Raw genomic sequence first — 132,577 nt, 5'->3', positions numbered from 1 at the left:
TCCCGTTCTGCAGCTTCTTCTTACCTGCATCGTTTTGTCACAGCCGCCGAGATGCGTCTTGTTGATGAAGACGTTAGGAACCGTTTTCTGTCCCGTCATCTCGAGCAGCATCTCCTGATAGTTTTGCCCATCGTCTGCACAGAAACGTTAACATGGATTCAACTTTTGACTTTTCACATGGTAGAACTGCTTGTTTTGGTTCTATGCAACAACGGGAAGCATTTTATCTGTCGAGAGCTTGATTTGGGGATAAAAAATAAATAAATAAAAGTCTCTTATCGTGTGCTCAGCAGCGATGGACAGTATGGGCTTAATAATAAAAAAATCCCAATAAATTTTTGCCATTCTGACGTTAAAGTTAAAAAAATATTTGAATCCATGTTTGTGATTCAGTCTGTCACTACTTTGGTTGTTGTGACAGCTTTAAGATGATTAGATCACATCTCAGCCTTGACCACAGGTTTAAAAAGGAAGTTGTGGAGAAAACTGCAGTAACTAATCAAACAAGTCTGATGTGTGAAACACGAAAGGCAAAATGCGATCCATTTGTTTCTGAGGTTTTATTTATTTATATGTATTTTTTAGTTCACTATAAAGTGACCAGATTTTCTGAAAATGTTAAAATCGTTTTCGGGGACAGCTTTAGTGGCGGGACACGTCATCCAAAATGGGGACTATCCCCAGAATTAGGGGACAACTGCAGGGATGTGGCTGTTTTCTCCAGACTCGACTTGTGCTCGTACTTCGGGTAGTGGAATAAATTTGTTGTGTTTCTATCCATTTCTGCAAATCTCACATGTGGAACGAGTTTCCACCTTCTGACATCGGAACCAGTTCCATATTATTGACGAGGAGCCTCGTTTAGCCGTTAGCGTTAGCCACGGTTAGCGTTAGCCACGGCTAAACGAGGATGTGTTCACTCCACGTCATCAACTTGCATTTATCATATTTAGTGCATATTTAGTAGATTCTTATCGTGGGGATTGTTTTGTGTAACGTGTACGATAAGTTCGAGTTCAAGTTTGAGTGATTTTCACCCAACATTTGAGGAGTGTTTGCGTATTAAATCATGATCGTAATAACTTGCTACTGGATTTTTATGGAAACATATCATGCACAGCTATCATCCTGTCACAGGCTTGAATAATTATATCATATTCCAATGTTTAGTGTTTTTAATTCCCAGTCCACATTGTGTGTACAGAATGTCAGAGTGCTGTTATTTATTTTTTTACTGTAACAAGGAATTTTCCCATATGTGTTATAAATAAACTATGACTTATGTCTATGTCTTAATCTGCCAACAAGTGAATAAAAGGTAGTTTTACTAATTTACTCATCGCTAGCTACACATATTTTTCTTTTTTCTAAGTGTGTTCATATTTTTGTGTTTCATTCAAGTGTCTGTGTATTATATGTGCAGCATTATGTCGTCATAATGACAATAAAGTCTCTTTATTTGTCGATACTAGAGCAAACTAGAACTAGAGAAACTGGAATTTGCGTGTAAATGCACATGTTTAGTTTAATGCTTATGAATAAATATCATTTAGTGTTTATTTCCAATTAAATTTCAATTGAGTCAAAAACATTTTTATAGTCAGCTCGTCATTTTTACACTTTCTTATTTTGGAGAGGAACAGGTGGAATGAATTCTGAGGTGAGTTTTGAGAAGGAGTTTTATCCGAGTAGCTGCTGAGGGACATTTGAGGGAAGTTTGAGGTTTAAATAGAGAACTCGATCATTTTTATTTATTTATTTATTTATTTTTTAAAGGAGCTATTCCCACAGATTACCAATGGGTCCCACTGTGATACCTTTTTTTTTTGTTTTATGAAACCTTTTATAGTTTAAATATATATCATGTACTGAGGTATTTCAGTTTATTTTGATGAGAAGTGTTTTTTATTGGGTGAAGCGAAACCCAACATCAGGGTTCGGGTTAGTGGTGGTGCTGCTAAGTATAAAATTCTAACATTAAATCAAGGTTCACCCTTCGACTGATGCTGCGCTCGTCACTTGTCGACGTAACATCTGAGGCTGACACAGAAAATAAGTGAGCAGGGCAGAGCCGAGTGGACGGGGCTGATCGAGATATGGAACCAGGCCAACGTTCGTGAGTGACTCAGCACATTTTCTGCTGCTGCTGCTGCTGCTGCTGCACAGGGAGACCTAACACAATCGCTCTGCTACCATATCAGGGAGGACGGTTGTCAGATGTGCTGGCCAACAAAAAAACCCAAAAGAAACTGCACAGATTCCAAAGAAACCGGGCATGAAAATGGAAACTTGTTAAACAGGCTGAGCAGCACAAGAGGTGCCTCAGATTAACTTAAAGACAACGTGAGTCAGAAAAACACAAACATGCAAGTAAAATATTCATGCATGACTGGTGTCGTTTTAATTAGGACACCTCTTCCTTTAAGCCTGTGCATCTTTTAACACATTTTTTATTCACTCTTTAGCAGCAACACATGTAAAACTCTCCCATTATGTTCAGATCAGTCTCTTTTTTTTGCAGGACAGTTGCTTGGAAAACAGTCACAAGTCGTGTATTGTTCACGGTGGAGCACTATTACGCAGCTCTGGTCAAATGTAACATGGTTACTTGCTGACAACTTCTCGTGTGAATATTTTTTGTGTAGGGTTAATGTGGTTTCACACATCACGGGCTCCATCTTACCTATGAGATCCAGCTCCACCACGTTACACTCGACTTTCAGCTCTTTGAACAAGTCTTTCACCTGCAAACACACGGAAAACACGTGGAGGAAATGTCATTTATCTCCGTCTCGTTACAGTAAAAGTCAGTGAAATAGCATTTAATATTTAATAGTTAGCTAAACCCCCTCCGGGTTACACGTAATGTCAGCGTCTAATGTCTGGCGCTGACTTAAGTTTTGGAGGAGTTTCCACTAAGACAGCAGCTTAATACTTATTAATACTTATTTCTAGGCAATTAGGACTCAAGTATAACGCACCTTATGTTAGTTTTTTGTTAAACATGATGTGTTAGTTAATAAGTTAATTAATTAATTAGTTAATACGCTTTAATAATCTGTCTTGACTTAAGTTGCTGAAGTTGAATTTACGCAACAAGGACGAACCAGCATTTAGACGAAGCCCGTGCGCTTCGCGGGAAAAGGTGGACGTTTCCGACCAAGAAGCAAGAAGACAACAAATATATATATATATATTAAAAGAAACACCTTACCTTCACACAAAACGGACAGAAGGTTTTGCTGAAAACAACCACTTGGTTTGAGTCAATGAGCTGCTGTATCCGAGATTTAAGGTCGGTCTTGTCGTTTTCGACGGGAGGCATTTTCAAGGTGTTTCCGTCCGCCTGCGCGGGGCAAGCTTTTTAAAAAAAAAAATGAGTGAGAAACGACTAAAGCTGTGGCAGATCCTCCCCTATCGCTGTGCATCTACGTCTCTGGGTTATGTGTCCAGGAGGGTAGTCTTAAATTGAGCCGGACGCGGGGCTCTGGTCGCGGCTTCGCTCCCTCCTTCTTCCTTTTTACGCGTCGGGTGCGCTCGATCTGCGCCACCGCGTCCCCCCGTTCACACACAGTCTTTACGCAACAAGGAGATTATTGTTTGTCTGCTCCCAGAAGGTAGAAATCTATGGAGGACCAAATCTGAAAAACATAAATAAAAAAATACCGACAGATATATACCATAAATAAACACCTTAATACCTAAATATATGTGCCATAAATAATTAAATAAATAAATCAGAATCCGAAAAGACTTTATTGCCAAGTATATTTGCACATACAAGACATTTGCCTCTGCATTTGTTATATAAAAATTTTAAAAAATAAGACAAAATAAAATAATTTGTAAACATATACACACTAAGAGACACAAAATATAGAAAAAAAAATATTCACTGTAAAAACAACAAAAGTGGGATGGGGGCTTTTTTCACAGCCAGCCAGGTAGTTTGTATTGAAATGGTATTTATTTAAATTAAATTCATTTATTTATTTTAAAAAAATTAAATATTTAGCATGTACTATTTGGTTTGTCAGAAAATGAATATTATTAATAATAATAAACCTAGGCAAAATGTAATCAGTCTTTTCATATTTTTATTTTTTTTTATAATTATACTGTTCCAAATTTGCTAACCAACCACCAAATGTTGTTGTTTTTAAAGGTCTATTGATGTCCCATTAGAAAATACTGAAAAAGTTTAAAGTTTGAACCCCAAAGTAACCAAAACAAGACGTTTGTGTGAAAAATATAACTCAATAATTCATTTTGTTTTTGGTTATTTGTTGTATTTTTGTTTGTTTTTGTAACTGAATTTCATCCTGACCATTTTTACATTATTGTAGTTTTTCTTTATATATTTTGTCAATTAAAAAAAAGAAAAAAGTGCACCGCCCACACGACACATTTCGCATTACAAAACGCGCGTACCCATGAAGACGACATATAGGCGTCCATGTACATGCCGGGAAAGCAGCACGATAACTATTATTCCCTCGATGTTTTATAATTAAAATCTACTTATTTAAAACCAGCAGTGCCTTTACGTAAAATAAATAAACCACTTTAATAATAATAGGAGTTAGGGGCCCTACAGGCGCACGTGGGAGACAGCTATTTCTAATTTAAGACGGAAGTGAAGAGAAAATGGGTTTATTACTTAAAACAACATCATGTCTGTCAGGTCTCATCATCTCAGCCTCATTATTAACATTATTTATACGTGTCGACATGAGTTTTGTATCTATTTGTGTGCAGTTAAGGGTCGGTCCGTGAATGAGTCGAGCGTGGGTTGGTGTCTAGCGCCACCTGCTGATAAAAGTATTCCCTTACAAAATAAAGACGTTTCCTGCAGAAGTCACAACCCTGTAGACACAAGCACATCACAGAGTCATGACACCTGCAGACACACAACTGTGTGGTTTACTGGTGAACAAAGAAGAGTCTGGTGAACAAGTTTGTTTCATGTTGCAAATAGAAGCATCGTCTCTGAAAAAGTGGCCGCAGGAAATGACGTCTTGCTTTGCTTTGGAGAAATTAACATACGTGGTCAGATGGAAAATCAATAAATTCGTGGAAACATGGGAGACCTTCATGCAATTTTATTAAACTGACCAAGTGCAAATTAATTAGTTAAACTGAATAAAATGGTAGCACCTAATACGATTAATATTATTGGTTTTATTATATATATATATGTTTCATTTATTTTCTTATTATTTAAGTTTTGTGTTTCCCCTGAGTGTTTGATAGTGGGTGGGAATGTGTTCATAAATGTCTGTGTGTTAATGTTTGTATGTATTATATATGTGGAAAAACTCAATAAATATATTGTTAAAAAAAAAAAGAAATAGAAGCATCTTCTCCTCCTAATTGCCCCTCAGGTATAAATAATTTTTTTTTCTCTGATTCTGATTCTGATTCTGACCCAGGCAGCATGACCCAGCATGAACGAGGTGGATTATTTGATTTCTTATCCATTTTCCTCAATGTCTTTAGAGGAGTCTTTAAAGGATGTTCAAATGTGTCAGTAATAAAAATGAAAAGTCAAACTCGGCTTTATTGTGAATTATACCACACGTGCAGCACATATAGAGACTGAAACTGGGCTGCTCTAAGACTCAGTGCAACAAGTTAAACACTAAATTACAAATGTAAACATCTGACATAAATAAATAAAGGAACAAGTCAATAAATATAAGAATGACTGAAAGCTGGTTAATGTTAGTTGTTGTTTATTCTGGCCACTGTGATGGACCAAACTTCAAAATCAAACATTATTATTAGCACTTTTCAAACAGAAAAATGCAACACAAAGTGCTTTACAATAAAAACAAACATGTCTAAAACAAATGAATAATATAATAAAAGCATCAATAAGTAATAAAAAGATAATAAAAAACTGATTAATGTTAAACAATAATATAAAAAAACAGATAATCAATAAAAGCATCAATAAGTAATAAAAAGAAATATAAAAAAACAGATAATCAATAAAAGCATCAATAAGTAATAAAAAGAAATATAAAAAAACAGATAATCAATAAAAGCATCAATAAGTAATAAAAAGAAATATAAAAAAACAGATAATCAATAAAAGCATAAGTAAGTATAAAAACATAATAAAAAAGTAATAAAACAGAGTAAAATGTAAATTAAAAGGTGGGTCTTGTGGAATAAGACTGGAAGAGGACAGATGGTGTCTTCATGGTATGAGCAGCGGTAGAATGATGGCCACCACGATGCAAACACCAAAATACACGCCGTCAAACACGTCCTTCCACGAGGTGCGGGACGAACTTTTCCTTTCCATCTTAGCGGACAGCTCCTTGACGTGAGCTATGAAAGTCTTGGTGATTTCTGCCTCCACGTACACCTCCTGCAGCAAGATCATGGACGTCAGCAGGCGCCGGCCTTGGAACTTGCGCTCGAGGTCTTTCAGCGCGGCCTTGCAGATCTTTCTGCTGTACTTGAAGTCGGGGCAGAAGCCTTCGTAGGCGGCGAGTCCCTCCATCGTCTGGTCGACCAGGCGCTCGATCTGGGCCTTCCACTCGTCTCGCCCGAGGACTTGGAGAACGTCGCACTTGGACAAGACTTTGGCCGTCAGCAGAGTGATGAACAGTCTTAGGTGGTCTTCATCTTCTGCCTCAGACACTGGCTCTGGAGTTGTAGAGGCCAGACTCTGGGCGCTGGACTCTGGGTCTGTGGAGACCTCACAGTCCTTTTCCTGCTCCAGCAGGACGGTCTCAGACACAGGAGCTTTGTCGCCTTGGTTCATGGAGACTTTGGAGTCTTTGTCGAGATCCAGAGAGCTGGTCTCAGGTGTTTCTACAGGTACAAGAGCTTTATCTGTTTGGTCCATGGAGACTTTAGAGTTGGTAAAAGCTGGAAAGCTGTATCTTCAGATAGAGTGCGTTTTCTCGTAGATAAATGCAAAGTGCGTTTTCTCGTTGTGGATAAATGCAAAGTGCGTTTTCTCGCAAGTTAAATAAACCTGCGATCCTTTGATGTGTGAGATCAAAGGACGAAGTGTGACGTCATCATGTAATGCATTGTATATATATCTATGGTGACGCAGTTTCACATAGGCCACACCCACCTGCTGTATGCACGCGCATGGCCGTGCGCGTGCACACACACGCATGCGCAGTGTTGTCGTTGTCGAGCCCATTGACTCACATGCGTTCAGCCATTATGACTGTAACCCATGTCTAGCACTCAGTGGTGTAGCATGTTTTTAGAATTGAAGCGACAAAAGGAAATTAGACCTTTTCAAATAAATAAAAATAATAAATAAATACAACTACTTCGCATGTGCCACCGGCAATTTTTTTTCCTTGTCCACGCCGAAGAACGAGGGGGGAGCGAGTCCTGTAATTGTATCGTTTGACATTTAAATGACATGGATGAAAGTATCCATGAATATAAAGAATGTTTTCTTTTTTGTATTTATGCAAAGTCACCTGAAAAAGTCCGAGCTAACTGCTGTGCTAATTTATTGAATGTAAACTGCCATAGACGTATGCTAACTTTATTAGCATGTAGTTCGTGAGTGAAAACGTCCACTGAGCTACTTTCTACTGTGAACAAAACAACAACACGTGTGTGGGAAGAACTGTGTAGAGTGTAAATAGTAAGTGTTACTACTGTTACAGTTGTGCAGTGTTTAATAGTTTTGTATCATTTAAAGCTGTCTGGTTTATTTACATTTGTGCATTTTGAGGTTGATTTAAAAGATAAAATTGTGGAAACATGTACTGCCTCATACACTAAACATTAGAAAGTGTAACTCTAAACTTAAAAACTGGGTTTATTTTGAGTTTTGGAATATTTGTTGAATATTGTAACCTAACAGTGACTTTTATATTTTTGCTTTTGTTTACTTATCGTCAGAAATGTGGAGGTGAGGACCCAAATACAGGACGGGAAAAAAAACACGATGAGGCAGGGAAATGAGGAAAAAGAGGTATTTAATAACAAACCGATAAACCAACGAAAGGCACTAAAGTCAGGGCAGATGACTCAACGGCAAAAACGAGGCACGACAGACAGGAACCAAAGAAACTAAACAAAATAAAACAGGAAAATCAAAACGTGACGCAGGCAAAAAATCATGACTCTTATTTTGCTCAACTGACTGTTACTGACGTCATACATACATATATGTACACACACATTTTCTGTTACATATTCTTATTTTTGTAAAACAACTGTGTAGTGAAAGGGTAATCATTTAAATTTTATATGTGGTGGGTCTATTATCAGTGTGAACCCCCAGATACTTATAATGTCCACATTGACCCCCTGGATGGAAACAGGGGTCACCGGTGCCTTGGTCCTCCTCAAGTCCACCACCAGGTCCTTCGTCTTTGTCACATTGAGCTGTAGATGGTTCTCCTCACACCATGTGACAAAGTTGTCCACAACAGCCCTGTGCTCCACCTCGTCACCCTCGCTGATGCATCCAAGCACAGCAGAGTCATCAGGAAACTCCTGGAGATGACAGGTCTCCGTGGAGTGGTTGAAGTCCGCGGTGTAGAGGGTGAAGAGAAAGGTTAACGATTTTGTCGTTTGTCCCTTTGAGTTGTTTGAACATCGTTTGGCCGACGTGATTCCAGTACCTTAACTGGATTAGAAATCAAGTGTCCACCTCGTTCGTGCTAACGGCGCCACAGCTGAGCTTCTTCTCCTGACTGACTGACTGGATTTAGTCCAAATCTTTAGCCCAATCTGTTGTAAGTTATTTAAAAATAATTCTCACCCCTTTTTTGTGTTGTTTTTTGTGTAGCCCTTTTCGCCTCTTTATACCTGCTGACTTCATATTAACGTTGCCTACACGACAACATCTGCCAGCCGACTGTTATTCCTGGCCACTGTTTCGAGAATGTGAAGCTTTTTTTGTGACAAGTTCTCACCACAGATTTTTTGCTATTTGTGACATTTCGTTGCAGGCTCTGCTTGATGTATTGAAATATCTGAGAATGACACTTTACTTATTTGCGTTTTCTGGAAATCATTCCTACCTACACGGCCACAGTCCAGTTTCAGATGGAGAAGTACTACGTTTATTTGTGTGTGCTGACGATTCAACACATCTAAAAATACCAGACTCAGCCGCGTTGTGCAACGTCACTGGTAATTCCACGGACAGCAGCCGATCCAGTCTACACAGGTAAACAGTGTGCATGTTTCTTCATCCCATCTTCTTCTATTTACATTATGTGCTAATCACGAGGAAACATTCTCAGGAAGTCCTCTAATGACTCTACAAAAGGAGGTTGCAAATACTGTAACTTCCACATGTCTGGAACGTGTTAGTCATAGTGCTGAGTAGATGTGGTAATAACAGCACCTTTCCAGACCAGGTGAGGCTCCGGGTGCCGACAAGCTGATACGAAATCAGATGTGAGCAATAAAAAAATGCCAATCAAGTTTGTCCGTGTGAAGCCGATAATATATAATTATCAATCACTCACATCACTGAGTAATGCTTCAGCTTATGTCTTATCTTGTGTGTAGTCAGTGATAATATTTCCTGAGGCCATGAAACAGTTCATCCAACGCTTCCTGACTTGTGAAACACCAAATAAGTTCACTCTAAAAAATGTCTGGGTTGTTTCTGTCAACACATTTCCAGGTTATTTGAGGTGCTATAAACACGTTTTAGGGTTGTTTTACGTTGGGTCAATGGGGTTGAAAAGGGTTTATTTATAGCTGAACACCTCACTGGGTTCATTTGTTAATTTCATTCATTTTCCTGCTCATTTATTGTTGAAATCCAATTTTGTCTGGATCCCAGTGACAGAAGGAGAGTGAAGAGAACCTCAGACACAAGATCAATCTGGTGGGTTAAATTGAATATTTACCTACATTTTTAATAGCTTCTAACGTAATACAATTAATAACCATGGTTCATATGTAGGTTTAATGTTTTTTTTTTATTTATTCTTTGACATTTATTAACAAAGTTAAGTTAGCAACCATTCTACTCACTAAATTAAGCCGACGTTCTGCATCTAACTATATCGATAGCTCTTTGAATTTCACAGTTTAACGTTTGGTGGTTCAGGGTGTAGTCGACATTTTGCTTTACCATTCCATTGTATAATCACATTCTTATCTTTCTACTTTAACATAGTGTAAACAGCAGTGGACTGACGTTACAGTTCAATATTACATTTCTCACATCATTCATAGAATCGACGGATAAGCGATGACGAGCAAAAGCGCTGGAGTGGAGGACGAGGATTGCAAATCACTAAAACTAAAGAAGAATCTGGAGTTGTCGTCTTTATTTTTATATCTTATGATACAATTGCGTTGCTGGTACGACCCCTTGGGATTGAATTGGCTTGAATGTGGCCCTTTAACTAAGTTTGGCCCCCTGCTGGTCCAGACTGAGTCTGAGAGTGATTTAGACATGTTGTTTTGATCTAAACTTGAATATATTCGTGTTTTGTTTATTTATATGTATTCATTCTATATTTTATTTTGTTTATTTTTATTTATTTATTTTTATTTTTCTCTGTGTTTGTTTCCAAATTGCCATTAAAAGTGTCAGTAAATCAAAGTTAGCAGCGGCCCATATTTTAGTTTGATTTTATGAATCACAATAAATGACACATAATTTATCATTATTATAACAAGAGATTTTTAAATATGAAAGTAGCAATGCAATGAGTGTGTGGGGGTTATTTTTAATCCCTTAGCTACTCATTGGGGTGGGTCAAATGAGCAATGGGCTGCTAACCTAGCACGTTGAACCCGGCAGTATTAAGAGTGTACCAAAAAAAAATATAAATAAATAAATAAATAAAAACTAAATTTTAAAAAATGGGAGCAGGCTACAGTCTTTTTATTTTATTTTATTTTATTTTTATTAATTAATTAATTAATTAATTTGTTTAATTCATTATTTATTAGTAAGACTGCCCATGAATGGCCTCGTGCCGCCTCACCTGCCCTGCCGACGTCACGCGTGCTGACTCAGCGCCCGATCACCGGAGCGAGCGTAATTTACGCGCATCGTTTTCAGGTGAGCTGTGGGACGGCTTTACGGGACAGCAGGTGGGATGGGGTGTGCTGTTTCTCAAGAGCACAGACAAATTTCCTTTTGTTTTGTTTTCCAGCTGATTGTGACACGCAGAACCAGTTCAGTATAATTCCTCTAACAAGTTTGAACAGGACTCTCTCCAGCTGCTGCTGCTGCTGCTGATGATGATGAAGATGATGACGGAGTCGAGCCGCACGCTCCTGCGGGGCTGACCCTGAGTTCCGCCTCTACGCGTGGGCGTCAGTGTGAATGTGTGAGCGTGCGTTTCTGTGTCTTGACATGTGTCCTGTTTACTCCACCTCCGCCGCCTTGAGCTGAAAGTCAGTTGTGCCGCGACGCGCCGAGGGAGCAGACGAGAGAGGCGGACTGAGGAGAACAACCACCACCACCACCACCACAGAGACAGAGACAGAGACAACAGCCGAAGATGGCAGAGAACAAGTCGGGCCAGAACCTCCAGGCTGGAGCCGGAATCTTCGCGAAACGGGTCCAGAAGTCTCTGAATCGGGCCCAGGAGAAGGTGAGCCCACGAAAACAAAAGTGCATTGATAATGACTCCCACGTTTCACTTCTCAGTTTGCGCTCGCTGCGTTGTCAATATGGGTTTGGTGGCGCACGAGGCGGATTTCATTCGAGCTTATTTTGAGTGGCATCCAGGTTTTAGAGCCGCAGGGAGGTCGGGATTTCTCTTAAGAGTCACTTTAGGCAGCTTCTTTGTAAAGATATCTGATGGGAGGTGTGGTTTCTGGAGAACCACACCTCAGAAGAAACAGAAGAAACTTCTAAGTTACTTTTGCAAATTGTAAAGATGTCTGTTCTGCTTATACATAGTGTCATCTGTGGCTGCCCTACCCCCCAAAGTATGTACCAATATCTAGGTGTGCACCAAAGTATAACAGCATGAAATCACGCCATGCCTGCTAAAAGGAGCTCACGATGAACCGTTAGAAACTTTGACACTGACCGCAAGAGGTTAAATACTCTCTGTTCAGCGCACCACACTATAACTCCATTACTCTCAGCCTCGTCCACCTTTTGACATGTCCACGTTTGAACGATTGGACCTTTTGTGGGTTCGAGCCGCCTCATTAATAAACCAGTAGCTTGGACTTTCCCAGTGTGAGCTCTAGTCGTTGTTTAGTGCAGTACAGCTGTATATGCGGACACACAAAAGCTGCCACTTCCTGACTCTGCACTTCCTCTCGTTTTCTGTGTCTGTGGTTGACTTGTTTGATTTCGCTGCTCCACCTAAAAGCAGCAGCAGCAGCAGCTGCAGACATCTTTGCAAGTGCTATTTGGAACTGAGACTTGGTGATTTTGGAGAATGTGGGACTTTTTTTTTTTTTAGGATTGTGAAAAATTGCAAAGGTGGAAGTGATAACAGGGGCCTTTGTGTGCAGATTTGGAGTTAAAGGTCAGATGGTGTGTCATTCAGGCTTTTCAAACAGCTGCAGGCACTGGACTGTGAAGGACACCATAATTACTAACCGTGTGTGTCTTGTTTTGGTGAGCCGCAGTGTGGTGGTTCTGATGAATAATCATCAGCTGGTCAACAAGCTTGTTTACGTGAGGTTTATATTGGCTTTATGTTTACATCTGTATCAGTCTTATCCTCATAGCACGACTATAGATGTCATCTACCCACCAATGTCTGGCTCAAATGACAAAAAAAAGTCATATAGTACATTTCCTTAATGGTACTTTACAGTTTTATCCTGGAAAACAATTTAGAAATGAGATGACTCATGCTGCACCCAGGGGCGTGTACTAATTCTGCATCCAATCGAAGGCCTTCTTTAAGTAGTTTAATGTGCTTTTAATGGCATTTCTGTTCTAAAGTTTATTTTTTTTCTTCTCAATGACTGACATTTAAAGGAATACCTCCTATATATTCAATATTGTGCTTATTTAATATCACACTGTCAGATATACATCATGCATATACATAAACTGTCATGAATAATGCAGTGTAACCATGCATTCTTCTCGCTTGTCCAAATTCGACACCTACGTTACAAAGTTCTTGAGTCACGATACGATACATTATTGCGATATAATGATATTGCATGTACATCAGGTGCCAGTGATAATTCATTGGACAAATTAAAAAACAAACAAAAAAAAAACAGTATTAATCCAAATGATCCATTTCCAGTTTATTGCACTTGCACAGAAACGTGGTGGTGGAGGTGAGGAAGTCGTTCACGATCGGCCCAAAACATGAATTTTTCTTTTTCCTTTAAAATCAATATTGTATCAGAAGAAAAATATTGCAGTATCCATATTTTTTCCCACCCCTACACTTTACCCATCATGCAAATCAACTACCAGTTCAATGGGAGATGCGTCATGCTAGTAACAGCTAACTTAGCCACAAGCTACAAACCTTGAGTCAAAATGAGGAGCTGGCGACAGAAGTGCTTCCTTCTCTTAGCTGTTGGCTAGTATCAGACTGTTTGTGAGCATTTCCAAAAAAAGAAAAACAGTTTTACCTGCACATTCCTGCACCGTGGCACTAATTGGACTCCGTACAGTTTCAGCCTGTTGTCCATCTCGAGAGCGATGTTGATGTCAATGAACCCGTCCATTGAGGAGAATGGAAGTTTTAGAAAAAATAAAATATGAACACGGGGCACACGCAGGAAGCTCTTCTCATTTTTCATCATCTGTTCATCTCATTACGTGAAAGTTTCAACGGTGGCGCCATGGTCAGGTGGAGTGAAAACACGTAGCCTGAGTCAGCTCTGGATTACTGTTTCTTCTTCTACTCAGAATCATACTTACTTCATTAATTACTTAACTCATCGCAAGGGGGATTTACTTGAGTGCTTTACTGCTGCCTAGACTAGACCCCAGACCGCAGACCACAAGAGCTGTGATTGGAACAACAAGCAAAATTTTGCCAAAAGTTTAAGTCACTGTTTCTGTCAGTGCACAGCGGTGTAGACTCTGAGCGAGCCAGAATTATTTATTATTAGCTCATCGCCTCTCAGCCTTTTCTCCACACCTGCAGATATTTATCATATTTGGTTTTCCATTTGACTTTCATTTTTGTTTTTTTTTCCACATGTGCAGTATCACTTCCCAACATTTCGGAGTTCCCCTTTATTGATTCAAGAAACTCGTATGCATCTATTTTTAAAGTTTTCTCACTCTGATCTGTTCTGCGCTCCTCTCTCAGGTCCTCCAGAGACTCGGTAAAACCATGGAGACCAAGGATGAACAGTTCGAGCTCTGTTTCCAGAACCTCAACAAGCAACAGGTGCTTCAACTCACAACCATTTTCACACGAGGAGGTGTCTCGATGTCATCATTTCACATTTTTTTTTACCAAACTTCTCAGCTTGTGTGAACTTTGCAGTGTAAACAGGAAATACTCTAAACAGGAGGCTGGTTTTTGTCATATCCTTATCCATTCTTCATCAGCACTGCTTGTTACGCTTCCCCTAGAGATCTCTGTGGCAACATCAATGAAACGAGATAGGATGGGCTCAAGTTTACATTTGCGAACTGCTTGTAAACCAGCGGCAGCTTTAGTTTGGGAGAGGGTTTAAGAGGCACGCTGTTTAACTTTGAAAAGAGGAAGAGTCGCTCTTATTGTTTAATGTAAGAAAAGCTGAGTGCAAACCCAACAAATTGCACCTTCACCCAGTGCAGCACAGTCGTGGTTACTGGTGTGCACAGCCGTACCCGTGTAAATAGATATCTTCTTTATTGTCATTATGACAACACGGCGAACTCCCGGCTCAAAGGCGCACACGCATTACACAGACGTTTTAAGTAAAACACTTAAAATAGCCGGCACTGCCTCTGTTTAAGTTAAGTCTTTTAAGTTGCTCTAAGCTAATCCGGGCCGACAGGAAGGACGTCTTAACGCTGACGTGGCGTGCTCGCGTTCACTTCACTACGACCACATCAAATGTTAATTTAATTTAAGCTTGGCGCAGAGGTCAGACAGTCAGGTATTGTGATTACACGCATGCGGATGCAGAAAAGGTTACGGCTGCAAACGAAACACCGCCTTCCTATATGAGCACACTGATTTTTATCCTTTAGGCTGCGAAGGAAATGATACAGCATGAGTGGGTCGGATGCCCCGTGCTGATACTGTAGCTGGGTGGCACTTAACTCTTTTCTCTGCTTTTCCTTGTGCACACAGATCGACGGAAGCAGGTTGTACAAAGACGTCAAAGCCTACCACACAGCAGTGAAAGGTAGGTTTTAAAAACACACGCTGCCTATTCAGACCCGCAGCACTCTTTGCTCAAGAGAGTTTAGGGAAGTGAATTTCTTCTATTCTTGGCTCCTGTTCGACTTTTGCAATTCTGTCTACGTTGCCAAGTTGTACGAAAACAAACGAAACCCGTTGGTGAAAAAACAGCTGACGCAGCATTGCACATGCGTGATTCACGAAGAAAACTGCTGCGTTCCTCGTCCTGCATTGTTCCTGAATTGTGGGCTCCAGGCAGGAAATCGGTGTTGTTCCGAGCTTCTCGACGTGGGTGTAGCAGCAGCAGCACCGCAAACCACGAAAACAATGTGCTGTGCATGCAGCTGGGGCAAGGTGATAAGCTCCTAATGGAGTCCAAACTTTAAGATTCTCTTTTCGTTCTTTTCCAGCCGTGCACGAGACGTCCAAGCGGCTGTCCCAGACGCTGCGAGACATCTACGAGTCGGATTGGAACGGAGTGCAGGACCTCGCTGTCATCACCGAAGTACGACCGGGATGGGTTTCTGGGAATATTTGCTTCTGTCCTAATATTTGGTTCAGGCTTATTTTGGGGGAAATAATCTACGTTACCATGAAAATATATACTGCACTTCAAGACCAGACTGGTAAACAGGCATAATTAACAATCTGGTTGACATATTATCACTTGGCAAAGAGATAAGTTTCACAGTCTCCACCCATTCATGTTGATAATGAGAACATTTCTTTGTCGCCCGTTTAGTTTTGAACAGGCATAAATAGTATGTTTGTCACCACAGAGATATATAGTGATAAATTATCTTCAAACACACTCCACCCTCGCTCTGCTCAAAAAAAAAAAAAAAAAATCAGAAAATCTAACTCCAAGCAAAGTTGAAAAGATAAGAAAGTTAAGCATTCTGATTTCTCACTTCATTAGAATCACGAGTGCCTCTTCTTAGTACACAGCATCATTTTCTGGGGCCATGCAAACCATGCAAATTATTCCACAACATTCACTCATCATGACAATAAAATTTACTGCAGTAATTCTTCTCTCAACTGGTAGAAAATGTTGGAAACATCTTATTCATTCATTTATGCATACATGAATGAATGATTATGTATGAGGGGTCTATGAGCCACACTCAGTTTTGGTCAGAAGAAGTCAGAAGACTGTGCTAGCACTTCATTGGGATTGGCAAGCAATGACATAGTCCTACAACCAATCAGAGCTACTGTTGAAAACAAACTCAACTCCACTCACCATCACCTCATAAAACCTGCCCATGTGGTTCGATTGACCCAGCAATTAACTATAAATCCAGTTCATGATCAGTTCTCCAGAGACTTTAGGCCAAATTTCCACCACAAAAATTTGTGGGCTGGGAAGTTGGTTTGGCTTCTCGGCTGGAGGAGGAGAAGAAGGAGTGGAGTCACAAAATAAATACAACGGCAAGTGACCAAGGGAGTAGGTCTGATTATGACATTGATGGGAACACAAAAGTTCTCCAAGACAGCACTCCTGAAAGCTTTCTTCATTTGCAAACATTACAATAATGTCACGTAGAGCGGATCAATCAAGCAAATGAGAAAAAAAAATCAGTAATCGTCATGTTTCATTCATAGAGTGACAATTTTATCTAGGTTAGACAGCTTGTATTGATAGTTGTAGTGGTGACCTACCATAAAGTTTGATATATATATATATATATATATATAGTTCCCTGGACATAGATCAGGCATAACATTATGACCAGTGGGAGGGATATAACAGGCAGTAAGTGAACTTAACGTTGCACAAGTAAGGATTTGAGCGAGTATGATTAGACGAGCAGGTCAGAGCATCTCCAAAACTGCAGCTCTTGTTGTGTGTTGCTATCAGAAGTGATCCAAGGAAGGAACAGTGGTGGACATGACCCATTGTAGTGAGCACATTGAGCACTCATTACGAAAGCTTTTTATGAAGTGAAACGGCGTCCGTGTTCTCCCTTCTGAAACATCCCTCTGCTAAAATAAGAATTAGGTTTAGTTCATTAGTCCGAGAGCTACAGAAAGTGTTTCCTCTTACACTGACGGAACACGACCTGTGTCTTTTAGAGTGAAGACCTGCTGTGGAACGACTTTGAAGAGAAACTAAACGACCAGATTGTCCGCACCATGGAGAACTACACAAGCCAGTTCCCTGAGGTCAAGGTAAGCTGATGCTTTCTAACTCGAATCACTTCGTGCAAAATTGCCTGCAAATGCTACAGTGGCTGTAGTGGCTTGGTCTCACATACTACCTATCTGACATTTTTACATCCTCTTTTTCACTGTGGAAAAAAAATTGTGTGTTTTTCAGGAACGAGTGGCTAAACGTGGCCGCAAACTGGTGGACTACGATTCATCACGCCATCACCTGGAGGCGCTGCAGAGCGCCAAGAAAAAGGACGAAGCCAAAATAGCCAAGGTAGCATCACTGATAAAGTAACAACCATAGGCTGCATACATATGGACGACGGAGCTGCTCCTCTAAAGTGAAGCCGATGCATGTAGAGCTCCCCCTGGTGTCTGGCTGCAGTATAAGGTCATAAGCTCCACCCATTCCATGTTAGTGGGCGGGACTTTGGCCAAACTAAAACCCTAAAATACACGTTAAATACATTTAGTTCAAGGATGGTTTCTGTTCTTAATTGGCGCAGGATGTAACATGATGGCGACCACCAGTTGCCATGCCAACTGCTTTGTAAAGTGGTCCCGTTGGGTCAAGAAAGTTGTTGTAGTATAATCCAACATTTCCTTGTAACTGGTTGAGGTAGAGCAGAGCGTAGTATTAATTAAACAAAAACACAAGTGAGTCTGGAGGAAGTGTGGTCAGGTCTTCGATATCGTAGCCTTACTCTCGTACCGTACTGATCAGACTCTGGCTCCAAAGTCGCATGATGGCGCCGCCCGTATCCTCGGGAAAATAGCGTCTGTTTGGCCAATGCAAGGAAGTGGAGACGCGGCATCCATATTTATATACAGTCTATGTTAACAACACAGTGATGGTTGGAAGGTGTCGTTTCAACTGTGAGTCGTTGTTAAATGCTCTTTCAAATCCTCTTTTACAGGCAGAAGAGGAGTTCAACAAAGCCCAAAATGTCTTTGAAGAAATAAATAAAGAGCTGCGGGAGGAGCTGCCTGTTCTCCATCAGAGGTGAGCTGAGCTGTGGTCGGTCCTAAACGAGAGGAAGATGAGAAATGGCAGAATATTTTTGTTGCTTTTTTTTAAGCCTGGAAAACTCACCTCAGCAATGTGTCAATGAAATGTTTAGTGCACAAAATCTAGGATTCTACTCCTGCACATGTTCTATACAAATAACTTTCAGTTTCAATTTATGCAGGAAAAATTCTGATGTCCTTTTATTTGAATTATTTTGTGTGCCAGTGACGCGATGTCTGCAAATCCCTTTGTTTGTAGTTTGTATTGCGCTAAATATTTAACTTCCTTTTTTTGTCCCTGCAGTCGGATCGGTTGCTATGTGACGGTTTTCCAAAACATATCAAACCTGAGAGACGTCTTCTATAAGGAAATGAGCGTGGTAAGATAAGACAGAGATTTGATATCAGTTATATTACTTTCATTGTTGTGAGACTTACGACAGGAAAACTCTGTGTTACAGCTGAACCGTGAGCTCTACAACGTGATGAAGAAGTTAGAGACTCAGCACTCGGGCAAAGCTTTCATCATCAAGGGCCTCAGCAGGTAAGACGATTACAGGGTTCCCAATGAAAAATGACTCATCTTGTAAGTGGATGACACTCGTCCTCTTAAAGATGAGGCCAAAAGTATCGGAATTAAAAGCTCAGTTGAGAAGATGTGAAAGAAAATAGTTCTTGCTTCTACTTTTGTTTTTTTTAACTTTATTTATTTGAACACAAACACGGATAGAGTCCTCAATGTTCATAAAAGCCATGAAAATCTTCAAGAGGTATATGTCCCTTTTGCTGAGGTCTTCTGGAAAAATATGAAGATACTGTACCACACTCCCTCCAGCACGAACGCTACGAACCACTGAATTTGGACTTCTGGTCCGGTGTAACATACACCTTTAGTGCCTTTTGAATCATAAGCATAAAAAAAATATCTGCATTATTCTAAAGGGTTTCTCTAAAGCCTGGCTCTCCACTTTGGGGCCTTGCACACTATACTCTCATTTAATAGTATTTATTGGTGCAGTTCCACTCCTGACCAGAGAAAAACATTGTGATACATCGGTGGTAGGGTGGCGCTATTGAGCTCCTGTCAACTCAAATCCTGTGAGGTGAAGAAGACCAGGAGCCATGACCAGTGTCATTCATTTTACAGAATTATTTTGTGCTAGTGTTTATTTTGCACAGGCATGCTGTTTATACCCATATTTAAATTGATGTACTACAAAATTAAAATTAAGATCTTGGGCCCCCCACAGCAAAAGTCTTTGGGAAAGGTCTGAATAATAACGTAGATTGTAGTTTTCTTCAGTTACTATTGCCTTTGTCTGCAATCTTATCAGTCATTCAGGAAATTATAACAGTACACATTGTGCTGTGTGTTGTCTTTGGCACCACAGTGACCCTGGACAAAACCAAAACAACAAGAATGTTTTCATGGTCAGGAAAAGCTGAGTCAAAAATGTTTTTTTCTTTTCTTTTTATTTACTCTTCAAACAGCTCAGCCAGCAAGTCAAAGAAGAGAAAGTCCCTGGTAATCTCCAACCCCATCCCCTGTAACACCGCTTTCCCATCCGACCACGTCTCCTTGCATTCCTCCACCCAAAACGGCCAAGACGCCGGGTCCTCCTCCCCCGTCCAGCGAACTCCGAGCATCTCCGAGGAGAGCAACCCCCCGGACAAGAGCAGCGTGGCGTCCAAAGACGTCAGCTCGTCCGACTCCGACCTCAGCTCCAGCGGCACCAACACGCCCCACAGGCAGTCGGTGTGCGACAACGAGAACAGCGACAGCAGGAGCGCAGCCGGTCAGAGTCTGGAGGAGGCGGAGGCGGAGCACGCCGCCACCCAGTCCGATGACTCCGGGGTGGGCGTGCCCAAGTCGGAGGCCGCGAATCCGGACGCGACCAATCCATCGGATTCTGCAGACAGCGACGCCACGCAAAGTCCCGACCAGGACGCCGTGAGCGAGCCACCGGCAGACGAGGCGAAGACCAAACCCCCGCCGGTCCCAGCCCCTCGTCAGTCCTTCCAGTCCACAGACAACCGCCCTCTGTTATCGGCCGAGGGGCAGGACGAGGCGGAGGAAGAAACCGACGCCCAGGAGGCCACAGCTGAGTCCGGAGAGGACCCCAGTTCCCACAATCCACCAGGCTTCCTTTACAAGGTACACAGCTAGAAGCAGTTATTCTCTTTATAATAATAGTGTGCAGACATTTATCAGCTGAATCTGAAGCTGTAAATCTGTCCAAAGTTTTATTATACTTTCATAGCTCTAATCAGACACTGGCTAATGAATAAAGTTGTCTCCGACCCTACGACTTGGTAGAGACAAAAAACAACTAAAGGAAACATATACATACACTTAGATTTCACAACATAAATAAATGCTGAACTTTAACATCCTGAGACCCAAGCATTTGTTTGCGATGCATCTAAATTAAGATCTTAAAATAAGATTAAATATTATATATATTTAGGTATTTGGGATTAGTAGGACCTAAGAAGTATAAAAAAATAAGCATCATCTTTGAACTGGAAGTAGTAGTAGGGATTATTTCACTCTATATATGTCATCAATGTGAACAAAAATATAAAACTGTTTATTTTAATGCAAAAAAAGAACTGGAAAACGATGAATCCCAACGTCCTCAAATGAGGACTTGTGAATTTGTTAAATTTTCATGTCATATCAAACTAGAAACGTTAATAAGCATAAATAAACAGGTCTATTGATCCTTTGCTGCCAGCACATGGCAGGTGAAAGTGTCTGTAGCTTAAAACTCTTACATGGTTAACCATTAACTTTCCATTTCTCAGCACAAAGTATTACTTCTTCTTTCAGCTCCAGAGCAACTTTGATAGACTTGAGTTGTTTTTTTTAAATATGAGAGACTTTTTAAAGTAGACTCAGCACTAAAGCAAACAACAACTTTATTTTTTGCTTAACTGTAGAAAGTGAAGATACATGAGAGGAAATTGAGACTGTGGCTCACAGGGTTTACTCCGTCTGCGCAACAGACACCACTTCCTCATTTCTGCACACAGAGACATGTATCAGAGATTAGAACCAGGACAGTCTCCAGCGTTACTTTAAAGGGCTCAATCAACCAGGTTATATGTAAAAATATAAATAAATTAAGAGTCAGGTTTTTCCAGGTTGTGGGAGATTATTTGAGCAGATCTGTGAGCAACACAAACCAAATGTGATATCAATATAATATATAATATTTTTTTTATTATTTATTGAAACAAATAAATACATACCTACACATATTCGAAATATATACATATAAATGCAGATTATACAAAGGGTGCAACCAACCGGTGTGTCCAGATACAGCTGTAAAATGTTTCCTTCTTTTCATATAAAACTCTTCCTTATCTGTCAGCCTGTTACGCAGCTTTTCAGAGGAAGAAATCTTGGCCGTTTCATCAAAACCTCTCCCTCACTGAAATATCTCCTTTCGTTTTCCAATGTCGCAACATTATCCTGCATCCAGTACTTAGTGCTGTTCTGCACCATGCGATCTGGTGGACGTTTAGTCCACTTCCCTTCAGTGCAGACGACGTCACAGTATTAATAAAGGAGATAATCTTAGACCAGAAAAAAATCTATCATGGGGCATGAATGCAACAAATGTAAATAAAGTATAATGATTTTAATGAAGTGTCAAATTACCAGACGTGTGACTTTAAAAGCAGCATTAACGCGCGTCCTGTTTTGCACCAGGGGGTGGCGACAGAGAGCCACGCAGCCACAGAGGACGGCCAGCTCCACTTCGAGCAGGGAGACGTCATCCTGGTGCTCGACGCAAGTCTTGAGGTTTGTGTGTGTGTGTGTGTGTGTGTGTGTGTGTGTGTGTGTGTGTGTGTGTGTGGGGGCTTCCTGTAAACTCTGGACATGGATATGTCATTTAGCCCACTACACTACGGGGGTTTGTTGTTTTTGGTTTAGCCTTTATGCACAACCTGCTACTGATTAACATTTTTAATGTCACGCTTACTTTCCCCGGGTAAAAGAGATTTCAACTGCAGATAAAATGAACTCTGACATCAAAACCTTCACATTTAAAAATGTCTTTTCGCTGAAAGACATCTGGGGCCGTACTGTCAAAACATCTCTGGGCTAAAAAGAGCTCCCAGCTGACTGAGCAAAGAGAGCGTATGAAATAAGGGCCGACGTTGTTTTACAAATGGTCGAAGCACTAAAAGTTGCTCCTCAGACTGAAATTAGAGGCGGCTCAGAGGACGCCCGGGTCACTGAGACCTGCTCAGATCAAATCAAGTCAAATCCTGTGGGCAACTGACAGCAGATATTAGTGTCAACACATTGGGAAAATAACAGAAATCGGAAAAGACAAAGCTCCCCAATGTAACACTGGACATAATGGGTTGCACTGCAGTTGAACTTGGCACATATCCTTCATCAGTGCCAGGCACCATTGCATCACCTCCTGTTTCCAGATCTACTTGGGAACAGACTTCTTGTCTGTATCTCCACAGATCTAGGTTCCTTGTATTTGTGCAACTTGTAAGATTAAGATTAAGAAAACCTTTTATTTGTCCCGCAGTGGGGAAACAACAGAATACAAGAGGCTATAAAAGTTAAATAATAGCATAAAATGGAATAAAAAAGGTGCACGTACAGGGGTTTGAACTGCACAGATGGACCAGGTGTAACTGGGTTATGAGGTTTTACACAGTAAATAGTACAAAACTCTTGATATGTGCAATATTACTGCACCTCCAGGTTTAAAACTTTTACCGCGTGCTGCAACGGAAATAGCATAAATAGCCAACTACTCTTAATAGGAACTGCATTTATTATTGACTCCTACTGTTGTTTACTCCTTGATGAGCGGCTCTTCTAGTTTTAGCACATTATAGTCCATGCAGTGTGTTTTTATTCCATGACGTGCACACGCCTGTTCTCCCAAATACATGAATTCAACTGGATGGAGTGCTGCTCTGTTTGGTATTCGACAGGTGCTATTTTAGGCTGCGTGGCCTTTAAATTTTAAACATAGTCTGCAATAAAAAAAGGACATTAAAAACTGTCATGCAACACTTGATATGATTTAAATTTTTTTCCACACTCACTGAAAAGCCGAATTCAGAATAAATTCAGAAACACGAGGTCATCCGCAGCAAAAGGGTCCGACCAGAGTTCTTTTAGTTCTTCTGTGAAGGAATAATTTATCGTTATTATCAGGTGAAAACAGCGAAATATAGTTTTGCAGCTCTTTGGTTCGGGAGCAATAGAAAAATGTAAAACTATAGCAGCTATACACCATAAAATACAATATACGCAATAAAAGCACAAAGACGCATGGAAATGAACTGACTTGGTACAATGAGGGAGAAATGGCAGCGTTTAAAATAGTAAACGATTGAGCAATAGTGCAAATGGTGTCTACGTTCGTGCAGATTGAGCGTAGGTGTCACTGTGATGTCACAATGTTAGCTGGAGGCAAAACAGGGTGAAGCTGGAGGCAAACACGCTGTATTTTTGGTGCCAAAACTAAAAAATCAGAAACACTAACTTGGAGTTTTATCACATATCAGCCACTGCCAGTTGTAGACAACTTTTGTTTGGCTTTGAGGATTAAAAGGAAGGATTGGAGTGAGACAATCATCAACAACGTGCACATTTCTCATCAGCTCAAATTAATATGTTTCAGCCGGGACAACGTTATGGGTTAGAATGAATTGTGACTGAAATTAAGTTCATCATTATTTGAGGAACTCTCGTTACACGTCAATGCTAATAGTTAGATAACGAAGTTCCACATTGATTTCACTTACTTCTTGTAATATATTTGTTTAAGAGACTTCACTTGATAAAGACAGACCAGACTTCGTCCCCTTTGTGTCCTCCTTTGGTCAAATCGTCCAACCACTGAGTGAGACTGAAGGGGTCGGTGAATATAGTCCCATCAGTCAACTTTTTAAAATAACACTCACAGTCTCTGGGAGTGACTGTATTAGTTTATATTCTTGAAATATGCTAACCGCCATTAACAGGCTATTGTGTTTGAGATGTTTTGCTTCCGGTTAAGCCCCGCCCCTCAAGAAATGTCACATTGTTTACAAACCGTGAAAAGGTCTTTAAATATGGGGATTTTTGCCCAGCAGGTTGAAGGTGTGAGGTGTTTTTTTTTAGTCTTTTAGTTCTGAATTTAATAACTTCATATCTCTTCCCAGAAGGCTGTGTATGATTCTCAGTGTTAAACTTTTTTTTTTGTCGTTCCCTTTTATAAAGCAAGAACCAAAAGCAAAATTCTGGAAGCGACTAACACCATACGTGATCAGAGCGTGGATTAGCTTCGCTGAGAAACTGACATGTGTTTACTGCTTGTGTCTCAACAGGAAGGCCTAGTGAGGGGGATAAGGGAGGAGAGCTGGAACCAGCACCACGATCTAGAAAATCACTCTGGGGTCTTCTCAGAAAAGCTCATTCAGCCCGTTGAGGCAGAGTGAGTCTCTAATGCGTGTTTTTTTTTTTGTTTTGTTTCGTTTTTTTTTTTTTTTTTTCTTTCCCCTCATCTATCAAGCAGTTTTGGTGACTCACACACAGGGAGTGAACCCATATGTTTTGGGTGCAGAAGCTGTACAAACAGATGAGCACAAGGTCCCACGTGGTTTTTGTGCTTGCTGCGATGTTGCAACTCATGGAACAAAAGCTAACGCGCCTGAGAACATTTTGTAAGGGATGAAGAGATGCTTGGAAATCTTACAGTATTTTGCCTTTTTTTTGTGTTTTTCAATTCTTTTTTTTTTTTGAGACACTGTGAACAAAATCTTTTAAGCTGATGTTATAATCACGTTTTAAATTTCCTAATAAAGTTCTAAATAAAAGAGATGATGGTCTTCTATCACATTTTAACCCAGCTTGATGCCATTGATCAGAGAACTTTTTGAACTAAGAGAACAGAAGGGGGCATGCAATGGTTTTGCAAATAGTGGATATTGTTGCTGCAATGGAGATAAATAGGCTGAACTTGAGAAAGAGCTGCGATGATTCAATCAGTGTGAAAATGATGTCAAGACCAAGAATGAGGAGATTTGACTTTCCTCTATGGGTGGAAAATAAGGAACTAAATCAGCCAATCACATGGCTGCAATTCAATGCATTTATTCATGTAGAGGTGATCGAGACAACTTGAAGTTGAAGTTCAAAACTGTCGCTCAGTTTTCTCTTTTTCAGACCATTCTCTGTAAATCCTAGAGATGGTTGTGTGTGAAAATCCCAGTAGATCAGCAGTTTCTAAAACACTCAGACCAACAACCAGACCACGTTCAAAGTCACTTAAATCCTCTTTCTTCCTCATTCTGATGCTTGGTTTGGTTGTGTGGACGAAAATGCCTTGTTGGTGTGAGAGGTCAGAGGAGAATGGGCAGACTGGTTGGAGATGATAGAAAGGCAACAGTAACTCAAATAACCACTGGTTCCAACAAAGGAATGCAGAATACCATCTCTGAACGCACAACACCTCCAACCTTGAAGAAGATGGGCTACAGCAGCAGAAGACCACACCGGGGGCCACTCCTGTCAGCTAAGAACAGGAAACTGAGACTACAGTTCACACAGGCTCACCAACACTGGACAATAGAAGATTGGAAAAACGTTGTCTGGTCTGATGAGTCTCGATTTCAGCTGCAACATTCAGATTTCAGGGTCAGATGTTGGAGTAAACAACGTGAAAGCATGGATCCATCCTGCCTTGTATCAACGGTTCAGGCTGGTGGTGGTGGTGTAATGGTGTGGGGGATATTTTCTTGGCACACTTTGGGCCCCTTAGTACAAACTGAGCATGGTTTAAATGCCACAGTCTACCTGAGTATTGTTGCTGACCATGTCCATCCCTTTATGACCACAGTGGACCATCTTCTGACGGCTACTTCCAGCAGAATAATGCACCATGTCACAAAGCTCATATCATCTCAAACTGGTTTCTGGAACATGACGATGAGTTCACTGTTCTCCAATGGCCTCCACAGTCACCAGATCTCAATACAGTATTTCACCTTTAAGATGTGGTGGAACGGGAGATTCTCATCATAGATGTGCAGCTGACAAAACTGTGTGATGTTATCATGTCAATGTAGACCAAAATATCTGAGAAATGTTTCCAACACATTGTTGAAGGTGTACCTAATAAAGTGAGTGTATATGGTTATAATAGATACAGTTATAAAACTGAAATGTTTTTCTCTGACACATTTACCTGAGCACATGGAAATTGTAATACTTTCATGTTGTTTACGCCAAGAAGTTGTTTTCACCACACTCTGAACGTGGGGTATTGCCAAGGTTTCTGGTTAATTTGTATGTGTGTTACCTTGATATTGTGACACAAAAGCAGAATAATGAATATTATTTCCTGTCTGTGTGCACTCCTCCCTCAACTTCCTCAGTAAGCTTCTACTCTTGGTTTCTTTCTGTTGCAGTGAAATGTCACCCGTGAATGAATGAAATCAGACTGCAGTATATCTCTAGCCATTCTTTATTGGAAATAAAAATCCACCAGTAACTGGGATTCTGTTATTAATATAGCTGCACTGTCTCTGAGAGGTTAATGTGGAATGTGATATCCACAGTGAACGTCTCTGGGCTCCGCTCCAGTGTGAATATGATGCATTGTTGCTTGTGTTTTTTTCTAAATGAGGGCCCTTCATCTGGGTGAGAGGACCTCGGAGGTCTGTTTCTTCTCTGCCGGCCTCATGCTGCTCTGCTTATTTGCGGTGTGATATTTCCTCCGAGGAAGAGGCGTGTAGGTTACGCGGGGCTAACTGGCGTATTAGCACGGCTCCATTAATAAGCGGCGCTGCGTTGACAAGCGAGATAATAGATCAACTCAGATAAGGTTCCCCGGGGAGCTATAGAGTTTCACCCACTGCTCGGTCACATTCATCTCCCTGAGATTCGTTCTGGATTAGACTGTAGCAAATGAGATGGAACTGAATTTTAAACGTCAGACGTTTAGTATGGTCCTTCCTCCTGCTACTACATACATACACATATTTCATGTGATACTCAAAGCAAAATGGAAATGTTACTCAAATTGCGACAGTCTACGCTGATCATAAACATGCACAGAAGTATGAGCCAACTCACATGACAGGCCGCCACTTCACAAATGAATCTCTGTGGAATAGAAGTGAGGAAATCTTTAATCTGCATGTCTTCCTGTAACAATATTCTTTTTCCTCTAACCCGTACTCAGGAAGATTAGAGGTCAGCGAAAGGTCAGAGGCCACAGAATCGTCCTCTGAAGCTGAGGAAGTGAGTGAACGCACAGCAGCCTGTTTCTTGTGCAATCTGCTTTCAATAAAGCATAAAAAAGGCATCAAATTACTTGTTTTTAAGTGATTCTGTTTAACTTTTATTTATATTACTGACCAAATTTAAAGACGGATGAACCCTCCAGTGCTGTAAAAACAAAGCCATTGCCACCAACTGCAGTTCCTTAATTGACCACTTGAGGCTTTCTTTCTTTGGTCCTATAGACTGGATATAAATATGGACACTGCGCTTATGTATTTATTTATTTTTTTCCTACTCGGGACCGCTTTATGGAGCGGTTGGCACGGCAACTGCTGCTCATCATGATGTCACATCCTGTTTCTATAGCGCCTCATAACTAACTAAAACCAGAATCAGAAACACTGATACTTCAACGCGCATCAACATTATATTAACTACCTAAAGTGAGAGAAACTGTCTTTGAAAAAATGTATTTGATGTTTATTTTAGTGTTTTAGTTCGGTTCAAGGTCGATCCACCAACATGGAGGGGGTGGAGCTTATGACCTGTACTGCAGCCGAACACTAGGGGGAGCTCTACTTAGTTTGGCTTCACTTAAGAAGAGCTGCTCCATCTTCATCTTTATATATAGTCTATGGTCTGTCCACATACAGCTCAAAGTTAAAATGTTTAACTTTACAAAAGGAGAAAAAAACACGTGTACAGACTAACAACAACAACAATAATAATAATAATAACACTTGCTAACTCACTGAATGCTGCTAGTCTAATATCTGAATAAAACAACTTCCACTTGCATCACATTAGGATGTTTCTTCTTTTCTCAATGGGCTGTGGAGTCGTGACACTGCAGCCAGCTGACTTGTTAGCCTAGTTTAAGTATTAATAGTTAAAAACAAGTCGACCTAGGCACTGTTACTGAAGTACAGTTGTCTGGCCCATTTCTCGTCTTCTGTCTCAATATGAAACAAGCAACCTACCAACTTTTTTCCGTAATGTTATTTAACTTTTCATGTAGAGCCCCAATATATGATGTGCAAGGACACCTTTCCATAACTTTAGTTTATAAAGAGGAAAATACTAAAATAATATCAACGACTACGGTACGACACATTAAAATCCCCTCTTGTCGAATAAAGCCCACTCAGGAGAAGTCTTTTGACCAGTGTTTGCTCTTCATTTGCTCAATACAAACACGTGAGAAAAACCTGATGTTTTACCAGCTACTTGCTAACTCAGCCATTTGTTCTTGGACTTCATTTGGTTTTGCACTTTTATAGTTACTGAAAACAAGGCTGATGAGTTGCAGTAAGACCAAACAAATTAGCTAACAGGCAGAAACTGTTCCATTAGCCACTTCTGACATGATTATTGGATCCAGCGTTAATTCAATAAAATTACTGCACTGTTGCAGTGCTGAATGCTAACTATTCAGCTACCAACAAATGGGGAACGCACGAGAACCAGAGAGAGGTAAAGTATTTTCTTTGGGTACTGATGATAAGATAACACCTGCTAAGACAATACGTGGGTTTAGGTGGCTCTAATATAAGACATCATGTGCATTGAGTTGACTGATGCTCTAGAGTTAAGTCATTTAAGGCGTTGAAAGTACCTGAACTCCCACATTAACAGCTATGTTGTTGTTTCAAATGTGGTTTGTGGCTTCCTGGGTGTGTGGCCTTGTGAACGTATCCGTGTGCAGAGGAAGAGCGCTGCAGATGCTCCAAGTAGGTGTGTGTGTTTCGTCACTTATCACCTCCACACTGACAAAATACAGACCGACCTGGGTGTGGGTGATGCTGTTGCAGTGTGTGGGGGTGATTTTGGCTGCGAGAACACATAAATAATATTCCCCACATGGCTGGCGAGTTGACCGGTGGAAAATAAAACCCTTTAAACTTTACGAGCACCCACACGGCACAAACGCTGAAGAAGGTGCTCCACTGTGCTTCTACTCGTGGGCCGTTTCAAATTAGCCCGCAGCCATAACGAGCACAGCAGGTCTTTGAGCTTTTGCTGATTCAGCGCGCTCCTTGTAGCTCAGAAATCGTTCTTTTTCCACGATCTTGAGCCAGATCAGTAAAGGTCACCGGTGTGTACTTTTCCACCTTTTTCCATTTTCGTAATAATAAGAAAGAAACACACGCACCTGATGATAAGACAGTTCCTTCTTTTTCAAGTATGACGTGAAGTCTATAATGTGAGCCCACAGTAATCCATATTTATATACAGTCTATGTTATAGATAACGTGTATCCACTTCCTTGCATTTGCCAAACTGACACTATTTTCCCGGGGATACAGGTGGAGCCATCTTGCAAGATTGGTAGTGATGTGCGGATCGATACCGAAATATCGATGCTTCCGATACCAGGTCTTTATGCTCTAAAATCGATTCTCAAATCAAAAATATCGATACTGTCGATACTGTCGATACTTCAGTCATTCGAAGTAATGTAGAAACACGATGGAACGTAATTAAACTATTGAGCTGTGTTAACACAATAAACCTTAAACTACAATACAGAATACGTGGCAAGTTTTCATTTTATTGTAGCTCTTAATAGTTTAACAATTATTTATTTTAATGGCCTTATGGCCACATATTTTGTATGATTGTGTCTCTGCTCGGTTTTTCTGTATTTTCTCAACTACATAGTAAATGAGGCCACTACCTCAATATACTTCAGATTTTAAAATAAACAAATGATTAAAATACTATGATGTCTTGAATCCTTCATGAAGCTATGATTTGAAATAAACTCCTTTATTTAGGTTCACCAGACACATTAGGGTGTATTTACACAAAGTATCGGTATCGGATCGGTATCGTCGATATCAGCCTGAAATCGGTGGTATCGAACATCACTACTTGTAGGACTGTTCAATTGTGTGTTACCAGATTAATATTCTAATAAAGTCTGTAGCTGGAAACGAGGTTGATGAGAGCACTGTGTGTGAACACAAACACTGGACTGTAAAACCAAAACACTGAGCAAAAAGATGCTAATATGCTTCGTGTTAAAGTCAAAGGGAACCACAGAATTCATTGATACATTTTTGTGGGTCCTGTCATGGAGGAAGGGTTTATTGGGACCGACCTGTTTTTTCTAGGGAGTTTCTGCTGAATGCACCAACACAGAATATGATTTAAATACGGCTGCTCATGCTCAACCTTTTTTTTCTTTCTTTTTTCTGTGAGAAGTGTTTAACAGCACATTACGATCTTGTGCTTACCTCTAATTAGCTCTAACAGCTAATAGCTGTGACCTCATTGCTTGTGTCAGCATACGCAGCTGAAGACCACACTCTTAAAACGGCGACGCTGCACCGGGAAACTTGTGCCAAGTGTAAAGTTGTGTAATTCTGTAGTTCACGCTTGATGCCAATAGAGGTCAATAAAAGGTCACATATTCCTTTTGAATATATACCGATCTGCCACAACATTAGAACCACTGACAGAAGAAGAAAATAACGTTGAGCACCTTGTGACAATTCGGCGTTCTGTAGGGAAACGTTTGGACCTGGCATTCATATGGATGTCACTTAAACATCCAGTTTGAAACTATTAGGCAGGTTGTCATAATTTACACATTAGATACTCAATGTTCTTGGTTTGAGTCATGTCTCACCTCATAACCATTACCTTTATTTAATCTTAACCACATGCACCTACAGCATAGATCTCTTTTGCATATGCTATTTAAACCTGTTGATAAAACAATGCTGTACAAAACTGGCACTTGTTATTTTATGAGGGTAACTAACCTTTGTATTATCGGTTGCTACCAGGCACAGTTTATTGCCTCCTCACCATGTGGAAATGTGTTTTTTTTTCCCCCTATTGAGTGAAAACTTTCTTTGTCCAAGTCCTGTTGCCTTTGGCAGGTAACACATTGTGACTCAGTGTTGTTCAAGCCTGAGGCCCCCCCTCTTCCTATAGGCCCAGACACATACACAACCGTGAGGGGACCTACAAATAATCACACAGTGTGCGCTCACCTGCCTGTCAGTCTCCACTGCATGGTGCTCTGTTTTTACTGAGCGATGAGAGACGGAGATCAGGGCAGATGTCTGTGGGCTTTCCCAGTTTAGTCATACTGTCTGAACATGTACGATTAAAAGGTAGCTGTGATTTTGCAAAGGTAAGCAAACTGCAGTGGTTAGTGGAGCATCCAGATTTCAACCTATTTTAAATCCAGGAAGTCTACTCACACTCCAGAGAAGTCCAACAAGAAGACATATGTTTTCGTATTCCTTTAACAGGGAGTTGGATCTTTGTATTCTTTCGAAGCACCTGATATCAGCTTTTTCATAACATAAACGTACGGGTGCAGAAGCGGCATGAATTTATTTTTATTTTTAAACAGGAGCTGTAGCTTCTCAGCGGCAGACTGAACACAATTACCAACGCTGCATGAAACGGTATTGTCTGCACAAGCGTGCATTTCTGGATTTGACAATGAAGACACGGTCTCTTCTACAAAAATAGTGAACAGGACAGGATCCAAATTAGATCCATGTGGTACACCAGTTGTATATCAAGGATATCAAAGAGGTTTCTTTTAGTAATGAATCCACTAAGAAATGTGTATGTTTATTGCAGCTACTCTGAAGCCTACAGTACACCAACTCCCCTGCACAAAAAAAAAAAAAAAAAGCCTTTGGGTCCTATGGGCCTCTGTGGATAATCTCACAGATGCTCCATCAGTTTCGGATCTAGTGAATTTGGAGGCCAGGTCAATACCTTGTACTGTTTTTCTTTTTGTTTTCTTTTTGTTTTTTAGTTGTTCCTAAACCAGGTCTTCAACAGGGTGTTGAAGGCCCCTATTGGGTCTGTGGAGCTACTGTAGGTATTGCAAAATCTTTTCCCCCACAATTTTCCAGCATGGCCACCCTACTGTTGCACATGTCTGGACATCTGGACCTATCTACTATTTAAACCGTTTGATATTGAATGCAAAATGATAATTATAAATAGCACTAGGCAGAGTTTAATATAGAACACATATAGTAGGTAGGGGGTCCCTACTCAGTCTCTTCGTCAGTTTGGTTGTCCTTCACCTGAAAGATATTGAGGGTGTCATTTCTGTGGGGTGGGGGTGCCTGGTCTGGTCTAGGTGGGTGGTACATACCCACAGGAATGAATGCCAGGTCCAGAAGTTTCCCAGCAGAACACTGAATTCTCACAAGATGGTTAATGTAATTTCACTTCTCCTGTCAGTGGTTTTAATGTTGTGGCTGATCGGTGTATACGCCCCGTATTTAACAGCTTTAAGTCCAAACTTGAAGCCCTGCTGTGGCATTTCAGACTCTGCGCCTATTTTACAACATTTGGTAATATTTATAAGCTCCACCTCCAACTGAAATCGCAGTCTTTCCCTCCCTTCCTCTACTCGACCTCCCTCTCCCGTTTCTCTTTACATTTCACAGTTCACCCTGGACCAGCGCACTGGACCTGTGGGAGCTGAGGGGATTACTCGGGACATCCACTCATGACCACGACCCCACGACCCCAAAGCGTCCCACGCGAGGAACGGCACGGATGATGCATTTTGCGCTGCGGCTTTTCAGCGAGAGAAGAGACGCGCAACAGATGAGATGGGCAATGTTCCTGGACTTTCACCTAGCCGGTCGCCGTGGGGAAAGTGTGGTCACGGCACCGCGCTGGCTGTACCTGTAGTGGTGGCGGTTCTCATTCAGCTTTGCGCCGCTTTTAACTTGGACGCGGAGAAGCGCGTCGTTTTCAGCGGACCGCGGGGGAGTTACTTCGGTTATTCAGTGGAATTCTTCTCCAACTCATCCAGGTAAAGTCTGCAGGAATCACCACAGAGCTCCACTTTATAGTGGTGATGGCTTTATTCTACGTTAAAATCTCGAAAAACCCTTCCACTTCCACTTTGGTGACACTTCTTTTTATCCTCTCATGCACCGTTATGGCATCTTAATAATATTATGCTCTAAATCACTTCTGTGGAAAATGGTTTTTACTGTACAACATCTCATTCTTCCTTCATCCTTGTTCATTATGTGGCATCACAACAAAGGAGGCAAAGGATTTATGCATTTTAACATTTAATGGCGTGAAGGTGGTCTTTGTTTATTATTTTATGGCGATAAGGTGATTTATACGTCCTCTAATCATTCATACAGACTACTTACATCTCTCTCCCACACACACACACACACACACACACACACACACACACTGGGCTGGATTGTAGCCCAGGTTTGATTGGAAACAGACAAGTCTGAGTGTAATTGAGAGAGGAGGGGGTTAACGCACAGCAAAAGTCCGAAAAAAAAAACGCCAATGCTGTTTTGAATATCGTCCTTAAGAGCAGTAGGGGTTCCCCTTTAGTTTATTTTTTCCATTTTCACTGACAGATATGAGGCACCTCAAAGTGAAATGTTGTGGAACACACACACACACACACACCAAGTATTCCTGTATGAATGAGGTGACATGGTCCGCCTCGTGGTGCACCAGGAGCCTCGGTTTGAGCCTCCACAAAGCTCTGCATCAGCCATGCAGCCATATTTGAACACCAAGAAGGTGATTTAAGGAGATTTAGGTGTTCCCAAAATATAAAAAAACACAACAGTGACAGTGGTTACGCTTAGGGTTATCCATGTACATATAAACAAATACACACAAAGTTTGCTGTTTCAGGCTTTGCCAATCCAAATAAAGACAGCTGTTACTAATTATCGCTCTATACTTAATTTGTTTAACACGAAACAAGATGTGACAGTTGGTATACAGGGACAATGCTAATATTTTACATTTTCATATATATATACGTGTTTACGTGTTTTTCATAAATTCAGCAGTTTAAAAGGTTGGGCAACTTCTGCAAGTTAGATTTGTTTTGGAACTAATCTGATTATTCTCTGTACAATAACATCACTTATATAAAACTGAAAACTGAGCCCGGATCAGTCATTAGTCATCTAGTCACAGCTCTTCCCACATGTCATGAGACGAGAGGCTACTGTTATCAGTCCCAGCCTCTTATAAACCGGCTCTCGATGTCTCCATGTCTCCTTGCTGAAGCGTATTTTCGTGTGGATGCCCTCGTAGTAAGTTTATTTTTAAGTGACTTGCTTACTCACCGGTAAGCCTAGCGTGTCCTGCGGGCCAGCATTGTAAATATTGTCTTGTAGTGGGAGTCCAGATTTAGGTAATCAGACACCCAAACATTCATCACTGTGATAGAGTAAGCTTGGGCGTACTTTGAAGCCTCTTATCTGAAACTATTTACAGAATCCTGCTTCAGTCTTTGGTTCAGACTGGTTCGGATAAACCACTGGCCTAAACCTAACTTACGTTAGCTTAGTTAATATAGCCAGTCTTCATGTAGGTGCTGCTGAGTCACTGTTTAGGTTTGGTTATATCGCGATGCTTTTTCTTCCAATACAATATCAGTTTTGAGTGTGGTAAGCATTTTTAATTTCTCCCAGGTATTTGGGATTAGTGGGACCTGAGAACTATAAAAACTAACAGGAAGTAGCTTTTGGGAAAAATGATGTCCCTATACGTGGACATGGAGATTATTTCACAAATAAAGTCACCAATAAATAACAAAATATAAAACTGAACATGACAGAGCTGCAAACAATGAACTCCCAATGCCCTCAAACCAGTTAGTGAAGTTATAGCTTGTTACTGTTGATAGAACTTGTGTCGTTTGCATGTCATATTAAACTAGAAAAGTTAATAAACATAAATAAACAAGTGTCAACTGTGAAATTTGATGATGTTTTGCATATTTTGCTCTTTTGTTACGTGATCAGCTGCAGAATGAATCTGCTGAAGCGACCACTATCATGTTCTTACACTAACCAGTATCTAGTAATGAGGATAAAAGTTTAAATGAAGAAGAATAAGCTGCCGCAAACCTAAAACTTAACGTCCCCATATGAGGACACAGTGTCCCGGGAGGTTAATATCGTTTTTAAAAGAAAAAAAAAGTCATGTTTTGGTCCGATCTTGATCAACTTCTGCACCTCCACCACCACTTTTTCTGTACAAGGGTAATAAATTGGAAATGGATCATTAATATTATTTTTGTCATCTGATGAACAGATATACAACATATATTTTAAGCTGCACTTAAAATTTCTCGGTCAACTATGTAGAATATTGCAATATCTTAATCGTATCGTGACAGAGGTATCATGATGCGTATCGTATCGTGAAGTCCTTGCCAACGCCAACCTCTGGATTTAGTAGCTGATCAGACCTGAAGGCTCTGAATGGATGATGACATGAGTGTATCAGCTGTTTTATGTGTTTTATCTGCTTTGTGTTAATCCACTGGGCAAACAGATTATAGTTTGTAAGTTAAAGATTGAACTGATCAGCTATTTGCCCTGTAAATCCCACTTAGACATTATCAACTCTCTGTGCCTCAGTTTTCCCTCAGTAACACCTCCGGGGTCTCGCAGACTGAAGTCAATGTTGGTTTAGTGAATGTAGGTATTTTCTCGTGAGGAAATTGGCTAAGATTCTCTCAGTTTGCTTAGCTAAACTCCAGGCACTCAGAGGGCACGTCGTGGACTAATTACAGAGATGGGCCATTTACACCCATCTGTACAGACTGAGCTCCTTATTTCCTGCTTCCACTGAACAATGCAACGCTGTGTCCTCACGGTGGTTGAACGTCTTCATGTGAATGTCGTGGTTCTTGTTTTGAGGCGAGTAAACAACGCAGCAGGGGAAGGAAGGAGGACTTTCTGAATGTCCTTTCCACTACTGGGATTGTTTCTGGTGGATGTCATGCATTCTAACAATCACTAGGCTGTTTGTCTGCAGGGAGCCTCGTAATGAGTCGCTCCCGTGGCTCGCCGCATTTCCACCGTCTAGTTTAAGTCATCGAGTCTGGTTTAGGAGGCGAGCAGCAAGTGTGTGAGGACTTGTGCGTCGTCAGGTGCCATCGTAAATAGCTGCACGTGTTTAAGTTTTCTGTTACTACACGACCGTTATTCTGCTTGTGACGAGAGACACTTTGGGTTGATTGCAAACACTGTTGACAGGTTTTCCAGTAACTCATTCAAGTGTGTTTGTACAGGTAATTTAGTGTATTTACAAAATACAAAGTTGGAAAGCAGTTAAAGAGATCAGCAAAAGGGTATTTTTATAACATAGCTTCACAGAAGGACTAAAACTGAAGGTTTATTACATTCATGTATTAGTTTACCAGTAAATGTAAATTGTGGATTAGATTGCAGGACAACCACGTACACATTTCTTTCTCCTTTTTTTTTCTCGACTGCCAAGTTGGTCCAGACTTAAGATCAGATAGATAAATATTTGGTCCCCAGAAGAGGAATTCTGTTAAATATCGTGATCGGTTGACTTTTAATCCAGTGTTACCATAAGGTTGTTATCCTAACCACTACTTAGGGTTAAGGTTAGTCACTCACCGTATTCCCCAGAGTTGGATAAGTGAGAAAAAGTGTTTTTAAATCGGTCCAGGCACTGTCCTAATCCGGCAGCGCAGCTGTTAGCTTTAGCTTAGCATAATCGCTATAGTGTTGTTGTGTTGCCAATTGGCCAGTTGTCAACAAAAGTGATAAATAAACTCAAGAATTGTCCTAATTACTGATTGTACATTCACCTGAGTACATTGCCTAGGGTAGATATAGACTTTGGACTATATTCCGGCAAAGCAAACCAGTCACGCCAGCTGGGGGTTTTCAGGTGCTGTGTGGTGACGTTTGATGGCATTTGATGTGAATGTACAGGTCACAAGACGTAATTAGGAAAATTCTCGAGTTTATTTATTACGTCTGTGAATGACTGGCTAATTGGTAACAATACATTACAGCGCCTATGCTAAGCTAAAGAGGACAGTACCTGGACCGATTTAAAAACACTTTTTTTCACTTATCCAACTCTGGGGAATATGGTGACTTGACTAAATTTCACATAGTGGTGGCGTATCCCTTTGAAAAATTATGGGACAGATTCATCCCACTAGCCTCAGCTGCACTCTATGTTCTAGCAGCATGCTAACTTCATTCATTTTCTGTAAATCCTTGTCCTCTGGAGGGTTATGATAGCTTATCCCAGTTTTCATTGGGTGAGAGGTGGGGTTCACCCTGGACAGGTCTCCAGTCTATCTCAGGGCTGACACACAGAGACACAGACAACCATTCACATCTATAGCCAATTTAGAACCCACGCAAACACAGGGAGAACATGCAAACTCCACCCAGAAAGGCCCCAGTGAGTGGACTCAAACCCACAACTTTATATTTTAGAATTTATATTTTATATTATTATTGTCACAAACATTTAGTCGTGCTTAGCCTTGCACAGCATCTAGACTTGTCTTTTGGTGTATGCTTGAACTGTAGCTCTTGAAATCGTCTCATTGTCATTGAACTTCAGGCCAGAAGTTCAGCCTCCCTACATTAGAGGACACCAAAGGCACAGTTTATCGGCATGGTAAGGTTTCCCCCCGGTCCTTATCTGTCAGTAGAAAAATGACCTTTCCTGATATCAGAGAAGAGCAAATGTACAGAGCAGCTCTGAGCTGTGCCGTTGTTCCTGTTCGCTCTGCCTTCATTGTGAGGCCACGATGCCATTATTGAGACAACAGGAAACACGGCACACTAATTGAACAATGTGTCAGGCAATTTGAGCTTGGGCCACCCACATGTATGTGATTTTATTGAGATTATTTTCATGTTAAACAAATAAACTAGATCTTCTGGTTGGGGGGTTAAGTTCACATTAGCATCATATCCTGTTTGTTATAACAACCCAGATGTAATCTTGAGAAACCCAAGCAGGGTGGTAGAACATGTATTATGTTTATTAGTGAATGTAATGGAAGATAATGTCAAAACCATCAAAAAACATTGTGGCTTGTGCCCTTTAAAATTAAATCTAATGTCTCACTACATGTAATTACTGCATTTGTCGTCAACATTAGGATTTTATTTGAATATTTTTGGGGCTTTAACAGGAAAGCTAAACAGTAGAAGACATGTTTGAGTTTGGTTATGATACACATGACCATTCAAAAAGAGTAAGAGCTACTATAAGGACACGACTTCAGAGCAGCACGGCCGTGTAAATGCATTCGGTGGCACTCATAAATCTTTAAGTAAAATTGACACGTTACAGCTTTGACCCTGGCCGTGCCTCTGAGCCCCTTCCCTGTTCGCAGATGTTGAACATGAGCTGGAGGAAAGGAATCCCGATTTCAGGTCTCAACAGACACATCCGTCATCCCGCTGATACACATCGTGCTGTTAAGGAGGCTATTGGTGCCTCTTAAGTTTTCATTACCGGCGTTTTTAATCGACTCAGAGGGTATATGCTGCACCTCCGCACGTGCAGAGGCCACGGGAGGCGGTGGATGCTTAACAGTACCCGTTTGAAAAAACAGTGCCACTGAAAGATTGTGCCACGGTCGCCTCAGCGGCTATGGAGAGGGTGGTTTATAAGGAAATCTCATTCAGCCATGTAAATATTCCCCTTGTGCTCTCCAGACATTTTGGGGGATGGACCGAGCACAGAGTCTGTCTGATCTCTGCTAATGTCATCAGTCACCAGTATCTTAACTTGTGGCATTTGCTCTGGGCCAGGCCTTTATAGCAGAACTGTCTGGATGTCTTAAAAAAGAGGCTTTGGAACACGTGCTCGCATGTGTACTTGCACGATGTTGCCTATATCCACGCTAACGTGCACTGAAAACCATTCAGCTGCAGCATGTGTTTCGCTGCGTTCGAGCTCTTTGTTCGTCAGTGAAAACATCTCCACATGCTTTTTGTTTAGTCTCAGACTCTTCATCTCAATCACGGTAGGGACATCTTTCTGAAACGTTAAAGGATTTTGTACTTGCAGCGTTATATAGCCCCATAAAAATAACATCTCTTCTTTCTAAGAAAAACACCCAAATGATCACGTCGTTGTCTGTAAGGTAAACAAAGACTGAGACTCTACCCAAAACACAGATCTCTAAAGATGATTGCCATTCATTAAGCTGAAAAGAGCTACAATAATTGTACTTTGGCAAGTTCTTTTCATTACAGAGAGGCCCAGCTTCTATGTGTTGTGGTGGTTTCAATATGGCAACCTTGCAGCTACCTCACTTTAAAGCTACTCAGTCAGTGTTTTTATATTAACAAAGCATGACATGAAAAAGGATTCAAAACTAAGGGAGAATTATCACTCTGCTCAGCACTCATCCTGGGCTCTGCTGAGACGTTCATTTGGCATCCTCCTGCTAATTGTGTTGGTTTTGTGGAATGGTGCTGTATTGTTCTGATTTACCACTCTCATCAGTATTGTTTGCAGCAGTAGCAGGCAGATGTTTGAGCTCAGCGCCAAACGACTGACACGGTTAACAAACAGTGGAGCATCTAGCAGCTGAAGGAGGTGATCAAGATCTAGAGACTAAATGAGGAGCCAGAAGGGAATGAAACCTGGACTTTTATTCATTTTTAATTATAATGACTATGTTATTCGGTATATGAACCAACTCCACAGGACAAGACACTGATATGTCGAGGAATCGACAATTTGTGGTGTTATTACTGACTGCCGTCATGTAGATATTAAATTGTATGTTTGACATTCTACAGCAGGAATGTCCAGTTGCACAGTTTTTAAAAAAAATCCATAAATAAACAGGGAAGACGGGAACATGCTGCCAGCTGTCAAGTTGCCAAGTCTGGCCCACTAGGGAATGGACCGTCTGAGCTGTTCCTCTGTGCTGATTGGTTCTGAGCTGGTCACGTGTTTCACAGGTGCCATGTTTGCTACATCTAACCAATATTCACCCATAGAGAAGTGGCAGAAACAGAGAATGAAACTGGATTAAAAGTTAAAATATGCCCTAGTGCTCAGCCTACGGCTCAAGCACAGGATCAGGAAAAAATGGAGAAAATTTAAGGGAGCAGAAGATTAAAAGGAGGAACTGGATGTCAACCGATTTCTCCCTATTATGTCTCTCTCTGACGTTTGTTGAGATTTTATATAGGAAAAATAAAGTCATACCATCAATAATGTGAACCTTGATCTCAACACCGCTTTACAAATGACATGTGAAGTTAACGTGGCCTCATGCTAGTCTTATGCTAGCTAGTTATCTAGACTTATAGCAGCTACCGTCATATATAGTGTGAAATCCCTGTTGCATGTAATTTATAATGATGTATATAGACAAATTTAACTGACACGTAACTTTACCTCGGTTACTACTAAGTTATTTCGGCTAGCATGCTAATGTTATAATGATAATACTAAATGACAGTAGGACTAGTTTAATTTTCATACTTTTAACGGTGATGGATGAACACAAAGAATGAGGAGAAGGTAAACACAGCTCCATGACTGAGGAGGTGATTGGGCTACAAAGTATTTTACAGGCTTGTTTAAGATATTTAAGTGAGGGCCTTTTACATACGCTGAACCATGAGACTCTGATGAGTCATTAAAGTTCGGAGGTTGGAGGTGATGGACATACGTGCCTGATGCCACAAGTTCAGCCAGTGCATTGCAGTGTGGGATAGGGATGGGTATTGCTAAGGTTGTATCCAGTACCATTGCCAAACCGGTACTTTATGAAGTTAAGGATATTTTGGGGGGGCTCCAGCCAAAGACACTACATTTCTCAGCCTTTAAAGAAATGCTATGCGTCGTCAGATGTTTAAGCAAATTCCAGGTGTTACCTCCCTTGCATAATATCTCCTTCAAGAACTTGATGCAGGATGCCCAGTCTGCATCCTTTAGACTTTAGACCGTTTGGCCTTAGGCAATATGAAGGTTCACTTCCATCCACGCAGGTGAAAAACTGATGTGTCTGCACAGCAACAGAGCTCAGGGGACCGTAATTAGAAATTAAAAATTTAGTGGCACCGAAATCTATGTTGGTTTTTGATCTGGTTACTACTGTTTGCATCAGCACTGGTGCAATTATGGTACAGTATTGGTACCCAATGCTAGTCTGGGATTTTTAGTATCAATGGTGCATACGCAAAATGCCTGCGGGCCAATTCTTTTGAGATATAAAGTATTATCTTGGGGTCCGGATAAAATTGTCCCATGCGCCTTGAGGTTGACATGTATGGTCTACTGTAACGTCCCAAGTTAATAACTGCAAAATTGCTTTTTAAATGTTCTTTATATAACTTTATGAAGCAGTTGCGCTGAACCTTACAAGCCCTCATAAAGAGAACCAATGTGAACATACTGCTTCTCAGACAAACACAGTTTAGCTTCCTGGTTCTGATTAGTGGAGTGGTTTGAAACTTAGCTAATCATCAGATATTTTACAGACAGACTCACTAACTTGCAAGAAAGCTATTTATTTATTTTGTTACATGTAGGACGCCTCTACGTTTAGCCCCTCCAAACCCATTTACCCTTTTTGCCCTGTGTCACAACTTTTCTGAAGACTATTTAAAATGGATATGATTTAGGTAAAAACAAATATTTCTTGGTAAAATTATGGCCATTTCCCTGCCTCTGGATGTTTACTACAACTTGTTTTCTTTTCTGCTGTCTAGTATCGGTATCTTGATCGGCGCTCCGAAGGCCAACACCAGCCAGCCCGATGTCACGGAAGGAGGAGCTGTGTTCTTGTGCCCCTGGAGCCAAAGCAACTGCAGTATTATCAACTTTGACAAGCAAGGTAGGGGGTCTTGTTAAATTTGAATTTGACGCGTGGCTACGCTGCACCCACACAGGTATATATATAATAAAATAAATGTATTGTAAATCCAAAGGAGAGAGTTTTCCATAGGTTCTAATCAGAGCAGCAGCTGGTGGTCAGGCTGTGTCGGGATATAAAAATGCCACTTTCGCCGTAGGACACGGATGAGACAGCACTGTGTAGTAAACCTGCAGCTGTCTCCAACCAGCCATAAACGTGAGAAGGTGTAGGTAGGTAGCATTGAGAGTTAAGCACCGCTGTGTTTGACCCTGAGGTCAGAAGTGCGGCTCCCTGCCATCTTACCTCTGCTAATCTAGGGGAGTCTTCAGGTTTGATTGAAAGCAGCCTTTGATGTCTCTCCAGAGTTTTAATGGAGTTTTTTTTTTTTTTTTTTCCTCAGCTCCACCCTTAGTTAAGTTTCTCCATTTTGGGGCATGGGCCGTGTTTGCTGTAGTTCCACAGAGCTTTGATTTTCGTTGCTGGACCAGGGCCCAGTGTTGTGAGCGCTCTTTAATTAGGGCAGAGTCATTACGGGGACAAGGACCCCAGAGGACCTGCACTGCCCCGGCCCTGCCAGGAAAATAATCACTGCCATCAGAAACGCAGGAAGCGATAAGGACCACCGTTTGAGGATCACAGGGTGTAACTTATCGTTCGCGTTCGCATGTTGATGTTGAATCGACCGGTTAACGCGGGCCGAGAGCTGTGGCTGCGCAAACTCTGCGTATCTAAATACACAAAATGTTTACAAAGACAAACCGACTCTGAAACATGACCCACTGTATAAAAAAAACTACATGTACACGCTCACGTCTTAACATTTAGAAATGTTTCCCCTCGTAGACCTCAGGATTCATGGTGTGTTTGAGTACCCGGGCCCAGACTCCATTAACCTAACAGACCCACTTAGCTGCAGCAAAGAGATTTTAATGTCACCACTTTGCTGCAGACAGCAGGCGCATACATCAAAAAAAATGTCCCACAGTAAAACATAGAGTAACACTTTAAATACTTTACTGTTCAAACAGGGACTGAAGACAGGCGCTCTCATTCAGGCAAACTGAAGGTGTCAACGTTAGTTTCATTACTTTTCAAGGATGCTGGATATTAATATATATGTATTTTTTTTTTCTGACAGCAAATCTCAGCATCATTAACTGGTGTTTAATACTTGGCCATGGAGAGGTTTTCCAAGTCGGCAGCTTGTTTTTACATAAGAGCGACGTGACTCACCCACCTGGCTCTAGAGTGCAGTTTTGTCAACCAGGAAATTCAGTTGGAGGAGAAATATTACTGTGGTACTTTTCCAAATTAACTACTATAACAGAACACGGAGGTGTTATGCTGCTGAAGTAGCAGAATTAAAACCTTTGGCAGGGAACCACACACACACTCACACAAACTTGTGTTTCTATCTTACAATGGACTTTCCATTGACATAATGTGTACATAATGTGTTAGCCCCTTACCTTAAACTAAGTGCCTACCCATCTTTAACCTTGTTGTTACCTTTACACGAAAACCGAGCATCTTAACCGGCTTAAGCTGGAGAAATTGCCCCACAAGAAGTATTCCCCAAGAGTTGGACCCACTTATAAACTGTATAAAGATGGAACAGCTATTCTAAAGCAAAGCCAAAGCTAGTAGAGCTCCCCCTGGTGTCTGGCTGCAGCATAGGTCACATGTTAGTGGATGGGACTTGGTCCGAATGAAAACACAAAAATACACGTCAAATTCTTTTTTCAAGGATGCCTTCTGTCATTTTTGGTAGTTATTATAATGTTCATGCATGTTCCAGTGTCGATTTTTTGAATGAGTTTAACTTTAGTTACTGATGTGAAATGGGACGTGACATCATGACAACTAACATTAACATTATTGTCATTATTATTGATAGTATTACAAAAGGGGACAATATTATTAAAATTATTATTGTAGTTTCTTTTTTCTCTCTTCCTCTTGTTCTTCCTGACAGTTGTTGTATTTTTCTGTTTTTCTCTTATTTTCAGTGCAAGCTTGGTAACATTACTAGAAAGAAGCAAAATATTTTTATCAATCAAATCATCTTGTATTAAGAAAAAAAGCTTGACTAGAATTCTTAAAGTAAGCACAAAGTTATTAAAATAAGCACAAAGTTCTTGGCTGTGAACAAAATATAAGATGTATTTTTCGAAATTCCTTTTTTGCAATGTAATCATTATTACTGTCAATATTAACACAACTGTCACTGCTATTACCTGGTGTTCACACATTTGTCGGTCCATGTACAATTGATGAACTGATGGCTACCAGTTGTCATGCCAACCATGTTCTGTGGGACTATGAGAGTTACCAAAAAATAAATAAATAATAAGAGCAAGTACTGCAAGTACTGCGTATAATCCAAGATCTAACTGGTGGGGGTAGAGCAGAGCGTAGTATTAATTAAATGAAAATGCCAGTGAATCTTGGGAAAGTGCGGTCGAGTCGTCTCCAAAGTGGCAAGATGGCGCCGCCCGAGTAAAGTAAAGTCAACTCACTTTTGTGAGTGAAGGCAACTTGTTAAAGTAAGTTGACATCTGTTTTACCAACAATAACGACTTTTGTTTGATCTACGAGATCAAATAATGCAAAAAGTTGTCCTATTTTTTTAACTAGATGGAGCACCGTATTCTTATCAGTGCATGGTCGACTTACAGCTAAAACCCCTTGCTAACGGTGTGAGCTAACGGCTAACCGTTAGCTCCGTAAGTTAACGTTAATTTGAATGTTATTTTAAAACATTAGTTTTACATAAATAAAGTATTTTGAAGCAACTAGCCACTAAAAGTAATTAACCAACTATATCACTAACATTAACTTAATTCTTACCTTTATCAGTGCGTGACCGTCTTACAGCTCAAACATCTTGCTAATGGTGTTAGCGTTAGCTCCGTAAGCTAGCGTTACATAGAGGAGAAACACATCTCTGCTTACTTTAAATTACAGTAATTTGCAAACGTTATCTTGGAATTGAATTTGAATCAAGTACTTGCTAACATTAACTTCACATAAAACGTCTTTTGAAGCTACTTGTTATTGTTAATTTCAAATTACATCAAGAGCCTCTAAGTTAGTTAAATTTTGCAACAACAATAAAACCTGAAAGACTGCAGTAATTCACCAACTATATCACAAACATTAACTTAATTCTTACCTTAAAGTCCAGTCTTCCACTTTTTTCCAATTTCTTCTTTTGTGGAGCTGGTTAGTTTGGTGAGATTTACCCCAAATTCATTAGATCAGGCCACAGTTGGAGCAGAGCAAATACAACAAGTATTTTTAAGGCCTTCATAAGAACATTTGTTGAGACATTTACATTAAGCCTGTAAATGAAAAAAACCCCAAAATCAGTCAAAAGTGGCGACACGTTGTCCGTATTTATACAGTCTTTGAGCCCAACCGACACACACATACACGTACTTAGACACACACACATGCTCATTGGACTCCCTCATCACTGCGTCAGTTCTGCCAAGGCCTCTTTCTAACAATGAGGTACAGCCACTTGGGTTACAGTAACAACAAGGTCCAAGTCCCGTTGAGCTGCCGTAGCATGGTGTTGCATGGAGGATGGATTAAGCCTGCAGACCCCGGGAACAAGGCCATAACATATCCATTCAAAAAGCCAAGAACATGTGGGGAACACTTTTTTCAGATGAAGCCCTGATAGTACAAAAAAATCAAACCCCGATGACATGAAGATCAAAATAGTAACTCATGACATCACGGAACTTCCCTCCAAGTCCCACTAATGTGTGGTTCCAATAAATCTTTCAGATGTGGAGGAGCTGCTTGTAACTTTTGAGCACATACAGTTTGACTTTAATCCACATTTCTCTCCCGTGTTTTTTTTGCAGGTGACCGGCATTTTTATATAAACAACGTGAACACTCAAGTTGAGTTCAAGTCCCATCAGTGGTTCGGAGCTACTGTGCGTTCCCATGGCAACAGCATTCTGGTAAGACTGAGCTATGTCATGGTTTGGATGATTTTAAGTTAAATGCTGTGTGCTCTGAAATGCAAAATGAAAGTAACTCCTGACTGAAAGATAGGCTGAGTGTCTGAGAAGAAATGACCAAAAACACGGTATTTAATTATTTTTTTCATGCATAATCACGTGTTCACAACATTTCCTACTGGTCGAGGGAGGAATTAATGCAGTAGATTGACTAATGTCCCGGTGTCACAACATCTTATTCTTCGCGGGTCAATCTATCTTGCTCTCATATTATGTTATGGCTAAGTTAAGGAATGCTAATGTCAATAACTCACTTGTGTTTTTAACTGTTTTCTTGTAGTTGCAGTGGCTTAGATTTTCAAACAGTGTTTGCTATGTCCACACTGTGAATGTCAAAATTGCAAAACCACTCAGTCACGTCCACTGTTGCTTAGTCGCTGTGTTGCTCAATCGCTCTTTGACGTTGTTACATCATCTTGATTTAAAAAAAAAAAAAAATCAGTTGGTGAAAAACAACAAATCCTTTTGATTGACCGCATCAATGGAGGCCGGCGCATCCATTTAAAAGTGACTTGTTGCTGTTCCACTGGTTGTCTGAACACGCTGTGACACTCTTCCAGCTTCTTTTGTCACCGAGCCTTCCTTCCTGTGCTCTCCAGGCTTGTGCTCCCCGGTATTACTGGAGGACAGAACACGACACGCCCTTCGCCGACGTGACGGGAACCTGCTACCTCTCCGTGGACAGCCTCAAAACGTTTGTGGAGTACGCCCCGTGCCGGACAGGTGAGCCACTACAGTTTTGGCAATCATTTAAGTTACTACGGTCAGCATGTGTTTGGACTTTTTTTTTGTGAAACTGGACATTTATAGACCTATGTTTGTGTTCGCTACAGAAAGACATGGACCTGCTGGACAGGGCTATTGTCAGGGGGGATTCAGTGCTGACTTCACCAAGGTAAGAGAAATATTTGTCGGCTTGTTTTGGTTTAATCACATAGTGGCCGTTCCACTGTTTGGTCTGAGGTAAGGGCTGAGATTACACTGTGTACATGAGACTCGCAGGGTTAGTTTGAAACTCATGATGAAACCGGTGACACAGATTCCTCAGCTCTGGCTACTGTTGTGCGTGTGTGTGTTACAGGATGGAAGGGTTGTACTTGGAGGACCAGGCAGCTTTTACTGGCAAGGTGAGCTCAAAGGAATGCGCAGCAGCATGGAGTTTTTTTTTTTTTTTTTTTTTTAGCAAATATCTTCCAGTCTTATTTTTCCTCTGACAGAGTCAGAAATCCAATCAACCAGGAGCCTTTTTAACCTTCTGTTTCCTGTCCATCCTGTAGGTCAGCTGATCTCAGCCACCACAGAGGAGATTGTCAAGGCTTACTATCCTACCTACTTCCTGTTGTCTGTCGCTGGGCAGATTCAGACCAGGCAGGTGCAAGGGAGCTATGATGACAGTTACCTGGGTGAGGAAAAAAAAATATATACTTCTGCTTAATTAAATAATATTTTTTAATTAAATAATGCTCATGTTCATTCAAAAGAACAAAGCTTCTACCATGAATGTGCCCAGAGAATAAGAGTTAGCAACTTCCTGGTATTTGTCCACCATGACGTTCATAAACCTCGCTGTTGCTTTGTGTGGTTCCCAGAGGATCTGATCTTTACCTCCAGTGCCGCCATCTGCACGAAATTGATCAAAATCCAACTTGGTAACTTTGCTTCAGTTCTCTCAGCGTGTCCATACTCCCCAGAGGATGCATTCTTTCCATATCGTATATTTCATTAGCTCTCCGCTAACACCACCGCCCTTATGTTATAATTTTCAACTCTGCACACACACAAACAGGGTCCCTACGCAAGTATGGAAAAGTGTGGAATTTAATTTTGTAAATTTCCGGGTATGGAAAAGTACGGAAAATGAAAACTAGTGTATGGAGAAATATTCATGTTTCCAAGACTGTTACCACTGTTTCCTAAAGCAAAAATAAATAAATGGCTCGGCAGCACAGATAAAATGTTTGGGTGAGCGGACACAGTCGGCTACATAGATGATCATAGGTGGACGATTCATGTCCAACTTACAATAAATTAAAAATGTGCACTGAATTTTTCTGGGTTTGGTCTTAAGTAACTTATTTGAGCTATAATGTTCTGAATATTATTTGGTGACTTAACAGCATATAACACAAAAACAAACAATTCCATAATTTATTTACATGATACACAAATATTTAAGATAAGATAAGATAGTACTTTATTGATCTCCATTGGGGAAATTCGAATGCCATGAATTGAACTTTTTTTACATAGAAGTCTGGAAATTAGGATCTGGAAAAAGTGTTACATTTTTGAAATTTCCCATGTGTAGGAACCCTGCACAAAGCTTAAAACAAAAAACTGATGACTGAAATGCGGTGGATTTGCTGTTTCTATTTAGTCTCCAGAACTTTCCTCTGGTTTTATCATCAAGCCCAAACATCTCACATGAATCATTACATGACTCACTGTCATAATCTTATGGGCAGTCTGCCACCGAATATACTGAGCACAACCAGACTCCGGGGTGGGTGAGGGGGCAACTGTTGTTGCTTGATTAGTTTCCTCTTGTGCCAACCTCACAACAAACCTTCCGTATCTTTTAACCAGCAACAGCACCAAAACCATGCGGCAACATCCAGGTCCAAAAGGGAGTGAATCCCCTTAGACCCCTCCATGTTAAAAAGCCCAACTTTATTAAATGTTCACAGCCTGGTACAAAAAACGATTTCAGTCTCAATAGTTTATTTTACTATTCGTGACAACTGTACAGGGGTGAATTTTTTTCTAACTCATTTGTTAAGGTTTAAAATTCTGCATAATTAAGGGCGTTCCCACTTTGAGTGACAGGCGTTAGCCTGAGCTAACAGGTAGCGGAGGGTTGGGTGGGCGGGTCTCAACGTCCGACACGACCCTCACGCCCATATTTGGAATATCCGAGTGTGGGTGGAGTAAAGCTCACACAACTCCGCCCACTTTGGGTTTCATTTTCGAGGTTCAGAGTCCAATGGGTGACGTCACGATGGGTTTGTCCATAGTTTATACAGTCAGGAGCCAAAACGTGTGGTGTTCTAATGAGTGATGAACGTGCTGCCAGTGGACTTATCTCTGTGGCTACTTTCATATTTCATGTTGTTGGCCGACGTACGGTCTGATTTCTAATGCTGTAAGGACCACTCACCACATGTCTTGCTTATACATGCAGCATCTACTTCTAAAGGCATTTTCATTTAGCTGCGGTGGAGCAGGCACCGTTTCAGCGAAGTGAGTCACAACATAGCGTGTTGGACATGCTTCAACCATTTTGATTGCACGCCAGTTGTTTTGTTCTACGTTTATCGAGCCCATTTGCTGGTCTAGCACAATCAGCCATGGTGCAGCCTCTGTTGCTATCTACAAAAATGTTAAAGGGGAAACCCCAGCATTGTACCACATCACAAACTGGGTCTGTTTACAGGTGAAAAGAAAAGTCACACAAAGTCTTTTATGATATCAGCGGGAGCTGAGTAAAGTTTGATAATATTAAAAACTCAATTTATACTGAAGACTAATAAAAAAAAAAGAAATATATTGTTTTACAAGATTTAAGTTCTGTCTTTATCTTTCCGTGACTCTTGGGGATTGAGGCTACATTAGCCAGTGTTAGCGTATCTTGCTCAAATCTCTAAATAGATTGTCATCAGCAAGGTTCAATCAGTCAGTCAAATTTTATTCAAATAGCACCTTTCAGAACAAGTTAATGCCATTCAGAGTGACTTATATATATATTTTTTAAAAAAGTAAATAAATAAGTAAATAAAATGCCATGAAAGCCAGATTAAGGAGACGCCTACAAGAAAGACAAACTAATGACATAAAAAGATGCCGTTGCTTCATGGAATTTTATTTTTCTCCATGAGTTGTGTTGTTGTTGAGTGCTTGACTCAATGCTTCAGTGGCGTAGTAAACCTTTAAGCTTAAGGCATTTTATTGCATTTACCACCGTGAACTTACTTCTGCCTTTTCTCTCCATCCTCCAGGTTACTCTGTGGCTGTGGGTGAGTTCAGTGGGGATGATGAGGAAGGTGAGGGTCCTGTTTATAGTGCAGAGAGCGCAGGGATGCTGCTCAGCCTCCACATGTTTATGTTGTAATGGGAAAGACTTATTGAGTCCTTCAGGAAGCAAGAACAAACAGAAAAACTGAAATCTAATCATCTTGCTTTGCTTTTTTTTTTACAGATTTCATCACAGGAGTTCCAAAGGGAGTCATGCTGTATGGTTTGGTGAGGAGATTTTTTTTTTGTTTTTGCTGAATAATCTAATATGATGATGCATTTTGGGATGATGAGGCTAATTTCATAATTAATTAATGACTAACCTTTGTCTGTTTCGCTGTAGGTTTCCATATTAAGTGGAAGGGATCTGAAGACTGTACGGAACTTGACAGGGGAGCAGGTTAGTGCACATCGGGCTGGGGATTTTTAGCCCCGGTTCTCATTTGTGGGTACACATCTAAAGTGCCATGTGCACAGAGGGGTTGAAGATGAAGGAATTTGCCCTGTGGAGAGGAGGCTAACACCAGGTCCAGCTCACAGTACGCACAGCCCGGCATTTCTAAAAAATCTGCAAATCAAACCCAGACCCAGCGCCCGCCGAGCTGTTGTCAGCATGTTGATTTAGCCTGTCCTTTTAAATGTAAAACGTATGTCACAGGCCCAAAGCGACCTCTCTTTAATGGGATTTTTTAGCCCAAGTTCTGTTTTAAAACTCATAACTCATTTTAGCTTGAGCCTACTGTCAGTCTGACTCAGTTAAACGAAGTTCAGACGCTGAAATCTCTCCTACTCAAAAACAAGTTGTGCCATTTTAAGACAAAAGTGAAACTATCATTCATGTGTGACGTGCACAAGAGACATTATTAGATTTCTTCGTGCAGGATGCGAGAGCTCGTGATCGTACACTCATAGAAAAAGCATGTGACCGCGTGAGTGTTTTTTCCTGTGTGGGAGGTCGTCGGTGGCAGCTCAGAGGTGTCGGTCTCAGTGTTGGGCGCTGAGCAAGCTGTCAAAGTGAGAGCGATCTGAGGTAAACTCCCGGCTAATTGATCCTCTGCTCCCTGTGGGTGAATGCTCCGTCGGTGCTGTCGCAGTCAGCTGCAAAAACAAACCAGAGGGTCTTCTGGGTCCGAAGGTCCTGTTGGTTTGGTGAATGAATTAAATGGAAAAGTTTGCCATTGGAAAAACAACCGATGATAATGATTTTCTCTGTGTGTTAGGCAGCCAATCCAACCCATATTGTGTCCATGCATTAAAATGGGATTCAGACTGAGGTGACTGGACATACTGTACTTCAGTCATTGTTACTGTCCAATTTACTAGTGTTCAGACATGTCAGATGTCCAGATTGCAGTGGAGTGGGGTGGGTTTTTTTTGTGGAGGAAGCCAAGTGAGACACAAACTCTAATCTATAAGCTTTTTATGGGGTTGGACATTCATTCACAAATGTAATCAGAACCTGTAGAAGCACTTTTGTCTGATTTAAGTCTCAACTAAAATTTCAGAGTAATCTGGTTAGTGGTTGTTAACCCCAGAAACCCTAGGATTAGGGTTAGGATTATGGTTAGGGTAGGATTATGGTTGGCTGATATGCTGACATCATTATTTGGATGAATAAAGATGGAACAGATCGAGGAAAGGCTAACTGAGGAAGTTCAGAGTTACAAACAATCACATGACTCATCTTTGGTGAAATTTCGGTGAAAGTTTCAGTTGTTGAAAGTGAAGCAGGAAGTAGAAACGAAAACTAACTGGACTTACGAAAAAGACACAGTGTCATGGCGTCCATGTCCCGCATGTACCCTAAAATAGCCTCAAGGTTTATTGAAACGTAGGGGCCCAAGTCGTGTGAGTTTTGGGTCGACTCAACCTACAGATGTTCTTAATAAAAACGAGCGGCGAAACATTTCCAAGAGACCTTACAAGTCCAGTCGTCCTGGCTCTTCGGCTTTGTCTTTTGGACATATCGTGAGTCTCGTATTAGATTTGTGGTGGTTGAGCACCAAAGAATTTGTCTATCGTGTTGCTTAGAGTGTGAGCATATGACAGTGCCGCCAGAGCTATTTTTGAACCTTTTCCTGATGCTCCTGCAGCTTGATTTATGCTGCTATGTGCTGTTTTGCATGTGGGAGACAACCACAACATTGTGCCTTGTTTTTAATAAGCGTCTCCAGACGTTTCGCATTGCTGCTCCGCAGGTCGCTTTGAAGTGAGAGTCCCCTGGGAATGTTACGTGCCATTTATTTATCGGACATGGTATGAAACGAAGCAGGAAAAGCCCCATGAGCAGTTATTGGAGTGAGTCAGAAAGAAGTTGGAAGCCCTGATTCCACGGCCCTACCTGGGCTTACAGAAGCTTTAACGCTGAGCTCCATGAAAAGGGGGAAGAGGACACCCCAGAGGATTGTGGGATTGAGAGATTGAGGAGGAAAGCTTCCGGGGGCCCGGGGTGGTGGAGGGTGCAGAAGATAAAAAGGACATGGAGGGAGAAAATGAAAGAAAAGAAAGAGCTCTCTGCACCGTTGTGTGATTACAGGCTAACTGGGGCTTGTTTGTAATGTGTTCCAGATGGGGTCCTACTTCGGCTACGCAGTGGCAGTCTCCGACATCAACAACGACGGGTGAGTGAACGGAGTCACCGCGACACAGATGGTGGCACAGAATAAGAAAAGGGATGAAATGGGTGAAATGAGAGCAGAGTAGAAAATGCAAGATACGGCGAGTTCTCTGGAACACGTCAGTGGTGCTTATCTTTATTTCTGATCAATTTTTTATGCAAAGATTTTTCTTACAATACGGTACAGAGTATCTTCACATTCATAAGACATGATATGATATGACAGAGGAACATATAATCCGAACCCAATTACCCTTCAGCCCTCACAAACAAAACCCACCCTAAGACCCTTAATATAAAGACACCGAGGCAGAATTGGAAAATAACAAAACGACAACAAAAACTAGAAGAAGACAAAGAAACAAAACATCTTCTTCTCATCACATTGTAGATATTTCACACACGGGTATCAATTCAAATATCGATAGTATCAATACAAGTCTAGTATCGGTATCAAACAGGTTTATTTGACTGAATTTGTCCTGTATTTTATTATAATCATAATCAACTAACTAAAGGCAAAATTCTGAGGTTATTCAGGGGTCATGACAAGCACAAAAACATCCGTATCGGTATTGGTGTCGGCGATACTAGGCCTCTACTTTCTTTGTTTCGAATTGAATTTCAAAGTTCCCAGTATCCCCCACCCATAACAGACACACAGTCTTATGAAGAGAAAGAAAGTTCATGTTCAGTTCATGAAGCGGCCCGATGTGAAAAGTAGTGTGACATTTTCCCATACCCTAAACTGTCGTGAAAAGTCCCTTCTGTACTGACATAAGTGTGAAATTCAGTTTCCCTCTTTAAGTTCTCTCTTGGGCCAGTTTTACTTCCTCTATCTCTGAGTCACAACCTACACTCTTTTGTACTTCAGCTTTTTTTAGCATGACCCTTGAAATTATTCATTATTTGGGCTGAATTACACAGGGGCATAGTACATTAACCTAGAATCTGTGAGCCAGAGGATATTTTTATTGATGACTCAAATCGCCTTGTTGCTTCCCCCAGTTGACAACGTGACATGATTCAGTCTTACTCTCGTAAAAATGGAAAACTCGGGGGAAATGTATGAACATGGATACTAAGAAAAGACACTACCAGGCAAAAGGGGCTTTTCAGTGTGAGGAAAACCCCGCATTCGTCTGCATTTATGACCCAACTCTTCCCGTTCTTACTTCGTCATTGGTCATTTATCCCCCAGTCTCGACGACCTGGTGGTGGGAGCTCCGATGTTCATGCGGCGAGGGTCTAACGGGCGCCTGGAGGAGCTGGGTAAGGTGTACGTGTACCTCCAGAAGGGCCCCCTGACCCTCGAACCAAGCCAGACTCACCTCCTGGGGACGCAGGCGTTCAGTCGGTTCGGCACCTCGCTGGCTCCGCTGGGTGATCTCAACCTGGACGGGTTCAATGGTAAATCATGTAGTGTTGAAAACAGAAATGGACGACAGCAACTCTCGATGGCTGGTTACAGTATAGGACAAATATGGTTTCATTTTGTCATTACTACTTCAGATTGATTTAACAGAGCAAAGCAATGCCACAGATGAACACCCAGAAATATTTTGCATATTATCCTCCTGAGACCCTGTGTCCTCTTATGTGGACATTAGCTTTGTGCTAGCGTATTATGCTTCATTTAGACCCATTCTATCATTTACTGGGAGCAAAGGGTCAATTTATGCTTATTAACTTCTCTAGTTTGATATGAAACACAAATTTAACAAATTCCATCAGTATTAATAAGCTACAGCGTTGCTAATTGGCAAGTACCCGTTTGAGGACGTCGGGATTAAATGTCCTGCTCAAATATGATGCTTAGTTTTTATATTTCTTAGGTCCTTGGAGAAATTAACAACGCATAACAAATAAAAGCTCAGGTCTCAAGAGATTAATGTGACAAATGACTCATTCAAAGATCAAAATGTTTGACTAATTTCAACACAGATGCTTTTCTAAGTGTGAAAGATAACGACCCACGAAGCACCGTTGTCTGTCCCTATTTCACTGTCATTTTAAGGAATTTGCTGATATAATATATGCGCACTCTTTACACTCTGTGCGTTCTTTAACAATCAGACATGGCTATCGGGTGTCCCTACGGAGGAGACGACCAGCAGGGGTTGGTCTTCATCTATAACGGTCATCCCGGAGGCCTGAGGGATTCACCCACTCAGACTCTGTCTGGACAGTGGGCGTCCAGCTCTTTCCCAAACAGCTTTGGCTTCGCTCTGCGAGGCGACAGAGACCTGGATCAAAACGGGTACCCAGGTACCGGCAGAAACCGACACCGCACAACCAGGCATCTTTTAGCATTTTAGACCCTTCTTTGATATCTTCATTTAACTTCTGTTTTTGCAGATCTGATCGTTGGTGCTTTTGGGATAGACAAAGCCGTGCTATACAGGTGTGTTTAAACACTTTTTTAGTCTTATGGCATAAAAAAAGATCTGCCATCTCCTCTATTCTATTCTTATACTATGTGTGTCTTCTTTCAGGGCACGGCCAATAGTGAATGTCAGCACATCTCTCATGGTGCAGCCCACCATGTTCAACCAGGAGGAGAGGACCTGTTTGCTGGTCACAAAGAATCAAACCCTGTCTGTGCCTTGGTATGATCTATTTGTTCCTAAAAATGTGAAAATTTATTATGGTGATTATGTAAAGTTTGTTCCAACAATGAGAGCCAGAGAACTCTCTGTCAATAACAGAACACGGAAAGCCTTGCAAAAGGTTATGTAACACAAATCTAGGCAAGTACTTTACCTCATGAGAATGTCAAATGACTTCATGGTTGCCAGTATCCTGCCCGAGCTGCTCTGAACAATCAGTTTTCTTAGATCCAGTGGAAAAAAAAAAGGAAACTTCCCCAAGCTTTCGATCTCAGTAAGGCTCTTTCCACGAGTTCACTTTAACCGTCATATTAAACGGGGAATATTTTTAGACCGGCTGACGTCTGTCCAGTGGATTGACTCGTCTTGTTTTGGTGCTCGCTGGTGTTTTTGCTGCCTTGGAAACGAAAAAGGGAGGGAGCAGAAGAGGTGGGAGAAAAGTGGAGGAGCTAAATGGAGGGATGAGAAGGTGGGGAGAGTGTAACTATGTGCTTTTAAAAGGTTGGAAAAGACCTGTAACTTTCTTCAAATAAATGAGACGTTGTCCCGTAGGCGAAACCCCAAACACATTTTTTGTGTTTATAGATATTTTGGAGTGGCTCGTCCCCGCAGAAAGCACTTATTGAGGAGCTACTCTCTCAAAACAAGTGCAGTGTGATGTGTTGTAGAGGGTGTGAGTGTCAAAAACAGGGTGAAATGTAGCAGTAAATATAGAGAGACCGGAAAAAATGTGGATTATCAGATCAAATTAAGGACAACTGGACTCCACAATGATCCATATAGATTAGTATGGATTTGGAAAAGTGGATTAACCTCAGTTTCAGTTATTTTTAGTTAATTTCAGTTATGATAAATAAATAGCTAAATAAAAGATGCTAACGCTAAGACTTTTACTGAGAAGCAACGTTAGCCATACAATACTGTACCTCCAGAATGTCACGTAAGGTATAAATTAATATTACCTGAAACCAAATGTGAACCACAACACCAGGTTTCTGTGTCTGGATTCCAGTTTTGTTTTATTTTTTTACAATTTAAATGCTATTAGATGCTATTAAAGCCTATGATTCAAACTAATGCTGCTAATCTCCATGTTGAACTGTCACTTTCTGGCTGTAACCATGGCAACTTGACTCGCTGTGACGTCACATGCATATTAGTTATATTAGTTGCAGCGCAGCAAAAAAAACAACACGTTGTTCGCTTAAATGTTGCACCTAAATGCGAAGTGATACAGATTTGGAGGTCAGATGTCATGTGACTTCAAAAGACGCATTTTAGGACATAACTCAAGTAGTGAACTCTATATGGCAGCACGGTCTCAATGGATTTCCTTGAAATTTAGTACAGATGTTTCACTTGGAATCGAGGACAATTATTATTAGACTTTGGTGGTAAAAGGTTGAGTTCACTGTAACTTTGCAAAATGAAGGTTTTGGATGCATGTTCTGTTGATGAAAAGACATTTTATATCCGAATACTAAAAGGCAAAACGTCTGCATGGACAATCAAGATGAAATTATAGAGATTGCAGATAATCCCTATAATCTGTTGAAACATAAGATCTGTAAAAGATATCGAGCAGCAAGCGGCTTGTTTTTTTGTAACGTATCCACATATTTTCTGCCCCGAGCTCAGGACACACACTGGAGAACGAGTCAAAATAAATTACAATCTGTTACACTTGAATCCGACACATGCTGGTCCAACAAAAGAAAAGTCCATTAGAGAAAAACAAGGAACACAGAGGAGAACGGAGAACAACCAGAACTGTACTGACACAAAGAACTAATCAGATCAGGGAACAAGTAAAACAGAAAGAACACACATGAAAACCTGAACCTGAATAAAAGTCCAAAGTGTAAACTCTCCTGACAACCAGTTCAGAATAAGACAATGATGTGATATTTACAGGAAGTCACAGTTGAAGAGACAGAATTACAGAATCAATATGTCTGTGAGGTCAGTGTGTCTGTACATCCACAAAAAAAAACAACAGTTTTTGTGTTTCTCTTCTAAATCTTCAGTGTCAACATCAGCTTCTGCCTGCTGGCCAATGGGAAGCACCTCCCCTCTCATCTAGGTGAGGCACACACACACACACAGACCTGTGCACACACACAGATGGTCCCCATTACCTTGCTTTCTTTGTGTAGCCACAAGTATGCTGGACCTCACTGTGGTCAATTTGGCAGTTAAGATGGAGATAAAAGCACAATCGTGTAAACACTGGGTAACTCGGTGGGCTCGGGCCGTTTAGAGAAGCGTGTGTGTGTGTTTATTTGAAGTGAGTGGGTGTGTATTGTCTGTGCTGTTTGCAAAGTTGTTGTTGTCGTGTGGTCCACAGCGGTGCCCCCCCTGTGCGGTCCTGTACACAGAGCACAGAAAGTTAGTCACAAAATAAAATCCACAATTGTCTATGCGTGTCTTCATGTGTGGTGAGGGAAGCGTATTATACACCACACGTCTAAATAGACATATTTGTGTGTTTGTGTGTGTGTGTGTGTGCTCCCCAGGCTTTGTGGTGGAGGTGCAGTTGGACAGTGTGAAGCAGGACCAGAAGGAGTCCATCAGGAGGACTCTGTTCCTGGACAGCCAGCAGCCCAGTCTGGTGAAGACTTTCCGCCTCGCTAACGGAGAATCCTTCTGCTACGACAGCCAGATCTATCTGCGGGTCAGTCACAGAAGTCGCACCTCAGTGTCGAGCAAAACCACACTAAACGTGCAAACTAGATTAGAACAGAAAGCAGCTTTGCATCCATCCACTCGAACCGCTCCCAGGGCGATGCACTGTGCACTGTAGATGAGTCAAATCCAGAAATATACAACTTTTTATAAAATAAAAATCTCTCTTCCCCCACAACAAATACCCTCAGCCTCAGGCAACAGAACAAACCAAAGGTCCTTCTTATATCTTTTTTTTGGAAGCTTTAACAGTTTCTGATTCATTTTTATAAATAATAATTACAAACACTTTTTATGGGTTGGTCCTGTTTTATTTTTATATTGTGACTCAGTGTCGGTCGCAGCCTAAGAAAATGTGGAGTAGAAGATGAGAAGAAGGAGAAATACTAAAGGCGAGAGGAACAAGCTGTGGAAGGTGAAGGCGTGTGGAGGACCGACTCTGCCATAATTAAAAATAAATTAATAAATAAAAAGGTACCTACAGACATATGCCATAAATAAATACCTAAATATATGCCATAAATGCTATTTAATTTACTATTTATAGATGCACGTATGTCAGCGTGCACAAATAAATGTAAGGTTCTGTCCACACTGGCTGAACTTCTCACCTGTTAGTTGATGGGTGAGTGCACAGTCAGACATCAATAAATAATTAAATAAATAGCATTTATGGCATATATTCAGGTATTTATTTAATTAATTAATGGCATATATATATTTAGATTTGAGTGGTTTATTATTTATTCATTTACTTATTTATTTTTTTTAATTATGGCAGAGTTGATCCTCCATAAAAGCAACAATGTCCTCCGTGGTGAATGAAACTAACTGGAACAGTGTCTCCAGCAGATTCTAGGAACAACATCTGAGATCTCTCTGTCCAGAAGAGTGAATTACAAGGAACATCTAAGATACCTGCAGGATGCAAGGTCCCAGGCTTTGAGAGAGCAATAGTTTATGCAAACATAATTTAATCTGATTAAACTCAAAGAAAATCTTTAATAAAACAAAAACAAATCATTGATAAATGTAAAAGTATTATGCACCACCCGTTCTTCATGCTAATCATCTCTTTGTGCGGCTCTTAATCCCGACCCTGCTGCTTTTCATTGCAGACGTCTAATCAAAGACTCTTTTGCACCTGCAGCTCCAGGTGAATGCAGTTAACTCGTTGCTGGGACAGAGGTTAAAGTCATTTCCGAATAGACAGCGTTTGAAGTCGTCCGTTTGAAGTTGTGTTTGGGTTGAAACTACTTCAGTACCAATCTTCTCATCACTCAGTGGAGACCTGATCAAAGATTACGCCCGACAAAGGCACTTATGTCATACGTGTGGATGTTTCCTGTATGGTACAGGGATGAGAGCACTTTGGTTTGACAGGATAAAAGAGAGTAAACTGCATCCACTCACCTGTCACTCAACACTTATCTGTCTGTGCTGTGTCTTTTTGCACAGGGGTCACATCACTGTGGTTGCTCAAACACAGAAACTCCAAACGCAACAACACACATCCTACTTGTAGGCCAATTGTTGCAACATCTGCAACTGATTTTGCAAAAACCATTTTCTTGTACGTTGACTTGATACTGGATTTCATTTTTGGTTTTCTTCGGCTGCTGACATAGTCGCCCCCTTTTCTCTCTGCTGCAGGCTGAGGGGGAGTTTCGGGATAAACTGTCTCCCATTTACATCAGAGTTAACTTCAGTCTGGATCCTCAAGCCCCGGTGGACCGGCATGGCCTCAGTCCCATCCTGAATTATGAGACACAGCAGCTCATAGAGAAGAAGGTATGTCATGTTACAGAGTAAACCAAACTAATGTAGAGAGTTTGAGCATTTTCCCGTACGTTTCCGTTTGAGAGCATTAACTGGAAGTAGAAGATGAATCAGCGAGTTAAACTTTGACTACAGATTCTTCATTTTACTTGGAGTGAGAGCACATAAAAGCGACGTGACTCACCTACTTGGCTCTGGAGTGCAGTTATGTGGACCAGGAAATTCGGTTGGAGGAGAAATATTACAAATTAACTACTATAACAGAACATTGTTGAAAAGCAGAAAACATGGAGGTGAGATGCTGCTGCTGAAGTAGCAGAATTAAAACCTTTGGCAGGCAACCACACACACACACTCACACAAACTTGTGTTTCCATCTTCCAAAACACATTGACATAATGTGTTAGCCCCTTTACTCTAAACTATGTGCCTATGTGAATAATATGGCCCCATAATGTTAGTATTCCCCAAGAGTTGGGCCCATAGACACAGGGACAAAATTAGACGTGGAACAAAACCTCATTAAATTTTATGATTAAAAATGTATTCTTATTAAGGTTTCTAGTTTGATATGATGCAACAAGCAACAAGCTACAATGTTGCTAATTAGAAAGTACTCATTTGAGGACATTGGGACTTCACTGTTGCCAATTCTTTGTCAGGTTCATGTATTAAAATTGTATTATTGTAATAAAAATAATGAAGTAATCCCAGTGTCCATATATGAAGACATAGTTTTTTTTAAAAACTACTACTTCCTGTTCAGAGACGATGCTTAGTTTTTATACGTCTTCGTTCTTACTAATCCCAAACACCTTGGAGAAATTTAAAATGCAGACCAAATAATAGCTCGGCTCTCAGGAGGGTGAGGATGGATATGGAAGATAGTTTGATGATTAAAATACAAGAAATGTTTCCTTGTTAGATTTTTACAGGCATTTGCGCTCACATGTATTAGACATAATGATACATTTAAGGACTGTCAGGTTCAATGACACCTGAAATAAAAGAGCCTGAATTACAAGACACACATTGAGATTAAATCTGCTAAACAAATTTCAAATTAAAGCCCGTTTTCTTCTTTCTTTCTGCTGATTGTGGACGTTTGTGTTGAGTTCTTCTGTTGAAGTCCCACTGAGCCACTGCAGAAGAAGAGCGCACATCAGTCTGGTTGTTTCATGTGTTACTTTCCGGTCCCAGTTTCCTACACAGACCCGACATTTTCATCTGCTGCTAATTTTTGTCTCTCTGTTCAGCGGAAGCTCCAGTGGATGTTGAAGTAACATGACTCATGTACGTCCTCAGTTGCTCCCAGTATATTTTGTCCTCTAATGCTCCGCCGTCTTTTCCACTTAAGCCGACCGTAAACAGGTTTTCGCAACTTTTTTTTTTTTTTTAATTTTCTCTGAGAAGTCTCGCATGCAGCTTCACCTCAGTTCTCCTCGACGGCTTGAGAACTGAATCTCTGTGCAGAATTGTAAAAACGTATCCATATATCACATTACCACACTGAATGTCTAGACCGCGCCGCTTTTTATGGCCACACGTCTTGCATCTTAGGAACCAAACAGATGCTCACCGCAACTATAACCAGATGAGATGAGAGCACAGCAGACGGCATGATGAATACTTTCACAATACTTCCACCAAACAACCTGAAATCACGTACTGTACACGTACTGTACAACCCGCCCTCCACGCTGCTCCCACTCTTACACGGGACGTTTATTTGAATGGCGAAGGGAAGGGATTAAAAAGACATCCAATATAATAGGTGAGGGATCTGTATCGGTATTGGTTTGTGTTTCATTAAGAGTTGGAGGGTTTTCACGGAGGACTGGCGAGTCACGGCTCTGCGAAAGCACAGAGGGATTTCTGACAGCTTCATTTGGGCGGGGCGGCGCTCGGCTCTCAGAACATCTGGTTGTGGTTTGTTTATGTATGTTGCCAGTGGTCGACTCCACCAGGCAAGAGCCGGAGTCTGAAAACGTGCACGTTTATGTGAGTGATATAAGGTGAAGTGTGTGTGTGTGTGTGTGATGTGGGTGGGTGTGTGTGCATCATGTGCTTGTAATTGGCTTTTTTTTTGAGCGCAGAGTCCACAGGCTTGTTGTTCTTCCTTCCAACAGAGGAAGTTCTGACATTTAAAAACCAAGAAAAGGAAAATTATGATTATTTATGATTACAATTCTGCTAACTCAACCAAGTTTTCCAGTCCCAGTTGACATTCAGATTTTATTGACTCATCAGAAAATTGTTTACCTGTAATAAATACGTCCGCGCCTCGAGTTTCCAGCAGAGTATTTGTGACTGGGCGGCATTGTGAGAGTGGGAAAAAAATGGCATCAGAACTAAATGAAAGCGTCCAAATTCCGATCGCTGCTCCGTGAAAAGAGGGGATTTCTCAGTAGCTACATATCTGAAGGTATGGAAACTTTCTGCTAATGGAAACTAGATGAGAAGATCAGAGCACGAACGCTTTGATCACGTTATTCACTAATGAACGCGAGAGTCTAATCAGCGAAGGTCCCGTCAAATCGTCAATCTCCCGACTCCGGTTCTCACGGGGGTAACAGAGATAAACACTTGTGGTTCGGCTAAGACGACTTTTCACGGTGGATGATGGAAAAAATAACTGCTTTCTTTTTTGTGGAAGTAGCAGGAGTGTGTGTGTGTGTGTGTGAAAGGAAGTGATATGTATGAAACATCGTGAACAGAGTGGGAAAATTCAGGTTTGTGGTGTTTTTTGCTTCTCTGGAGTTCATCATCTCGATGATGGAGAAGTAGCACTGCACTGTTTTCAGAGACATGCTACACTTTCTGGTTTGCATTCATAGTGCGGCAGGAAAATGAGAACAAGCGCAGAGAACAAATGTGACCAAAGGTTACCTGACCCATCTGAACTTTTATGGGGTTTAATCTGTTAAATCCCTTATTATTATTGAAAAATTGGTATCGTATGTCAACAAATGATGCTCTGGGTGGGAGCAGGGAGTAAATTCCTATGGAGTCAGTCAGTGCTATCCCGAAATTCAACTTTCTGACTACAGTCCTTGTCCCACTTTACATGCAACAGAGAAAATCGAATAACGGACGGGAACATGTCCTCCTGTCCTTGTCAGTGGATTAATACGGCCCCATTTCTGGTTGATCTAATACGTCATATAATAAACAGCTGGAGTCGTTCATGCAGCAGACCGGCATTTCAAACAACAACCAGATGGATAATAGTTCAGCTTTATTACTACTTCTGCTGCAGATAAGATGGCGCTATCCCTCGGGTGGTTATTCTACTGGTTCTGTTTACGTTCTTCTTCTTTGACCGACTTTCTTGAATGTTGTTGTGGAGCATGCGCACACGCGTTGTCCAGTTAAAGTCCAATTACGGTGTATACATGGAGGAGAAAATTGATTTCCAATCACATTATCTGGGTGTGTTAATCAGCTAGCGAGAACTCCAGTTTTATTCGGAGTAACGTGTTTACATGTGTTTAAGCTGTGCAGTTAAAGTCGGATTAAGGCAACCATTTTTTTCACATGCATGTACTGAAAGATTTATACTTTTGGTTTATAACTTGAACTCAATTATTTAATTCTTGGTGTTTTCCTGTTGGCAAATCGGTACCATTGAAAGAGCTGTAAACACATCCTGTTTGCAGTCGGCCCATTGATGTACAGACAACTGTCACTGGATGAGTTTGACAGTGAAGTAAACAGATGTTGATTCTCGGAGTAGATTTATGGATTTGTTTATTTGTTTGCAGTGGACGCCATAGACGATTGCATTCTGCAAAAACCATAATTCACGCTGATGTGCATCATGTCCGTGTGCTCATATTCAAACTGAGTCGTGACTCTTGAGATGCATTTGATGGAAGTTGCAGCGATCAGATGGTAAAGGTCTTAAAGTCGTCGCCCGTGTGAAACGTAAAGCGCCCGTCAGTGGAGCGCCAGCTGTTGGCGAGCCACACAACAAAAACTTCCTGTTGGGTTTGGTCCACGTCTTTCATCAGTATCTTTGCCTCCCATGCATTTGTTTCCCCACCATTTAACCAACCCATGCCTCCCCTTTCCTAGCAATTTAAAAAAAAAAAACCTCGGCTCCCTGCTAACCTTTCTGTTTACGTTGAGAGTAACTCCAGGCTCACATGCTGACAGTGCTCTAGGCTCCAGACCCTCACGGCCCTCGGCCGGATAAACAGCCACAGGTCACGTTTGCAAGGACTGATGGACGGACATGTTGTCTACATGGCTGCATTCAGTAAATGCTGCATACAATGGGCTCATTTAAAAGATTGAAGACAAGATTGAAGACAGATGAAGGGCTGTAAAAAAAAAAAACAAGACATTAATGCTGTGATGCAGCAATTCATTTCATATTAGCTCATTGCTGGGTGTGGTCCCAGTCACAGTGCGACCGGCCACAACTCTGACCACATGAGCAGCTGAAGTAATACTGCTGAAGACTTTCATTATGTCAAACCCCTTTATTTACACTATTAATGGCTTTTCACTAATCACCATTTAATGGAGTTAGTTTCCATACTTCCTTACATATATTATTCTTTTCCACAGTCTGCATACCTGCAGAAATAACCTTCCAACGGCTTCATAACTGCACTAATGAAAGTCAGCGGCTCTTTTCTTACATTGGGTCGACCTTCCTCCTTTTCCTCTCTTGTCGGGGTGAAGTATGTGTGACAAGAGCTCACTCAGACTTTGTTGATTTGTTGGGGGAGAGCCAGGCTTTGTTGCAGAAGGAATTTCTTGACTGCTGTCACAGTGGAGACACAGTGAAACACAGTACGTCCTCCCAAAGAGGCACATTCAGGACCAACTTAATGCCTCTATACGCTTAGTACATCTCTGCATCTAGTGTGTTACTGATGTGCTGTTATTCAGTAACCTCTCAAGAATTTCCAGTTACCTAACATATAAATTACCCTGTGTCCGAAACCCTTCACTCACTCCCTAACCTTTACTCCCTGTGTAGGGTTTCACTACATAGTGAGCTCAGTCCCAACAGCTTTCGGACGCGACCCACGTCATCGTTTGACGCCCAGTTAATGACGTCACTGCTGTCGTAACGTTACGTGTCAGACTGCTGCAGCTCCCCTGGTGTAATTATCCTGTTATAATTTACACGTTACTTAAAACGTGATGGTTTGGGAAACAAATACGTTGATGTTCATGAAATAAAAAATAAAATTATGCTTAAAAATAAGTTTAATATTTTTGTGACAAAACTTCAAAATGTGTCTCGCGCTGGGTAAATACAGCATGCGAGATGTCATCAAACTTCTCCTGAGGAAAATTGGTCTTCAAAATCTGTCTTCAATTCTTTTTTATAATCATGAAACCACAATTCTTAAACTGTACTTGTAGAGTTTCTTGACAACGTTGAGTGCAAGTCGCAACCTCCAAGGGCTGAGCGTGCAAAAACCTGCAGTTCATCGAGTGGCCACTTGGGGCTCTTAGCAAATCTCCATAGACCCCCATGTTAAAAAGCCCAACTTTACAGCATTATTAAACATATTTATAGCCTGGTATATAAAACAGTTTTGGTCTCAATAGTTTATTTCACCATTCATGACAACTGTACAGGGGTGAATTTTATTCTAACTCACTTGTTTATCTTTAATTGAGGTTTAAAATTCTACATAATTAAGGGCGTTGAGTGACAGGTGGTAGCCTGAGCCAACAGGTAGCGGAGAGTTGGGTGGGTAGGTCTCAACGTCCGACACGACCCCCCCCCCATGCCCATATTTGGAATATCCGCATGTGGGTGGAGTTAAGCTCATCCAACATGGCTCCGCCCACTTAGGGCTTCATTTACAAGGTTCAGAATCCAATGGATCCACTACAAAATGCTTTAACCCCAATATAGGGGCCTATATAAAGGTTAGAGGGTGATTTCGGACACAGCCTCAGAGTTATATCTTTATTGCACGTTGGGCATTTAGATAATGTATATTACGCCTTTGTGATCTGCCTCTGCTGTCTTTCATTTCGCTAGTTATGTTGTTGTGGCAAAAGTTAATTATCTATCACACGTTCTTGAAACTGCAACTATAATTCGTCATTTCTAAATAAATTCTCAGCGGGCTTAATATTTCACTGCCTCCAAAGCCAGAAGAACTTTAGTGGCCAAAAGTTGGTCTGGAATCGTTCCATTGGGAGCTGATTATGCTCTGGCAAAGATCTACTGGGCCAATCAAATCGCTTGGGTGGGTTTTATGTGGCGATGGACAGAGGAGTAACAGCGATGTAGTCACCCATGTCATCTAAGTGCAGTGGAGTGGAATATGTTGGGCTCCGTATTGGTTGTCTGGTACCTCTGGTTAATACCAGGTTAATAATTCACTACCTTTTCTAATTTAGATATTTCAGTTTTTATTGCATTAATAAAATAGTGTTTTGGTTTTGAAGCTTGAGGAAAACAAGGCTGACGTGGATTACAGATACGGATTAATAACAAATGGATGGAAGCGAACCAAATGAAAAGTGTTTAGAGGGAGGGGCGAGTCTGTTACCCAGCGTGCGTCTTCTCTCGTGTGCGTTTGGTGTTAAATGACCGATGGCCTCCAGAGTCCTGAATAAATGTAAAACCAGGGAGTCGAAGGAGGAATCTCCACGAGACACCGTTAACCATTGCCAGGCTGATTCTTCGCTCTTTTTCGCAGCATTCTTTTGGAATCTAATGTTTCCCATATGTTGAAAGAGAGATGAGGCCGTGCAACAATGACGGTATGGAGCTATATGGGAGAACAGAAAAAAAAAAAAGAACAAAGCCAGTGCGAACACTGGAATAGGGCAATATTGCCAAATCAAACTGCATTCATCATTCGCTGTGGTCAGTCTGTCACGTTGGAAGCAAATGAATCCCTTTCCTCTTTTGAACGTGAGGTTTTGTCTCTTTTTTGATGGAGGCTTGTTACGCAAATATGAAAATACTTGTTTAGATGGAATTCAGAATCCTTTTTATTTTCCTAAACCTTCAGCATGTTCTTACTTTTCTTCTCGCCCACATGTGAAGCACGTCTTACTTTTATTGTGCGAACATGAAAGGACAGTGTTTTCTCACAACCTCCCAGCAACTGGTTGTTGCAAATATTGTTCCGGTTTTGTGCGTATAGGGAGGGTACGTATAGCCTCTATCCTCTCTTATCCTTTCATTAAATCATGAATCTGGTGTTCTGGCTTCTGTAAACATCCACTTCCTCCGAAGCTTTTCTCTCCCCATACCTTTGGACTCACTCACCCACGGTCTCTCACTCCTCCTTCCTCCATTTATCTCTACTCTCCACTTTTTTTTTTTCTTTCTCAGGCCCAGATACAGCTCGATTGCGGCGAGGACAACATCTGCGTCCCTAACCTTCAGCTGGCTGTTTACGGGTGAGAGGAAGTCACCTTTCTGTTCTGTTACTTTGCCTGATTCAACAAACACGGCTCGAACCCTCCGGCAATGCAATGCTAAACCACCAGTTAGGTCCCTCAGCGACTTATATAGCACCACAACAAGAAACTCAACCTTTTACCACTGTGAAATAAGGTGTGTGTTTGGTGGGCGTTCCTCAGCTGAACTAAAAGGGGATGCATCATACTGCATCTTCTACGGAGCCTCTAAGAGGACATGTTGGGAAAGTGGAAAAAAAATGACAGCTTTAGGTACTTTTATAATGGATAATAGAAAATATATTTTACTGTTTACTGATACTATTTATCCCACGGAAGAAATTCCCACCGACCTGTCAGCTTTTAAATCAGCTCCACTTTTACAGATGAAAACATTGATGCTTGATTTAATGATTTTATCCGTCTAAATCTTGTGACGCTTGATGATTTTAATTTTTTTTCCCCCATGTCCCCTTAGGGGCTCTGGCAGATATCCCATAATTCTCTTATCATTATGACACCACTCTCACATTATATGGATATGCAATAACATTGTCGACAGGTATCTCATATAAGGAGATGAACGCTATGGCTAAACCAAGAACCAATAAAATGGCAATAATAGACATAAAAGATGTAAATACAGTTTATTTTTCTCACCAGAACTAAAGAAAAAATTTGACCTGAAAGTGGTGGACACACCTTTTCCCCTGGGTCAGGTTAACTAGCTCCAGCCTTTCCTCAAAATATCCAACTTTTCCTTCGATGTCTTTCTAAGAAGATGTGCAACCAGAACTCACCACTGTTTGCTAGAGAAAAACGTTTGGGAGCAATAAAAGGCTCCTACAGGTTAACATACAAAGCACTTAATTTCAGTTGTTATTGAAGTGGGATAAGTGAACTGTAGGTCTCTGATTCAGCCTCTCGACTGCTTCCTCAGACCAAATCACAGCAGCATAATAACCAAGTCACGTGACGTCACAGCTCACAAAACAGACCAAAATACCCCGAGAGTAATAAGATTTACTACCTGGGTACATGTGTCTTCATTTTCTGGTGCTATTGACGCATGTTTCTATTGTTTGGACTTTAGTCAAAGGTCAAGGCTGAATAACAGAATAACAGAAATAGTTATTGATTCAATGTTGGTTTGGTCTTTACCACCACAAACTACCTTCTAACAAATGACCGTCCGGTGTAATTAGCACCTTTCTGATGCTATTTCAACAATAAATGAACATTACAAACAGTTAATTGTTACATTAAAATCCATTCATCATTTTCACTTTCCATGATTTAATAACATAACATTTAATAACATCTCAATCATTGACCAAAAAAGGATTTAGGCAGAAGCCTGAGACTTATAGTACATGGTTATCCTACATAATCAATCCAACTGAATATCTACAAAACAATACAAAAGTTAAACAATCCAAATAAAAAACTAACACAATGAATTGCTACAACATCAAAGTTAAGGCACTTCGAATAATAATCTTCAACCATCTTACATTTCAGAGACTTTTTGAAAATTTGTATAGAAAAACATCAGTTTATCACATAGTTTGTTCCATAAATTCACACAGAGAACTGAAAAACATCTGTATTTTACATTTGTTCTTGCTTTGCGTATTTCAAAAATAAAGAGCCCTCTTAAATTATGTCTTTACTCTATTAATTTGAAACATACATTACCACATGGTGGTCACTTTATGAAAACACGAAATAAGGCTGTTAGATGTACCTGTGGTAGAACAACAATTAGGATGAGATTTGGTTTAACAGTGGGTTTTGAAATATTAGGAGTTAAGTGCTATAAAAAGGAAGTAAAAGGAACAACTCTAATTCATTTCAATCAGCAGAAAGTAGAAGTAGTTTCAGTGCATAACATGTCTGCACTGGTACAGATCAGAAGTAAAGATTCCTGAGTCTTGGCGCAGGTTTGTGTGATCATTAATTAAACATGTGTATCGCTGCTCGTGAATGGATACCAGACAGATATTTGTCAGCGTCTCGGTCCTTTCACAGAGCGAAAGGCTCACGCCCAGACCAGACGTTCTCCTCTCAGCTCTGTTGTGAGGACTGTTTTGTATTACATGGCCATGTGATTTCCCTTCACTGCAGAAACACAATCAGCGCTAAGACTTTTCCCATGAAAAAAAGTCAAAGATCTGCGTTTGCCACGGGACGAAACGCGGAATGATTCAGCACTTTGACGGAGCAGAATTTCCCCCCTCGCTCGCTGCAACACATTGGAAGACGCAGCGTTTTTCTCGGGGCGCGCCAAGAATTCGCAAACAGTGGGATGTTTAACATTCACAACCCAAATGTCTGTCACTAGTCGAATCTGGCTTCAATTATGCTTTTACGAGCTTCATAGGAAAGTGAATAGTTTAACATCTCAGCCCAGTAAGTCCACTCTCTGCGTCAGTGGAGGGTTGGTGTTATGGTATCGGTGTTGTTTCCTCTGCAGTTGCTAAACTCACCCGGGCTAAATTAAAATCATCTGGTGCTTGTCTTACCTAGCGAGGGGGGTCACTGCGTCCAGACCCTGAGAAGACATGGGGGGGGGATGGGAGGAGGAAACGTAATGAAAGAAGAACTCCCAATTCCAACCCTCGACCAGACTCCGTTCTCCCCTTCCTGCTCAATAGAAACATGGATTTACTACCACCAAGTGGACCCGGTGGGGGGAGGGTTCGGAGTCGGAGAGTGTCGAGAGGATTTATCACTGCGCCGAAAATGTGTTTGCACACAGGGGCGTCACTGTGAACATGCAGCATGAGGTTGGGGGTCTGTTTCCTGAGACAAATCACAGTGATCAGATTTGGGTCATTTCCCAGGTCGGTCATGGACAGATACGCGGGGGAGAAATGGCCTTTGGGGGATTGTCTTAAACACAGATGCATTGTCTTCAAAGGCCGCGCGTCCCTGCTTTTCATTACGTTTTATGCTCTTCTCAGGCATTTTGGTTATGCCCCGCGCCGACTGACTTCAAACAGATGGCGACGGAGGTAGCGCAAACTAAACCGTGGCGGCATCGTGAATGGAAGCTGTTTCCAGTCACTTTGATTGGAGATTTAAAAAAAAAAAAAATGGCTGTAACGCACATGGGGGAAAAAAACAACTAAAGAAATAAAGAGTCATGGGAATATTTTTAGTTAGTGATGTTCGATACCACTGATTTCCTTTCACGCTGGTATCAGCGATACCGATCTGACACCGATACTTTGTGCAAATACACTTAGTGTGTCTGGAAAACCTAAAACAAACTAGTGCATTTCGTATCATAGCTTCTTAACCTCCTGAGACCTAAGCATTTATTTGGAATGTATCTTAGTTTATTTAAGGTAAGATTAAGATCTTTAGGTATTTGGGATTTGTATAACGTCCCCTTATGAGGACAACAGGCCTAAATGAAGCAGAATAAGCTGCAACAAACCTAAAACGTAATGTCCCCATATGAGGACGGCGGGTCTCAGGATGTTAAAGAGTACAAGATATCAGAATAATTAATTTATTTATTTTCTTAAATTGAAATCGAAAGTATTTAATTAGTTGCGCCATGTCTCTTTTATCGCAATAACACTGTATAATTTAATGACATCTAGTCTATGTAATTCACTTTAATCCTTTAGGAAACCTTGAGAAATTGTGAATCAATTTTATTTCATACTGTAAAGACCTGGTATTGGAGGTATCGATATTTCAGTATCGGCACATCACTACTAATCTCACGGTTCAGATGCGTGAGTGGAAAATGAAAGAGGTTAAGTAGACACAAAATTACTTTTGAGGGGTCCAGCTTAGTCAGAGTCTGAACAAAATTCAGCCAGAGCGGTTTTTGTTGAGGCACAAATCTTGCAAACAAAAGTATCAGATGAGTTGTTGTTGTCACAGTGTTGTTGTTCCTCTTTTCACAGTGACAGAAAAGAAGTTTACCTGGGCGATGAAAACACCTTGAGCCTGACTTTCCACGCGGAGAACGTTGGAGAAGGAGGAGCGTACGAGGCCGAGCTCTACGTGACGCTTCCTCCAGAGGCCGACTACAGCGGGATAGCGCGCAACCACATGGTGAGGAGGACAGCGACCTCTGTGATTATGCTTTGTCTTTAGTGGAGGCTTGTATATTTATCCTATATTTGTATTTTTTTATGCAAAGTTTTAAATTTATTTGCGTACGTCTGTATATAGTGTTCAGTATTTCAACATTTCCCTCTCTGAGCACTTTTTATATTTATTTTTACCTTGTTGCTTTTGTTTACTTATTTTGCTCAATTGACTTTGTTACAGACTTTATTTTCCACTGTTGTTGTGTTGTTTACATTGTTCTATTCATATTTTTTGTTACATTGTTTCTTAATCTTATTTTGCACTACTGAGTTTTTTTTTCTAAAATATTTGTTTGTAGTAAAAGGGAAATTTTTAAATTTTATACTGTTAAATTGTTTTATATTGTAAATAGTTAATGGAAACAAGTTTATTTGACTAAAATATTTGTCCTGTGTTTTATAATAATCATAATCAACTAACTTAAGTTACAAAGTTATTCAATGATCATGACATTTCAAGAAATACTAGCCCTGTATTTATCGGATCGATACCAACATTCCTAGTATCGTCCACTGCTACTGTCCACCAAGATATTTGACATCCAGTGTCCTGATACGTGTCTTTTTGTCCTCTGCAGAACTTGACCCAGTTGACGTGCAGCTACGAGGCAGAAAACCAGACCCGCTATCTCGTGTGCGATCTGGGAAACCCCATGAAGTCTGGTACCAGTGTAAGAAGCCGGCAAAGCCCACGTGTTGTGTCGTGTTGTTTTTGGCCCCTTTCACATTTTTACCGTCTCAGCGCAATTAAGCCAAGTCAACTCCTGTAATTCATACAAAGCCTTTATGTAGAAAGAATATTCCCTTGGGTTCCACAACTAAACATCTGAGACAGAAAAGGAGCCGAGGCTTTTTTTTTTTTTTATTTTTTATGACTATTTACATAAAAAGCTGCTTCTCGCTACTTTTCATTAATACTGAATGAGACTTGTTCAACTATGTGTTTTTCTTCTGTGGTTGATTTTGCAGTTGTGGGCCGGCCTTCGATTCACTGTACCCAGACTAAAAGATACTCACAACACCATCCAGTTTGAGCTCCAGATACGAAGGTAGGACACTTTTCACAGAGCCCAGTACAGTTTGATGATGGTGGTGACGTGATCCTGTGTGACAGCTGAGTGCAGTGGAACGAGTTCTAATCCCGTGGCTCCGTTTATATTTAATGTTACACATGCTTGTATTTATTTGGGGGCGGCCGTCTTATTCTCCCATCCTATAAAGATGTGGCTAACTGTTAGCTGCCTAGTTAGCGGAGTGATTTATTAGGAGGTTAGACTTTCAACTTTATGATCTCGGTCACTTGTGTTTTGGGAATGTGCAACACACAGTGACTGTAAAAAAGTCTTGAAGTGTGAAAATATGCTTCGGGACTTGTCTCTGCATATATGTTGACGCAAGTGAAGGGGAAAATAAAATAATCATGTCCCTTATTTGATCCCTCTCTGCATTTAACCCATAGACTGTATATAAATATGGATGACGCATCCCCACCTACAAGCACTGGCCAAACTGGCGCAGTTTTACCATAGATATACACTTTTTACTTTTGCTTTAACTTAACACACTTTCAGGCCCTGCATGCTGTATGTGGCCCTTACATTATATATATATATACGTTACATCTGTGCCTTTTCTGATACTCTGAGCTCCGATATCAGCGATACCAATCCGATACTTTGTGTAAATGCACTCTAATGTGTCTGGTAAACCTAAAAAAAAGTAGTGTAGGAATACAAGACATCAGAGTAGTTTATTTATTTATTTTAAACTCTGAAGTATATTGAGGTAGTGGCCTCATTTATTCCATAGCTGAGCCAATACAACAACAGAAAAACCAAACAGAGACACAATCGTACAACATATGTGAAAATGTTGTTTCAAACACTAATAAAAGAAATAGGTAAAATAATAAGATAATAAATTATTCTTTAACTATCGAAAGTATCGATATTTTAATTTGAGAATCGATTTTAGAGCGTAAAGATCTGGTATCGGAAGTATCGATATTTCAGATCTTAACGCAAACAGACGTCACTCGTTTGCATTTAGATCTCACATGACAACACAACACATAACAGAGTCCAGATGTTTTTTTTGTTTTTTTTTTCCCCCCAGTCCTGATCCTGACGCCAACATGTGGCGGCGAAAAAGTGTCGCACTCGTCACTTGTGAGTCAGGATGGTGTTTACTGAAATAGAACCACAGACAGATACAGCTGTGGAATATTTATCGCCCCTTTGACATACATTTACAAGAATCTCATCACTGGGACACTGAGACATAATGATTCCTTTCCCCATCCGGATGTCTCAACACCTCAGAGTTCATCTCAAGACACCAGACTCTCTGGGAAACCAACTCCTTTAACCACTAATTTACAAGCAGGATGATATGATGGATACGTGTTGGGGGACACACACATATTGTGATTGTATGTTTCCTACTATCCCAGAGTAACTGCTGCATTTGTATGTCTTTATATAATATTCAGTTTATTTATTTTTACCTGCAGTGGACTGGAAATGATATTCATTTTTTTTTTTTTTTTCAAATTCATGTATTAATAATTTTTTGTGTAGATGTGTGTTAATGTATATTTGACCTCCTGACTTTATGGCTAATTACTTTTATTTCTACACTGCTGCTGTTGGAGGTAAATACCTGTCTGGCTGTTATTGTGCCTCAAAAATTCAATAAACAAATCCGAGAAAAAAATATATTTCACTGAAGAAAAAAAAAATCTTGTAGCTCTGTTTACAGTTCCCCATGAGGTTTCTGCCTCAGTCATGGGATTCCTTTAACTATAATGTCCCTGGGGAATCTTCCCTGATAAGTTCACTTACAGTACGCGTTTAGTTTAATCTAGGAACCAGTTATTCTGCAGTGTAGTCGCTAATGTCTGAATGATAATCATTTAAAGTGCTGCTTTCACATGGAACGTTTCCTACTTATCTAATCATCTCATCTGTAGCTGTAACTGTGGCTCATTTAACATTTTCTACGGGAAAATGAAGAGATTTTCTCCGGGAACCAGAGACACATGAAAACAGCACATGTGCTGCTCTATTAAACCTCGATCTCACATTCCTCTTCGGCTTCAATGCGACTTCAATTATTTGAACTTCCTGCAAAGTTATCTCTTTAAAAGTTCACACTGAAATTTCTTTTATTTTGGTTTGTCATTAAATCCAGGTTACGCTGAAGTAAATTTGTATACGAGTGTGTATATTTGTAGATTTATCAGGCGATAATTTTGTCTTTTTGTTTCTCCGCTGTGTCTGTTGTAGTAAAAATGCGAATAACTCTGAGAGTGAGGTGGTGCTGTATGAGCTGGAGGTGGCTGCCATGGCTGATGTCATTCTCCAGGGGTAAATCTCCACTGTCGACCGCATCATTACATCATCACATCACTGCATCACTGCATGGCCATTCTTCTATCCTTCTGATGGAGACTTCTTCTTGACTGTGTGTGTTTTTTGTGCCTCTTCCAGAGTCTCTCGCCCGGACAAAGTCTTCTTCCCTCCTCCCAACTGGACGACTCGTCAGAGTCTGAGGGAGGAGCAGGACGTCGGCCCCGAGATTCAGCTCGTCTATGAGGTGAGCTGCGATTTCTTTTAATGTGGATGTGCGATCAGTTTAGATGGTAATCGTTATTAATTGAACGGCTGAACCGTGTTATGCAAAAATAACAATAATCTGTAGTCACCTGTTCTCTTGGTCCTACTGTTTCCACCTACGCCTCTGTCCAAACGAAGAGTAAAACCTTAATGCATTGTAAGATTAACACACTACACGTTTCTTCAGGGCCGTCGTCTGCAGCAGTGTCCAATAAAAACAGTCTCTGCTGAAAGTCATTCAGACTCTCTGCAGCTCAGGGTCTGGACAGTCCCTCATGGTTTCTGCCACAGTTACCTTGAAAAAATAATCAAATTACTTAGTTACTTTACTGCTTACTGGAATAAATAAATAAATAAAATGCAGGTTCTTATTTTATAAAAAAGGCATCATTTCCTCTACAACATGCTGCCTGAACAACTTCTTCAACTCTCCTCAACTTACTGGTGTCGCACCAAAGTCCAAAGTTTTTGTTTGTTTGTTTGTTTGTTTTTGTTTTTTATCTCTGTGTCCGGGAGCAAACTGTGAAGGCAAATCTGTGATTCTTCGGCCTCCGAGCTGCACCTCTAACCTCTGCTGCAGCGCACATCTCCCCACAGCGAGTGAACAGCAAACCTTAATATTTTTGTCTTTAGTTGACACAAACTCAAGATACTGTAAGTCAGTAAGGAAATTACCCATGGTTCATAGCGATGCTATCGGAATACCAAAGATATTTTCTTCTGTTTTTGTGGCCGCTTCAACGCGGCTGCAGCTTCACACTGAATACATTAATTGTTTTTGAAATTACCTCTCATCCATCCCTGCAAACCGAGTGCTTAGATAAAAGACTAGATAAAGACTAATGAGGGAGTTTCTCACACGCCCTCTGCAAGTAGATTATAAATCAAAACTCCCACAGTAACAGGGTGTGATGCTGTTCCATTAACAGAATCTGGAGCCTTTTCACACACTCAGACTCACTCAGGGAGGATTCAGGACTTTGAATTGGGCCTAAGTCATGACTGATACAGAGAGACAATCACACCTGCAGCCAGGGCTGCCGCAATCAGACAAGCAAACCAGGCGATTGCCTAGGATCCCGTGCTGGAAGGGCGCCCCCTAGAGATGGCTGATATAGCTCCATATCACTGACAATGATGGAACTCCTATAGACACTGATGGGGCCTCACGGGGACCGCTGACGTTCGGTCGGTAATCAACGACACAACTTGAAACCACCTTAAGACGCTGCAACAACGACACCTCCCTAATGGGGGGGCCCCTTATCTCGCCCGGGGCCCCCAGAGTGTCTTGGACCAGCCCTGCCTAAGAATCACCAATGAACCCAACGAGAACACGCAAACTCCACTCAGAGAGACGGATCCCGGTCCGTCTGGTTCCGTCTGGTTCCGTCTGTGTGTCCAAACTTTTGACTGGCGGTGCACTTGAACTAACCGTGACCCCGCGGCTCATTTATGGACGTGTCTCTTCTGTCTAGTCGAGGTGTCCAGCTCGCAAATGTGCTCACAAACTCAAGATAGTGTCGGTATTTCCAGCTAGAAAACGCTCATCTCTCTCCTCCCTCCATTGCTGTTTACGTTTGTGTCACTACGTGATATTACACATGCTGAAAATGTGACTTGTCGCATACATGACTGACATCGCTTCCCGGGAAAGTGAGAAAAATACTAACGCAGAGTCACAGCATCACTGGTTACTGCAGGTTACTCTCTGCTGGGGTTTTATCTTTCTCTATCTACTCCATAATTTAAAAATTTAAAGATTTTTGCAGCTGGAAATGTAATTTGCAGAACAAGTAAGCAGCAGATTGAGTCTAGAGGGCGTTTCTTAGCTCCTAACTAACTCAGGAGCATGAGCAGGGGACGCCTTCCAGATGCCTTTATGAAATAAAGCACAGTAATATGAAAGGCACCCGAACAAAAGGTAGAATTATGATGATGTCATAATAGTTCAATAAATCACTGGTACTAAATCATGTACTTTGAGAAATCTTGCATCAGACGTTCATGGTGATTTCATTCTTTCCTTATTGCTGTTCAGTCGTGCACCTAAGCCCCCGAGGTTCAAAGTGTGTCTCTCTGTTCCAGTTGGTGAATAACGGTCCCAGCGTTGTGAGCCAGTCGACGTTAGAGGTGCAGTGTCCTCTGAAGGCTCGCGGGCACAAGCTGCTGTACCCGGTGGAGGTGGTCGGCGAGGGGCCGGTCAGCTGCTCCTCCAAAGTCACCTTCAACGCACTGAAACTCAAAGTGAGGGCGCACACTCAAACACGCAGAACAGCTGGGGGTCGGCACGGGGAAAACGTTTGTGTGTTAACGACCCGATGCGTTTGTCTACGAAGCTTCAGCCTCCAGCAGCGGAGGGTCCCGCGTCGCAGACGTCCAGCGGCGAACACCGCATCCGAAAGAGGGAGGCGTCCAGAGAACCTCTGGCTGAACATGGAAACCTGGTGAGAGTCACACATAATGATTTAACTTTATCATCTTAAACATAGTCTTTTCCTTCGCTAAACCTTTTCTCAGGAGGAGTTTGATTCCCTCCGTGACTCAGCATGTGGTGAGGTGAATTTGAAGAGCTTCCCCCTTTAAACACACCACAACAGAGGTTCTTAAAAAGTCAGCGACCCTCGTGTGAGGTTGTGCGACTCGCACGTGTGCGCATGAATTACTGAAATAAGCTCTGTGTTAAATATTCGATCTCGTTCTAATGAGGTTATGTCTTTCCACGGAGGAAATGGGACTAGATACGAGGAGCTCTGGCCAACATTTCCTGCCGCTCGTTGTAATTGTTTGTGAGATGAAAGTTAATCAGCTTTGCGATTGCGCAAGTTATTCTGGTGTGGCTTGCATCACCGGCTGTGACGTCCGAAGGAGTTCGAGGGAACCATCTCGTAATCAGAGAATCCGACCGCATGAAGGGAAGTCTGCAGTCACCTACAATTCTGAGTCTTAGTTTTTCAGTAATAAGATGAAATTATGTTTGCAGCTCGGCCTGAACCACGTTTACACGTGTTTTTGGATGTAATGATTAAAAAACGACTAAAAACAAATACGGAAAGAAAATTTTATGATGTTTCTGCCTCGGAAATGCTGCGTGATTATTTGTATGAACATAATTTAATTTGGAGCACATGCAAGACAATACTTCAGTATTAGCCCATAGATAACTCATTCATTCATTCATTCATTCATTCATTCATTCATTCAGTCTGTCCCAGTTGTCTTTGGGTGAGAAGCGGGTTCCACCCTAGACAGGTCTCCAGTTTATCCGACCCGTCACACATTCACCGACTTAAAGGTGCGTTCAGGGGAACTCCGTGAGTGTGTGAGGGCTGTTCTATAGTTAGATCCTCAAGTCAGCGGGTCAGTGATCGAGCCCTTCATGCCCCCGTACTGTAAGTCAGTAAGGAAATTACCCACGGTTCATAGCGATGCTATCGGAATACCCAAGATATTTTCTTCTGTTTTTGTGGCCGCTTCAACGCGGCTGCAGCTTCGCACTGAATGCATTAATTGTTTTTGAAATTACCTCTCATCCATCCCTGCAAACCGAGTGCTTAGATAAAAGACTAGATAAAGACTAATGAGGGAGTTTCTCACACGCCCTCTGCAAGTAGATTATAAATCAAAACTCCCACAGTAACAGGGTGTGATGCTGTTCCATTAACACAATCTGGAGCCTTTTCACACACTCAGACACACTCAGGGAGGATTCAGGACTTTGAATTGGGCCTAAGTCATGACTGATACAAAGAGACACAATCACACCTGCAGCCAGGGCTGCCACAATTAGACAAGCAAACTAGGCAATTCCCTAGGATCCCGTGCTGGAAGGGCGCCCCCTAGAGATGGTTGATATAGCTCCATACCACTGACAATGATTGAACTCCTATAGACACTGATGGGGCCTCACGGGGACCGCTGAGATTCGGTCGGTAATCAACGACACAACTTGAAACCACCTTAAGACGCTGCAACAACGACACCTCCCTTATCTCGCCCGGGGCCCCCAGAGTGTCTTGGACCAGCCCTGCCTAAGAATCACCAATGAACCCAACGAGAACCCGCAAACTCCACTCAGAGAGACGGATCCCGGTCCGTCTGGTTCCGTCTGGTTCCGTCTGTGTGTCCAAACTTTTGACTGGCGGTGCACTCGAACTAACCGTGACCCCCGCGACTCATTTATGGACGTGTCTCTTCTGTCTAGTCGAGGTGTCTAGCTCGCAAATGTGTGTGGGGGCTTAACAGCGAAGGAAGTGATGGACACAACATATTGTTGAGAGAGGCTCGATTCCAAAGGCCGTAAGTTAAGTTATTAGCGCAGCTGTAAAAGTCAGTTGGACTTTAAATGAGTTTTTCTTGGAGGCCGGCAGGTTTCACGCTGGCTCTCTATAAAGCAGGACTCACCTCGAGGCCCCCTTTTTAACTTCGCTTGGCGTTGCCAGACGCACCAGGAGCCCGAACATCTGGGGTCAGCGGAGGATGGACCTTCTCTCCTCGTACATGTCAGAGATTTGCCAAAACCAGCTGGTGACTGGTGACGTCCAAAAAGGCTCGAGTACTTACACGTCTCCCTTCCTGGGGTTGTTTCCAAATAAAATTAACTGTAACATCATCGTAGGGCACGTCTGATTTATAGGTTAACAACTTTTAATGTTTTAGATTAGGTATAGTCTTACCGGTGCTGAGTTACAGAAGTACTAATGACAAAAGCTGAATGCGAACACAAATAAAAAATAGACCGCTGTGGTTATGGTTCATAAATGTCATACGGTATGAGGTGTTCCAGTGCTTCTGGCCACGATAGGGAAATACTACACTGTGTTATTTATGCTTCAATATTAAGATATGCTTCATTATCCCCCGGGGGAGATTGTGCTTGGTTCCAGAGTTGCAGTCAGATGATGCACTGAAGGAGCAGAGTTTGCAAAGTACAGATTTTTGAAGTGTTCAACAAATCAAAAAGAGGAATATGCCCATTTTTTTTCACGTGTATTTTACAAAAACATCATAAAAGTCAATAGTAGAATTTAGTTTCAGCTCATCCAACAAATGGAATCTGTACAACAAATTCTGGGGGAATAAATATTTCATAACAATAATGGGACTTCTGCATGAAAGCACATCCATTTGCTGTGTCCATCCATTGGTAAATAACTAAATGATATGCAGTGTTTAAGGTTTTTATGTGTCCGGCTCTGTCCCTCTGTCCCTCTGTAGACGTGCGGCGCTGCAGTCGAGTGCTGGACGCTCCAGTGCGACGTGGGGCTGCTGCAGAGAGGAGCCAACGTCATCCTGACGGTTCGCTCCAGAGTCTGGGCTGAAACTTTCATCGAGGTGAGACTGCGGCTCCGCGTTGTCGTTCGTATTGGACACTGTCTCACAAATAGAGAGGAAGTCGAGTGTGACAGGCCGCACTGGATGAGAAAATGAGTCTGTGATTTCATACTGCCCTCTGCTGGACGTTCAGGGTTATCAGTCAGTGACCATGTTCATACTTGGTAGTTCTTTTTTTTAACCTCCTGAGACCCGGCGTCCTCATATGGGGACGTTTAGATTTTAGTAGTGATGTGCAGATAGATACTAAAATATCGATACTTCCGATACCATGTCTTTATGCACTAAAATCGATTCTGAAATCAAAATATCGATACTTTCGAAGCTTCAGTCATTCGATGTAATCAGAATTACTTTATTACTTGTATGTAGGAACACGGTGGAATACAAGGCATTTATAGTGGTAAATAAATTACTCTGATGTCTTGTATTCTTTATGAAGCTATGATTTAGGTTTACCAGACACATTAGACACAAAGTAAAAGATCAGAAAGGAAATTGATGGTATGAAACATCACTAGATTTTAGGTTTGTGGCAACTTATTCTGCTTCATTTAGACTTGTTGTCCTCCTAAGGAGACACTTTTATCTGCCATGTACTGGTAGAGAACAGTCAGTACACTTGTTTATTTATGTTTATTAACTTTTCTAGTTTGATTTGACATGAAAATTTAACAAATTCGTAAGTACTCGTTTGAGGATGTTGGGATTTCATGATTTCCAAATAGGCTTTTACATTAAAATAAACATTTTTTTTTTCATTTTGGTTCACTTAAAGTGACTTAAATTGAAATATACACTTCAAGTCTTTCAAGTTCAAAGATGGTGCTTATTTTTTTATACTTCTTAGGTCCTATTAATCCCAAATACCTACAGAACTTAATCTTATCATAACGAAATTAAGATGCATTCCAGACATATTCTTGGGTCTCAGGTCAGTAATCATTAACCTGTTTCCCTGTGTTTTGCCTTCAGCGAGCCTTTAAGCAGTACGTCTTGGAGTGCTCTCTTCAGTTTGAGGTGAACAGGATGCCGTATTCTATTCCTCCAAAATTCAAGCCATCGGGATCCAAAAAGGTAACTTTATTTGTTTTGTTTTTTTTACTGCAGTATTACGATCTCATAAAAAAATGTAACCTCTACTCTCACATGCGTCTTACATGTTAATAACAGCTGCGTGTTTTCCTTGTTCAGGTGGTGACAGCTGTGATGTGGAACAAGCCGGACAGTCAGTTTTCGGTTCCTGTGTGGATCATAATCCTGGCTGTTCTAGTCGGGCTGCTGTTACTGGCCCTGCTCATATATCTACTGTACAAGGTAACGCAACACAGGCACAAAAAAGAAGGTGAACCATTTGGAAACGTAATGTGTAGACGCCATGCTGATTATTAACTTATTTTTCTGCCTTTATTGGACACATTTATTAAATATTCCAAGCACTGGTGGAAATAATAATGGACTGATGCTCATTTGGCAGCAGTGACCTCATGCAGAGGTGTGAATAGAGCTCCCCCTGGTGACTGGCTGCAGTATAGGTCATAATCTCCCCCTCCTCCATGTTCATGGATGGGACTAAAATACTAAAATACACATCAAATATGTTGTTTTCGAGCATGGTTTCTGTCGTTTTACGTAGTTAATATAATACTGATGTATACTCAAGTGTCAAATAAGTCTAATTAAGGCACTCTGTGGTAGCTTTTATTTAAACATGGCAAAAACTGGTTTAAAGCACATGAGCCTACGTGTTGCGGCCATATTGGTCTTCATCAGGGTACTTAGTGGGCGGAGCCTTCCCATTAGGTCACACACCATGTGACAAACAGCTAGTAGGATACCAAAACCCAATTAATTAAAAACACGCTGACAAAAGGACGTATCACTGAAGAGAAAGAAAAGTGGCAACAAATAATGTGTTAATTAAAAGGAAGAAGAACAGTTGAATGTTCTTACTTGATGGAAAAGGGAAAAAATCAAATTCCTCATTAAGTCCAGGTAAAGAAGTTGCCTTGAGCTTCCTAAAGGGTCCTTAGATGGTCTCCACCTCTTGGGGGTTTGGGAACAACGTCTACCACCATAACTTTGAGTACGTTTAATTTTAATTTTTAGTAGTTATTTGACACTATAAAAACAGGATGTGACATATTATACAACAAGGAGTTCCGACCGAGCAATCTGATTGGTCAATAAGACATTAAGAACGCAACATTGCCTCCATCTCCATGACAACACATTAACTGTCAGAGCTGGAGCAGGAAACGGCTGGAAAACACGCTACAAAATGCATCTTTGTTATAACTTGGGCAATAAAACTAAGCATTTTCTGCTCATTTATGAATTATTGATTTAGTTTCGGTAAAATCCGAGACCGCGTTAAAACATGAACGTCGGCTCAGAGTTCACTCATCTGTGACTAGAAAAGCATTTCTGTTGCTAAGTTGTTACTAAGGTTCAGACTATTTGCTGTAGTGGTGAACTAGCTTACATTATACATAGGAGTCTACTGACGTGACTGATTGTGTTCCAGTTATTATTCAGACCCCATTTGTTTCCATGGAAACGGGAAGCACACTCCCAAAAAACTTTAAACTTTGAGAGTAAAATGTCCATCAACATGAACACATATATTGAATTATACTCCTTATTTTGTTGGTAATTGTTGTATAATCACAATATTACCCATATTCGGTGATGCTTGCAGACCGCATCACCACTGTGCTCAAATGACGTTAAAGCCACCCCCTCTCGGGTAATTTGCTTAAATGATGAATACAAGTTGACTCTGGCTCCAAAGTCACTAGATGGCGCCGCCCATATCCCCGGGAAAATAGCGTCAATTTGGCCAATGCAAGGAAGTGGGGATGCATATTTATATACAGTCTGTGCTTTAAACTGGTTGTAATAGTTAGTTAATCCCTTTGCAACTTTATGCAAATCAGCAAATCCGGTTTAGTATAATGCTTCATGATGACAAATGAATGACAAAGGTACAAAGTAACTATAACATTCATTACTCGGATAGTTTTTTCTAAACTTTACTGAGAGTCTTTGCATCATGGAGAGAAACACTGCAACAATCTGTGATTTGAGGCTTCGGTTGAACATGTGGGTCAACACTGATGCATCTGTGTTGTCTCGCTAACCGTCCTGCGCTCTCCCCTCTCTCCAGATGGGCTTCTTTAAGAGGTCGGATCCATACGGTACGACCATGGAGAAAGCCCAGCTCAAACCACAGGCGTCTTCTGAAGCTTAAGGTTCACGGTTGGATCGTCCTCCTCCTGCAGCTGTTCCCAAAAAAAAACAAAAAAAAAAAACTGGAAGTATTGTCACGTTCCAAACGAATATCAGAACCTGCTGATGACGAGAAGCAGGCAGCCTGTTTGTAAAGAGACGATTGTGGTGGTGGGGGGGGGGGCCTGTGTCACTGGAATATGCAGCATCTTGTGCTGCACTAAGACGCCAAAGCAGAACAGACCACAGGGATCATGCAGTTGAATATGCACTGCTGTTTTTTGGACATTGTGTGTACAATCAGAACTTTCTTAGACGCGCATCCCTCTGGAAAATACTCCTCCTCCTCTTCCTGCAGTGCTCATGTATTAACCCGGAAAAAAACGAATCCACCCCCCTCCTCCTGCAACAGAAGCCACTAAAGCTTGAGCATCTCTTCGTCTGGATGAAGCGCTACTTTAGGTCATGTTTGAAATCCCCAGTGTTTGATATTTCTGGAAGTTCCTGCTTTTGTATGATCTATTCACCACTTGTTATTTATGGCGCAGCGTTTTCCTTTTTTGTTGAATGTTGTACTGTACTGTCTGCAGGAAAAAGACCTGATAAAAACTGCAATGTTTAACTTGAATTCTTCCTCTCCCATATTGGGAGGCACTTTGTGTAATGGTGTAATGTATTCGTTGTGGTATGAACTATTCGTGTTGTGGCCCAAAAATAAAGCCTAATTTTGTATATCCAACAAAAAATTATATTGAGTTCTTATTTATTTTAATTGTTATTATTTGTGTCACTATCTCGAGGTGGAATTGAGTTGGTGACCTCAGGGTTACATCCATGCTTTTTACACATCGTACTGTTGCAGCAATCTGTAATTGATCAGCTGGTTTTCAGCACATCCAAGCCCTTTTTTGCTCTACTGGAAAGTACATTGATTGTCCCAATCAATAGTTGATCACGTGTCTGGATAACAAACAAACAAACAAAAGAAACAAGTTTGGATTGTTGTCGCCAATGGGGGAAGTATTCTGGGTAGGGATGTAGGGATTTCCGATACTGGGTTAACGATACGAACAGAATGAGCTCGGAGACAAGTTATGACTTAAAAAGATTCCTTAAATCATTTCTCAGACCAAAAATTTGACGTTTCAGAGGTAGAATGTAACTTCAAAACACAAACTATGCAATGAATGCATATTTTAAAAAACATGCATTTAGATAAAAACTACAAATTACATTTTCTCTTTAACAAATGGAAGAGAATCCCAAAAGGAAGTTGATCGATACCACTTCTTTTTGCATCTAAAGTCGATTTTCAAATCAAAATATTGATACTTTCGATGCTTCAGTCATTCCAGGTAATGAAGGAACAGTGGAAACACCATTTCACATATTTATTTTGATCGTGTCGCTGTTTGGTTTTTCTGTCGTTGTATTAGCTCGACTATATAATAAATGATACCTCAATATACTTCCTAGTTCAAATTAAATAAATTGTCTTGTATTTTTTGTGTAAATATGATTTGAAATACACTACTTTTTATTTATTTATTTTTTTAGATTTACCAGAAACATTACGATGCATTTACACAAAGTGTCGGTTTGGGATCGGTATCGTCGATACCAGCCTGAATTTTCCTCAGTATCGTATCAGAAAGGAAATCGGTGATATCGAACATCACTACTGACCACTCCCCCAACCACCCATTTCCCCGCAATAAAAATCACCTGACCTACTGCACTTTGTTCCTGGAAGAAACATCCCACCAACACAGAGCTGTCGCTCCCCCTGCAGGTGATAAATGTGACTGCGGCTACACGGAAACATGAAGGTGATGAATAACACCCAGACGCAGAGATCTGATTGTTCATCTCAAAGTCTGACAGTTGTTTAAGAGTTTAAATGAGCATGATACTTAAATAAATCCGTATCCTGGTCCAAATTAGCTGCAGCGAGATACGAGACGTTTGTTTCTATGTACAAATGTGATTGTTGGACTCATTCTGCCCTATTACATTAGAAATACATATTGATTATTTTTGATAGCACATACTGTATATATTAATACTTGATGAGAGTATTTTACTTTAATGGTGGCTGTAGTTTGACATATTCTAATGACCGGTAATACACTGTTTCATATTTTGGACTGGATTAAAGATAAAAGGGAAAGTGAAAGAAAAACTGCTATACAACTGTTCTTTAATATTTGATCATTTCGGTTCTAATAATTTTGATCCCTTGGTTATTGTTTGACCCCAGATGAAATGTGTTGGTTGTGTTTTTCCTGATGTTTGTGCTTAGTGCCTTCATTTGTGATTCTGCTGAGATCCACTGGATGTCTGATCCCAGCCAACAGCACTATGGCTGCTTCTCTCTCCTCCCTCCCTCCCTCTTTCTCTGCATGAGCGATTGTGTGTATGCGTGCGCGTGTTTGTGTGTGTGTGTGTGTGTGTGTGTGTGTGTGTGTGTGTGTGTGTGTGAGCTGGCTGTCTATATAAAGCCGCTCGGCCACACAAGCACTAACCTGCAGAGGAGCTGGAGTGTTGGTCAGAGAGAGCGATACAAGTATCAGAAGACTGCACTTGTCCTTCCTTGGCCGTGAGTAACACACATAGTGAACTGTCTTGTGTATTTCCACAAAGCCGAGTGTGTTATTTTAGACTAGAGTGTGCGGTTTGTGCGCTTACGTTGCATCGTTTTTTTTTTGCCTGTGACTTTGCAGGGCACGATGAGTCAGCTTTTGTGTCTCCGTGAACAGTGAAATGTTAATCTAAACCTCATCTGTCCTCCGAGAATCATTAAATACACCTTCAGGAAAACCAAAAATATCTTTGTAGCTATTTCTATGATGTGACTTAATTAAACGTCACTCACCCCAAAGTACATTTTGACACAAATTCCCAACGAATTATGGAACATTTCAGGATTATCTGAGCAGATACGAGACGAGACAGCGGTGAGAGAAAGTTTGAGGTGGTTGTTTTCTTGCTGACTCTTCTCTGTCCGGTAGCTGGTTGATCCTCTATGATGCAGCCTATTCAGCAAAGTAGAGAGCGAGGCTTTTGCCTCGTCTGCTGTACTGTGAGTCAGCAGATGGGGTGTTAGTGATTTGGAGATCTCCTCCCTTCATGTGAGCTGTTGTCTCTGGACATTTGAAACCAGTGATGTGCTGATCGATTCTGAAATATCGACACCTCCGACACCAGGTCTTTGTGCACCAAAATCAATTCTCAAATCAAAATATCGATACGTTCGAAGCATCAGTCATTGGAGGTAATGTAGGACACAGTGGAAAGTAACTAAACTATTGAGCTGTGGCAGCACAACAAACCTTGTGAAACACCTCAGGTTTATTTCCCTCCTCCTTCCTCCCTTCAAACAAAGACAACAGTTGGGTTAAAGTCACTGCATCCAATGCATAGCAGCTAAGAAAAGTAAACGCTAACTTTATTACAGATATTCCATTAACAACACATCAAACAGGCTCTCAACAATGGTGGGTCCAAAAAATGAATCTGGACATCTGACACAGATAAAGCCCCACAGCGATTTATTACAGTGTGCACAACATAGAATATGAGGCATTTATGATGAGGAGGACAGAAGAGGAGAGAACAGGGTCACAATTAAGGTGCAAGTTTACATTTTATAGCTCTTAATAGTTAAAAAGTTATTTATTTTAATGGTCTTATCATTTTCACATATTTTGTATGACTCTGTCTCTGTTTGGTTTTTCTGTTGTTGTATTAGCTCGGCTACATACTAAATGAGACCTCAATATACTTAAGAGTTTAAAATAAATAAATAAATAAATTACTGATGTCTTGTATTCTTTATGAAGCCTCGAATTTTACTCCGTATCGGATCAGAAAGGAAATCAGTGGTATTGAAAGGAACTGACCCCAAAACTATTTTGTTATCAGACTCACAGCTCAAACCTGACCACAAAAAATATAAAATATATAAAATATAATAAATATCCCTTTATTAAAATATGTTGGATTCATGTTAATGTGTATTTAAAGAATTTTAAATTTGTGGGGGAAAATAAAGTAAAGAATAAAAAATGTCTAATCAACCAAAGATTTGAACTGACTGTTGAAGACCTATGACTTAGACACATGTTTTTATCTGAGCAGCTGCATCCGCTGTGTTTCCAGGTTCTTCCTTCACTGATAAGTTATGGCCAGAAACTTACTGAAGAACCCCAGTGGGGAAGGTAAGGGCTCAGAGGCTGAGGTTATTATTTCTTTGATGTGCAAAACTGGAAAGATGCTGTTTTATTATTATATTATCATGATATAAATGGCAGATTTCTCTCCCAGAGCAGCTGGAGTTCTGGGAGCTGACGGAAAATGGTGGGAGTCAGTGGAAGGTGGAGGACATGTCGGGAGACTGCGGTTATGACTTCTGCAGCGACGGAGTGACTAAATACTTTGCAACTTCCTTTGAGTGAGTGTTTGAGTGAGCTTATGTCCTGACAACAAAATGAGCATAGCTGCAGATTTAGGGTGCATGAAAAGGCCAATATGAGTCAAACTAATATCTACTATTGTTATATCTTATGTGGGGGAGAAGGTCAGTCAGACAGTCGTCTGGTTGGATTCAAACCAGACAGGGGAACTCACATCACACCAGATGTGAGGAGGTAAAGAGATGACGGGGGAATTGGATTGCTGTACTATAGACGCCTTCATGGCCGACGTCACTGTGACATCACAACGTCAGCTGGAGGCAAAACAGAGGGAAACTGGAGGCAAACACTCACTTTCAACCGTGGAAATCGTCATCTTTGTGTATTTTTTGGTGCCAAAACTGAAAAATCAAAGACACTAACTTAAAGTTTTATCACACACAGGTTAAAGCCAGTCATAGACGACTATGCTTTGGCGATTAAAAGAAAGGATTGGAGTGAGACAATCATCAACAAAGCGCACTTCTTATCAGATGAGATTAGTATGTAATGTATCACCAGTTTCAGCCTGGATAACGTTATGAGTTAGAGTAAATTGTGACTGAAATTACGTTAAGTTAATCATTATTTGAGGGATTCTTGCTACATGTTAATGCTAATGCTAACCGCTAGCTAACGCAACATTAGTTGTATGTTTCCAAGCAGAAGTTGCATTTACTATGTTCCCCTCCACAGTGGTTCCTTTTACTTCTTGTAATATCTTTGTTGGAGAGACTTCACTTGATAAAGACAGACCAGACTTTGTCCCCTCTGTGTCCTCCTTCGGTCATATTGTCCATCCAGCGAATGAGAGTGTAGAGGTCAGTGAATATATTCTCATCAGTCAACTAAAAGTCAAGTTAAATTCACGGGAGTGAGTGTATTATTACATTTTCTAAAATACAAATCAGTCCGTTGAAATATGCTAACTGGTGTTAACAAGTTACAGCGTTTGAGATGTTTTGCCTCCAGTTAAGCCCCGCCCCCTCACAAAAGGCCACACTGTTTACAAACTGAAAGGGATCTATACATTTCATAGCTCCCTTTAACAACTGATTTCAGATTTCATTTGTACGCCAAAGTGTGTTTCGGTGTTTCAATCCGAGTTCATGAAATCCACACGTGTCCTAGGCTGTGTCTGAAGAGACAAGTGATCGACCTGCTGGCCGAGGGATTCTCGTCTGAACAGCTGGACTCTCAGCCCGTCGTCACAGTGGAGGACTGGTGAGAGACATGCAGACAGACGTGACTGTAAGCAGCTCCTGTCACAGATTGTTAAAGGCGACGCTCTTCCTGCAGGTACAGTGGGAGGACGGACTGTGGCTGCACCTACCAGATCAACGTGTGTCTGCTGGACGAGGACCACGAGCCCTTAGACGAGTTCAAACCGGAGTGTGTGACGCTGGACCCAGACTGTGACGACTGCTCGTGGAAACAGGTTTTTAATAAATGCCTCTTTAGTGGACACATACCCGTGTGCATCAACAACTACGCGCGTCATGATTGCTTTTCCTTTTTCCTGCTGGTTCTCCAGGTCAGCCACACATTTAGTGGCTACGGCCCTGGACTGCGTTTCATCTACTTTGAACACGGAGGGAAAGACACCAAGTGGTGGGACGGCTGGTTTGGAGTCCGGGTCACTGGGAGCTCTGTTACCATCGAGGTCTGAATAAATAAGAAAAGAAACCAAATAATACTGAAACGTGGAGAAGAAGAGGAGAGTAATATAACAAGACCTGACTTACTTCTGTATATGTTGCCTTTTGCTGCATTTAAGGCTGTGGAGCTGCTTTGCTGCTGCTGCTGCTGTGAGGATTTTAGTAACACAACAACGCCACAAAAACACTGTCGCTGTGTTTCTTTTTTTAACCAGTCCTCAAGATTTCTGCTTGCTGCACAGACGTTAATCATAATCTGTTAACTACTACCTCGGCACCGTGACGCATCATGAGGTTAAACTAAGTGTCACTTTTTAGTGGAAGGGGTGTTGGACAATAAAGTGCTTTTTATCATTCAAGTGGGGACTCACGTTGATGCAATAAAGTAAACTGTTACTCTAGAATTCAGTTGTGTCTGCGGTATTTCCTCGTTAAAAAACGGAAAATGCAAGGCAATAGGAACAGGACACCGCCCTGAATTGGATGAACCACAGGTCTGAGGTATCTCCAAGACAATGTCCCTGCAGCCAGAGCAGACACGCCTCCCAGTGCAGACCATTAAGACACTTACAAAACTAATAACACAACATTAAAATCGATCCTGTCATTTTAAAACTGGTGTAATGTGTTCCCGCCCTCTGGTCCTCGTCAGCGCACGATCAGCTGAGATCTGTAACAGCTGCAGACTCTAAATGGTCTTTTTGGGACGACCAGGCAGCAGCTTTACAACAGTCCAAGCAACAAGAGATAAAAGCATCAGCACTTATGTATTAGCATGAGCGAGAAACGGGTGAGCTCTGGTTATATTCTCAAGATGGTATAAAACTTTGTTACATTTTTTATGCGTGGAATAAAACTGAGCTCAGAGTCTAAAATCAGGTTCTTAACAAATTGTGAAAGGTTAAAATCCTGTGTTTTGTCCTGGTTGAGCTGTAGGAAGTTCTCTGCCATCCATGACTTAATATCTAAAATACAGGACACAGGCCCGGTGTCATCAGGAGACACGGTGATGTACAGCTGCGTATCATCAGCATAGCTGCGAAAGCTGACGCTGTGTCTCCGGATGACGTCCCCAAGTAAGAAGCATATAAAGACTAAAAAGTCTTCATTCTTCTTCATTTTATGTGCTCTGGAGGAACATGTGTCCATGCTTACAAAGAGATAAGATCTGAACCAGTTAAAAACAGAACCAGAGATACCGACCAGGTTTCTGAGTCAGTTTAAAAGAATGTGATGATCCAGTGAGACCAGGACTGTGAGTGTTTGTGAGTCCATGTCATTTATTTAAAAGAGCTGTCTCTGTGCTGTGGTTCATCCTAAAACCAGATTAAAAGTTTTCTAAGACACTGTTTCTAATCAACAAATAGTTAACTTCACTAAAAACTATTTTTAAAAAAATAAAATTACTTAAAAATGGTAAGTTGGATACAGGTCTGTAATTATTACAAATATAAGGGTCTAAATTACTGTCATACACACACTAGCCACTCTATTATATACACCTGCTCAATTGCTTGTTAACACAAATTGCTAATCAGCCAATCACATGGCTGCAATTCAATGCATTTATTCATGTAGAGGTGATCAAGACAACTTGCTGAAGTTCAAACCGAGCATCAGAATGAGGAAGAAAGAGGATTTCAGTGACTTTGAATGTGGTCTGGTTGTTGAGTATTTCAGAAGCTGCTGATCTACTGGGATTTTAACACACAACCATCTCTAGGGTTTACAGAGAATGGTACGAAAAAGAGAAAATATCCAGAGAAAATGTCTTGTTGATGTGAGAGGTCAGAGGAGAATGGGCAGACTGGTTGGAGATGATAGAAAGGCAACAGTAACTCAAATAACCACTGGTTCCAACCAAGGAATGTAGAATACCATCTCTGAACGCACAACACGTCCAACCTTGAAGAAGATGGGCTACAGCAGCAGAAGACCACAACGGGGGCCACTCCTGTCAGCTAAGAACAGGAAACTGAGACCACAGTTCACACAGACTCACCAACACTGGACAATAGAAGATTGGAAAAACGTTGCCTGGTCTGATGAGTCTCGATGTCAGGGTCAGGATTTGGCGTAAACAACATGAAAGCATGGATCCATCCTGCCTCGTATCAACGGTTCAGCTGCTCAGCTTGAACATATTTTCCGTATTCGACTGAATATAGATAGAAAACAATGTGCAAATCATTTTTGCTTTTGTTTTTATTTGTTTTACAAAATGTCCCAACTTCACTGGAATCGGGGTTTGTACATAAATATAAAAAAGATATCCTCAACAATAACGAACAATCTCACATCCAACCAGGAGAGAAAAGCATTTGATGTAAAGGACAATGGACAAAATTCAGTTCATGTCTGGTGGTTGTTGATTGGGACAAAGTCAGCACTGCGGCATTTTTTTATTTTTTTTTAATTTTAACATTTTGATGATGAAAATGCAGCATTGTGTATTATAAAAATAAGTAGTTTTGTTTTTGTCTATTTTTGGGTCAAATAGTATCTTTCTATAAGATCATTGTCATCAAGCTTTCCTAAAACATTTCTCCTCTCGCTTTGGAGATCACATAAAACCAACTTATATTGGCTCAGAGATATTATTTAAAAAAAAATTAAAAAAAAAAAAACGAAAGAAACAGTAAAACGCTTGTACTCAAGTTCAAAAATAACCAATAAAATTCTGGAAATGTTTGTCAGTCAGTAAATATTTCCAACACTTCCACACTTTACAAATACAGGCCCATGAATTTCACTTCTTTAGATCCCACTGAAAAACTTCATGTAAAGTTATTTATGGACATTTAGCACAGAAAGCATTAACATGTGTTTTACTCAATCTAACCGTAACATTAACGTAACAATAAAGACCTGGTGATGAGAATTGTCTGGTGTATTTAACCCGGCTACAAATAAGAACAAAGGGACTTGAGTTGGCAAAACATCAGGAGCAAAAACTGCCTGATTCAACTTCAGAAAACTGAGTATTTATAAAGGTAAAATACGCAGAATGCACCAGAAGAGAACAAAGCAGCAAACAGGAGAAATAAAACATTATTTGCTGATTGTTTCACAGTGGTTAGTATAACAAAATAATAATAAAATGCAGGGAGGTGCCAAAGGTGATGACAGAAACTAAAGTCTACCCTTGATTTAGAAATTTCTGCATTTTATACCTTCAAGTTTCAGAAAGTTGGGCCTGCACAAGATATGTATCCAAGTACAAGTTAGTGGTTTTATGTCAGTAACGGCGCACGAGTACGTGGAGTTTTCTTGAAGACTGGAGGAAGAGCAGGTGGGACTCCGGTCATTCGCCTTGTGACTGCATCTGTTTACAAAAGGCCTCAAACTGCTGCTGCTCCAACTCCGTCATCACCTTGTTCAAAGCGTAGATCTGCGAATGAAAGAGGGTTTGGACGTGGTTGACTCGTCCACCGACTGAGACCGAACACGAATGAAAACCGGAGAGATTTAAGCTCTGACTCACCTCTGCTCTCTGCCGCTGTTTGAGCTCTTGCTGTGCAGATTTCTGCTTGGCTCTGTCTCCTCTGGTCGGGGTCGAGTTCAGCTTTGGTTTGTCTTTACGGCAGGCGGGCTCCATCGGGACCGACTCGATCAACCTGATAACTTTGAGACGAGATACTTCACATTCCACGCACTCCTTTTATTCAACGTTAAGAATTTAAACCATCAGGACCATTTGTAACATAAAGGGACATATTCACATGTATGTCTCTGGTGACTAGATGCTATTTGACAACCTTTAGCTGCAGCAGGACGTGACCATGGACCATGAAGCCAAAAAAAGGCACCGTGCTGATTGTTTGTTTTTTTGTTTTTTGTTTTTTAGGGCGACCAGGCGTCCCTGATTTCTGGGGACAGTCCCTGTTTTGGATGACCTGTCCCCTGGCTAAAGCTGTCCCCGAAAGTGTCCCCAATTTTATCTTTATGAATTAGAAAAAAAAAATGTTGCGCGCAGACTACGGGTATTACGGTAACCAGACGCACTGCAATTGACATTAGAGACGTAGCAGTTAAAATGTGTTTAAATATGAATAAATATGTCAAAATAAATGAAACCATAATTGTCCCAGTTTCTTCATTTCGTCTTAATAACATTTAATTCTTTTTTTTTTTATCTATGAGCTGTAAATGTCCCAGATTTCCTCATCAGCAGTCGGTGCTAAAACGGGGCCACGCAAACCTGTGTTACTAGTGTGGGATTATTCTACAATATTTACTCAACATGTCCATCTTTAGTCAGTCTACTGCATTAATTCCTCTCTCAACCAGTAGAAAATGTTGTGAACACATGATTATGCATGAAAAATAAATAAATAAATAATACGGTGATACCGTCAGAATTTTGAAAAACACTGTGAAAACCGTCCAGCCCTAATTTAAGTCCACTGTACATATCTGCTCCTGACGTTTTATTTTTTCTATTTTTTTATGATTTTTTATCATGAAAGTCTAATTTGTGTTGTACAGTTTTCTATTTTTTAAGCTTTTATTTTTTTTTAGCACCAATGCGCAAAGATACTGGAGACAAATTCCTTGTAAGTGCACACATACTAAATATGTAAATATAAAATAAATCAGATTGTGGTTGAACGTAGACTCTAGACTCATAGACATAGACTACAATACAAACTAGTACTAGTAGGATATACCAAAAAGGCCAGAGCTGTCTATTATTATTGCCCACCTCCTCGGGGTAGATAGAAAAAAAAAAATAAAATAATAAAAAAAAAAAAATCAGAAAACACTTTATTGCCAATTATACAAAGATATACAAAAATAAAATAAACATTAAGTAGCTTAATTTCAAGGGCTAACATGTTAGTAAGTTTCACACAACACACAAAGAGCATTATTAAGAAATGAATGTTGTATTAACACTGAAACAGTAGTGGCCTCTTATTTTGAAATGTCCTGTTAACCTCTGTAGTTTATGTAGATAAAGGTCACATTTGAGTAAAATAATCATGTTTCTATAAATGTCATATGATTTTTTTATAGGATATTTTATATTTCTTTTATAATTTTTACTTACTACCTCATTATTATTTATTTTTTCATTTTGACTCTTATTCCTATGTCCATCCATCCATCACTGGTCCCAGAAAACATAAGATAACCTCCTAAATATCGTAAATACCAACTTTATAGCGGCATCAGGACCTATTTTGTTAATTGTATAAACATATTTTCTAGTCAGTAAAGTGCTAAAAGTTCAGAAATGATCATTGATGAGGTCAACGTCTGTCGAAGAAACTCACATTACAAACATTAGCTCGTCGCTTTTTACCGTCCAACCAACAATATAACTTTGAATCCGGGTCATTTTCGCACTTACCGGCTGATAAAAAGACAACGGCGACGAACAAAAGCAGGATAAATAATGTTATTTGCTTTAAATTACAGCTAACGGCTAGCAACTACCCAAACACAACAGCTGTTCCCCACGGTGTCACCTATAAACAAATCCGTGTCAGCGAAGGAAGCGTTTGTCCAAAGGTTCCGGGTCGCAGCTGTGACAATGGTTCCGTTCAGAGACGTATATTAGAGAGAGTCTGGTCAACTCAAATCACGGGCGCCCTGTTTGCTACACCTGAAATAAATGTCTTATTTTCACCATTAACGGGCCTTTAAATGTTTTTGCCTTCTGTATTCACTTAAATATCCAAGCGTCTACTTACTTTAAATATCTTAAATGACCCTTTGGTCAGAAAAATCATAAATACTCAGAAATAGTGAAAATTAAACTAATCTTACTGTTATTAAATATTATCATTGGTGTCATTATAACATTAGCATGCTAGTCATAATAACTTAGTAACTGAGGCAAAGTTACATGTCAATTAAATTTGTTTATCTACATGGACATAAATTACATGCGCACATGGATTTCACAGTATATATGACAGTAGCTGCTTATTTTCTAGTGTAGATAACTAGCTAGCATAAGGCTTGATTAACTTCAAACTTCTTCTTCAGATGGTCCATTCCCTATTTGGTCAGACTCTCTCTAATATACGGCTGTTGTTCCGTTTTTCATTTCTTTTTTTTTACTGTATTTATTTCTTCTTTTTCTTCCTTATTTGATTTCTGGTAGTTTTGCTGCCACCACACCGCTGTGGAGGTTCTCAGTTATTTTTATTTATAGGTTATTTATAGGTTAATGCGTTATTGTATTACTGGGCTGTATGTGGCCCCTGAACTAAAATGAGTTTGACAAACCTGAGATTTGACCACTAGATGTCGCCGCTGTCTAACGGTCCAGCTTCTTCTTCTTCTTGTGTGAGTTCACATCACAGGTCATTGGGATAACACTAATCTAATATGTGCATTTGACGTAGATGATGTATAAATTAAAGAGATTTGTGACGGGAAATACAATTAATTGGTCCTGTTAACGGCTGCAGATTTTTTTTTTTTTTAGATAAACCACTTTTTAAGTGCTTCCCACTTCTTCTCACTTTTGATTTAGAGCATCTAACAGATAAGCCTTGCTCAGAGAATAGATATATATATACACACACACACAGTGTGCAGCCTCCACTAAGGGCACCTCTACATTACGTAAATCAGGCCCGCGAGGAGTGAGCCTGACATCAGCTGAGGGGTGGTCCACAACACATTTATCACCGCAGAAACAAAAACAGTCATTATGAAGCGACAGAATAACTAAACACTCTCACATATGAAGTGAGGAAATCGTCTCCTCACACCGAACTACCTGACAGCGTTTGTTGGCCTCGGCTGTTGATGTGAACCCGGGGTCTGAATGTATGCATGTGTGCCCTCTGGCAGCGCTGCACCGCGGAGATTTATCGCACGGCATACCAACGGTTTACCTGGATTTATCCTCCACCTACAGGAGAGTGCGCTCCCTTGGAATAATATCCTGCCAAGAACAACTTATGCTGAACGCTGCAAGACAACAGCCAGGCCTGCTTCTCCATATGCGCAGGAGCGTAAATGAAAAACACACTTACATAAAGCTTGGCAATCTCCTGCATGGGGCCCAAATATGGTCCCTAAATGTACACATCATTGCTTTTCTGGGGAGAACACTGCTGCGTCTACACGTTGCATTTCAAGCAACTTCAGTGATAATGTCAAACTTTTATTTTTGGAGATGGTTGTGCGTCGTGAAGCAAAGTTCATTTGTCTGGTAATGGGACACAGGCGGGGAAGTCTGCAAAGTTCTTACGCCACACGTAGAAAATCAGTGGTGAAAGACGTCACGCTGCAGACGACCATATTTCACATACTGAGAAACTATTTATGGGAAGAATAAAACACACACACACAGAGAGATGACAGAAGCACATTGAGAAAGATAACTAGCCTGAGATATCACTAACACTGAGCTGCTTTTAGATTCATTTTCAAAAAGACATGATGTCATATTAAGATTAGATAAGTCATATTATATGAGAAGGCTGCTCTTCCTCTAGTCTATAGTGGGATCATGCAGAAGTCTGTTGTCTTGACTGTTGTTGCACAGTCTGAAGTCATTTAAGGTTTATAGATTATTGATGTTTAGATCGATACTAAAATATCGATACCTCCGATACCAGATCCTTATGCTCTAAAATCGATTCTCAAATCAAAATATCGATACTTTCGATACTTCAGTCCTTAGAGGTAATATAGGAACACAGTGGAAAGTAACTAAACTACTGAGTTGTGGTAACACAACAAACCTTGTGAAAAACCTCAGATTAAACCACAACACAGAATATGAGGCGTTTATGATGAGGAGGACGAAGAGGAGCGAACAGGGTCACAATTAAGATGCAAGTTTTCATTTTATAGTAGCTCTTAATAGGTTAAGAATAATCTATTTTAATGGTCTTATTATTTTACTTATTTACTTTTTTTGTGTTTGAATCAGCATTTTCACATATTTGGTGTGATTGTGTCTCTGTTTGGTTTTTCTGTTGTGGAATTAGCTCGGCTATATAGTAAATGAGACCTCATTATACTTCAGAGTTTACAATATATAAATAAATGACTCTGTCTTGTCTTGTATTATTTATGAAGCTATGATGTTTGTTTGTTTTTGTGATGAAGTGATTACAAGATCACTTCTAGCTCTTCTTTGAGGTGTGCACCTTTGTGCACCTTTGTGGTTAGGCCGGTACTATTTCGCCTGGCAACAACAAATACTATTTTCTGATTGGCTGATTGGTCGCTGACTAAAGTAGAGCAGCCTGTTTTCTCCTCATATATTCATAGATTACTAATCTCTTTTAAGGTCTATGCGCAGCAGGTTTGATCATTTTTCGGCGTGAGAGCGCATGAATTTATTTAAATGCGTGACTTGAGAGCCCTGTGGATCGATATCGCCGATACCAGCCTAAAATTTACACAGTACCAGATCACATAGGAAATCAGTGGTATCAAACATCACTATTATAGACTACAAGCATCTTAGGGTGAGTTCATGGTTAAACAGAAACACTGCGTATGTGTCACAAAAACAAAACAAAAGAAACTGTTTCCGTGTGTACCGTGACCTGAATGACCAAGAACCTTCACAGACATATGTGTCATTACACCGTATTTGTACAGTATTTTTGTCAAGTTTGCACAGTCTGTCCACAGGCAAGGCAACCATTAATTGGTATTAAGTCCTAAAATACTTTTCCTCAGCAGCCTGGTCCCAGATTTACCCGTCAGCGGCAGTGAAGCCTGTTACCCTCCACCCAGGGATTACACCGGGCCGGGCCCGAGCAGCAGAGCAACGGAGCGACAGAGATAGAGGACGAAAAAGAGACGAAGGGAGACGGTTAACGTTTTACAGAGTGGCGAAGTGGGCTGGAGATGGGAGAGATGAGGTGTGGAGAGACGGCAGCGTGTTAGAAGCCTTGTTCCTCTAAATTAAACTCCCTCTCTCTCTCGAGGGGGAAGCGCTGCTCTGACTGCTCTTTCACACCAGCGGCTCAGAACACACAAACTCACCACAACCTCCTAACCCCACTCACCAGCCCCCTGCCAAAGAACATACACACACACACACACACACACACACACACACGCATGCATACACGGCACGCGTACACACCTTAGCAACGCTGTGTACAAATCCCTGCAGACACGCACATATGCATACACACAAAGTCTTTCAGGACTAAAAATAAACGACTACGGCGACTGTGCCTAAAATAACTGGTTGCACACGCAAACACGCGCTTTACAGTAGACACACGCACAAACACACACACACACACACACACACACCGAGGTCTCGCACACACGCTCTGTTGCTCGCTTCACACGTGAACCCCAATAGACTCGCAGCCGCCAAAGCAAACATCAAGTGGCAACCAGCAAAAAGATACAGACAGGATATAACCTGACAAGTAGAGGTCAGTAAATCTGGCAGTACACACACACACACACAGACACATTACACAACAGGACACACACTGACCCCTGTCGGTTTGTATTTGAGGTTGAGTTTTTTGAAGTCAGGGATGGGTTTTAAATTTTCAGCCTTCTTAACGTCTTTTTATGCTTTGCTTTTATACCTGGTGCCAGAGAGCAGACGGAGCAGTTCGGTCCCTGACTCACTGGTGCTTGAGAGTGAGAAGATGGACAAAATAAATAAAGTCTCGAGTCAAAGTTCACATTTTCAAGGGTTGGGTTCATGTTCACTCTGAAGCATCTAAGAGTAAATCCAAAGTCAAGTCCCTGTTTCCTTGAGGTAAAGGCAGCGTGTTAAGATTCCTGAGGTTCAGTCCTGGTACATTCACATGTCTCAAGGTTCTCACGTTGAAGCAAGTCTCTAGTCCTCAAAGCGACGTCCAAGTGAAGTTCTTCCAATCAGGTCCAAGTCAAAACAGAACTCTTCACGTCAAGTCTTGAATCAAGTCTACTCACTCACATAGGGCCAGTTTAGGCCATCCAGTATTTGCACGTATATTCGAATAAAATTCAAAATAGGTGTAGGTGAGTTGCACTTTTAATTTAAGGATATATAAGTGTAAAAATAAGTATTCTTTAATTAGCCATTATAATAAGTATGGACATATATGCAGTATTGTTTGATACGTGACTTGAAGGGGAGAACATGACTGTGATGATGATTTGATGATAGGTGTGGTCAGCAGATTGTTGAGTGAGTGGGTAGATGTTTCTTTGACTGTAAGGTGCTTTGAGTATCAGTGCTATATAAAAGCATTTACCATTTACCAATAGACAATAGTCTGAATTAGCGAGCTAACAGACGAATGCTAACATGAGAAAACCTGACTGCAGACGTCTCAATACTAATGAAATGTGACGGAATAATCTCCCGGTTAAACTCTGTTTCCCTAAAAGTTATTTGCTGCCTCCGCAACCCAGTAAAGGTGAATAAAAAAAACTATTCGACAAAACTAGTGATGCAATTAAGTCGTGTTTTGTCCAGTCAGATCCTCCTCTGTTACAGAATCGAGACTTTTTACCTTTACACCTGAACGCCACTCAAATATTCACCGTGGTCACATGAGGAAAAGTAGCTTTTTGATAGGATGTTTGTCTCGTTCGTGAATACAAGTAATTGTAAAACTGTTTGTAATGGTTACGTTTTGCGTGTTGCATACTTAACTGAAGCACTCGTGCACAGTCAGAGTGCTTCCTAAGCCACAAGTGAATCATCATCATTATAACAGCAAGTGAAACCTGAAGACTAAGTCTGAATTTGTTTAACGTCTCCACCCTCTAGTGTTGTTGTTCCAGAAGCACCACTAGTTCTCATTGAGTTTATTTGTCATGCATGAACAGTAGATGGAGTATGTTAGTGATGTTAATGTGATGGCAAACTTACTCATATTTAAAAAATGGATAATGGAGCCTCCTTACAAATACTGAGGGAAGTCCTAACGTCGACCAAATCCCAAAACATCTGTGTCGAAAAAACCTGACTCCCACCCCCCACTCAGCATCAGGATCCTCCTGGAGACTGAAGGACTTTGGGCCCTAATCTCCTGTCTCCTCTTCTAGTCTCTAAAATATCAAAACTCACTCTGGGTTGTATGTGTGTTGTGTGCTCGTGCCTTTATGTAACCGTGCCCACTCGTTTTTTTACTAGGAGCTTTTCACAGGAGGACTGACAAACAAAAAGAGAAGATCTGAGGGGTGGATATTGAGAAAGAGTCCGCTCATTGTTATCAGGCTGTTCGGTGACAGGGCTAATTTAGACTATTAGAAACTAATGAAGTGCCCCATTAATGACTATGCTGGGTCAGATACTATACGTTTGTTATGCTTCCTGATTGGTCAGACTTGTATTGCTGAGAAGCTTCAGTGCAGTATCATTGGTTATGGGTGTTTATCCTTTTTTTCATTAGTATGTGTACAATCATGGATGTTCAGGAGTACCAAACTCCTGATCTCTCTGCATTTGTTTTGTTTTTATGGCCTAAGAAAGATGACCTTTTTTTTCCACTTGTATAGAAAACTTCTTTGAATGCATGTTCTGGTTTCAAAGCATAGGCTGTATATAAAGATGGATGACATGCACCCTTTCCTTGCATTGGCCAAACTGATGCACGCTGGCGGCGCCATGTTATGAGTTTGGATCAGAATGGTCCAAGAGTGGAGCCACGATAGTGATGATCTAGATGCCCACATTTCCTCCAGCGCACTCGGATTTTCATTTGATTAATGCTACACTCTGCTCCATCTCCACCAGTTACAAAGAAATGTTGGATTACGCACCCTACTTATTAATTTATTTATTCCACCTCTCACTACAAGCTGACATGGCAACTTGTAGTCATCATGGTGTTACATCCTGTTTCTATAGCGTCAAATAACTCTGTAAGCGTTTACATCCTTCCCTCAGTGGACAACGACAAGGAAACACCATGCGATGACACAATCCATGCCACTGTGCAACTGACCAAACAACCATCGGACACTGTTTTGCCAACTATTTTTGTATATTTTTTCATAATTCTGTAATTTTTTTGATTAAACTTTTTATTTTTATTTTACTTTATCTTTTTTGTGTTTACTCTTATGTGCAACAAAGCTACGGTGGCAAAGTAATTTCCCTCGTGGATCATTAAAGTCTGTCTAAGTCTAATTAAACTTAGTAAAAAGTGCACACTTGAACATTGACCACCTAAAACAACAGAAACCATCCTTGAAACCAAATTTTTTTGTGCGCATTTTAGTGTTTTACTTTGGTCCATCCACTAACATGGAGGGGGTGGAGCTTATGACCTATACTGCAGCCAGACACCAGGGGGAGCTCTACTTGCTTTGGTTTCACTTTTGAGGAGCTGTTCCGCCGTCCATCTTTATACCATCTATGGTTCTGAGTAACAGGTCCGAAACATATATGTCCCTCTTAATTAAAACATTATAACCACCTGTGTAATATTGTTTCGTTCCGTTAACCTCCCGCAAAGTTCAGGTGCATCGAATATGGACACAAGCTTTCTGAGAGTGTCCTATCGTGTCTGGACCAGGATGTTGGTAGCCCCTGTGGCTTCTGGTGTTAAGGCTTGTTTCAGAGCATACCACAGATACTTGTTCAGTTTGGGGTATGGGGAATTTGGAGGCAGGGCCAACAGCTTGGACTATTTTTCATGTTTTTTTGAGCTGTTCTTTAGCGGTTATTGTGGTGTGGGAGGATGCATTATCCTACTGGGACTGTCTGCAGCCACCGGGGAATATCATTACTATGGGGTACTGTAATGGCTATTTGTCTCAAACTAATAACAAAACAAACTTCATAAACAAATTAAAATCAAACGGCCACACTGAGGCACTCAGGGATTGAGGAAAAAAAAGTCCACTGACCAGGCACAAAAAAAAAGAAAAAAGATGACATTTGGTGAAGTTTATTTAGACTGGCAAAGAGAAAAAACACAGCAATGACTCCTGCTGCTTCTCTCACCCTGCTAAAAAACAAAACATAACCCTTCCCTGTGCCTAGCTCACCTGTCCCTTCCTCTGTTTATGACCTCACCTGTTGTGTCCCAACGCCTTCAAAATAAAAGCACTAACAAATAATCAAAATAAACAGAAATGTTTTTCTAAACCTACTCGTCCGTCTAAGCTTGAAAAACAAATAAAACAAACACCTAATATTTAAACAAGATATTTTAAACAAGAATAACAAATAGCTCCAACATGTGACGTAAAGATTATTAATATTATTCCCTTCACCTTTCTTTGGTTTTAACGTTGTTGATGATGGGTTTACATTTACAAAAGCTACTTTTGTTGTAGCAGTTCTGCAACACGAGGACTAAAGCCAAAAGGAGTTGACCTTATTTTGCGATGGAGTAGCTTTAGACCGTCATATTTACTTATTTAAATACGGAGCTATTCCCCCCTTAGGATGTTTCCCCCCTTCAACTTCCAAGAGGAGGTGGATGCTGTTCATAGGTGCTGTATTTATTTATTGTGAGCCCTTTAAAACGTCTTCTTGCTTTAAGAAAACACCACGTTTGACTGTTCACTTCCCCCGAATATTTTTCTTTTCTTTTTTTTCTTTTTTTTTTCAGGAAATCAGTGAATTTCTCGAGTCAACAGAAAGCGGTGGAGGTTTTGCAGTGTATTTATTTGCCCTTAATAATGAAATGAGGACATTAGACAGGCAGCGGGAATACAGTGAGCTGTCTGTCTGTGCAGTTTAGATTACAGGAGACGCAGATGTAAGAGTGACCTGGCCAAGACGGCAGCGCAGAAAACAGAACGCTTTTGGCAAATGCGCAAAACACAAATAAAAGACGGACAAGAGTGCGATTACACGATTACACGGTGTAGTCACAAGATCCAATTGAAGGCATTTGTCTGTCTTTTACAATTGAATTCCCCCAGAGATACAAGATGAGTCAATTTCAGTTCTGATTCTCGTGTCCTGCATCTGTGTGACGTCCTAAGAGCTTCTACACATGTGTAAACACAAATATGTAGCCATAAGTCCAAGAATAGATTTATAAGTAAAACAACAAATAATAAAAAAGCACTGTGGTTTTCAGTAACCAATTTCCTTAAATACTGATCCATTCAAAACAAAAAAAGCTCCACAGTCCATACGTCCAGCCCGGGATAACTGCCCTGTGTTTCCCACACACGGCTACAAATGTAGCTTTAATTGCCATCACTCACGTCGTACCCCCGCACCTTCCCCCTCACACCTCGGCGTGGACGGAGTGGTGAGTCGGGCGCAGGAAGCAGCGTGGAGGAGTGAGAGGGCCCGATGAAGGTGATCATGCTATACAAGGAGGACAGAGGGGGAACAGTGGATCCTTTAAGTCCATGCGAGGGAGACAGCGCGGTCAGTGTGTTTGGTCTGGCCACGGGCTCCTCCATCCCGCTCACTCTTTCTCCCTCACTCTCACTTTCTCGCTCCGTGTCCCAGGAGCTGCTTCTCATTAAGCCTGTTTGTTTTGGCCGACGCACAGTGGCACTTAGCAGCAACATGCTCGCCCCGCGTGCGTGTGCGCGCACGCTCGGATGCACGCGCGTCGCTCGCTCGCTCGATCGCGCGCACGCGGCTTAGTTTGTTTTGGCAGAGACCAGGTGCCACTTAGTGCAACCTCTAAACGCCAGCAATCGGGCCGAACACACCGCTGAGTTTACTTTTTTTTACCGAGCATGGCAACACACACACACACACACACACACACACACACACACACACAACAGGCAACCGAATGCGCACGTGAAGGCTTACAAGCAAAAATGTGTGCGAGAAATGAACATTACCTATAACCTTGATCTCTTAGTAATGAAGCGGTTTCCAATATCATTTACTGCAAAGTCATTGTATTAATAGCATTGACTGTACAAACTATGCAAAACCCATCGTGACGTCACCCATCGGATTCCTAACCTTGAAAATGAAGCCCAAAGTGGTCGGAGCCTGCGGTCGCCATGTTGCTTTACTCCGCCCACATTTGGATACTTGGAAAGCAGCCTGGACGTTGAGACCCGCCCACACAACTCTCTGCTACCTGTTAGCTTAGGCTAACCACCTGTCACTCAAAGCGAGAACGCCCTTAATTATGCAGAATTTTAAACCATAATAACAAAAATAAAATTAAAAAATACAGTACAGTTGTCATGAATAGTGAAATAAACTATTGAGACCAAAACCATTTTTTTGTACCAGGCTGTAAACATGTTTAATAATGCTATAAAGTTGGGCTTTTTAACATGGGGGTCTATGGGGATTTGCCTCTAGTGGCCACTTGATGAACTGCAGTTTTGACTCAGACCTGGAGGTTGCGGCCTGATTAACGTGTTCAGGGATTTCTGAAATTTTTTAAATCACCCTGTTCTTTCTTTGTTATTTTTAACTTAATATTATGTGCATCATTTACACCTTCCACATATAAACCCTAAGTCACATTTCCAGTCTGTGAATCTGATAAATATATCATATATCACAAGGTGGTCAAAACAGCATCAGTATCCTCTGGTATAGTTGGTCAGGGCTTCAACCTACATCAAGATAATGACCCAAAACTTGAAAAAGCTTCAAAAGCTCTATCAGAACTACCTCAGGATAAAAACTAGATGGAAAGCTAGAAAACATGGAGTGGACCATGGCCCAGTCTCTAGACTTTAACCCCATGGAGCTGGTTTGTGATGAATTGAACAGAAGAGTGAAAGCAAAGCTCTCTACAAGTGCCACACATTTCTGGGAACTTATGCAAGAAAATTGGGAAAGGCTTCGTTTTTACCAACAAATTCCTCCAAACAACACTCTCTTCCTGGGTCTCCCTGGTCTTGCGTCGCTCTCCAACCTGCAGCCAACAACACTGGTGCGTCATCATTACTATAATGACAGCTTTTTTTTCCAGAAAGCGCAACTTCCCAGTGTTCAGCCACACTTTGAATTTTGTCTATCGGTGAGTTATGGTAATTCAAAGGGATAAGTTTCGGCAACGAAAGGCATTTGTTTAGTTTATAGAAAGATTGTATGATGTATTGGATCTGAAGTCACTATGGACACAAACCTTCCATTAATCAATTTGCATCTCACAACCAAAGAAATAAAATAAAACAACCATAACAGATAGATGGATGGTTTGGTAGATGAGGTTGTTGAGAAGCCTGCGGATTCAACTGTGCTGAATTCATTCATAGCCCTTATTACATTGCATTTTATTTATATTTATATCAATTTCGACCCTACTGACCCTTTGCACGTGACATCATGTTCCACTCGAGCGATATACGAACACCATGATGGACAGCGGTCTCCAAGGCTTTACATGCTTTACACAACGGTTCCTTCTTCAAAGACACCCATCGTTTCAGAGCCTGAGTACGATGGATCTGAAATTATAGATAGACCACATTTTAGGGGACATCTTTAGTCGGGGGACAGGTCATCTAAAACGGCGACTGTCCCAGATATCGGGGACATCTGGTCACTCTGATCACCGTTAGCATTCTGTAACCCAACCAACTAAAAAGAACTGATAAGCATCCAGACTTTTATATGCTTTCAGACCAGCACCTGTATGAGAACACTCCATTTGTGACAAAGAGGTTCAGATCGTGAGGACTGAACTTGGCAGACTGGACAATTAATCAGGTCTGTGAACACATCCGTTGGTAGAAGGTATTGGTCGGAAGCTAACTCTGCTATCGCTCTCTTCTCCAAATATCGCTCTTTGTGCCATCCTACAAGACGACTCCCTTCACACGACATTATTCTGACTACTGGTAGCCACCGCTTACATTTAAAATACAATAGCTACTCATCCGTGGCAACATTGTATTTGTTTTTTATTGTGTTTTTCCCAGTCTATTTATTACTTTCTGCCATCCACCATGATGCCGTCTCCCTGGTCATGTGATAATAATATTGTAATTTTGTAAACTGCCTCAGAATATATAACTACCACTCATCAGTGAACGAGCGAGAGCTACACAACAACTGAATGACACTGAATCACACCACACTCACGGTTGTAATAACATCAAACAACCAAAAAACACTGAACTCCCACAGTGCATTGCGGCACATTTACTAGTTGCTATCGAGTATTTAATTCAAATGTATTTTTATTTTAGTGCGGTAGTTTTTTAAATATAAGTCTAAATTTGAATTGATGATTTTCTTTTAACATTAAAATAAAATGTATTTAATTTTTTTTTTTTTTTTTGGTCGCTCAAAATATACGTCACAACCGCCGACGTGCGACACCCGCCGGCAGGTCCAGCCCGCTGTTTATTGGACTTTTCGACTCCAGGTAAGATAACCACGGATAAATCCCTGTTATGTTACATAAATCCAATTTCGTTTTCTCTGTAGCAGTTATTTCATTTCATAAATGCAACACACTATAGGCCTAGCATAGAGGTGAAAACGATATATGCAGTGTTATCTTCATTTTAGATGTCAAAGGGTTTTTGTGGCTCCCAGTGTTTTCTTTTCTGTGGGAAACGGGTCCAAATGGCTCTTTGCGTGTTGAGGGTTGAAGACCCCTGCACTAGTATCATTCACCTGCGATGCAATATGATGACTTCACTCGAGGTTGTAATGACATGACATAAACAAGAAGAGATAACAAATTAATGATTTATGAAATTATAGGGCTTTAATTATATTATTAAGTAAATCTGCTTTGTACAAGTGCTTCCCTTTGAGGGAGACTGTAGAAAAGTGTGCGCCGTCGTCTCCATTTGTTGCATGTTGCATGTTTGTTGCTTGTTACCATGACAGTTTGGCGAGGGGAGGCGGTGTGATGCAACCAGAAAGAAGCTTTTCACCTGAGCGTGACTGTGCAGAACGCTTTGGCCTGAAGACGTGGTCAGATGATACCGTGTGTTTGACATAAAATCACTGGACCACTAGGTCTGTTGAATTTTCAGGCCGTTTTTTAAGCAAGAGAGGTTTAATAGAACCGCTAGTGTCTCTGGATGAAGTGTGTGTTAAGAACCGAAACTGTAAATGAAAACTTCATTGTTTTCATCCAGTGGTGACTGGGCATTACACGGACTAGATCGTGTTATATTTAACCCGTATTACACACATCTCTCCCGGGGGGGGGGAGGTGGAAAGAATCCTGGATTTTACACACAGTGCCAGTGTTTCTCTGCAGTGTTTATGTTCCGCCGAACACTGACACCCGTTTAGTTTAGATAGAATCGATAATACCCCTTAGAGAGCCTGTCACAGTGAGGCTGCTATCGCCCACATTGGGCCAAACCAGAGAAAAAACACAACCGCCACACTCCACAACACACACTCCAGCCACTGTACACACAAAGAACACACGGCGCAGGAAACAAACGCAGCGTTCTCTTCTCTCACCAAGTGTAATTTGGACCCCAACCCTCCCAATTTTCTGTCTGGGACGGCCTGTGGACAGACTGTGGAGAGCAGCGAGCATACAGCCTTGTTAGGTTTAGGTTTCCCTACACACACCGGGAATATGACAAACAATACAAGCATTCTTAGGATCTGGAGCATGCACACACACACTCACGTTCACGGGGGGGGGACATGCATGCAATACGGCACACGTGTGTGTGCGCACACACACACATCCATACAGATCGGACTGCGCCCCTAGTAGCTGTGCAGCTATTGTACAGAGGTTGAAACTCCGTGGTCTCTGGACTATGAACACACACTCGATTCAGTCGGAGAGCGCACTCCAGAACAGAGTGTTTCCCCACAGGGTCCAGGTCCAGGTGCACCACAGCCCTGTGGTCAAAAATGTTACAGAATGCTTCTGGATTATCACCAACAGTGGGTCTTGTTTGGAAGAAAACGGGAATGGGAAAATATACAGTGCTGTAATTCAGACGTATATATGAGCATTCATCATTTGATGTTAATATACATGTTCCAACACATCCACTGTGTGAAAGAGACTATGCAGCAGTTTATTTTGTGACCCTTTAATAAAACTGCTAATAATAAGCAGATGACAAATAGGTGGAATATGAGCTTGTAAGGTGAAATGATATTGGTTCATAAACATGTAAATCTGTTGAAATGTTGCAGCCTAGTAGAGAAGTTATTCTGAGCAACGTGGATTATGAAAGTAAAAATCCTGTTAAGAATAATGAACTTTGATAAATCCATTTAAAAAATAAATAAGTGCATATTAGACGTTAGTAGAAGATTCAACAATGGCACAGTGTGTTAAATACAGAGCTTCAATTCATTTCGGATGCAATGATAGACATTAACGGTGAGCCAAATCCAACAGTGTAGTGTAGACAACAGTAAACTGCAGCTGTTTATCCTGAATCTAAGAGCCGTGACACACTAAGGCGATGACTGGCTGTTTTCCCGAGGTGTCCAGCACCGTTTGGCCCTGGTCTGATCCCTGGTATTCTAAGAAATGGACTTCTCACAACTGAAGATTTATGAAGTGGTGAAGAATTCAACCCTTTCAGTAAAAAACTGTAATTATAAAAGCTGTGAAGGAAGTTCACTTTTTAAACCTCAAGAAATCTCGTACATGGTACCTAAATGATGACACCAACACATTTTGTATGTCCCCAGCAGGTTATTTCTGAAGAAAGACCAATTGGACTTGTACAGTTTCTAGAAGACGTGTTGCCACTTATCCAAGTAATCGCTTCAGTTCTTAAAGACTGATGGAGGGTGGAGGAGTGTTGAGCTGGTTGGCTTCAAACTAGTGATGTTCGATACCATCAATGTCCTTTCCAATCTGATACTGAGTAAAATTCAGGCTGGTATCGATGCCGATACTTTGTGTAAATACACCCTAAGGTAGTAGGGACCCCCTACCTACTATATGTGTTCTATATTAAACTCAGCCTAGTGCTGTTTATAAATATACATTATTATCATTTTGCATACAATATTAAGCTGTTGCTTATCCCTTTACTAAAATATGTTGGAATCATGTTAATGTGTGTTTAAAGAAAATATATATAAAAAAATGTCTAATCAACCAAAGATTGATTAGACATATTTTAGCTTTTAGCCCATAGCTTCATAAAGAATAGCATAGTTTATTTATTTATTTTAAACTCTGAAGTATATTGAGGTAGTGGTCTCATTTACTATGTAGCCCAGATAATACGACAACAGAGACACAATCATACAACATATGTGAAAATGCTGTTTCAAACACTAAAAAAAGAAATAAGTAAAACAATAAATTATTGTTTACCTACTAAGAACTACTATAAAATTAAAACTTGCATCTTGTCTCCTCTTCTGTCCTCCTCATCATAAACGCCTCGTATCTGTGTTGTGGTTTAACCTAAGGTTTGTTGTGTTGTAGGGCTGCACAAATCTGGAAAAAAATGTTAAATCTTTACAAAATGTTTATTGCGCTGATGAACTTTAACAAAACAAAAAAAAACATTCAAATGGTCATTTACGTAGTCAATTTAACTCTCTTTACCGTTGACTTCTCTCTGCTTCTCTCCGTCACTGTTTCCACACACTCAGCTGCAGACGGTGCTTCCTCCACCGACGGAATCACATGTTGTAAAGACGCTTTACCATAGGTCAGAGGGAGGAGTCAGCGGCCGTGTTGCCTATAGGGGCACTTGAAAAAATACGGGAAAAAATGGAAGCATTTGCTCGTAAAACAAAATGCTTAAGAATCGTTGTGTTTCGAAATGAGATCACGTGTATGTGTGAATCGAGATCGCGATTTTTTAACGATTAATCGTGCAGCTCTATTGTGTTATCATAACTCAATAGTTTAGTTACTTTCCACTTTGTTACATTACCTCCGATGACTGAAGTATCGATATTTCAGAATCGATCTTCACCAGCTACTTACGTGTCGTTGGACCTGCTCCGTGCAGCTTCTACCATGCTTTCACTAATTCATTTATCTCATTGATGTTCATAAACCACCTCGTTAAACTTGTTGTTAGGCTCTTGTGTCTAAGAAGTGTAGCAGATGGTGACTGAGGTGGCAGGTCAGAGGGTTAAGGTTTCTGTGGGACATCTGAGGACACTAGCTGCCTGCTTAGATCCAGCTGTCAAAACACACACACACGCACACACACACACTCCAAGACAGGTGTCTTTATATGAATGAGTGCAGTGTATCCCACCTGTGCACACATGCACAAACACACATGCTAATTCTGCATAAAACCGCACAAAACCACAGCTCAAGCAGCAGAGGTGTGCATGTGTGCATTAATGATGTCAATCTGAGCTGCATTACATTTGAAACAAAACAGAAGCTGCCGCCTGTGTTGTAGCACCAGGCTACCAGTAAGAACATTTTGTATATTGTGTGTGTGTGTGAGAGTGTGTGAGAGAGAGGGAGACTTATTTTGTGGGGCAGTCAGGGTACTGTATGTATGCATGTGTTGACTCAGTGAGATTGGCGGCTTGGTCTCAAGGGAGACGTGGCTTAGCCGACGCCGGCTCACTGTTAAAGCTAAACATACCTAATTGAGGAGGACGCTTACAGGCCCTCCTCTGTGTGTGTGTGTGTGTGTGTGTGTGTGTGTGTGTGTGTGTGTGTGTGTGTTGGAGAGAAAAAAGTGCAGAAAGTGTGAGTTAGACAAGGAGGCGTGGAGTGAGCAGGAGAACACAGTCTTGCTGTGGTAAATAAGACAGGGACAAATGTGTCTCTGGCCCTGTGTTGACAATGTCCAGCAGCCAAATGAAGTGTGTACATTCACTGTATTTTTTTTTTTTTTTTGTGATAGCCTCCAGATGATGCTATTTTTATTTAATTTTATTTCAGAGGTTTGTTTATTCAAGAGCTTTCAGTCATATCACATGGTCTTCAACTTCCATGAAAGCTGTAGCGTAGACCAGGGGCTGGTATCACGACCAATTTCCTGAATGGATTTGATTTCGATTCACAGGGTCCCGATTTGACTTGATTCGATTCATTCACTCGTTTACTGTAACCGCTCGTCCTCTGGAGGGTGACGTGGGGAAGAGGGGGCTGGAGCCGATCCCAGAGCCTCTCAGGGCGAAACACAGAGACACAAACAACCATTCATACTCACACCTACAGCCAATTTAGAATCACAAAACAATGAACCTAACGAGCATGTCTATGGACGGTGGGAGGAGGACGGAGTAACTGGAGAGAACAGCAAAGACCCCAGTCAGCCTAATGGATTAAAACCCAGAACCTTCTTGCTGCGACACAGGTTACACGCTAGCCATAATAACTTAGTAGTAACTGAGGTAAAGTTGTGTGTCAATTAAATGTGTCTATCGACATGGACAGTAATTACATGCACAGTATATATGTCACAGTATATATGACAGTAGCTACTATTTTTCTAACCCTTTAGTCTAGATAACTAGCCAGCATAAGACTAGCATAAGACTTGGTTATCGTCAAACATCATTTGTAAAGCACTGTTGGGCGTTTTTGAGATCAAGGTTCACATTATTGATGGAATGACTTTATTTTTCCTATAAAATCTTAACAAACGTCCAGAGAGACATTGACATTTACCTCACATAATTACCTCACATCCACTTCTTCCTTTTAATCTTCTGCTCCATAACTTTCTCCGTTTTTGTTCACTGTGGAAACGGTGTTTTCCTGATCCTGCACTGTGGCATATTTTAACTTTTCATCCAACTTTGTTCTCTGTTATTGCCACTTCTCTATGGGTGAATATTGGTTGGATGTATTTAACATGGCGCCCATGAAACATGTGACCAGCTCAGAACCAATCAGCAGAGAGAGATAGCTCAAACGCTCCATTCCCTAGTTGGCCCGACTCTCTCTAATATAGACGTGAACTAGTCTTGACAGGAAGCAGGAATATGAACGAGGGTTTTATAAATCCATATCAGATCTTTCTCAAATCAAGATTGTTTTAAGCCGAAAGAAATTGTTTGTTTTTCTTAAGCTGAACCATTATGTAGACGATGAAACGTTTTTGGGGGTTTTCTTTGGACTTCCTTGGAGCTAGGATCTCGACACAGAACAATAAGTAATGTGGAGTCGTCCAAAAATTGGTAAGTGAAACAATAAAGAATAGATTGGGTAGGCTGAGCCTAAACTTCTGTATACACACCATTTTTCCAATGGAAATTGGGACATTTTTTTTTTTTTTTCTTAGCGACTTGGTGCTGTATGGTTACTGGTCTGAGTATCTGCTACATCCATGATTGAATTGCCCTTTCTCAAGGCACCTAACCTCCAAAACTGAATGAGCTCACTACTCTTTTTCTATGGATTTGCAGTGGGCTGTGGGCTGTAGGGTTTCAGATGCCGTCTGCATCCATTTGAAATGCGTCTATTAAAAAAAGATGAAATACTGAAAACTGTGCTGCTGTGCGTGTGTAAACCTTGCTCATGGCTGCAATTTTGTCTTGCATCTTCATGTAGTTCTGTTCCAGTGGAGACCACAATATTCCGAATTATAGCGTAACTCAATTTTGTTCCATTGCTAGACCCTCTATTTCTGCTAAGTCGCCATGGGTTTGAGCAAATTGATGGGTTAAATGCAGAGAGCAGCTTCCTTGTACGTGTGCATACCAGGCCAAAATAAAGCTGATTTGACATGTACTTGGGAGTTGTAAGAGGAGATCAATCCAAGACAATCAAACGCGAAGGGGTCAGTCCACCTTGCATTTCGCTCTGTGAGAAGTTGGTCTCGACCAACAAACTTCCAAACTCGTGTGGTTTCTGGCCATCTTCAGGTACTTTCTCACACAGTGTACAGCGAACCACGGCACACGGCGATAACCACATAAAATATCAGACGCAGTTGTGACAGTTTATGTGCGGAAAGCTATATGTTGCGTTGGGATTATTTGGAATAAACAAACCATTTCCTTTTTCTGACTGAAGATTTCCTTCCACACTTTCAGTGGGTCCTGTCAGAATGTATAAAATCAAAGGGGTCTGGGCCCGTTGCCAAACCCAACTTGCTATAGTTACGAAAAGAAAACCGTTCAAAGATATTTTCTTGGCTGTAATCTGGTGCGAACAGCTTCTTCTAACCTGGAAATCTCTTGAAATGCGGTCTCTCCCACATGACGCGAATGGTGCGTTAAACGGGGCAGGTGTTGCAGGTGTTGCAGATCTGCCTCTGGGCTGAGCCCCGTTCAATGCGGGCACTGTTCAGGCGAGTGCGTGATTCCAGTGTTTTAGCAGCTCCTCTGGCTGCTTCCCTCGGATGATTACGCCAGCAGGGTTTACTTAAGGATGGGAGCGTGACTGCTGCTGGAATGCCTCTGCTCGGCCCACAGAGAACGGGACATGGGTCACACCAACACTACAGTTGCACAGGCCCGGGCAGCAGGGTCCCATCAGTTTAAAAAATTTTGCCGTGGATGAGAGGAACTGTTTCCCAACTTGGCTACAGATGCTGCCATGGATTGTATGTTGTTAATGTCCCTGAAGAACATTTGAATCTTTCCTTACCTTTACACATTTTTGTTGGTTTTTATAAATGAACCATAAATGCTATAGTTATTCCCACAATGTGTTTTGTGATATATTTATAATAAGTATGAGTTTCTAGATCAGATATATTCATGATAAACATCTGACCCAAAAACTGAGCCAAACAATTCGGCACCAGACCAAAGCAAATTTGAAATATGTCCATTACAATTAAAAGTGAACTTTCTGGTGCAACAGAAATACACCTGCTAGTCTAGCGTATGTTAGCTAGCATGCAGCCTGTCTGGTGCTGGACAATTTATTTACTTCATTGTTTGCTGCTTTTACTAGATCTACTATTTTCAAGTTGTAGACAGTGTGTCCACATCTGAGCAAAACAGCACATGGGAAGATGAAAATTGGATTAAAAGGTGGAATAATGCCAACGAATAATGTCTCTGTATTGTTCCATTTTTTTAAATGTTTCAGCTGTTTCAACAATATTGTACTAATTCTCTCGGGGAGCTGTGGATTTTCATGAAAAAAAAGATGAAATGATGAAATACTGAAAATTGTGCTGCTATGCATTTGTAAACCTTTGTATTGCATCTTCATGGAGTTTTGGGCCAGTAGTTATAGCCAAATTATAGTGACAACAACTCAATTTTATTCCATTGCTTGACCTTCTATAGAGAGTATGCATTGACGTCGTTTCCTCCTGGGGCCACGCCCCCTGAGTGGCAAAAACATGGTGAAATGTATCAGTTAACACAGGAAGACCAGGAAAATGTGGATTATCAGATCAAATTAAGGACAATTGGACTCAACAATGATCCATATGAACTATCAAATAACAAATGGTCCATAGACATTGACATGTGGCCAGAAATCAGTTCTCCTGATATTAATATGGACCTGATTTCAACGCCAGGAAATACTATATTAATACTAAAGTATAGCCTTTTGGTACTTTATACAACACAGCTCCAACAGATAGTTACTGTCGGCCGTAACATCCACAAACGTATCTGACAGCCATCCAGAGCGTAACTTAACCCTTTTACCTGAATATCAACAAAAAAAAATCTTGCGGTATTCTAATTACCATAAGTCTGAACAAAATTCGAAATGTGGTTGAACACTGGGAAGTTACGCTTTCTGGAAATAAACGTAAATGATGACGCATCGCTGCTGTTGGCTGCAGGTTGGGCAGCGACACAAGACCAGGGGAGACCCAGGAGGAGAGAGTTGTTTGGAGGAATTTGTTGGTAGTTAGTTCTACCCTTGAGATGTCACGAAGGTCTTCCAGGCAAAAGCACAACTTCCCAGTGTTCAGCCACACTTTGAATTTTGTCAATAGCGCAAACTACTGTGAGCTACGGTAATTCAAATACAGCGAGCTTTAATGTATAACCAGTGATACGTTCAGGCTCTAAAGGGTTAAGAAGAAACTTAAGATATGAATTCATCAAAAGATACAGCATGAATAAATATTACCTGACACTAAATGTGACACAACACCAGGTTTCTGTGCCTGGACTCCAGTTGGTTCTTCATGATGCAGTGATCCATTTACTTCTCTTTTCTTTGGCTTTCAGAGGCTCTGACTGCTTTTCAAATCCGTTGGTTCAGTCAATCGCACAACAGCTCTTAGGTGTTTCTTTTGTTTAGTTTTACAGTTTAGGTGCTATTAAAGTCTATGATTCAAACTAATGCTGCTAATCTCCATGATCAACTGTCACTTTTTGCCACTCAGGGGCTGTGACGTCATGTACATACCTTCTATTTCTGCTACGTATCCATGGGTTTGAACTCCACGTCCCTGTTTATAAGCCAGGTCTTTGATAGTGGAGTCTCCAAGCCAAGGTCACCCTGATTATCTCAGACAAGTTAAAAGTTCCTCCAGAGTAAAGTCACCTTTTACTTCTAAAGTTTTCAGAAAAGAAAAAGTGTGAAATGGTAAGAATGACTGCCTGACAGCCTATGAGCGATAGCATCTAGCTGGATGTGACCCAGTTCCGTTCAGTCAGAACCTGCGATTTGACTGATTACACGTGTCGCCTCCAAACTGTTTACTAAATCATTTATTTTTGAGAGGCACTTTTATGTGTCCTTTCGTGGCGTGTTCACTTTCACCGTTACGTTAACACGCTGCGCTGCTCAAAGGGCCTGACACGAGTCTATTAGCTCCCTGTTCTGTGGAGGTTCAACTGGGACCAAGCATAACTGGAAGGCGCGCTGCTCCACGCACTCCTCCAGCTGTATTTATTTCCTGGCTGGCAGCTCGGCGATGATAACGGTGGTTCATGTTAGTCACGGCCAGCCACAAGGAGTTACTCTTGGCCTGGCTTCAGCCGGACCGAGGGACCCGCCTGGATACGCAGGACGCCTACTGAATATCACATCTTTGGACGTGCACTCGCAAAACTGACGCCTAATTCGTCTTTGCTTCTTTACGTACGTTATTCACTCATTCCAACTATAGATGAATGTGTAAAATGTGTAAAATGAACAAATTTATTGCAAATGCAAATGCGATAAAAGTGATGTCCGTCACTCGCAGTGTTCCCGGAGCGTTTACGAGTTGTTTACACGTGGGATTTTCTGCTGACTGCGTGTTTCTCCGAGGCCACGGAAGAACAGAGTTGGCTGGACGGGCGCCAGTCCGACGGCTCAACATGAAAGTTGAGGAGCTCCATTAAGCAAATTGACTGATGAAGTGAATTGACGTTGGAATGAGCCTTAGCGTGAAACTGGCACTAAGAGGTCCTTCGTGCGAGGCAGGCATGCCACTCATTCAGCGCCGTCTTCGTAAACACACACACACTCATACAGGTTCGGAGAGAAAAAGCGACTTGGCACGAATCTGTGCCCTCAGCCACTAGAGTCATGCACCAGCTGCAGGACAGATAAGAGCTCTCAGATCTCTACAAAACCATAGGTGACTGCAACATGGTTGTTGGCTCACGGCGGGAGGATGTCAGTCACTTAACCAACATACTACACTTCAGCTGAAAAAAAAAAAAAAGATAAACAACAGAAAGATTTATACATATAACAGAAGGACTGACTTGAGTAATCACTGTCTTGAACGCGATTTGTTTCCATAGTTGAAAGCACATTCGTTTTGCAGACTGAGATCAGATTCTTGCAAGATTTGTTAGTTCCACACAAGTTCTGCTTTGCAAATACTGCACTTGTACCTGAGCATCTCGTTCACTCTAGTGACCCTCTTCTGAAATCTGTCCTATACTCCTGATGTTTGGAGCAAATCGTAGTTTGATTTATTATTTTTTGCTTTATGGACGTAGCGGTTTGTTAACACGATCGCCAGGATAAAATTGATGTCTCTTCCCTTTTGTTTTACGAAATGCGACACTGGTTCCTAGACACATACGCTGCAGTACGTTCTCAGTACTGGTATAAAGAAACTCAACAAGCCAATGTAGGTTAGTGTTCATGCATCCTGGAGAGGAATCATTCCAGGCTTCATTCCAATTCATTTATCTCTTAGGTTTTACTGCATCTACTTTGGTGACAATGTGACCACAACTAAGAAAGAGAGCTTGCAATAACTGCGTTGATAGAAAATTGGAAAAATGGCAAAAAAGAAACAATTTGTAGCCAATGATGCTTGACCATCTCTGTGTCGTTATTTTTCTTTGGTTCAAATCCTCGCTACATCCGAATTGACGGGTTAAGGTCAGTTCCCTTGTATATGTGCATGCCAGACATATGTACTGGAGTTGTAAAAGGAGATCAATAGTAGAAAGGATCAGTCCACTTTGCATTTCGCTCTGTGCAAAGTGGGTCTTGGTTTGCAAACTTCCAAAGTTCCAGACTTGTGTGGTTTCTGGTCACTTTCACATTCTCTCTCACCAATGATGGGCCGTCAGGGCCAGAAGAGCCTTCTCTCCTGGCTGAAACTTTAACGTAATGACTACTCTTACGTTTTAATGTTTTCCCATTAATCTTATTAAATCATTCCCAATGGTCTTTTTCATTTTATGGCTTGTCTGTCTCTCGGCTGTGCTGCTTCTTTCAGTGTAGCTCTGCATCGCTGCTTTTATCCAGTCATATTTTAGCCGTCGTGTGTTGCTGGAGTTTTAAAACTGCAGAATGAGGCTGTTCCTTTAACCAAGCACATTTCAGATTCTTAGGGCTTCTCTTATGTTGCGAGCTACATAAGCAAATTGTTCTTTTGATGGCTATTTGTTGATGGTGGAAGGAGGAGAAGTTATTGATTTGGTTACAGATCTTCTTGGAAAGATGTGTTCACAGTGGATTTGGAAGGAAAGTCTGGATAATGTGAGGAAAGGAAAAGGAGAAACAATCACTTTCAGGTCTATGACTATGAGCACTAGTGATGTTCAAACTGATTACCACAGATGTGTCTGGTAAAAAGTAGAGTATTTGAAATCATAGCTTCATAAAGAATACAAGACATCATAGTTATTTATTTATTTATTTTAAACTATGAAGTATATTGAGGTATTGGCCTCATTTACTATGTAGCCGAGATAATACAACAACAGAAAAACCAAACAGAGACACAATCATACAAAATGTGTGAAAATGCTGAGTCAAACACACAAAAAAAGAATAAGACCATTAAAATAAATTATTGTTTAACTATTAAGAGCTACTATAAAATGAAAACTTGCATCTTAATTGTGACTCTGTTCTCTCCTCTTCTGTCCTCCTCATCATAAATGCCTCATATTCTGTGTTGTGGTTTAACCTGAGTTTGTGTTTCACAAGGTTTGTTGTGTTGCCACACTCAATAGTTTAGTTACTTTCCACCATGTTCCTACATTACCTCTAATGACTGAAGTATCGAAAGTATAGTAGAATTAGAGCATAAAGACCTGGTGTCGGAGGTATTGATATTTCCGTTATATTTAGTTATATTTACATCTTTTATGTATATTTTTGCCATTTTATTTGGTCGACATTGATGCTTCCTCTGGATTTGAAGCAGTGAACTAGATGAGGCTTTTTGAATTGTTTTGTGTGAGTGGAAAGTCATCCATTGTGTTGGGATTATTTGGAATGAACAAATTATCTCCTTTTCTGACTGAACATTTCCTTCCACATTCTCAGTCTGCGTGTCTGTCTAATCTAACGAAGAATCTCAATACCCTTAGAATCCACTCTTTATGTGCACAGATGAAGCGGGTCCTCTTTGATATCAACCCCAGCTTTAGATATAAACCTAACAGCCAAATAAAAGCATTCATATCTCTTCATATGTCTTTTTCTCTTATTGTGAGATCAGAATAATCAGAATCAAAAAAAAAAATTATTTATTTAGATTACATTCCACTCATTCCTAATTATTCAAAAAGACTAATGTAACCTATTAGTTACATTTCATGAAGCTTTTTATATAACTAGCAGAAATGGTGTCTAGAAACAAAGACTTAAATTTAGCATATATCAGCATTTACAGTATGAGAGACGGTTAATGTGACACAATAATACTTTAACACAGAACTGATAAAGAGTATTTAAAGAAATTTAATACATTTTTAATTAAAGGTACCTCCCGCACCAATAAAATAAAATAAAATAAAATCAATAACAAACAGAAACCTCAACAACAAAGGTAAAGGCCATAAAAAAACCCTAAACTCATTATAAAATTAAGAGTGTGGGTAGAATGAATATGAGGGAGGCTATTGTGAGTCTTAGTGAATTAAAAAGGACAGTTTCAGTCTGGGCTTAAAATTAATTTATGATGTTGGTGTTTTTGCTAAATTAAAATATGAATTCCAAAATAATGAACCTCTTTTGTGTGATGAATTATTTCTTTGACCTCCTGAGACTTGAGCTTTTATTTGGTTTGCGTTTTTAATTTTTTCGAGGATTTTGGGATCAGTAACAAGTATAAAAACTAAGCATCATCTTTGAACAGGAAGAGGAAAAAAACCATGTCCTCATATGTGGACGCTGGGATTATTTCATCATTTATATTATAATAAAGTCACCCAATGTGTGACAAAATATCAAAGACAGAGTTGCGAACAATGAAGTCCCAACGTCCTCAAATGAGTACTTGCTAATAAGCGACATTGTAGCTCGTTGCTAATTATAAAATGTATTAAATTTGCAGCTCATATCAAACTAGAAACATTAATAAGGATAAATAAATAAGTTTTAACTGTAGTATTTCATGAGGTTTTGTTCCTCGTCCACGTTTGTCCTGTGAATTAATCCGATTAAATGCCCGCTATCATGTTTTTCCCGACTTTTCTACCACTAGATGGCAGACTCCAGCGTCCACTAATGAGGACGATGGGTTTAAATGAAGCAGAACAAGCTGCAATAAAACCTAAAACTTAGTGTCCCCATATGAGGAGGAAGTTCGGGCTCAGATTAACGTCGTATTACTGCCTCGTTCCAACACATATAAAGCGAAGGGATGATGCCACGGCTGGATTTATTAAACAGGTGATGGCCAATCATGTCCAAAGTGGAATTTCAGGAGAAAGTGTGTGTGCATATGTGTTTTGGCTCGAGCAAAACCACCACAGCTGCTTGTCATTTCAGCCTTAGCACGCATGGCCACCTGTTCTGAATAAAGTGGTGCCCCCACCACCACCACCTCCACCCATCCCCTCTGCTCTCCTGTGCATTTATCATGTAGTTTACAGTAAGGTGATATTCAGCATGGGGGTTACGTACCCCCGTGTGCTGCTCCGCTACAAATCACAGAGCATCTGATGAGTGCGATAATACGCAGAGCTGCAGGCCTTTTCCAGTCGTCCTTTCACCAGTCATTTCCTCACAGATCGGTGTTAAGAGCAACGCGCCGAGGTGAGAACGTGTACGAGCCACCAGCGCTCTAGCAGCTCTCCGCTGCCACTCCTTACGACAAGAACGAACGGACGTCTGTGACGCAGAACGTATCAGGTTTGACGCTGTTTCTTCAAGTTCCCTGGGAAAATACCTCCACTTTCCCATGGAGCTCTATCATTAGGGTTGTTTGTTCGTGACCTAACAGGTTGTTTCTGTTTCCATTTCTTTTCCATGAGAGTGACTCAGCTGTGAAAAACTGTTATTCCCATAAAACTGCTAAAAATCTGTATGGAAATTAGGGCTGGGCGGGATGATGGAAAATGTATATCACGGTATTTTTTCATTTTCATATTTTTTTTTTTTGTCCATGCATAATCATAAAAGCAGGTGTTCACAACATTTTCTGCTGGTTAAGTAGGAATTAATGCAGCAAAGTGATGATGAGTAAATATTGTAGAATAATCCCACACTAGTAGTAAAGCGACACTGCCTGCTGATGTGGAAATTTATTAAAAAAAAGACAAAAAAAGTGTTGCCAAACAGGGACAATTACAGTTTCATTTATTTTGACATATTTATTCATATTTCAACATATTTAAACTATGTCTGTAATGTCAAGTCAATAGCAGCTCTACCGACTACCGTAATAACTGTAGTGTGTGCGCAACATATTTCTTTCTCATTCATAAGAAGCTCAAATTGGGGACATTTTTCAGGGGCAGCTTATTCAGGGGACAGGTCATCCAAAGTGGGGACATTTGGTCAAAAAAAACAAACAACCAACACAGCAACTTTTTTTGGCATAAATCTTCTCGTTCTGCTGCATCGTTTTACCGTCTTCACCTCGCCTCGCAGTGACGTAGTCACATCATGCATGTTTAGAAGTGCTACATTGAAAATGGTCCGGCCTGAAACACTCAGTGTGTTTACATGCACGTGAAAGAAAAAAGAAAAAGAATTATTGCCTTAATCTGACTTTAACTGGACAACCTAAGTGCATGTAAACACGTTACTCCGAAAATCGGAGTTCTCCTTGATTGGAAATCGTATGACCACCAGAACAAAAACATCCAAGAAAGCCAGTCGCAGAAGAAGAAGAAGAAGATAAACAGAGTTGGTAGAAGAACCACCTGAGGGATAGCGCCATCTTATCTGCACCAGAAGTAGCGCGCACATTACGTACGAGATTAAAAAGCTGAACTATTAGCCATGTTGTTGTTGTTTAAAATGGCAGTCAGACACATGAACGACTCTTGTTTATTATATAATAGCTCAAACAGAAAGGAGGCCATATTAACCCACTGAAAAGACACATATCGCCACCTAGTGTGGAGGAGGAGGAGGACATGTTCCCGTCAGTTATTCGACAAGGACCACACTCAGAAAGTTCGATTAAGTGTCTTGCAGTGACGAACGCTGTGAAATCATACACGCAAATCATATAGAGCACATCTCTCATGCCTGTTGAGGTGCTGATTAACCAGTCAGTTGCTGTAAATCCTCACAGTGGTAAATAAGGGACATTTAATAAGGCCTCACGGTGAGAACAGGGCTCAGTAATTATATAACTCTTTAATTACAGTAATAATGATACTGGTAAAGGGAGGACATTTGTACTAACATCATTATCTTTCATCCCGGGCTTTAAAATGTCAAATACTCTCTGCACAGGTGATAAGTCAGTATTTGCTTTATATTTTAAAGATGTGCAAAAAAGAAGAGCAGAAAACCAGTTTTGTCCTCACGGGCACCTGTGTGTTGGCAGAGAGAAAGCGCGGCAGCATCAGATAAGGAAGGTGCTGGACCGTGCACGGTTATCCACATGTGTGTATCTCAGGTGTAGTGTAGCGTGAAGAGAGCAGAGGAGCACGGTTGATGACCCAGATAAGAGGATTATTAGTTTATAAAACATATTGCCTACACAGCTGGGATCAAGAAGAGCCCTCGGCGGTCTGGAGTCAGAAGCACTGTGGGTACTGTGATAGATTGCCACCCTGCTGCTCATCGTAGCGGACTCTTCACATCTCCTCACGTTGTGCATTTAATAAATCTCCGTCAGACCAGTTGCATCCATCTGCAGCACACGTACTTGCCACAAAATATTGCTGATATGCCAGACAACTTTTATAAATATTCCTTCAACCTTTAAGCTGAGATACAGTTAAACTTCTTCTAACTTTCACAAGCTTGTCAATCAATTCCTCTGACTGCCCTTGAAGGCATCATTTGCTTTAAAATGTTAAGGCTCATTTAGGGTACTGCAGGACATAGATGAAAGTAACATTATCCCTTTACTAAATATGTTGGATTCATGTTAATATGTCTTGAAAGAAATTTAAATTTGTGGGGGGAAATTAAAATATATTTATATAGAAAATGTCTAATCAACCAAAGGGATCGTGGACCCCTTGTTGAAGACTTAGACTCTAATAGGACAAACTCCTGGACAAGTTTGATTTAGTTTCTTCTAGTAACTAGACCCTCAAACAAGTTCGATTTGAATCTGTGTTGTGTTTCTGTGTGCGTGCCCCCGCTGAAGGGTCCTCTATTTCACAAACTCAGATCTGTTCACCCCAGATGTAGCTACATTTCTGGAGAGGTGTGCGTTTGCTACAGCGTTAGTGTCTGTGCGGTTCCTGTAGCACATAAGTCTAAACCGCCTGTTACATTGCCACAGAAAACATACTCTTAGCAGAGGCTATTTCACAGGCGCTAGTGATTTATTTATTTATTTATAATATTAATATTTTTGGAACTGAGAACTAGCTTAACAGCCATTGCTGCTACACTGTAGCCTAAACAGATTTGTTCATGTTTATTGAGGGCAGCAATGCCATCGACTGTATATAAACATGGACAATGCGTCCCCACTTCCTTGCATTGGCCAAACTGACGCTATTTTAAATAAATTTATTTATTTTCTTTTCAACAGTGGACATTTTCAGTAGGTTTCTATATAATTAAATAACTAACTATATATATATATATATATATATATATATATAGTATATAATGTGGAGGGGGTGGAGCTTATGACCTATACTGCAGCCAGACACCAGGGGGAGCTCTAGTCTATGAGCAATACTGACGTATATAATCATAAGACGACATTATTAGTATCCATTATGAGCCCTATTGTTATTGGTAGGCAGGAATCCTTAACTTGTTCACACAGGTAAGTTGCAAATTAATGAATGTTCACGGTGAAAATCCTATAAAGTAAGTGTGTTTCATCTGGGGATATTTAACCTCGCTGCAACTTCTCTCATCATCGCTGAAGGAAGCAGAGACTCACGAAGACTAACAAATGGATGAAAAGAAGCTGGTTCCAGGGAGGTTTCTGCTTTTATAATGTTCCTGTTAACATCTTTATTGCTAGTGACCTTCCTAAGGACTAAAGACGTGACCACAGATACAAAGAATCAAACAGACACAGGCTGATAAATGTGATATGAAGATTTACTGTACGTGCCCCTAAGACGTCATACAATGGTTTATAACATACACACACACACAGTGTTGCATTTACAGTGACCTTCATCTGAATTCGCTTCCCTAAGAACCCTCAGATCTGCACAGTAGTTTGTTTCTTCTTTAATGTTTTCATATCTCTTTTGCAACATCTGGCTCTGTTGCTTCACAGTCAGACCAAAGCCAGCATTTGGTTTCCCTGCTGGGTTACATTCACCACGCTTTGTGAACGCAACATGCAAACACTTTCTTTCATGACGCCGTCCAACAGCCGTGCTTTCATTACCTGCTCTTATCCTTTATTCCATCTCACGTTAAATCTTCTTCTTCGTACCTGGACGTGGCAAGACAAAAGAAAATTAAGCGTGAAGAACAGAAAGAGAGGAATGTATGAAACCAGATCAGCACAAATGATTAGCATTTGTCATTTATGTGTATTATATAATGGAGATCAACATTCTCTGCAGCATCCAAAGGAAACGTTCACTTGGACTTGAACTGATGATGAACTTACTGACAAGTCCCTTCTTATTTTTTCTGAATGCAATATACTGTATCAGGAATGCTTTGAAGGAGAGCAGCTCCAAAAACCTACGTAGTTCACGCCACGCGGCCTCATTACAGCTTCTTCTATTATGTTGATGTAGACATCTTCTTTCAATCTCCAGTTAGTGTTTTATTTTTATTGTTGTTGTTGTTGAAGTGAATCGGTTTGTGTCTTATCACGTCCTATATTCTTCCCAGGCTGGAGCTCATCTGTTTCCAATCGATGTAAAGTACGGAAGCCCAGAGCTGCCATGTGTTCACATGTTATTTCAACCGTTTCCCTGCGATAACGAGTTTTCATCTGTTTTCTCGAGCGCTCCAGTTATTTATCTTGTCATCTCAGGAAAATGCACCGCTTTTTCTCGAGGTAACGAGTTATTTATCTCGTTGAATATATTGAGATCTAGATATATTTAATTCAAGAGACTTCTGTCATATGTGACCTGCCATTCTGACTTATTGATGCCTTTAATACTAATGATGTAGTAACAATGATAATAATAATAATAATAATAATAATAATAATAATAATAATAATAATAATAATAATAATAGCATAATGTAACAGGCCTTCTGTAAGATGAGCCATTGTGTTTTTTCATGCTCATGTTTTGAGTTTCCTGTTTTATTTTGTTGAGTTTCTTGGTTTCCTGTTTGGTGTTTTTTCCCTGTGTTTGTCCTTGATTGTTTGTTGGTTTTTCCTGGTGACTCCGCCCTTCTTGTCTTCGTCTGTGTTTTTGTTTCCATGTCATGTCTTCGTGTACCCACCATGATTTTTGTCCCCTTGTCTCGTTTTCATCTCCATGCTCCACGTCATGTTCATGATTCATTTCCTTTTTTGCTAATTTACCTGCTTTTAGTTGAGTTTCATATTTATTAACCTTCTTGAGACTGCTGTTGGTTTTACCTTATATTTCATCTTAAAAACAGTTTACATTGCTTTGTTTTGTATCAGTCTTTTCAGCTCAACCTCACCTGTGTCATTTTACAATAGTTTTTTTTCATTCTAACGAACTGTATAAACACATCGGACCTAAAACCAAACTGAAACTGTCAGAGAAGTGTAGGATTTAAAGGGAGGACCCAAGTGCAGGACGGACGAGGCAGGGGATCCTGGAAAAGGGTTGTTCTTTTAATTATAAACAAAAGTCAAACAAAAGGGGCTGCAGAAAGGGCAAGTAAATACAAAGATGACAAAATAAAACATGGTTCAGAAACATGTGAGGCAGGAACATGGCCAGGAGACAACACAACGACGAAACAAGGAACTGAGGGAAGGCAGGGCTATAAGTTATCTATCTATACACACAGGGGTAGAGGAATAACAAGACACAGGTGAGACAAATCAAGGACACAAGAGGAAACACAACAGACAGGAAATCAAGAAACTTAACAAAATAAACCAAGAAACTTGGCACAGAAAGACATCATGACAGAAACACAAGGAGGCAGAGAGGAAACCAAGGAATTAGACCAAATAAAACAGGAAACTCAAAATATGATCATGAATAAAAGACAAAAATACAGAACCAAGACAAAAACCATAAAATCCGTGTAGGAAAACGTTCGATTTTTCACAGTGAAAACCAGAAACACCTCTAACAAGTGTTTTTTGTTTTGTTTAGTTTGCTTGGCTAGCGATCTCTGCTAGCGTTTCCCTTTTCACCGTTTCTCCCATACACCAGAGGCATATCAACATGAGAAAAACTGTGCAGTAAACTATTTCTAATAAGTCTAGTTTTACTTATCAACCTATCAACACAGTTTAAAACCTGGTCTATAGGTTGAAGTTGGCACTTTCCACAAAAGTTGAAATGAAGATTCAGCGACACTGCGTCTTGCTGCTACGTCGTCTTAAATTGGTCATGTGATTTGTACGTTCTGTCGACTCCAGAAGGTTCATTTCCTTTTCAGTTTGTACCCTGGCCTCATCTTTTCATTCTGCATTTAGGTCCTCGATCAAAACCCTTTGATGTTGCAAACATTAATGTTTGCACATGACAATTGAGTTTATGGAGACCTTGTTTTCCTGAGATGTGAGATAATTAACTCGAGATCTTGAGAAAACAAAGGAAATAATATGTATGAATCATGGCCGCTGAGGGCTCCCTCAGTAATGAGTGTCATTCAGCGCCCTGTTTTGTCAGAACTGATCTACTTAAAGTGTATAATGGAAGCATTTAAGTTGAATAACCGATGGAGAAAGGGTGGGAATAGACAAGTCTTACTTCCTCTGACTCCTTTTCGAATATATTGCATGTTTCTTTCTTTCATCCTTTTCTTTTGAATATATTCAAAATGAATAAAGCTCAAACTAACCTCAAACTATAATGACATTAATGACAAAGGAACTTTCGGACGGACCTCAGAAAAAGAATTTGGAGACGAAACGCACTTCATTCCAGCACCAGAACCTCAGCCCGTCAGTGAAACGTGGCGATGGACTGTCATTACTGATGGACCAAAGAATTCTGCATCATACCAACAGATTCTAAGAGAAACTGACATTTCTCTGTGAGCTGAATCTTAAGATAAACTTGGTTTTGCAAGAGGAAAGACGACACGCCATAAACACGCTGCGAAAGAACGGGTAAAGAAGAACAAAATGGATATTTTGGAATCAGAACCCTGAACTCACTCCAACAGAAATGTTGTGGAAGGACTAGAAGCATCAGTTCACGAGAGCAAAAACCCACCAACATCTCACCCAAAGACGGTTCTGGACCGAGGACCGGGCTTAAAATCCTCCGCTGACTGACCAGCAGTCACCGCACCAGACACTGAAAACAAGGCTTCACACACTTTTTTCCAACACACAGATCAGAACAAATGATTCATTTTCTTGAATAAACAAAGACCCAAGTATAAGATTTCTGGTTCATTTGTTTGACTGGGTTCTCTTTGTTTAGTTTCAGGACTTTGTAAAGATGCAGTGGTTGTTCTGACGCTTTTTCGGTATTTGCAGACTTTTATGAGCACTTCCCTTCCCCTCTGTGGTTTGGTAGGTAGGATGGGCAAGATCCTGAACCCCCAGTTGATCATTTGACCATATCTATTAGTGCTCGACGTTGGTGTGTGAATGTGAGTCAAAGTGTGGCTGAATACTGGGAAGTTTCTGGAAAAAAACAAAAAAACTAAAATGAGCTGCTATTACTGCTGTTGGCTGCAGGTTGGGGAGCCCCAGGAAGAGAGGAATTTGTTGGTAAAAATGAAGTTAGTTAAACCCTTGAGATGTCACGAAGGTCTTCCAGACAAAAGCACAACCTCCCAGTGTTCAGCCACACTTTGAACTTTGTCAATAGTGCAAAACATTGTGAGTTACGTTAATTCAAAAACTGCATGATTTATCGACAGTGATCCGTTGGGTTTTAAAAACCTAACCTCCGTTTTTTTCTTTGTCCTGTTGTTCGTCTTATTTTCTTTTGTCACATTTTGTAAGTGTTTCCTCCTTGTCATCATATTTTCATCCTCCTCTTCTCACCTGACTCTCATCTCCTCTCATCTTTGTTGTTCTTTCATTTTCATCCCCTCTCCTCATGACTTGGGTCGTCACGTTTAATCTACGCTCCACATTTGTCCTCTTTGTCTTTTCTCTTGTTTTCTGTTACTTTCTCTCTCCTTCTCCAGTCTTTTTTTTTTTACTTCTTCTCTGGAACGCCACGTTGTTTGGTTCCGACCCGTTCGTCATCATCATAATGGATGGAGTTGCGTTCCCTACTCATCAGCCAACTCCCACAGTCTCAAGTCGTCCCCCGTCGCTTCATCACGGCCTGTCGTCTTCAACGCGGCCTCTCTCAAAGGCAGCCAAGACTTACCTCTCGTCTGGCAGTCTGCACTAAATCTCTTTGAAATGCTGAGGGTCCTTCAGATGTACTCGTAGAAATAAGCATCTTGCAAGAACACTAGTGAAAATTAATGCATTCTGACGTTATGAAGGTTCTCATCAATACAGCTAAAACCCAGGAGATGGTGGATTTATGGAGGTCCAGGCCCAACCTGCAGCCTGTGTATAGGTGGTCCAGACCTGGGGGTACCTGGACTGGACAAACTGGACTGGTCTGCTAACGCAAACTCTACATATAAAAAAGGTTGAAGCCATCTCTATTTCCTTAGAAGACTAAGGTTGTTTAATATCTGCTGGAACCTGCTGGACATGTTCTACCAGACTTTCGTTGCCGGTGTCAATGGGGAGGCAGCACTAAGAAGAAGAAGGACACCTTACAACTGGACAGACTGATACAGAAGGAGGACTCTGTGGTAGGGACAGGGCTGAAGCCTATAGACATCGGTGGCAGATTCAAGGACCTTGAACAAACTCCGGTCCATCATGAACAGTGTCCACCGACCTCTACACGACGCCACAGTCAGACAGAGAAGCTCGTTCAGGGACAGGCTGCTGTCTCTGTCCTGCTCCATGGACAAGATGAGGAGGATGCTTGTGCCTCCATGTGAGAAACCAACTGGACTATGGTCATTTATGATATAATATATCTACTAATAGTGGCAATAGTGGTATTCAATAAAAGGCCTGGTCTCTTCTAATGGCCACGGGGCTACTCAGCCAGTTATAGATGTAGTGACATACAGGTACCACAGGTGGCAGTAGTTTCCTTTGTGTCACATGAACCCAGATTTTCAACAAAACACCGTCAAAACAGTTTTCTTATCTTAAGACAAACTGTCTCAAAACACTTAACAGAATCCGACCTGAAGCCTCCAGAACAAGCCTGAAGGCGACGGTGGGAAAAGTCCATTTTCACCACAAAAACACCACCAATATTTAACAGGAAAATCTATTTTTATTATCATCAACTCTTTTTAGTCTAAATATCAGTAAATAGCTCAGAATTTAAAGAATAACTTCAAATATTACCGTCCAGACATTACACATAACTACCCTGCAGTCTAATCTACTTGCAAGAGCCGCACGTGATGTGTTAACCTTCTTCAGCATCACGTCTTCCTCCAGCAGAAGAAACTTTGGCTTTTTAATCTCTGCAGCTCTGTTGGGCGTCGCTACAGGCCACTCGTCGAGCAAAAAAAAAAAAAAAAGAAATCCGATGAATCTGTCCCTACGACAATATCACATATGCACCGCTGCCACCATAAGGTTTACATTTGTGGTTTTGAGTGAAATGTGTCTTTATGGACAGTCTGGAAGAATGTAATGCTTGGCAGCTCATTACCTAAACAGCACTCCAAATGTGTGTGTGTGCGTGTGTGTGTGTGTGTACACACATATATATATACGTGTGTGTGTGTGTGTGTGTGTGTGTGTGTGCATGGGAAATTTAAAAAAAAATTCAACTGTCTGTGATCAGATCAGAGAGATATGGCTCATATGCAGACACACACACATGCACACACAATTAGAGACAATATCCTTTATCGCAAATCACAAGTTTCTGGATGGACAAGAAAGAAAGAAAGAAAGAAAGAAAGAAACACTCTGTGCACCGTACAAGTGTTTATTGTTTCATGTGTGGAGCATTCTTGGACACTAGAAATACTTGAAGGACACGTGGACAGAGGAGTTGTTCTGTGTGAATATCGTATTATTCCGTGCACAGTGTGTGTGTGTGTGTGTGTGTGTGTGTGTGTGTGTGTGTGTGTGTGTGTGTGTGTGACAGTGCAGAGGCCATTTGTGTTTAATTTGCGCTGGGAGGGAAGGGGACCCAGACTGAGAGACCTGTCATCGCTGGATGCAGAACCGCTCCGCTCTGCTCAGCACCCTCATCTCCATAATGGCTTCCAGTTGCTCATAAAAATGCTGAAGCATGGGAAACCAGGACAGGCCAGCGGCCATCGGAGCCTCCTCACGAGGACCACCTGGCTGTAGGTGCAAGGGCTGCGAGTGTGTAGGTCGCAGCGCTGCTCCGTCTGGAACCTCCCACGACGCCCGTTAGCTACGAAAGGGAATATTTTCACTGAAACGAGGTGAAAAAATCCAAAAATGCATCAGTCATTGCTATTATTATTATTATTATTATTATCGCAAAATACAATCAGCGCAAAGCACCCAGTGACACAGCTTCAGCTTCGCTTGTTTTTTAAAGAGATGGTTTTATAGGATGATGAAAAACGTTGGCGTTGTTTAAAGGTGACACGTCCTCGTGATCAACTGTGGCGTGTTCACGTTTAACAGAAACTATTCCATGACCTCCTTGTGTATCTGCTGTATACGGCCAGTCTGCATACATTCCACGCTGGGCCGCTTAATTCCCGATCCTTGTCAACAGATTTGTGTTTTATTGGGTGGAGAAACAGCAGTAAGGGCCTGTGGGCTCCAATCATGCCAGCATAAACACCTCCGACGAGAACGAGCAGTCGCAGTTTACTGAATGCTCGCATCTGTTTGAGCTGGATGTGTACACGCGCGTGTGTGTGTGTGTGTGTGTGTCTTTGAGAGGCGTCTAATTATATAATTAGCAGAGTACAAACGTCAGACGTGGAACGAGATAGAGGAGCTTTTCTGGACTGATGCAACATGTATCAACAGAGGAGGCTTATCTTATCTTATGCTTTTTTTGCAGAATGCTTCAAGGTGCACATACAAACATGACAACATAAAAGACCTTCTGGCGGTTCACACAGACTGACACAATTGACTTTACTTTACGTAAAGACCCTAGTGGGTGTGGAAACCATAAGCTGGCTGGTCGAGGCGGTGCCGAGGTTTGGTGAGCTCCAGTTGCGCACCTCCGGATTGTCATCGTTTTCATGCGTCATCCCCATAAGACATTGACTCATTTGACATCACTCGCGGACATTTATCCGATTTCATTCACCCTCTGGAGCCACAAAATGGTTTACACAACTTTTTTTTCGCGTTCGCAGCGATGCTTTGATGAGCCTCGACCTGCTCTCCCTCCCGTCTCGAGCGTGTCAACCTTTTGGATGTTTCACATTCAATCAGCAAGTTTGTGTTTGTACTAAATGAAAGACGGATGAGAGACGATACCCAGTATTTGAGACAGTTTTACTGTTTGAGAGCATGTGACAGGAGACGAATGCCAATGAAATGATTGATATCATCTATGTTGAGAGCTGCGGTGTGTGTGCGTTTGTGTTTGTGTGTGTGTGTGTGTTTATTTGGACCACATACATTTGCATGTGGCAGGCAGACACTGATCAAACTCTGTCAAATAACATCACCAGTGTCTTCGCCAACAGCACAGGGTGTGTGTTTGTGTTTGTGTGTGTGTGTGTGTGTGTGTGTGCGTGGGTGGGTGGGTCGGTGGATGGACAGAAGGGTGGGACAGGACACTTGACAGAATAATAGAGACAGAGTTATTAGGACTTTCTGATCGCGTGCCTTTTTAGTGGTAAGTTCATTCTTCAGCGGTGTCATCACTCCAAATGTCGACTCTTTCAAAACCCTGACATTGTAGGATTCAGGTTGTCTAACTGGCTTCGGGATAGACCTAAAATAATTAAAGATAATTCAGATCAGAAATCACGCTGTGGTGGTTTTATTGGAATGACTTGTCATGGGATTTGGCGGAGATCTGGTGCAGGACGGCAAGAGATGAGGCAGATGTTCCAACAA

At 41.0% G+C, this 132,577-nt stretch overlaps 4 protein-coding genes across 4 annotated transcripts in view; 3 read left to right on the top strand and 1 right to left on the bottom strand.

Moving 5' to 3' along the window:
• Positions 1-3,522, bottom strand: part of txnrd3 (thioredoxin reductase 3) — a 19,742-nt gene extending 16,220 nt beyond the window's left edge. Inside the window, exons 1-3 of the mRNA XM_047583269.1 lie at positions 3,215-3,522; positions 2,684-2,744; positions 25-134 (exon numbers count right to left, since the gene is read on the bottom strand). Of these exons, the coding sequence (XP_047439225.1) occupies positions 25-134; positions 2,684-2,744; positions 3,215-3,325 (282 nt within the window). The 5' untranslated portion in view covers positions 3,326-3,522. The remainder of the gene's footprint in view (positions 1-24; positions 135-2,683; positions 2,745-3,214) is intronic.
• Positions 3,523-11,132: 7,610 nt separating this feature from the next.
• On the top strand, positions 11,133-25,281 carry bin2b (bridging integrator 2b). Its single transcript, XM_047584184.1, has 12 exons — positions 11,133-11,573; positions 14,235-14,315; positions 15,213-15,267; positions 15,674-15,768; positions 17,343-17,438; positions 17,587-17,694; positions 18,338-18,423; positions 18,733-18,808; positions 18,890-18,972; positions 19,920-20,583; positions 22,150-22,242; positions 24,789-25,281. The coding sequence occupies exons 1-12, from the start codon at positions 11,481-11,483 to the stop codon at positions 24,897-24,899; spliced, it is 1,641 nt and encodes a 546-aa protein (XP_047440140.1). The 5' UTR covers positions 11,133-11,480; the 3' UTR covers positions 24,900-25,281.
• Positions 25,282-33,103: 7,822 nt separating this feature from the next.
• LOC125006891 (integrin alpha-5-like) lies at positions 33,104-84,545 on the top strand. Its single transcript, XM_047583375.1, has 30 exons — positions 33,104-33,496; positions 42,219-42,343; positions 46,243-46,343; positions 47,003-47,126; positions 47,237-47,298; positions 47,485-47,530; positions 47,681-47,806; positions 50,399-50,443; positions 50,599-50,642; positions 50,758-50,814; positions 52,983-53,035; positions 54,233-54,441; positions 55,108-55,299; positions 55,390-55,435; positions 55,527-55,640; positions 57,668-57,723; positions 58,157-58,314; positions 59,979-60,116; positions 67,432-67,499; positions 71,426-71,576; positions 72,193-72,285; positions 72,584-72,663; positions 74,902-74,982; positions 75,106-75,211; positions 77,320-77,478; positions 77,571-77,678; positions 80,449-80,565; positions 81,541-81,642; positions 81,760-81,882; positions 83,735-84,545. Exons 1-30 carry the CDS (start codon positions 33,291-33,293, stop codon positions 83,816-83,818), a joined length of 3,174 nt encoding a protein of 1,057 aa, XP_047439331.1. The 5' UTR covers positions 33,104-33,290; the 3' UTR covers positions 83,819-84,545.
• Positions 84,546-86,299: 1,754 nt separating this feature from the next.
• On the top strand, positions 86,300-90,310 carry fbxo2 (F-box protein 2). Its single transcript, XM_047583444.1, has 6 exons — positions 86,300-86,395; positions 87,958-88,016; positions 88,123-88,249; positions 89,382-89,474; positions 89,550-89,688; positions 89,785-90,310. Exons 2-6 carry the CDS (start codon positions 87,980-87,982, stop codon positions 89,917-89,919), a joined length of 531 nt encoding a protein of 176 aa, XP_047439400.1. The 5' UTR covers positions 86,300-86,395; positions 87,958-87,979; the 3' UTR covers positions 89,920-90,310.
• The last annotated feature ends 42,267 nt before the right edge of the window (positions 90,311-132,577 follow it).

This window comes from Mugil cephalus, chromosome 4 (assembly GCF_022458985.1).
Source record: "Mugil cephalus isolate CIBA_MC_2020 chromosome 4, CIBA_Mcephalus_1.1, whole genome shotgun sequence".
Lineage (NCBI taxonomy): Eukaryota > Metazoa > Chordata > Actinopteri > Mugiliformes > Mugilidae > Mugil > Mugil cephalus.
This window is presented reverse-complemented; position numbering and strand designations above follow the sequence as displayed.

What these genes read in the sequence shown, in the direction of transcription:
- LOC125006891 (XM_047583375.1), top strand. Translation starts at nt 33,291, where the DNA reads ATGGGCAATGTTCCTGGACTTTCACCTAGCCGGTCGCCGTGGGGAAAG. An exon ending in AGGCAGCTTTTACTGGCAAG is followed by an intron (nt 47,531 to 47,680) that starts GTGAGCTCAAAG and finishes TCCATCCTGTAG; the next exon opens with GTCAGCTGATCTCAGCCACC. An exon ending in GACAAAGCCGTGCTATACAG is followed by an intron (nt 55,436 to 55,526) that starts GTGTGTTTAAAC and finishes GTCTTCTTTCAG; the next exon opens with GGCACGGCCAATAGTGAATG.
- bin2b (XM_047584184.1), top strand. Translation starts at nt 11,481, where the DNA reads ATGGCAGAGAACAAGTCGGGCCAGAACCTCCAGGCTGGAGCCGGAATC. An exon ending in CTGCCTGTTCTCCATCAGAG is followed by an intron (nt 18,424 to 18,732) that starts GTGAGCTGAGCT and finishes TTGTCCCTGCAG; the next exon opens with TCGGATCGGTTGCTATGTGA. An exon ending in ATCATCAAGGGCCTCAGCAG is followed by an intron (nt 18,973 to 19,919) that starts GTAAGACGATTA and finishes CTCTTCAAACAG; the next exon opens with CTCAGCCAGCAAGTCAAAGA.
- fbxo2 (XM_047583444.1), top strand. Translation starts at nt 87,980, where the DNA reads ATGGCCAGAAACTTACTGAAGAACCCCAGTGGGGAAG. An exon ending in GAAGAACCCCAGTGGGGAAG is followed by an intron (nt 88,017 to 88,122) that starts GTAAGGGCTCAG and finishes TTTCTCTCCCAG; the next exon opens with AGCAGCTGGAGTTCTGGGAG. An exon ending in ACGACTGCTCGTGGAAACAG is followed by an intron (nt 89,689 to 89,784) that starts GTTTTTAATAAA and finishes CTGGTTCTCCAG; the next exon opens with GTCAGCCACACATTTAGTGG.